This window comes from Channa argus, chromosome 12 (assembly GCF_033026475.1).
Source record: "Channa argus isolate prfri chromosome 12, Channa argus male v1.0, whole genome shotgun sequence".
NCBI classification, from domain to species: Eukaryota; Metazoa; Chordata; class Actinopteri; order Anabantiformes; family Channidae; genus Channa; species Channa argus.
The window spans coordinates 22,156,458-22,278,710 of NC_090208.1; the positions used below are offsets into that span (position 1 = coordinate 22,156,458).

Sequence of the window (122,253 nt, forward strand, 5' to 3'; positions counted from 1 at the left end):
TGCTAGTGTGTTTAGAAGTGTTAAATGCCCCCCTGACCCGCTGCAGTCTGTTATTAGGCCTACCGACTGCCAGGCCTGCAAACTCATACTGGCACCAACGCCCACGCCTGGCAACACACACATATCGGTCAGATACACAAACTCACATGTGAAAGCAGTTCTAGACAAACATGTTGCAGGGAGACACACACCCGACAGGCATTCGGCAGAGGGTGAATAGTCACTGATCCTCCTCCTTCTCCGCCTTATCAGTACGTGACGTTCCGCCTTACCATGCATACTGTACACTCATTAATCATGATTCTCATTAATTATCTATGCGCCCGGCTGGCTAATTAACACATCAGCTCAAGCAGAACTAATGCTGCATGCTAGTTCACCTCCCACTCACACCCAACATGCCCCAACCCACACACACACACACACACACACACACACACACACACACACACACACACACCCTGCAAACCAACTCCAACTCCAACTTCACTTCCTGTGGGCTAGGAGGAAGAAAAAGAGTCGTGAGAAAAAAAAAGATGATTGGAGGCGGGAATCAAGACCAACTGTCGGCACAGATTAAAGACAAATTCTGTAACATATTATCAGTGACTGTGGTTTAATTTCCCATGTTATAATTTACATGTTTCATGAACCCATATTTGCACTTCTCGATGTTTTGGTGCTGACGTGTCCACATAAATGAGAGGTTTGTTCCAGTCCATTTCCCAGAATGCAGTTTGACAGCCCCTAATGAGTGGCCATAAAACTGTTTATGTCGCTACCTGAGGGCGACAACACAATAGCACTAAAATTACAAAAGCATAATTTAGACTGAAATCCACCGCTAACCTTGGTTATTGGAGCTAATTTATAATCCTGATACATCCTGTGCTGCTATGATACTGAATGCATAAAGATTCAATGACAGCAGCAAGAGAAAAGTGCTCTTCAAGATAAAAATAACATCGTGGGGTTTTTTTTTACGTTAAGTTCAAGAAAAGTCAAACCCAAATTCGTGCTAGAAAACTGTTTTGATTGTGCAAAACTTTGAGGGAATTGAGAGATGGAGAGTTCAATGTAGATAAAGCTGTGAAAGCTTATTAGCCGGGCTGCTTCGTCCACTTTTGAATAACCCCGCTCTGCTCAAGTATAAACTGCTTCACTAAAGAGGCATGGTTTGAAGACAGTTATGAGACAGGCGCTGAATCCAAAAATAAAGTTTGTCCCCTGAATGAGGTGTGTAACAGTCGCTACAGCATGTACTGGCTTGCTACTATAGTGCTGTAGCTGTTAGCCTACTTATTCTGCAACAATGCATGGAGGAACTGTGCTGTGCCACTGGTGCGTAGCAGCTATTAAAACTATATATACCTAGGCATATCCACATTAGAGCTGCTACTTACAATTTTTATCTTTACTGATTAACATATTATAAATTATTCACAAGTTAATCTCAGTCTGTAGAACTCAAGAAAATGGAAACTAGTCCAACCCAATTTCTCAGTCTTTAAATGACTTATTTTGTCCCAAACTAAAGATATGTTAAATTACAGTGATCTTGTTATCAAGACACGTGCTGTCAAGTTCACCATTTTTCGGTTCAGAAACCTTCTACATGCCCCCAGTGTGTATCTGAAACTGTGCAGCACGCATAAGAAAAAAAAATGTCTACATCGATATCTTGCTTCAACAGCTTGTAGTGTTTGATATTATCAATTAAATATCCCCAAAACTAAAACCTACATTTCTGATTTAAGATCCAAATATGAGACGTCTCAGTGTGTGAAAATTGCATAAACTGACTGAATTACAATCTCCCCTGGGAAGTATAGGTTTTAACTATCTAACACATATGATTTATTTATTTATTTTTTTGTCATATTTGAAACAGACAGATAACTAGCAGTGAGATGACTTCAGCACAGGAGAAGTGCTTGGTCCTGCTGCGATATCTGACCATTGCATGTGGTTTATATGCTGGTCCAGCTTCCACAGTATTTACTCCCTTTAATCTCCCATGAGGCCTTGGGCTATAGTGAGATATGTGCCTCAGGGTGAAACGGGGGGTAATTCACACAGACATGGAATTATAATGTTTCCATGCATGAAGCCTTTGAATAATTTACAGCATTCAATGGCCTAACATTACTCATCCCAAAAACACACACACACACACACACACACACGCAGGTCTGGAACAGCCCTGGCTGCGGTGCAGATTTAGTCATTGCGCTCGCCTCACCAATCTCTCGCTGGTGCATCACTAAATACAGCCCCCCTCATCTCATTCTATCTGACAGCCTGTGCAACATATAATTATGTCCCCCTGAAACCAGGGCGGTAATCTCACACACTTGTCTGGCCATTATTACAGAGGCCCTGGCTTTTCTCTACCCACACCCTGTCTTCCCTCAACCTCCCTTATCTAGCACTTGTTCTTTCAGCTCAGTCCTGATTTCTCTATCTCTGCTTCTGCATATCTTTCTCTCTCTCTCTCTCTCTATAGGCCAAAAACCTGAATGAGAGAGGGAGAGAGAGAAAGAGGCGCTCTGACATTAACGAGATTGCTCGTTAAGAAAGAACGGAGGAAGGGGGGAGAAGGAGAGAGGAAGGGAGGTGGAAAATGGAATGGCTGTAATTGGGAGGCTTTTGAAAAGGAGAGAAAGAAAAGGCAGAATTAGGTTTCCATCCAGGGTCTGTCTGAAAGTGTGTGTGTGTGTGTGTGTGTGTGTGTGTGTGTGTGTGTGTGTGTGTGTGTGTGTGTGTGTGTGTGTGTGTGTGTGAAGCAGATACAGAAGAGACTAAATATAAGGTGAGAGAATGACTTGTTGGATTTCTCAAGAGGTGCTAAAGGTCAGACTCACCTATCAATCAGGTTCATACAAAAGGCCCAGTCTAGTCTTCCGTCCCCCCCCCCCCTTCCCACTCCCACCAGCTCACTCGGAGACAAAGAAACACTTTACAGTAACAGGCTTCTGGAGACTATTTCCTCTCTGTGCTCATAGCTGCTGCACTGTCAGCAGGCCTATTACAGAAATGCATTTCATTGGCATTTCACTTCTTGTTGGGCAGGGAGGCTAGAAAGCTGCTTCACAACAGCAGACACTGCCAAGACAGCTCGGTTTATAGCAACATAAAGAAGTGTCGGCTTCTTTCTGCATGTGAATAAAAATGTTTAGTTTTTCCTTCAGCATATTAAGCCTCAAGAAGTAATCTACGGGGCCGTTTTTGAACACACATTTTCTTCATGTGGGAGTGGACGTGATCGCGTTTCCGGTCTAATTCTTGCTAATAAATTTAGAGAAATTGATATTCTAGTGTCTGAATGAGCGAGCCACCCCGAATAAGCATGTGTGTCACAGAAAGTGAGGGGCTTTGCATTTCTTAATGTGGAAATATCTGCCAATAAGTGTGTGTGTGTGTGTGTGTGTGTGTGTGTGTAAGTCGGCATAATCCCTCGCTATCGGACACCCTCCCTTCTTCTTGTGCCAGATGAGGAGATATTCTGCCAAATTCAACGGACAAGTGGGATGCCAACTGTGAACATACACTCTCAGCCACACACATCATACACTGGCATTTGATGCATGTATATAGGACACAAAGAGGTGTGTGTGTGTGTGTGTGTGTGTGTGTGTGTGTGTGTGTGTGTGTGTGTGTAGAACAGGCAAAAACACACACTATTGGCTGGGTGTGGGCAGGTTTATTCTAGTCTATACGTCTGGAAGAAATGTTGGGGGGGGATTAGGAAGAGAGCCCACAGAGAGGTAGATGAAGGAGCTATGGGAGGTATGGAAGGATGGAGATGAAGCAAGAGGGAGGAGGAGAATTAGGGGAAAAAAAAGGTTAAAGTAAATGAAAGATAGCTGGTGAAAGATTAGATCAAGAGTCACGGAGGCAGGGGAACAAAAGCAGGCCAAGTTGATGCTATGAAACAGTTAACTCAATGGTTTATACAGCAGGATGGATTATCTCTACCTCTCTGTTTCTCCCCCCTCCTGCTCCAATCTCTTCATTGTGTGCCACTATAGAGCTCTATGGAAGCAGCAGGATTGAAAGAAATTCCTCCTCTTTCTCTTTCTCCAGCTAAATTAATAATATGAAGCGCTCTATCCCTCTCAGACTGCTTTATCCTTTTATTCTCCCCCCTTTATCTCAGAGTATTCCTTGATTCTATTATTCCCTTGGCTGTATGCTCGAGTTATGGGCTGGTGCACGTGTGTATTCAAAGCAAGCTTGACAGGCTGCACACCAAACTGAGCATGAGAAGTTTTTTTTTTTTTTCTTGTTGTTGCTGGTGAGAGACTGCAGGGTATGAAAGGGAGTAAGAGTGAGAAATAGCGAGAGATAGACCCAAGTGCGACAAAGAGAAACCGCAGGGTGAGAACATAGGGAGAGAATGGCGGGGAGAGAGAGTGGATAAGAAAAGAAGTGGCAGAGAAAGTGCTAAGGCGGAGGTGTGAGATGAGACCAAATAGATCAGACTTACGGTTTCTAATAAGAGGTATGACACATCATCTTTTCGCTTTCTTCTTCTTTATTTATTTGTAACCCACTTTCCTTCCTTAGTTTATCTCCTTAGCGCCTTTCATCGCTCTTCATCTGCCCCTTCATGTCTTTTCTGTCTTCATAGCTGGCTCCATAACAGAACCAGAGTTTAAAAAAAAAAAAAAAAAAAAAGCTGCTACTACTCTTTATCAAGCTGTCGGAGCCCACATGCAGTTTTCTTGTGTACAAATCAAGCTAAAGCATTATTGATTTGAGAAAAACAGGTGCAGTAATGTACAGTAATGATACAACTTTACACTAGGTCAAAGGTTAAAAGGTCGATCCGTCAGAAAACTTTTAATGTGAAGCACCAGTAGGAAAAGGCCATGTTTTTAAAAGGTTGAAAAGGGCGTTCAGACTGAAATCAGCCATGCATTACCATAACCATAGGAGCTATGCTGGTGGGGGTGTGTTGTTTCAGATGCTCTAGGTAATGCATGAACTACAATCCAGGAAGTCAGGTTTGAGTAACAGATCCATGAATGTCAGGGCTTATCAGTAAAACCCCACACAGCTTTATAATACAATGTGACACGGTTGTGCACCATGGGAAAGTCATCATGATGGAAACTGTCCTGATGATTGTGGGCTACGGGACGACACATTTTTATCACAAAGATGTCCATCAATAATGTGCTCAGATATGTATTGGCTGCACCATTAGGATGAACTCCAGTCATTCTGTACCAGCACAGACTATTGATCTTAGTTACTTACAGCTTTGCTTGGAACAAGTTTCCAAACTCATTATTAAAAACACACTACTGCAGTACCTACATTCATCCATTAGAAAGTAAAAATCCTGAGTGATAATTACCTAAGTTGGTATTCTGTAACAGTGGGCACTGGCCCAGTTCAAGTACTGCCACTCACCTTCTTTCCCCCGTCTTCCCCTTCCACACTCCCTCTCCCTTCATCACCCTTCCTTCTCATTTCTCTCCCTCCCCTTCGCTGTCCCTGCATCTCTGCCAGTGAATGTGTTTAATCAGAACGCCAATCAGAGTGCAACACATGTAAGAGACTGAAGCATAATCCAATATAAGATACACAAGATAATACAGCTGTTAAAACCATCAGCCGCCTGCTAGATAACAACCCTGTCACCCGCATTAAGTCTCTCTCTCTTCTCCATCACTTTCACTCTTCCATCATCATCTAATCTCGCTCTTAATGGTGAAATGATTGGTTGTTACTTCTCAGCATCTCCCCATCAGTTTTTTGTTTTAAATTGAAGTCTCCTTGCATCATAATCGCCTTCAGGGTTATTATTGTTGCAAGAAGTCTAAATCTAGCCATGAAAAATACTTTTGGATCAGTGTAAATGAAATTTTAAAAGTGACAAACTTAAAACTTGTGATAAAGTTAAAATAAGTTTTATTGCCATAGTTCTAGAATATGTGATCCTTACATTTTTGGAAATGTTTCTACAAAAAGAAATATTTTTATAGTACCAGAACATTATGATAGACAGAAGTTCTTCACATCGCGACCCTTAAGCTTAACTTTAATTAAAAGTTGCTCGATACAACCTTTAAATCTCTTCTTCACTACCAACGAAGACTTGATTGTTAATTCTTCTCCCATGCAGAGCTGACTGCCGAATGCTGGATTAACGCAGCAAGATTTTTCATCGGATTGGAGCAGATTAACCAGTTTACGCCCTGCAACGAACCCTGACCTACTGAAAAAACTGGCAACGTTACTGGCGAGCAGAAGAACTGAGAAAGACATATAGTGTGCAAAATGCAAACACTGTGGGCATAAAACAGAACCATGGGTGAGCAAACCGGTTGCAGGACAGGTATGTTTGTCTGAGCGCTGACAGACGTCTAAACTAAACAAGAGACAGAAAAAGAGATAGTCAGCAAACGGAAAGTGATGGTTGGCTGATTACAGAAGGAGGGGCTTTTGTCAGCACCTGCAGGAACCTGAAAGCAGCGGTTGGGTTTTCAAAGAGCAAGGATAAGGACGGAAAGATAAGATAGGACTGCAAGCTATTCATCACATTTATAGGGGAGGTGACATTTAGCCAGACGACAGCTTGGTGAATGTGTGCTTTAAGGGTGCACAGGTCACCAAAATGACAATGTAAAAAAAAAAAGGGATCTAAAGTTTATCCTTTTGGAAAACTTACATTCATTAGTGTCTGCAACTTCAACCTCACTCTGACTTGTTGTGTGAGCAGCTTTTATGATTGCTGCCGTATTCCCCCTGTAGATCCATCTCCATGTACACAAGCAGAATGCATAAGAGGAGAATCATCCTGATTGTGATTATAATTATAGATAAAACATGATTAAAACGAGCTCATTATCTCTCTTTTTTTGTCTTGATTTTACTTTTGTGTGTTGGATCAGGGTCACGTTTTTTTAGTGTGGGTTTGAGACACCCGTCACCTCCTAAACGCAGACACTGCAACGTGCACACGAACACCTGTTGCTTATCTAGGTTAGAAATAATGGACGAGCAGGACCAAGAGATGGAGTGAGGAGGACTTGAGAAAGACAGAGAATGGGGCTTACAGAGAATGGAGGGAGGAAGGATGGAAGGCTGAAGATAAACTAAGCTCCTGACAGCAAAGCAGAAAGTGCGTTAGGGGAAAGACACACTTTGTTGTGAGAGGACAGTGGACAAGGGAAGTGACAGGCAGGTGGGGAGGTGAAAAACAAGGACGAGTGCAAGACATGGTCTGGGAGAAAGAGGGGAAAATGACTGAAAGTAGGAAGAGAGAGGGGAAAAGGCAAGAGGACGGGGTGAGGGAGAAGAGGGAGGGTCCATGGATTTATAATCCCCTTACAGACAGCTTTGTTGAGTGATTGACAGCCCGGTGCGCCATGTTCGAGCCCAAGCGAAGGGGGGCCTCCACGACTGGAGGGATTATCTCTCCCCTGGCTTACAACTTCCCCCCTGTCCCCATCACCAACTCATCACCCCCCCCCCCCCCCCCCCCCCCCCCCCACACACACACACACACACACACACACCCCAGCCTTGATAGGGTCAAGTGGTACAATCCAGTTTCTGTTGTTTTCACGCTCTCTTTTAATGCTTTCCCACAAAAACCTTTGTTTCGTATGATTGTGTTGTTTTGCAAATAATGCTAAATGCAGCAATGGAGGGGAGTGGGGCAGTAAGCAGCAGAGAGGGGGTGTACACAAACCCACGCAGGGCATGTACACAAGCGCACGCACCTACGCATGACACATGACGCATGCCTGACATTCTCACAATCACTCTAGCACACAAGCAGAGGCGCACACACACACACGTACATGTAAAAACTCCCTCTATCCAACATAGAAGGGCATCATGATAAACAAGACCTTGAGTGAATTCTTTTGTTCTAGCTAAGTACAACCATAATACAGTTAGTTCGCCCATCATAAGAGTGATTAAATTTAAGAGGAAACGTAAGGAGAAAGCAAAGGTTTGGATTAAAATAAGAGAATATAAAAATACAACTGAATTAAAGCCCTTATGTACAATGGTAGCATTGTTTGGCTGCTCAACAGCAGTTAAGGCTTTGAAAAATCAGATATTGTGTATAATTTACCAAGTGCCAGAATACACACCTCAAAGACTGGACGCAATGCTCAGCTGTGTACACACACACACACACACACACACACACACACACACACACACAATGGCCACCCAGGACTTAGGCTCCAGATGGGCTAGGCCTAACTTGGACCGGTGGCTTTAGTGGAACACACAAAATAGGGAACCAAACACAAACACAAACACCACAGCAGCTGTGTGAGTTAGCTAGCAAAGACAGACAGTCTCTCTTCAAAATCCAAGACCACACAGCCAGAGGGTTATCAGTGCAACGTAACAGAAATAAGCATCACACGCATATATTCATACCCACACATACACACACGAGGTACGGCACAGTGACCCACGGTTATGCCACCCATCCATCAACTGAAAAGCAAAGATCACAACAGAGAGAGAATGTGGAAAAGGAAGGCTTTTGTCCCAGCGCCCTCTTTTCCTTCCGTGCACCAGCATTGTTCTGGCTCGATTTTTCTCTGTGGGGAAGGAGGGAGAGAGGGAGAGAGAGAGAGAGAGAAGAAAGAAAGAAAGGAAGAGTAAAAGAAAGGAAGAAAGGAGGGCGCCTCCATCTGTTTTTCCCCCTCCTGTGGCTGGGGACCTGCAATACAGCTGCACTCCAATGGAGAGCAAGACTGATAAAGACTGAGAAAGAAAGAGAGAAAAGGTTTTTGGAAAGGAAGTTTAAAGGATGAGGTAGCTAATGAGGGAAGGGCTTCCTGATTTCTAGAGATTTTAGAGGGAGTGGTACATCTGCTCGTGTGTGTGTGTGTGTGTGTGTGTGTGTGTGTGTGTGTGTGTGCGTGTGCATGTGCACACAGACCCAGATCTGGTTCAGTCCCAAATTACTTTGACACTGTAGTGATAGGCAATCACGATTATTCATCCTGTCATCACTACAGAGGACCTATTTATTGCTGGACAGTGATGAGTGAATGAAAAGAAACAGAGACTACACATCAAAAACCACCCACAAAGAAGAAGGGAGGAAAAAAAAGAGCTGTTGGTGGAAAAAAAATGGAGCAAAAGAAGAGAAGAAGATGAGAGCAATTAAAAAAAAAAAAAAGAGGGAATACATTTCACTGTCTGCCAGCTAGCTGTAACATGATAACGGCTTGGATATGCAGAGAAGCAAATTTACACTGCTGGTGAGCCAGACAACGAGAGAGAAAGTGAAGGAAAAGACAAAAGAAATGAAGGGGAGATTAGTGTTGAGAAGTGGACTGGTTTTGCACATGACGAGAGGGGTAAGAGTGCATGTGGGAGAGTGCGAAGCCACAGAGCGGAGTGTGTGTGAGGGCTTTCAGTGGAAGCGCTTGGAGGGCAGCTCTTTTGTTCACGGGGAGCAGAGGGAGGAGACTGGAGTGAAGGAGGGAGCGCGAGGGTGCAGAGAAGAAGAGTAGAATAAAGGAGTGAAGGATATGCTACTGATGGAGAGGAGGGGGATACCAAGGGGGGGGGGGGGGGGGGGGGGGGCGTATGGGGGTGGTGGAGGGTACCTCTGAAGAAACTCAACCCCTCTACTTGGACTTTTTCCAGCACTGGGAGCAATAACATTTTTCATCTGTGCATGCATTATATGTGTGTATATACAACACTACACTGTGAGCACGCACGTCTGGACGTGTGTGTGTGTGCCTGTATATATGAATGCTCGTGTGTGTTGACGTTGTGTGTGAGGCTTGAGGACAAAAGCAAGACAGAAAGACGGAGTGGTGGAGGATAAAACTGCTAGAAAGCCGCTCTGAGTGCAGGGAGCTGTGTATTGCAGCCCGTGCCAGGGTATCAGATGATGGCATGTGGAAGGGGCAACAACGATTCACTTCATCGCTCCTTCTATACAAGATGGATCTTGTTAGAGTTACTTGTCCTGGACAACAAAGCACAGCGCTGCATTCCATATGCAAAAAAAAAAAATTAAATAATTAAAATAAAAGGCCATTTGGAGGCAGTCAGTTTACTTTTGTACTCAGCTTTAAATCATCGCTTCAGGTTGAAATAGTTTTATCGGCAAAATGTCCGCTTTTCAGGAAATGGAACAACACAGGCCTTGTTGTAGTCTGACAACCATGAATTTTTGAGTTTATCCATTGCAGGTTGGAAAGAGGTTCATGAACCCAAGAGGCTGGATGATTTTTTTTCTCCCCTGTCCAAGACAAGCACGTAGTTCTTCGGCTAACGTCAAAATCAAAACCGTGTAACTTTCAAAATGTGAAAACATAATTCCTTCTACAAAATAAAAGGTTTTAATTTTAATCTTGACTTAATTTAGCTAGTTGCAGCTAAGCCAGTTAACGTCATAATTCTTTAACATAGATGTTGTCCAAGTGCCCTGAGCAGCACCATCAGTGAAAGGATGCTCAACCCACACTTGTGTCTGCTGCCTTCACACACACACACACACTCTATCTCCACTGCCCCCAGAAAAATCAATTATCTCAATCAACGATAGAAGGATTTTTTTTTTCTGTGCTTTATTTTTCATACAATTATTTTTTGTTGCTCTATTCTGGCTGTTTTAACTTTTCTGCCCTCCTACAGGGATCAATATGAGTATTATCCAAGATAATCACCACTGGCACATTAAAGTCGTATATTCTTATCCACCTATCAGCAGGAAAGCAAATATGTTCATTTCTTAAAATTTTGGGGAAGATCTTATGATATTTGCAACGTGCAGAGCAGGAAACCTTGAAATGAAAGTTTCCAATGTTCCACACCGTCCTAAACACATTAAAGCAGCACTTGCCATATGTTGCCTTCCATCCGAGTATGTGACCTCCACGGACTGAGATACACTGACAGCCTTTCAGTGGCAGCTCAGGTCCCCACATAAAGACAGACCTTCTGCATTCAAAACTGAAGAATTAATCTTAATCTTGCATTTCTAACGTCAGTCCTACTCAAATTATATTTAATGCCGAACTGAGGAAACAGAGCATGATTTTCCCCTGCACTGCTGGCCAAGGTCAGTTTCCCCATAGACTGTAGCAACAATGGGCTAATGCCAAAGCCAGATGGACTACGCTCACTTAACGGTCTTTTAACTCCTAATTAGAAGTATGCACACACACTCACACACGCAAGCATCTGAGGAGAAGAAAGCGTCAAAGCCTGGAATAATAATCAAGGTGCTGTGAGTCGGGCATGGAGAATATTACAAAAGATCAGAGGTAGAGACGGAGGCCTGTGCTCATATGAGGTAATAAATGTGTCCGTTTATTAGTGAGCCAAGTTTCTAGATGCCGTTTCAGCAGGGCAGTTCAAGACAGGGTTTCCCCACCAAAGCCTCTTAGCATGTGGATCATCTCTGACCCGTTGTAAGTCAGTGGGTAAAGATTATCTTAATACTAAGATGCTTTGGAGTAACAGGCCTTCACATCTCCCACACAAGAGACCAAACATCCACTGCAACAGCCAGAGAATCCACACCCCCTCCAAACCCCCCTACACAAATAAAAGCCATGTATCGTTTTGTAGTTGAGCAGTGAGTAGTTGCTCTGCTTTGTAACCAGGCTCCTTGCAGGCAGGGTGATTCATGTATGCTTACTTTTGCAGCTCTGTGTGTTTTTTTGCAAATCTCTGGATAACAGCTTCTTATGCCAAAAATATAAATGTAAAATGGGATATTTAAAGAAAACTCCACCTGTAGCCACTTCACTTACACAAAAGCGGCTACCGCCTGTGTGCCTTGCATTTCTAGGTTCATTCGTCGTTTGACGGCGTATTTTTATTTCCATGACATGACTTAGTAAGATTGCGTTCCATTTAAGCTACAATGGAGCACAATAAAAGGGAAAACACACTGGCGAATATCAGGTTTTGGAGTGTGTTTTGTAGAATCAAAGAGACAAACGAATGCACAGGATATAATCCATCAAAGACAATGCAGACACCCCTTTTGACTATAGCCTCTATAGAGCAGCAAGCTAGTTGACTTTTGAATAAGAAGCATGAAAAAAAAAGAATTCTCATCCTTTATTGTCATAAAAAAGAAGCTCAAGTAGATGTAGGCAAAGCCCGCTAAGACAAGGTGGCCCACTAATAAATGTAAATGAAAATTCATCATCCTGGAGTGCAATGAACTTCAAATATTGATTATACAGTGGAACAGCAGGGCTTCCTTTTAAAGGAATTGATTTAGCTTGTGGCAAATTAAGTCTATCAACACATTGTTCTGCTACGAGGCATTTGGCATCGTTTCCGCCTTTGCGAGACTTGCATACTTTGTGTGAAGTTTGTTTGCAGCATCATATGAAGTGTGCTAAAAACAGAGAGTGGAAACAGCTGCCGCTCTCTTAATTGCTCCACGCCAAGTTGATCAAAAAGCTCATTGGGCCCAAAAAGTCAATGAATCCCTTTTAAAGCTTACCAGGTTTCATGGTGGACTTCACAGGGGATAAATATTATGGGACGTGTCAGTAATGAGGAATGAGGGGCTGGCTTGGTTGTATGTGAGCAGGAAGCAGCTAGTTGTGGCGGTGACCTATAGACCATCAGTCACTCTTCCTGTCTGGGCCGTGTCACATCAGCCAGAACCTCTATCAGACCCGGGCCGTGCTCCCAAACCATCCATCTTTCTCTTAACTCTCCTTCCCTCACTGTCTTCCACTTCTTTTGTTGCCTGTCATCTCTCTCCTCTCCTCTATCTTTCCCCTCATCTCACCCTGACAACAGCCACTTCTTCTATTTCTGCCCTCTTGCTCATATCGTTCGAAGATGTTTGCCAAAACTTCAGCTGTGACAAGACACAGCTGTCCGCCAGAAAGCCCTGCTCATTTGTCTCTCTTGTGCAGACACTCTCGCTTTAACATTCAGTTACAAAACGATACTGGGCCTGTGTCCAATCAAAGCGCCATTTGACATCCACTGGCAGACAACAGGAGAGTGATGAAGTTTTTGTGTTGATTAAAGTGACGGGATTTAGGGGAAAGTCATAAGAAGATAAAACCGTTCTCATTTCCTTGTACACGTTCCGCCTGTATGTGCAGGGCCCCATGCAAACAGGGCTCCACCTTGATGTTGCTCGTGGGAAAAGCAGGTCGGAAAACACCAAACATGCTGCAGAAATCTGTCTATCATCTCATTGCTGTCATAAAAAAAATCCCTTTTTCTTTAGAACTGTGCTTCTGTGTCTGGAGGATAATGCAAGCTGCTACGCTCCAAAAAAAAAAAAAAAAAAAAAAAAAATCAATTCGAGAAAATATTTGGAAGAAAAACATTTATATTCTAAACAACTTCAAGTGATTGTAACACTGGCAGGTTTTTTGTTTGAGAAAATTAGACTTCAGGACCTAATTGCACACACACACACACACCAACGGGTAGTTTACTAGGACTTTTCTGGTGCAGTGGCACATGGCGTGCACAGCACAGCCCAGAGCTTGGAGATCTTAGCACAGAGTTTAGTATTCATGGCACAAACACACACATGCCAGCACATCCTCTGTCGCAAACAAGAATCCACACACACACTCATTCATACCAAATGACAACAGCATCAACTCCCTCCTGCTGCTATCCCGTTTATCTGGAATGAAACAAAGTCACAGTAGCTGCTGCAGTATGAGCCCAACCCCAAATGTGAGCCGCCACATTCTGAGCGTAAACAACAGGAGAGAGGGGAAGAAAGGGCTGAGAGGAAAAGCTAAGACGCTGGAGGCAGGTAAGAGGCAGGATAGAGAAGAAGGTGAGATCAGTGAGGTCGGACCTAACCTACACACTCCTTGGGACTAGGAAATCCACACACACACACACACACACACACACACACACACACACACACAAACACGGACACGCACACTAGCTTCCCATCACACCAGTCTGTTTCTCAGTGTCACCCGGGGGAGGAGGATTGACCTGGTCCAGTTCAAATGCTGCCAGGAGGACTGGATGATCCTGCTTAGGCACAGTGTGCTGTGAAGCAAGCTAATGAGAGGCCACTGTGTGTGTGTGTGTGTGTGTGTGTGTGTGTGTGTGTGTGTGTGTGTGTGTGTGTGTGTGTGTGTGTGTGTGTGTGTGTGTGTGTGTGTGTGTTGGCTAGCTTTGCATCGGGGCTCTGGGTTCACCAACCTAGGGCAATCTGCCCAGTAACGCGGGGACACATGACCCCTTCAGACCTACAGCCTGAATTACTGTTGCCACTACGACCGCTGCGACTGTGTGCGTGTGTGAGTGTGTAAGCGCCGTGTGTTTCCAGGGGAGAAAGTTGCTTGTTTCTGCATGTGTTCAAACATTCTGAACTAGCTCAGCCAGCCACACGCTTTTAATCTCCTTCATCGTAATCATCAGCACTTTTAACAATTACCAAAATCCCAAAGTCACTGCTAAAGCCCAAGGGACTGGGGAAATAAATTAGTTCTTTAGCTAACCCCAGCATATTTACAAGGCCGCTTTATAGCTGTTATGATGTTGATGAATGTGCACTGCCCCTGCCAAATAAACTTATAATCGAGTGATAAAATAATGAATGAATTCCGAGTGGAACAACAGTCCGTGACGCCTGCCAATTTCCTCGCCTCAGCTGTGTGTGTGTGTGTGTGTGTGTGTGTGTGTGGATACGTCTGGCCTCCTGTGTTTGCCGTGTAGTGGTAGCGGTGTGTTTAATGCCCACTTGGACATGCAACAGAGGAGATACATTAAGGAAACAGACTCTTTTACACGTGTGTCCAACAGAGATGGGAGGAGAGGTGGAGACCCCCCCCCCCCTTTCCACTCCCGAGGCTCATTTATGTGTAACATGTGCAGGCATCTGTTCTGTTGAGAATAGACCTGTCTGTTCACAGTGCAGCTGTGTACCTGTCTGTCCATCCACCTGCTTGCAATGCCCAAAGAAAGAAAAACCTAGGACAGAAAGGAAAAGATCGCAGCCTCTGGCCGGCTTGGCTTCCTCCTTCTTTTCCTTCCCCGGGCCTTTCCTTTCTGCTACATCAGCTGAAACCTCTTTTCACAGCTCCTGTTGCTCTCAGCTCGTAAACTTACACACACTCCTCTTTTTCACCAGGGAGGGAGGAAGAGAAAGTCAACGAGCAAAGAAAGGGGGGGGGGGGGGGGGGGGGGTTGCAGCTGTGCCTGCTTTAACAAGCAGTTCAAGCAATATGGTTCATATTCTATTATTTCCCTTTTTTTCAAGTTCTCAACATTCCTTCTCTTGTTTTCTTTCTCTCTCCTAAAAAGAGAAGCAGAAACTACCCAGTAGATATTCTCTAATCATTTAGCCTAAGGATGTGTGTAGGCTTACCCGGCTCCTGCTTACTTATCCACACAGCCCAGAAAAGCCTCAGTGCATGCATGCATTATTCATGAAGGAGAAACCTACAGTTTGAGCAGATAGCACACAGGTGAAACCGGGTGTGGAGTTCACAACATACAAACAATCAATAAAACGGGTGCTGGAATGCTGCTCCTTTGATATGACACCCTGTTTGACCTACTAACACTTATTCCACTCTCCGTGCTCAGTCCCACAATGCCTTCGCCAAGAAAAAAATTCCAACTGATTTTTTTTTTTCCCCCTTTTGTCTTTTCTCTGGTTTTTGCTGAAACACTTAGCCTAGTTAGCTAGTGTTTTATCCAGCGCCAATTAGCCAGCGATTAATGAATTATTGAGAAACTGGAAGGGGGGGATTAAAGTTTAATGTGGATCTTGGGGGGAACAGTTGTATTACAAGTCACCGCAAGCGCTAAGCGGGGAGACGCCCACCCTCAGCAGCCGTTTACAATAATCCACAGCCGTTTATTGAAGTATGGAAAGAGGAAAAGAGATTCTGAGAGCAGAGGGAGGGGTGACTGAGGCGGTTTTGGCCTTAAGAACAGACACCGAAATCAAACTTGCAAAAAGGCCAAAAACTACAAAACTCCATATGCTGTGATCAGAGGACTGACCAAACCAACACTTTCTTGTCTTGAATTCATTTTCTCCATGTATGTGCACGTCCAGCCCATGTAACTGTGCCAACCCCCCCCCCCCCCCCGAATGTAAAATTTGAACTTCCATCACAGCGTAAGGCCGATGACAGGAGATGCTGAGATAAGGCTAATGTAAAGCTGCGTGGATAAGGGGGTGGGGGACTCTTCCCAAGGTGATCGTTCTGGTTCAGTACTCTCTTCCTCAAGCAGAACCTGTATTAGCACTTTAGTCTTAACTGGTATTGATTTACTTAGGGTTAGGACTGTCTGCACTCCCACTCTGCTTCTATGCTGCTCCTTCTGTTTTTCTTTCACCTCCCGGCACCTGTCTGCCTTTATATTGCTCCCTGATTAGCTCTGTGTCTTTTCTTGTTTGTTGGCCTGTAGTGATATCAACTGATGCACAGGTCAATAAGAGAGTGGATGCAGCACTTGATGACTATAAGAATTTTTATACAATATTTTACTGTTTTTTTTTTTTACTGAGCCAAATACTTAATAAAAAAAAAAAAATCAGGTAGCCGAGTCTGAGGCACCTCCACTACTGTGTTTCTTCTTTGCCTGTTCACCTCTGTCCCCCTCTAACACATGTTAGGGTGCATGAATGGCTGCTGTAGTGCCATAATTAGTGGCTGGATGTGACACATGTTTCCAATTTGCTATGTCTGGTCGCTGCACAGGAGGGGGTGGAGTGACGGAGCGAGGCGGACATAGAGGAAGACGGAAAGTGACAGGTGGAAAAATTGGGAGGAAAGGACGGGGATGGAAGATGAAAACAGGAGCACGGAAATAGAGGAAGGGCGAAAGGGGAGAGAGAAAAAAAAAGGAGAGGAGAAGAGGCTGAGAAGGAGAAGAAACTAGAGATTGCTCTTAAAGGTGGAAAGAAAGGTGGAAGGAAGCTGCAGGTGGACGGTCTAAAACTTCAAAGCAGTCCATCCAGCAGAGGTCAACGTGACAGTCCATTTGCTACACAGGCAGGATGTGAGCCATACATGCACCCCTGCACCTGAAATACACAGACTACTGCTCCTGCTTGCTTTTCGCCTCATTTCAGGAGTACAAACCAGATTTGTGTGGACTCAGGACCTTGTCCTTGCAAGATGCGCTCTATTTGGACAAGCACAGGCTCTTAACATATTTCAGCCCAGGGCCAAAACTCTTTTGCCCTGAGGCAGCTGAAACTAAAGTACTGCTCCTGCTATGTAGCGAGCGAGGAGAAACAAGTACATGCAAGTGTGTAAAACGGCCAAGAAAATAAACTGGAGGAATGACTAAGCTGATTAACTATGAATAGTAAGCTTCATGAATAAGCTTCATAGTATACAATAGGCTTTGTATTTTGAATATATGAGTGAGCAAATCTGTGGAAATGACTATGGAGTCTGGCGTCAAAGCCACCACCCCTCTAATTGCCAGCCAGGCTCATTCACTAAGCCCCGACACCCACCTAACGCTGAACTCCATTAGGAGACAATGGCGTGGAATCACCTGTAAAGGCCCCGAAAGCTTGAGCCGTTGGCTTCTCACTGAGAATTATCCTCCCGTGTCCAACTCTACTCCCTGTTGGGTGAATCCACCCACTGCTGACAAAAAGCCCTCATTAAGGGCTTCATGCCTGGCTCCACAGCGGGGGCCCACGCACAGTCACATCTGCGGAGAGCGAAGAAACCAGGCAGGCCGTAGCCTTCAGCACATGGACGCATTAAAAACCTGTTAGTCTCTGAAAGAGCCCCTGGCATGGGTGTGAGCTGGGGATGGCAAGCTTTGCAGTCAGTTAGTCGAAATTTGCATCTGTAGCTTTGTGCACTGCACCGTGAGTGATGTAGGAAAAGTTAGAGAAAAAGGGAGTTATTTGAGCTCCCAGTCGTCCCCTCAAGCCTGATAGTTCCATAGCCTATTTATCAAGCTAAAACACATCATTGCTCCAGTTTGCTCCCAGAAATGTGTCAGAAATTGCAGAATTGAAGCCTGTTGTCACCCCCCCTTCTTTCCCTCCCTCTTCACCTCCATACAAGCCTTCTTGTTATTCTCCAGCCCCCCCTCCCTCTCTGCCCCCGGGTCAGAGAGGGACACAGGGAAATTGGCAGAGGTGTGAGGAAAGTGGTGTCGGAGCGGCAGAGAGGTGTTTAAAATGACATTTCCTCAGCTTAATGCCCGACACCTTCTCGAGAAGGGGAAGGGAGGGAATGCAAATGACCGTGGCCGAAGTGGGCAGACTGGTTGTTTGGAGAGGCCCGTGGGCTGAGGCTCGGACACTAATCAAGGTCATCCAGCAACAGCAACTGGAGCAGCACGCACACGTCTTTATTATCCCCACACAGCTCCCATCATTTTTTTTATTATTATTTTTATGTTTTTTAGCCTGGAGCTTTCAGGGACTTCACCAATAAGAAGTGCAGCTGGATTCTCCACAGTAATCAATGTGAGGAGGAGGAGGGGGACAAATTCACAACAGCTGTGAAGCAGAGCGGCCTAGTTCAACTCAGTGTGTCTCCATTTATCAAATGACACTGTTTATATTGAACTTCTGCTCTAAACAATAATGATGGAATAATGCCATTTGGGGCAGAAAGTGTGTCCAATCGGCCAAATAGAAACCTTAATAAAAAGAATGCTTAATACCCTCAGAGGCACTGTGACTGATGTAGGCCTGCGCTCTGCACGGAATTGCAGCCTTTATTGAACTTTATGGTGTTTTGTAAGTCACGCTCCATCACTTCAGAGCCCTTACTGGTGCACTTAGAGTTGTCGGCGCTCCTCCCTAACTGTTGCTCAAATCCCCCTCTTCTCAGCATTAAGATGCATTTCACTCCTCCAACGTGCAATTAAACTAATTATTCGATTAGATTTGGGGTTTTTTTCCCTTTCTTTTTTTGCGTGGGCCGGAAAACTTTAAGAGCCAACCTGCAATTAGTCGAGCAGTAAAAATTTTATTTTAAGGTCTGCAAATGAGAACAGCTCTTACCTTTCGTTCAGGGAATTCCAGTAGATGGGCTCCATATTGCTGGCCGTCGTCCCCAGTAAATCCAGTAAGAATACCAGCAGGATTCCCAATCCATTCCCACTCCGTCGACACGCCATCTCAACCCTGACACCCAGCATATGTAGCCCCATTTAAAAGAAATGAGAAATATTTTCGGCGTTATTAATGCTGTTTGCAAGGAGCCTCTCAAAACAATGGATGTGCGACAACAGCCGATCAGGCTATAGGTAGAGACAGTCAGAATGTGGAGTGAAAGCCTGCTTTATGCAACCTCATGGATCCAACATTCGTCAGGTTGCACTGGAGAAAGCCCAAACAAATACACACTGAAACGTGCAGGGCAAACTTGTTCAATCCGTGCGTCTGAATCTTCCGAAAACGACGGCTTTTCTGCGCGTCCACGGTCGTACTATTTCAGTGCCAATCCCATGACTTTCCCATTAACTGCTCATCAGTCCTCGTTTTTCCAGAGCAGTGCCACTCAGCTCAAATAAAACTCCACTCAATCGAATTTTCAGCAATTTATCGCCACCCAAGAGCTATTTCTGTTGCCTTTCGTTGCGCCCTAATTGTCTTATTCCGAACAATGTTGCCTTGTTCTCTGTGTCGACTCTGTGTGATTTCTCTCCCATTACCTTGTTTTCCGACAGGAAAATCTACCTCCCAACATATCGGGCAGGACGGAAAGAAATAGTGTCAGTTTGTTAGAAGGAAACAATCGAAATCAGGCCAAAACTGTGAAGGTGAAACGTTTAAAATGGAAAGGATGTCACTCGTGTCCACAGCTCCATCCTCATAAAGACATACTGATGCACGGTGGGCTCAGTCAGTGTGCAATGCAATCCTTATTCTCCTCTTTGGAAAATACACACACTGAACACGGGTTGTAAATCCGCAAATCCTTTAGTAACGCAGTCGTTGAAAAAAAATCAAATAAAAAACAATCAGCATCCAAATGGAGGATAAATCCAAGAGTCAATTCAGGCTACAACGCAAGAAAACTGAAGGAGAAACAAACCAAAGAGCTAGAAAAGCATTTCCACTCTAATAATATCGCACAAAGGCAGACGTGAAACTTGTGGAGTAATTAAAAAAAAGATGCGAGTAGTGAGCATCAGTTCATGTTGGAAATGGACCTGTGTCCGATGTAGCGCATCATTTGGAGAGCTGGACGCGTCGCTTCGCGGCCACAGAAAAGGTCTTCATGCGTTATCTCATCCGTCTCTCTGCCTTAGAATCCCACTGGTTTGACTTGCCCTAATGCTCGCAGCACATTGACAGACTGACTGGCTTGTTTGAGAGAAGGAGGAGGGAAAAAGGGGACGTGTGTGAATGGGGGAAAAAAAATCCTCATCCTCCGACTGGCAGGCAGGGCGCGCTGACGGAGCGCAATTCTTTCAGCCTTTTTTTTTTCAGGGGGGCGGTATCGAGTCCCTTTCAGCACCTCCTCTCTTCTCCTCCTGTCTGAGTTTCAGGGGGGCCCCCGACTCGGACCTCTGGACTCCCTGGCGCTCTGTTCTACCTCCTTTCAAACGGTGAAGAAGACCCCCCCCCCCTCCTCTCCAGACGCTCACCAACGTGCGCCTTCCTCATCTCAAAGTCATGACGGAAGAGCAAGAGCGCCCTCAATGCTTTAAGTGAGCATTACATGTGGCACCTGAGGAGATTTTTACTGAAGAAAATCAAAGTGGAATCTTACAAGATCACACAAATGTCACAGCGAGGCTATAAGTGGCTATAGGTGTATTTAAGGTTTATTTTAAAGCATAAAGAAGCCACATATGAATAATTCATATGTTTGGAAAATGCAGAAAGAAAAGTAAGACTTAGGCCAATTATGTAAAACAATGTCTTTCGGCTAGATTCCCTACATCCGTCTAAACCCAGTCTAAACAAAAAGAACCTCCTCTGTTTGTGTTACAGGATGTGGCCCTGCTCGCTCCCTCCCACACACACACTTTCTCTGCATCCTTCTAATGACAGAACAAGGAAAGGGTCCAGCATCTAGCACCAGCACTTCAAAGTGGGCTGCTCAGCTTGATGAAGTGCAGGACGAGCCGAGTGACAGGCCCAGCTGAGGGCCACACACACCAGTATTTACACTGGGGCCCCCGGTCGACAAGAGCACTGACACTGATTCACTTATCCACTACGACCAAACACACACACACACACACACACACACACACACACACACACACACACACACACACACACACACACACACACACACAAACGTGTGTGAAGACTGTAGCACTGTGAAATGTGGGGTTGTATTGCCCCCACGTGGTAGTGAGTCTGCACGACTCATGTCAGGGTGATGGTTGAGCCTGTCAGACCAGTAATGTTAAACCAGCTGAACTGTTATTAACACCTTCACATTTTGTTCAATAATTGCAAACTTTATGTGATATTACACAGAAGCTGCTTTCTCAGACAAACCTTCTGAGGTTTCCTCCTAATTGTAAAGGGTATTTCCACTTATTTTCACACATGAAGGTCAACTCATCGCCCCAACTTGGGACAAGACATATATGTACTGGCATCATAGGAAATGTAAGATCTGGCATTGTTTGGATTCTGACCAACACAAGTCAGGATACTCCAGCCTCTGCTGCTCTGATTCACCAACTTTCTTTTCAGATTTTAACCTGGAATCCCCATTCAAATGTTTTAAGTTTGTTTCCCTTTAAAAAAGGAAAACTACAAAATGGCGCAAGATGTGTGAAAAAGTGCTTACAAGACATTTTCCAGCAAAGGAGCCTTACTCCTTACATGACTTTCAGCGCTGCCTCCAACACTTTAGTATAGCAACTCATCAGTTCCCCAAACTATACACAGCTACACACACAGGGTATAGAAGAAACAAAGAGAGAAGGAGAGCTTTGATATGTTTCAGTGAAAATATTTCACTTAAAAACAACAGAGGGAGGAGAAACTCAATGCACCACGAATACCTCCTGCTGCTCCTGCACAGCCGGGGAAAGAAAGGAAATGAAAGCGAGGCAGAGATAGTGGGAAGCACGAGGGGGGGAGAATAAAAATGACAGGAGAGTCATGTCTATAAGAACAGCAGACCTGAAGCTGCCAAGGTTTTAGTGTCATGCTCGAGGGTGCTTCAGTAGAACAGATTAGTGATCTTGCAAGGCCTAAAAGCCACGATCTGCAGGCTGAGGGCTAATCTGCAAGTGAGACAAAAGTGCAGACATTTCCTCTGCGATGCAAAATTGCAGCATGGTTTCAACAAGAATTGTAATTGCAGGCTATGAAATCTAAACAAGAAACAAATACAGCGGGCAGATTTTATAGAGCCGGGCAAAAAAGAAGGAAGAAAAAAGAAAAAGAAAATGAGAGCAGGGATGGAGCTGTTGCTGCTGCACTGACCTCTGCAAACCTTGGCAGGGCAGATGACAGAGCTAAATGTAGTGGAGGAAGTCAGACTGGTTTAGAGACAACAGCAGTTCAGAGGTGGAGCTGGCATGAGAAACAAACCTTCTGCTCTGTCTGGGAATCTATCTGTGTGGGAAAATTGGCTGGTTTGTGGCTCTCGTTCTCTTTCTGTGTGTGTGTGTGTGTGTGTGTGTGTGTGTGTGTCGGGGATGACTCAGTTTTTGAAAACGGCAGCGCTATAAGATACCACCTACATCAGACCTGCCATTCTGCTCAATAACTGAATGTACTTTCTGTTGTGATCTATGAGTGGAAGGAGGGAGTTTGTCGCATACTATACACTCATGGCTGCTGTGTGTGTGTGTGTGTGTGTGTGTGTGAGTGAGTGTGTGTTTATTAGTGCTCATTTATTCATGCTGACCTCATTTACTGCACTGACCTTCAACTCTTCTTCATAACTGCATCTTCTCCCTGGTGACTGTGGCTACAGTCTGCTCCAGCTGCCAGACTTCACCACACACACATATAATGTACTAAAAATACACACACACACACACACACACACACACCCAAACACACACAAAAAAGGGATGAGCATCACTTTCAAATTGCATATATACATGCAAACATAAGTGCATGGGTAACATGCATCGAGCACAATGATTAAGGTTCAGGACAGACACGTGCACATACACATACACACAAAAACCCACACCGGCTGCAATACAAAGACCTCAGATAGGAAAACATGCACCCTGATGGGAATGAAATTCACACCAAGGGTGGTGCAGAAACTTTTGTGTGTGTGCATGTGTGTCAGTGTCAAAGCATAGCACCCTCGCCTGCCTGGGAGTTGATAGATCTCAGCTGCACATCTTTATCCTTCAGCATCTGTCTGTCTCAGTGAGCTTTCTCCCCCTCTCTCTCTTTCTCTCTCGCTCTCTCACACACACACACACACCTTCTCATATCTTCCTGTGACAGAGAGACAGCCAGGTGGGTAGGAGGATTAAATGAGGAGAGGTGAGGGGTTGTGCTGCATGTGATGTGCAGATCACACACGTGTGGATGTAGAGAGCAACTCATCAGTAAACAACTTGTACCTGGCAGCTGATCTCTCGCACATCCACCTATATTTGCATTCTTAGTTTGTGTTCCTTCTGTTTTAGCTGCATTTACAAAGGTCTTTAACTCAGTGCAACCTGTGTCGCCAACTCTTCTCCAGCATTACCCGAATCTAGTTTTAATTTTGGTCCAAATTTAAATGTAATGAAAAAAACCTTAATCTTAAAGCTGCTCAACAAAGGAAAGCATAGATTTAACTGTATCATTTTCTATGTTATCCATAAGAAAATCAGTTCAGGTTTCACTCAAATAGTGTTGTTGCAGGAACCACTGGCAAATTAATTAAAAGCCAAAATAAACATACAAGTCTGTTTGAATAAGTCCTGTATTGCAGCACACAGACAGCTGTGCAGATGGAAAATAACTAAATAAATGGAATGTGTATGGTGACATAACCGCATCAGGAACAAATGAATTATATCTTGTCATTCTGTTGGCTGGAAATGACATTTCAAAATCTCAGTGTGACATCTGTCAGTCCAAGTCTCAGCTTGCCAGTCTGTGCTTTTCTTTTCTAGCATCTTCTTCGAGGTGTTTAAAATCAACCAGCAATCATTCTTGAACAGAGACGTGTGGAACCATCAGCTACCTTTTTAAAAATGAATCTATTTATTCATTCATTTGACCAAATTCACCTGTAGAAATGATTGGACCAACTTTCCCAAAGTACTGATGGTTTTGGGCTTTTTGTGGATTTAGTTGACAGTGACAAAACATCTTTAATGTATGGGTCCATGGCTCTGTTTACCTCAGCAGAGAGATGGAAGCCATGCCCTGACTCAAAAGGCTCTTCCCCATCTCTCTGAGGGTCTTTGGTGGTCTCTTACATGTTTTCCAGTAGTTGGACTTTTTTAATGAATGTGTTTATTTTTTTGCTCTCCATATCTGCCTCTCCCTTCCTGTCCCTCTCATTCCATTTCATCAAAGCGCCTTCATACGTCTCCTAATCTCCTCCTCCATCTGTCCCTCGCACAGCTCCTCTGACCTGCTCACTGCTCCACTTGACACCACTCTGCCTCCAGCCTTCTCAGCTGCCGACTCCTCCATAAACCTCCCCTCCAGGCACTGTGGAGCGTTGAGTGAGAGAGGGTGGCTATAGAAAGGTCTGAAGATTGGCCAGGCATTGGAACAAGAGTTGTCCATGCAGCCTGAAGGCAGGTAGAAAGATGCATTTAGGCCCTACTGCTCCACCTTCCCCCCCCACCCCGAGTGCAATTATACAAGCAATTACTCTTCCTGGGCATCGCTGGGCACACGCTAAACCACCAAGATCATATCCAATCTGTCAGGGCTGACTGGGATACTGGCTGCTTAATGTACTTCAATAGGCTCACCCCCATGATAACTAGCTACGGAAATCACCGGAGGGAATGTGTAGAGAGCAGGAAGAGGAGATTGGGAGAGGATGAGATGATGAGAAGAGGATGAGGTGAAGGGCAGAGGGATGGGAGAGGCACACATGCATGTACATATCTCAAGTTGATATTCTGTGAGGGCTTCTATATCCGTGAGAGAAATATCAATGCAGAGACACATGTGAACAACAAGAGAATATGATGATATGACACATCTTTACTTTGTATTAATCTTCTCAGCTATTTCAGATGGATATCAGTGTGTGCGCCTCCACATCTGGAGTGAATAGAAGGGCCTCCGAATCCAGCATGAAATGAATCCTCTGGTGCTTTGCTTTCCTGGCTTTAGAACATGTGAAGGAGTACAGGTGCCAATTATTTTCACATCTAATGTAAACCAGAGAACAAGGACGTGTCAATCACAGCTGCAGCCTTTTGGAATGGAAATGGGATGTATTCATAGGAATGTGGCTATGTTGGCGGCTGATGAAATGGGCTGGTTGGGACTTATAAAAATATCCCCACAGATTCAGGCTTTGTAAGGAAAAACCTCAAGTCGTCTGAACTTCAGACTAGGTCCATCTGTAATGAGCAGAAAATGTGGCTGTGTGAAAATTACTTTGTACAACTGCCTGTGAACAATAAGACATTTTATTTTTCAGTCATGCACATGAACACATTCATTATTTGGGGGATTTTGCTTCCATCCTAACAAGTCTTAACAGAGGAAGTCAGTGATCTATTGCAGACAGGGACCCAGATGTGGCCTGAAACTGAAGAAACAACTGAACAAAATGCTTCAAAATGCTGATGGTCAACTTCTAATGGTAATACGAACACATGTACACCATCGTGGTTAGCATGTTGGCAATGTAGTATTTTCTGTCACTAGACACAAATTAGTTTGGTCAGAAAAGTTGAGGAATGAGTATATTATAATTATTATCATCATCATCATTATTATTATTATTATTATTATTGTATATATGTTCTATCTAAACTATTAAAAACTTTCATTTGATATGTTGTCTTTGTACTATTTACAGTCCAAAAGGGGTCTGAATGGATTTGGTTATTATTGCATTCTTTTAAAATTACATTTTACAGATTGTCTACACAATGTTTTCTAGAAACAGTGTTTGGAATTTAAACCAGTCTGTGATGCTCTGTAGTTTCATCTGTGCAGGTGCAATAATCATTTTCATGTAAAATCTTAATCTGAAATACTCAACAATACAAAAAAAAAGTGCAATCTCTCTGCACTGCATGGTGCACATGTACTTTGTTACCCACTGGTTTCACCATGGTTTGGACCATTCTTCCCAGTCCTTCCACTTTCTCAAAGTGCAACTCTAAATTGCTGGAGTAATCTGTAAAATCATCCTGTGTCCCCAACCTCATAGTGCTCTGGGCTCAAACCCGTTTAAAACCGTCCTCATGCCATGGGAGTTCCGGAGCCAGCACAGGAAGATAATCCTTTTCAGTGTCAAAAATAAGCTGATGACCTGGATGATTACTGATGCAGTGATAGCTAAATAAGGCCATATTTTTCCCCAAGCACAACCCAGATTCTGGAGGCGTGGATTCAACAGGAATCACATCACATATCCTGTGCTCAAATTTGATCCCAAACCTGAGCCACAAACTGGGAGGTGGACAAAACAAAGTGGCGGCTGCGGAAATGCAGCACATAACCTCTTAGGTGGGAAGAAAACCGGTGTAACAACTCCAGTGCACTGGTGTGCAAGAGCCGGGCCAGACTGAAGCCCTGTGCTAAGCGGCTGCCAAACACATTCAAAGTCTCTCCGAGATAACGGAGCCGTCCCTTTGACATTTTGAGAATTGCCATGTATGACAGCCTCTAAAAGCTACAGGAAATCTGTTCCCTCTGCTTCATGTTCTAAAAAGCCTTTTCCTTTCAAAGGCAGCAGGAGAGTGACAAAGCCGAGTGCAGTCTAGACATTTTAGCATCTCCGGCTTCAGTGCTGTGCGCGCTCCTCTTTTCCTCCACGCTAATTCTGCCGGGGTCACATGCTGAGTGTTTGCTTGAGTGCTTCACTGTGGGATTAGGAGATTCAACAAGCAGACCGCCATTTGAATAATTGTTTTCAAATGTCTTTTTTAATATCAAGATCCCATTATTTACTATTCCGCACTCTCTGTCTCTGATGATGAGCGCTGGGGCTTTTTTGTGTGTATGTGTGTGTGCCTGTCTAATGGAAGGCACTTATGCAAGGCCATGGAGACTCACTCAGGATGCAACGTAAATGGAAGCACAGGGCACAGAAACACAAAACACTTGATGTGGATTGGCTCATTAACTGCACAAGTTACTGCAGCCACCTTGGGATGAAGATAATGCCTTTGTTGTCATCTCTGTGACAGCATTACAGTTTGGCTGACGTGACTTCAACAACACCATTTTCTATACGTATAACATAGTGTGTATAATGTGTAGTTTCACCACAGGAGGGAAATTGTTTCATAATGGGAAAGCTTAATTTAACATTTAGATATAAATGTATTCATGGTTTGTCTGGAATGGTTGGAAGATACAATAGTTTATAACAGTTATGGGATTTGACTGAACGGTGATCAAATGGTTTACAATGGTTTAAAACTTAAAATGAACAAATCTTGATAAAAACTGTCAAAAACAATATTGAAGCAGCAATCATAAAATTATTTCCCAGCTAAGACCGTTGCAAAAGACCGTAAACACAGCAGTGATATTACCTCAGGAAGTCTACAAACTAACAAATAGTTCACTAACACCATATCCAGCAGACATGGGACACAAGCAGTGGATTGGATCAGGTTCTGTTTTGTAGTCAAACTACTGAAAGGAATCCATAACCTGGCTTTTTAGTTAGTTTTTAGGGGCCATAACATCAAAACAATGAGCTAGAAGATGCTAAAGCGCTCGGTGCAGCTGAGGGGGGTTACAGAGTACGATTGATAATTCTCCGAGGGGTTTGTCACAACCTGTGAGACCATTTAGTTACACACTGTTTTTTTAATTTTTGATAATATCAAAATATGACTGGAGCATCATTAAAATTTGAATGCGGTAACATTTTCTGTGTATTTAGATTTAAATTGAGCCTATAGTAGGTGATTCCTGTTTCATTTGATTATATCTGAATGAAGTGATTTGTTTGGCACTGTTACATTCGGCTAAATGGATATGACATAGTACTATAACCTGTACAGAAAATACAGGTCATACTACATCGCACACCATTAACATCAAGCTTAAGGAACTGTCAATAGATGGTCTTGGGTTTTAACCCATTTCTGTTCCTGACAGCAAACAGAAGGTACCCACTAGTGATAAACTATATCTGACTCATCACCAAACACACACTTCTGTCTTTGACAGGACAGAGATTGAGTCCAGACCATCAGACAAACAAGTAGCAACCACTACACCACTGGATTATTTATTACACTTGCTTGGCATTTTTTCTTTATCTGCCCCCAATTTTCCTTTCTGTCATCTTTCTACCTACTCTCCTCTCCCCAGGCGGAGACGGTTGCTAAGCAGCCTGCACAACACAACAGTGCAGCTCTCCAACTTGGCTCTCTGCTCGGTGTGCCCCTGTGGTTTCATACAATCAAATACATGAGTGTGTGCATTCAAACAGAACATGTGTGGGAAAGGTGAAAGCTATGAATAGTTTCCATCTCATAAGTGAAGTCCTTTTAGCTTTTAAGTGCTGCCTCTTGACTTGAGTGTAAGATCATCTTACATTCATCAGGGATTTATTACAGGGCATCCAACTCTGAACTGCTTTAATATAAAGTAAAATAAAAAATAAAAAAAATGAGTAAGACTGTGTGATTCTGTGAAGAGATATGTATTTAATTCACTCCCATTTGAATAAAAAACACCGGAAAGCCACCTGTTGCAGACATTGCTATGTATCTAGAGATTAATGCTTCTTGGTGGGGCATACATTTGTCAGTCCCTCCAGGATTTTGGGGACATTTTTGATTGCTGCAGCCTAAAATACATGATTACAAAACAGCTCTTCTTGAAAAAAATAAATAAAATAAAATAAAATAAAATAAAAAGTCAGACACAGCAAGGTTGTTACGATATTTTAAATTGCAAGGTTGTGCAGAACTCTTGGGGGATTGGCTGAATTAATTGTTGAGATTGCAACATTGTGAATCCCTGGAGGGACTGATTTGTTTAGTATTGTGTAATAAAAGCTCTTTAAGTGGACCTACTATTGCTTACCAAGAAATCTGAGTTCTAAAAATTAAAAGTTAAGCCAACCGAGGGTTCAAAATGAATAAAACAACATAAAAATACAAGGCTTTGAGTCAAGTGTGCTGAGCTTCTGACCAACCTGTAGAGAAACCCTACACAAAGCACTCACAGCAACATAAGCATTGAGCAAATCACTGCAATACATAATGAACTATTCAAACACAATGTCTTGCACGTTACCACTCACAGGTACAAATGTAATCGGAGCAGAATCTGTAGGGAAACAAAAAATAAAAATAAAAAATGTTCAATGTGCACCCAATAATTAAAGACTTTGACAGATCGCTATGAAGTTACCATAATCTGCGTACAAAGTATACATTCAAAAAATGTTACTACCATCATGGCTTTACAAAAATAGACATTTTAGATGGGCATGCACAGAGTGTCACAATGACTTGTTTTAAAAACGAAGGTAAAAACACGAGTCTCATCAGTTTACAAAAGCAAAGCTCAAGAACAAATGGCACTTATTGTAACTGTAGCAGTTAGGAATCTCTGGGGCAGCATCACAGCCACACACACGTAAGCCAACACTCCCACAGATACAAGTCAGATTGGGGGTGTGATCAGTAGAGAGATGCTAGGCTGCTTAGCCAAGTCTTTCAGGTAATTCAAATGTATCTAATACAGAAAGTATCACCATTGAATATGCTAAGTCATGTCAAAGATTCATTATATTTGATCTTTAAAAAAAAAAAAAATGTAAGAAAACGTTTTACATTTTTACCATTCACTTGAGTGCCGGAAATTTGATTTTCTATTCACTGTCCGATTGATAGATATGGGCATGTAAATGTAGAACAAAAAAAAAAAAAAAAAAAGTTTGTGCCCTAACCCAGTTTTTAATTCAGCCCATTGTTTGTCTCAACCTACATTTGGTTTTAAACAAAACCTCCATCCATTTTGTATTGACAACTGTCTTGGCATGGAGCTACAACCTGTAATTATCAAAGAGGCATCAGAACAATGGTGAATCATTGAAGGTTAACTGCAGAATTCTGAATCTGTAAACTTGCAGGATATATGTGATAAATTTATTTGGGCTGTATGTGTTTAATTCTTTTCATTCATTTAAAAATGACACAGTTATACTTTCCCATCTTGGGACATCATGTTACTGATTGAAAAAACTTCGGCTAACAAATTCAAGCATCCAGCACCACTGTGCTTTGCTCCGTGGTCCCCTCTGCAGCCGGGCCAAGTGGTCCGGCCCACCACAGACTCAGAGTGTTGTCCTGACGGATCTCCTGTGGTGAAGTAACAGCTTCAGTACCCTCGCCATCAGAGCCTGACTCACCCTCACTGTCGCCTGGCCACGGGAACTGCCGCTGGCCACTGGAGGTTGCCAATAATGGCATAAAGGGATGAACACTGGAATAACAGGAATAAAAGAAAGAAAAGAAATGAGGGGTGAAAAAAAAAAAGATAGATAAGTGTGAATCCCACATTTCTCACTGCAACATTTCAATTTGAAATACAATTATGTAACACTGAGGAAATAAGTTCACAGTGCTAAATATAATTTCATGACTTTAGATTATAAATTTCAAAGTTTCTATGCATATCTAGTCCATTAACTGCTATGATGTTAGTTCTGCAGTTACTCCTACACAAAATGCAACATTAAATTTCCACAAATGCTACTTGGAGCAGTTTGCTCCATTTGTTTTCATAAATACACACAAATGCTATGGTTTTAGTTCCCTGTTCTCAGAAAAAAAACATGTTGTGTAATATTAAAGCTGAAACTAGAAGCAGCTTCTTCTTTTTCTTTAATATTTTGGGTGATTTGTTAATAAACAGTCACAGGACATGATTGACGTATTACTAACAGTTGTTCTGCTATTTGATCCACCCCAGTTTAATATGTTTCTTCATTAGGGTGCATAGTTTGTGACAATCTTCCAGCAGTAGAGTTTAGATTGCACGTTTAGATTTAGTTTGTGAAATTATTGTTGAGCCCTTAGAGTCCTATCAAGTAATTATGTCAAAAACAAACCCAGTGATGGTGCTCAGCTCTAACTTATTGTAGTTACATGTCTTCTGCGAACGGAACAAGTTATCATTTGAACCATTATACCTGATGCCGTTGGTGCAATCCCAGTGGGCCTGGAACCTGAGCTGAGGTTGGAGTAGTTCCTCATCACCATCAGGGGGAGTTGTCTGGGTGTCCCACACTAACACCACTCCCTCTGTGTCACCACTCAACAGGTACCTGCCCGACCTTTATACATAGATATAAATACAAACACCAGTGGAAAACAGATGTATACATTTATAATAGATTTTAGGAACACACGTCAATGAACCAAACCTTTGGTAGTGAAGTAAACTTACTGGTCCAAGTCAAAGTAGATGCGCTGGTTAGTGGCCACATTCCTCTTAAACGAAAACACAACCTTGCCTGGCTCCCTTAGGTCCCAGCACAGGATTTCTGGATCCTACATACACACCACGTTTTTCTGTTACACTGGTAGTTTTGGTTTTTATGTACCCAGATTTTCAATTTCTATTTATTACATGTGGTAAATCTATATTAAGAGCATATTAAAAATCTATCAAATACAATAACCAGATAAAATTATAATTAAAGTAATAAAGAATAAAGTAGTAAAGAATTAAGTAATAAAGAATACATAAAGTATTGTCCATTCTTCAGCACACTATATTCTGTTTTGCTTTCGAAAACCTGCCATTAAAAAGGTAATATGAATTTTATTGTTGCAAATGAAAAAAAAAAAGGGTTCTGCTAAAATTGTTAATTACTTGGTTGCACAATTTGATGTAATGGAATATTTCTTTTGAAAAAGAAAAAATTACTAAGATAGGCACATAGCTTACATACAGAAAAAATAAAAAATAAAATATCTGGTAAATATAAATCTTCCAAAAACATCTGAAACACATATTCTAAAGCTATTCCAAAACCACATCTGAAACCTTAAAAAAAAAGTTCAATAAGACCACCGAAACAACAATGGAAACAAATAATTCCCCCCCTTTCATAAAGAACCGACAGTGATACTGGAACGATAATTTACAACTGGAAAAACCCAATATACAAATCCAATGGATGCAGGTCCTCACATAAACCTCTACAGCACCCGTGTGAAACAACGTTAAAAAACTATAAACTTGAGGACACCACTGCTTAGATTGCAGATTAATTACAAACTGACATAAATAAAGCTCCTGATATCACTCGTGCAAAATAATTTCTCAATGCCACAAAGCAAAGTCAATGGCTTCACACACAAAGCCTACTAATGGTTGAGGGTGTGTGACGACTCAAACAAAGCAGTATTATTACCTTCAGGTCTCTTTCGGCACGCTTGCTCAATTAAGTGTGAATGCATGTGTTCACCTTGCGCCCTCCAGTGTACAGGTAGTTGCCATCAGGGGAGAAGAGCAGATGGGTGAGGCCTCCGTGGTGACGGGTCGGCAGCAGAGCCAGCAGGGTGCCGTCTTGGCAAGAGTAGAGGCCAGCGCAGCGGGAGTAAGAGCCACAGGCATAAACAGACTGGCAAGGACTGAAGCCAAAGCAGGAGATGATGCCACTTTGGCCCTGCTTCTTCACTGCAGTGAAGACAAGAGAGAGGCATTTGGAACCACTTACAGAATTTAAAAAAGGTTCACAACACGCAACTCCCAATCACTTCAACTCAAAGTTGACTTCTTGGCAGCTGCTACATTTCTGATTACATGCCTGAGAGGAAAACACAACTCATCCATGCACATACAAACTCACATTTGGATCATCAGGTTTTTTTTTTTTTGGCGCCTCAGTCCGTTCCAAATCATCCTCATTCTCACTCTGAAAAAGCTCTTAGCACATATGGGGCAGAAGCAAGGGCTTGGCACCATCCTCACGTGTATCGCATAACATGTATTTCAGACTGACCACACATTTCTCAATAATTTGCAGTTATTAGTTATTGAGCAGAGCTAAGGGAGCAAAACACGACAGAAACCACAAACATCAATGATCCACCAGAGCAGGATGTCAAGCTGCCAGCACAGCAATAGTGAGGTTTACGAATTATTTAAAAAAAAAAGAAGCCCTATTTCAGGCATTCTGCATTTGCTAGCAGGTTTGATTGTTGTCGACTTTAAACTAACCTCTCATCCTACGCACCATGGCACAATGTTTAAATAAATGTTAAAGATATGAAAGCTAAATTATTTTTTTTTTTTAAACCCATTTGTTTCAAAGATCAGTTCTACCAGTAGGTGACACACATAAAAGTTACCATAATAAAGTAGTAAGTAGTTGTCATTTGTCAGAATTACATGAATAAAAACTGTAGCTGCCTGTGCGATGTCACAGTCGACTGTTAATCAGCAGCCTGCTGAATCCAAAAAAAAACGCATCATACTTTCCTCCTTTATTTATTATTCATCAGGGTTTTATTTTGCCATAACATAGCTTGTGAAAGCAATTCTTCTGCAAATTATTGTTTGTTGAAAATTCTGTCATTCAAGGACATTCGCAAAGTCCCTGCTATGAAGTGGGAATGTGCATTTTATGGAGCTCATAATTTTCTCTTTATCATTTGTCATTTTTAACAAATTGATAATATGTCATTAACGTCATCATATCCTGGCAAACAATAGTTTTCTACCTCGTTTATGAAGCATTTACATTTAATATATTGCTATTCCAGTCACAGAAAAGAGTGTAAAATGGTCTTTAAAATTTCAAGTTTTCCTTACTGTTACTTCTCTACACAGCTTATTTCACCTGATAACTTACCAGCAGTCACTTGGTGTTAGATTTAGCAGTAAAATCATTCTGAGATAACCTCTTGCCTGTGAAAGTTTACTCCCTAGTGCTTGATTTTGACATTTCCTTGACTAGAACATCAAAGGAATTTTATAAAAAATGCTACCAGCATGTAATAAAAATAAGTAAATAAAAAAAAATCACTTTTTGGAATTTAAGTGTTGTGTTATATGTTTACCTATTTTTCCATTTGAGCACAAAATCAGAAAAACAAGCATGTATCCATTTTTTTCATGATGATTTCAAAAACAAGTATTGAAAAACATTTATTCTTGTTTTTATTTTGAACAACAAATGAACAAATGATAAGCAGATTCAGCATAGCTTTCGATCAAATGTTATAGTTTTGTGTCATTAAGCTAATAACCTAAGCAGGATAATACTTTAAGCTGTGAAAGCAGAAAAGGACTGACCTACAGTGGGTCGCTCCTCACAGTCTCTTCCAGGACGCTCAGTGTAAAAGACTCTGACAGTTTTGTCAAAGCCGCAGTAAAGCTGAGTACCATCAGGTGAGAAGCAAAGGGAGTGAGCTGCTGTGAGCTCATCAAGGTGATTGTACGGGCGGAAACTGGCTCGCACCTCCCCATAAAACGCATCCCATATGTGGACTGGGTTGTCACGGCTACTGCTGGCTAGACTGCAGAAGAGGAGTGAGAGGAAAGACACACAGACAGAATGGAAGAGGGAGAAGAGGAAAAGAGAAAGTGAAAAGAAAAAGACTGAGAGACAGCAGAAGGTAATAAATCCCTGAGGAAAATCTTTATACAGCTAGGTGTTAACATAAAAACATACTTTGTGTGCAGTGAGCAAGTAGTGCACATGAACATGAAACTAGTAAAATGAAATAAAGTTCTCAAAGGATACAAAACCAATTTAAATGGGCAATTGAGAATGTTGTGAAACATACATTATTTATGACCAAAAACCTTCTTGTTTGATTAATTTTCCTGTTCCTGACCTCTACTTCACCACATCCACCTGAATATATCAAGGCATCAAAACAAATACCAGGCACTGTGCTACGCCTCATTATGGAGACAAGACCGGAGCACATTCTTATCGATTCAAACCAGGGCCAAAGACTGAGCCGTGCCTTTTTAAACTCTGATTATTAGGCACTGAACAAATGCAGAAACATCACTGTGGCTCAATTAGACAAAAGAAATTAGCCCCCACCGCTACTGCTGCGTTCTGTTATGGCCCCTCCGAGTTGCAGCTTTATTCCAGAGCGGGGAAATGCCCAATTATAATGCTAGACTGCTGCTAGCTTGGAGTGACGCCTAGAACTCAGTGCAACTTAACCGAGCCATAACAGGGGCCCTTATTCCCTCTCTACGGGGGGGGGGGGCATCAACAACATGCAGCTTTAGGCAGACGGAGAGTTCAAGAAGCACTGGGGGGGAAATGAGAAACTAAATGCAGGATGTGTAAAAAGGGAGAATGAAAAGGGACAGAAAAGGGTTTGGGAAAATAAGCTTGTGTAGATGTGTTTAATAATGATAAACATGAGCTTTTATGTGGCTGTCTCAGCCCTACTCTGAGCTTGTTTGACCACCTGTCTGTGCTCTGCAGGATCTCCTCTCTGATATGTGGGAAGGATCAGAAGATGATCAAACGTATCTGCTGTAAGCTCCTACTGGCATACTGATTGTCATGACAGGCAGGTCTTTGCACAGATACACACAAGGACTCAAGAGGTTCATTGTCCACAAGTCATTTGTTGATCGTTCCCTGTTTATACTACATTCATCTTAGGATGTCCAGCTCCCGACCCCCTCATCCCCCTCCTTTTAGCCAACGAAAACTGTCTGGTGTCAGGGTGGAGTGGTGCCAATGCTATGCCTTGATTAGACAGATCTGTCCAAGGGTGGAGGCTATAACTGGAGGATGATGGGAGCTGCGGGTATACACAGTGCAAACTGTTGGCAGCCTGACCTCAACTCATTAGCAGAGCTCTACCTCTCTCACAACAGAAGATCTGCATTCTCCACAGTTACGGCTGGGTGTTCCTGATGTTGGCTCTGCTTCGCAGCACAAGCAACAATCACAGTGATGTCATAATTACCACATTTTAAAAGCCTGCGGGAACACACTCCTGCACACACGGTAAAAAAAGAGGAGAACAAGATGAAAAGAGAAGCCCCAAGTCAGGGTATCATAAGGCCCTTAGGTGTTGTCTGGGCTCCAGAATCCTGTTAGTGGGCTCAATCATGCTGAAAAGCACCATGGGCCTCAAACAGCAGAGCGGACTGCGATGGAGGCAGATGCAGACAAGACGAAGGCCAACTCTTCACTTCTAATGAGACACATCAGAAAGCTTTTACAGCTTCTCTCCATGCAGGCAGCCAGCTCCAGCAACGAGTGCAAATACCACTGGGTTTAAAGAATGAGTCACAATCAAACAACAATATCTATTACTGTCTATTAGAGCAGCTCAAGCACAGGGAAAATGTTAGCCAAACCCACAGTCCCCGGCTGTGAGAGTTAGATTAAAACCATCAGTCACTGACGGACACTAGCCTCCATAAACAACAGGCCAAACTTTCTGTGTATACACCCTGCACTACCTGGCAGGCTGCCCTTCAAAATGAACATTTCATCTAGCCACCTGTTAAAAGCTGGGGCTTAGGGAATAGTCTGGTAAAAATCAAGTTGAACTCACAAGCATGTATCTGGATCCATAGAGTTCATTTTGGGATACCAACAGTAGTCATAGATGGTGTCTCCCTCCGCCATCCGCAGCACTGGACTCTGCCACAAATGGACAGAAAAGGAGGCAGTAAGGCACAAAGTCAACTGCCCCTGCAATCTACTAGTGCTAATGCTGCTGCTGAAAGCCACTTTCACATACTATTCCTTGTATCATTTTTCAGTGGAAGAATAAGAGAAATTGAGCAATGTAAGCTCACTTTTCTACCCTTTTCACAGAGACAGAGATCTCCATAATGGCTGAAAATGGATTATATTTCAATTATTTTTGTTCACTGATCCCCATCTACCAGCCTGCAATACAATTAAGAGATTGGCTAGTCTCTTGATATTTCCCAAAACCTAAAAGGCAGAATGCTTATTTTAATCGAACTGTCTAATCTTCAGTAATACATTCTTGAGCTGCTGGCTTATATTGGGAGAAATATTTTGTTTTCCTTCTTCAGTGGAATAACACAACAACATACAGTTTGCATAATGTCTGACAACACACACCCAGTTAGTGACCTCCTTTAAAGAAATCTACAGTGATGCACAACACACACCAACAGTATAGAAATATGTCTTGTTCTCTCTGTTTAATAAAAATAAACAATATTAGGACTGAATTCATTTGTAAGCAGAAATGCCCAACATAATTTAACTCAATTAAACTTTATCAACTGCACCCAGGTTTGGAGAATGAGAGTCTCAATGAGCCACAACAAGTGCATTCCTGGGATTTTATTTCAACTCTGTTCAAGCAACATGAGTTTTTGATGAAACTGACCTGACATTTAACTCTTGTACTTCAGTGTTTTGTGGAAGAAAGTGACTAATGCTGCAGATATGGGCCTGATAGGTGTAACCAAGGAACTATTTGGAATTTACAAAGAATTACACTGTGTTTATGTATGTACTTTTGGCCAATACAATGCTCTATTAATGCTTAAGGTTTTTAGGTGTTGCCATCAAGTGTGATACTTCTTTATCATCTACTCAAATATTAGAAGAGACACTACTGTTAACCTAAATGTGCTCACCATCTCACGAAGCAAGTCCCAGTTGTAGCTGTAAATCTCTGGAGGGAGGTTGTACACACGAAGTACGTTGTCTGCACTGTTTGTCAGGATACAGGAACCATCAGGGGCCCTAATTGTGGACAGGCAGAATGAAGATGTCAACAGAAAACTACAAGTACTCTTGCTTCTTCAGTGTGGAAATTGGAAGTGAAAGACACTTCACATCTAACTGTGTTAATTCCTTTCTCCTAAGTTTTTGAAGAAAAGAATAAGCAAGAAAAAAAGCATTCAAATTGCATGAAAAGACAAGCAGTTTCTGAAATATTCAGATCAGCCTGTCTGACAAACAACCATGCCACATTCAAAGTGATTTAAATCAGCTACATTTGTGTTATACTAAGACAGTTTGTAGTAAAATTAGTATAATACCCATCAAGAAATTCATTTAGCTTGATCATAAGATCATGATAACGAGCATGACAGCGAACAATTCTGTTAGCACTTTTGACAGTTCTAAGAACCATGATCATGAAGTAAATAACCCATAATCCTTTAACTTCATTTGAACAGAAGGGGAAATTATTTTCTTCCAGTCATTTAGTAGAACAATTACTGCCCTTCATGTCACACACCAGAGCTTGACGTTAACACTCGCCAATCCAACAAATAAAAGTGAGTTTCAGCAGTGGCAAGTTAAAAAAAAGTCACTCCCACTAGCCACTTTGACAGGTGGAATTTCTATATTTTTATAGTCTCAAAAGCCATCTAAAATTATTGCAATGTGACACAACATCCATAAGCACTTCCACCACAGTGTTTGGAGCCTTTCAACAGGCACTTCTGCTCTACTGACCCACACATGACACTGAACAAGACATCTCTATGGAGCACACAGTGGAAATGTGAACCGGAGGAGATATGGGGTGGCAAACAAATGGTGAACAACCAAAAACTGTTCTTAAGATATATGGAGATGAGAATGAGTTTTACAGATTGTTTATTGCTGACCTTTATATTTTTGCAGAATGCCAATAGTGTGTGACAGATGCTAATCAGCCAGCTAATCAAACAGCTGATTTAATATTTATCTGTACCCTAAACTTTGGACAGTAGTTGAGGTGAACATTTTCTCTTCTTATTATGACTACACTAACTTGATCATCTCTGTGGGAGGGCTTTTTAAAGAAACACACATGGCAATTGCCTCCGATTCTAATACTTGTGGCTTTGCTAAGTGATAGCATTGGTGTGGAAGGCAACATATAAACTGACGTAATGAAGTGACTCGTCGGAGGCTCTGTAGCCTGTGCAAAAGCAAAGCAGTTTTTAAAAGGTTTGCAGGTTGAACCATTATTGAACTGATTTAAGCACCAGTTCAACACTAACACCAAGTTTGTGTTGGTTGAAAAGGGCCATTTAAAAAAATATGCTGGCCTGATATCAAACTATTTGCTGTATCAGTCAGACCATTTTATTTGCTGAGCGGATTCCCCATAACAATCCCAAACCATGGTATACATTCACCAGAAAGCTAAATCTAAATCTTTTTATGCCATATGTTCCTGTAACATAGTGATTACTTAGTTTAGTGCTTTCAATAATTGTGTGTATATTTTATATATATCTCCTACTAGTGGGTATAATCTCTGGACTTATGCTATGGCTATATTAAGGGTACATACATATCAGCCACTGCCTTTGCTCTAGGTTGTTCTAAACATAATAATATACATTTAATCCCCAAGCTATACAACTTCCCTCCACATAGGGAAGGTGCAACAATGTCAATTACAGCATGATGAATGATGATAGTACTCTTGCTCTGCGGGGTTCCTTCAAACGCACAGACTGGTGTGTTTTTCAGGTCGTACCAAGGAGCTGCAATGAACTGACTACCACCTTTTTACCTAAATAACAAGCCTTGGGTTTCTAAGTAATTGAGAAAAGTGCCTGCGGTTCAAGAGGGGTAATAAAGCTGCTTTTGCTCTTAGTAAAAACCTCATCCATTCTGGATTCAGTCTCATGTTGTTATTAGATGAGATTACCATTTGCAGCCTTTAAGGTAATTCTCTGGGATGCTGGCATACTCAGTCCAGGAGCCAGTCAGCATTTGGGGTTTCTGGGTAAACTCCAATCCGAGCCTGGAAGTGAGAGAGACAACAACAGGTACATGGTCAATGAACTGAAAACAGAGAACCAAATGTATCCACTGCACTTATTAGAAATGATGATATAAATGAATGTGAATTAATACAAATAAAATCTTTTCTCGGTTTAATGTCAGTCAATAAAAAACATTCTAGCATTGGACAAGACTGTTGATTTATATAAAGTAGTGTTAGCTTGGAAAAAGCCAGAGAGGGATGGCAAATTTAACCATTTCACCAGGAACCACTGATCTGCTAGATACTGTATGAAAAGTAGCAAGTGGCCCAAATAAGGTACAAACAGGTCAAAAGAAAGATCATAAGTTTTTTTTTCTTCTGTTGCACAAATGTGTTTAACTAATCCTCATCACAGGATGACAGCACCCCCCACCCCCACATCCCCACTGCCAGCTCAAAATAGCTCACTTGATATTCTGCCTACTGCATGTTTACACCAAGGTATGTGGACACCGCGGTTAAAAATAAACCTGATTTGTCTTCACTTACTGCTGGGCTTCAACAGGACTGTCTGTAGATCCGTTAGCATTGTGATCCTCCTCTTCTTCTGTCGCTTTGCCTTCTTCTAAGACAGCACCATACCTTCCATCTCCATTCTGATGGCATTCACCTTCACCTCCTCCAATGACAGGCACTTCTTTCTCTCCTTGACTCTCCCGTTCACATTGTAGCGGCTCACCTGATTCTAGAATCAAACAATAAATTTGCCTATTAATTATTCTGACCTTGAATTATCATCTCTTATAAGATAAGAAAACCTAAAATGAAATCAAAGAGGTACTTTGTGCGGCTGGCTCTTCTTGTGGCAAGCCGGTCTGTCCTGCCGTTTCTCCAGGTCTCTCATCAGGCTCTGCAGACTGTCCCAGGTCCTGTTCCTCCTCGCTTAGTTTGGTCCGCTTGGGAGCTGGAGGGGCCCCTTCCTCTGAGGTCTCTCCTGCCTCTAAGCATTCCAATTCATGTAAAGTTTGGACCTGTTGAGGAGGCTCATTATCTGCTTCGGCATCCTGTCCCGCACCCGCCACACCTCCACTTTCACTGGCCCCAGCCGAGTCAGACATACCTCTTTGTGAATCAGTCTCTTCTGTTAAGTCCTCTACCTGTATGTACACTTGCCTTGTGACCAATGGTGGCCTGTCAGACGTGGGTGAGATAAGTGCTACTAGGATAGTGCTTCTTCCTGCAGTGTGGGTGTTTGAGTCTGCTGGGGGTCGAGGACATCACAGCACTCACTAGCCTGGGGAAAATGAGAACAGTGATGCACGAAGATGGGAAACACAGTCGCAAGTGTATGTGAGGACTTTTAAAAACCTGTCAGAAAAGCCCTTTCTAGTTTAAAGCAGTACGTAACAGACACCAAATTAGTTGTGACAACCAGCAGACACCTGTGGCTAGTCGTGACTTGCCAACCTCTCCAAACTAGCATACATGTAAATTGTGCTCATTTTGCACGTGAGTGGTGCACATTGCATCACAAGACCTTAAAAACTTTACATACTGCACGGCCCGTTTCAGTTCTATCGGTATATCTTCAATGAATTTGAGAAAGAGCGCAAAATACTTCAATTTCCTTTAACCGTTGGTCCACAACAGAGATCGCAACAAGCTCTCGTTAGCATTACCCTTTGCTAGCTGTCTGTTTTTTTTTTAATATCGGTTACCTGTGTGTAGCTTGTCTGGCGCTTTGTTCTGTTCGCAGTTTAGCTGTGACCACGTTTCTTCTCAACGGTGTCAAGGCTTCAACTAATCTCGGTGATTTCGTCTAACATGGAGAACTCTATGATGTTCTTCTACTTAAGAGCTTCGTTTCATTCACCAGCTCTTCAGAAGTTGTAAACACAGAGCGCGGCCATGTGTTTCCAAGTATCGCGAGAATAGCGCTGTTGACGTCAGAACGTCGTCATGGATGGCTCATTCATGGAATATTAATCTAGTTTATGTCATGTGTAGTCTTTCAAACACACACGCACACGGAAGAATTACAGACTGTCATTTCCAAATGCTATTTATTTAGTAATTATTTTGTTCTTCCAACAAACAAAAGCCAGACTATTTACATATATTTCAGTTCTTTCCCAAAACAGTCTATTAACATGTATGCTGTTATTTTAACAACATTGAAAGAGTTATTAAGAGAAGGAGCTGAGCTGACTGGGGTTTAACTTTGAATTTTTTTAGACCAGTAATGTTAGCAGCCCTACAGTGAACCAGATGATCAACTTCGTTACCAACACGAAGTTTTCCGAGTATGCAACCAAACTTCTAGGGCTTTTTGACATCACGACCATGTAGTTTATCATAAAATCATTTGTAGTCAAGTTAAAAAAAAAAAAAAAAATCAAAAAAACACAGCTACCTTTTACTCTTTTAAGCCAGTTTTACTGACCATCTAATATCACACAATATCAGATTTTAAAATGTCAAAAAACATGTTTTGTTTTTTAGACATTCAGAAATGAAACTTCAATCTTTAAGTCTGGTTTATTGCAGTCAGTTGCTGAAACATTTTGTTATAATTCAATATAACTAAATGTTTCAGCAACTGACTGCAATAAGTAAGGTGTGGCAGGTAACTACCCACCATAATCTGAGTTCATCAAAATGTACAAGCCTTAAAAAGTGTAATCATCAGTTGCTGTTTGGATATAAAAAAAAAAAAAAAATTATATTGTTTACTTATTGAGGACACAAAACATTTTGATGACTAAAACCATCAATCTCTCTAATCCAATTATGTATACATACATGAGCAAGACACGGAGTTTCCTTTCAAAAAGCAGACAACTGGCTGGCTAATTATTTATTTAGTGCTGTCAGAGATGACAAGCAACACTACCAGGTGCAGACAGAGGTGAGACAATCTGGGCCAAGTTGTGACCCAGTTCCTAAGTGTTAGTGTCAAGCTTGCTCTAAACATTCAAACTTCTTAAACATGCCCGAATTGTCATCATCTCAAAACTGTAAAAAACACCTTGTAGCTTTCAAAACATGCAAGTCCCCCAGACTGTAAACACAAAAGAAAAAGGCCTAACTTATATCTCAATTTTACAAGGACTCTTACGCTGGCTTACTAAATCCTAGAGCAGTGTTACCTAACAATCCTACAGAAAGAAGTCTTTGCTGTATGTTCTACCCCAACAGCTCAGCTCCAAATAATGCAGGAATCAGCTCTTTATTGAACCTGCATCTCAATAATATAAACAGGAAATCTAAATGAATCCACTCTTCATTTTTAGAAAAACAAAAGTCAACCACCAGCAAAATCAGATTAATCAAACAGCTTTGCCACACTATTCTGAAGCCAACTATAAACTTTTTTGGAGATTTAAGTTTATCAGGTTATTACAGAATGTACAGTTCCTTAACCCAACAGAAGACAGTCTTGTAGAAAGCGCTTTTGTTTGTTGAACTCGAGAGGAAAGTTAACTTTTAAGTTGGATACCACCTTGTTATCATTTAGAGAACATTTTCTGTTGCAATTCAAGACTGAACTATACAGTTTTAAGGCATGTTAACAGAGAAATAAAGCAAACCCACTATGAGAAAAAACAAAACACAAACTTTTACATTATTTACAAAGCTCATTTGATTTATACTGATGAGCACTGACGTTTGTGTATTTCTGTATGTGTGGTCACATGTAGCCCTGTTAAGTGTGCAGCCGTGGTTCTAGATGAGAGCCAGTGTAACTGAGTGTAGGTTGCTTTTGCTGAAGGTGTTCATGTAGTGTCTCTGCAGTTTCACTGGAATCTATGTGACATGTAGCTACGTTTTGTGGTGTTTTGTCATGTTTTAAAGTCTTTTTTGTACAATTCTTTGAGTTCATCCACTTCTGCTGCTGCAGGGATTTCTGGTGGGTTAGTTGTAATCCAGCCACGTGCCACCCAACCCAATCCAGCTTTCGGTGTGGGACTTCCAGGCTGGAAAGCAGGTCATTTGTCCTACTCGTTAAGACTGCCACGAAACCACCTGGGAGATCAGGTCGAGGTGGAGTACATCATGCGAGCCACTTATGCCTGTTCATTCTCTTCCTGTCCCGAGAGCGACCGATTAAATCCCAAATCTCACTTCCAAAACAGATGGGATCTATGGTCAATAAATCTTTAACTTCATCTGGTAACTGTCCAGCCCATAATGCCAATGGCCTGCCCATTCCAATGTCAAGACAGAAATATTTCTTAGGGTTCTTAGGGTTCAAGAAGACATGTTTAGAAATAACCAGGTTATGGGTTGACTGTGCATTAGATCCTCTGCTCTTTGCAGAGCACAGCCAGACGCCTGTGAGAAGACAAAAAGAAAGAGCAATCAAACTGTTTGAACAATCGTGTTGGAAACAAAATGCCATCAAATTAATAATTCAATAACAAGCTCAAATTAAGTCATGCAAGAGAGTAATTTAGAAAATTTACCAATGCCAAGAATTTCCCCCCTGTAGTCACTCTACAGCTCTCAAGCCAGTCACCAGGTTGGGAGGCAAAGTGGAAGCATCGTTGCCAGCACCTCTTCTAACCCATGTCTGCCTCTTTACTCTATATGTTGATCAAACACTCTTGGTGGGGGCTTGTAGTAGCCGCTGCAACATCCTTTTTGATAAGTATCTATAAGTCAGTCTTGGAGTCACTGTACCATGTCCAACATCTCCACGTCCACACGGTTGTCGCTTCCACCCCCAATTATTTGAGGGTTACTGGCAAACTATTGGAAACTTACAGCAAGACTATTTAAAAAAAAAAAGAAAAAGAAAAAAAAAAGAAACAACAACATTGGTTTTCTTGAAGAACATTCACTCATATAGTATAGTCAATGTCTCATGAATTTTCCTTCATCCATTTGTAAATTTTCTTTCTACTCTCAAAGGTAATACAAAAATATGGTTATATACAGGAGCTGGGAGAAGATGGGTTTCTCAAGTCTTTTTTTTTTCAGTTTGGGAATATCGTTTCCATGACTTTGACAAAGTCGTAGCAATCCTCCTGTTGTAATTGTGCTCCCATCCCCAAAATGGTACCTCACAGCTTGAATGAACAAAAGTGCATAGGTGAGTTGGTGAGGGCAGGGTGTGAGTGCTTATGAGGGTTTGAGGTGAAGACAAGTGCACCAAGCAAGTGTACTCATATCGCCTTCTCAGTTCCCTCTATGGTTATGCAGCCCCTGCACTCTGTTCTCCGCAAAACAGAGCCAATCCTTGATTTTCCTGCCTCAACTACATGGTTGATCAAGTCTCAAGATCCATAACCTTGTCCATGTGTTTGTGAGGCCTGCTGCTCTTCCTCCAATAAAGAAAAGTGAAAAACCCCAACACCACTCAATGTCCATATGGCAGAAGCGCACTTGCAAACCCCACCCATCTTATGTGGGAACAAAATAAAATATATTAAAACAAAAAACAAACAAACAAAAAAAAACTGCACCCACAGATATTCATGTGGTTTGTAAACAACCGAAGCTCCAGTATGGAATAAAGAGTTCTTTTTTTGAAATCGTAGTCACCATTTGTACGACCAGGATTGTAGAGGCAGTGTGTTCAACTGAATCCATCCCGAGTTTTTTTCCTTCTCCACTGTAAATAAAAGAAGACGACCTCACTAAACTCTCTGAAGCTTTTGTATTTTCTTTCCATTTTTTGAAATCTTCTGAGGAAAAAAAAAAAATTCTGGTATCAGCACGGGTTTCTTGTCATTTTTTTGGAATACATTCAATATTTTCTTAAGAAATAATACACACACTTCACATGGCAATAATAAAACAAATGAAAAACAAATTAAGGAAGTTTTTTTTTTAAACACAACAAAAATAGCAGCCTCAAGTGCTCATTATCTTAGTCCAAATACTTTTTAAACTTTGTATATAATGTATATATTCATATATATTTTTCATTAAAAAAGAAAACTCGTCATTATCAAATTGCAACAACGAATAAGTAACACAATATGCTAACATTTCATGCACCGTTCTGTGCACTTGCACATTAAGATGCTGTATTTTTTTTTTTTCCAGAGTCAGAAACTCGACACCTCTCATTCACAAGTTCGAGAGCTGACAAAAGGCAACGTGATCACACCTCGGGAGAACAGACCGGACTAATCCTCCGATGGATCACCCCTAGACTGAACTAGAAATATTTACGATATAAACGTACATACTTTACATACACTGTGCTGAGCACTGACACACTTCACACTCTCGCTCTCAAAAAAGAGTTAATGTCTCAGTGGCCACACACCCTATCCAAGTTCTTAGGCACAAATGTGCATTCATACACATACAAAAAAAAGCACATGTATTTAAAATGAGTACCTGTAGTCTTAACTCATTTCTATGAACTATGAATAAACATTCACTCTGAACACACATAGACATACATGCACACACACCCACCCACCCACTCTCATCTTGATGCACAGTCACATCCCTCATGATTCCCCTGTCTGCTATTCCTCACAGATCTAGAGACAGCTCTCCATAGGGAGAAAGTAAGGGAAATGGACTAGTGGTAGTCATGGTGTGATGAGCACAAAGCTAACATTTACAAATCTATGCATTTCTATTTCATCTGCCTTAGGATGAAGAGCTGGTGAGAGAAAGGATGTGTTGTGCAATTGCCCTCTCTCTCTCTCTCTCTCTCTCTCTCTCTCTCTCTCATATTCATTCATTCATTTACAAAGATCCCTGTTTGGGGAAGGGACACATACACATGCTCTCTAAACATGAGAATACAAAAATTACCATTTGAACCAACAAAAAAAAAAAAAAAAAAAAGAAGAAGAAGAAGAAGACAATAATGGCCTCTTATGTTTCATACATCTTGGTAAGCAACAAAAAAAAAACAAACAAAAACAAAACACAACATTGTGCATACTGGTATATCATTGACACAAACCAAGCATCACACATCGGTCACTCTCACTGTCATTCATACACATTCACAAAAATATTCACTTCTATAACTAACCCCATTTGTTGTTTTTTTTTGTTTTTGTTATTTATATAGGCAAGTGCAAATCTTCAAGTTTTTATAGTCAATTTTTCAATAGCTTTACTTTTTATATAAAAGGTAAAAAAATGCTAAACAAGAGAAATATCAACAGTGTTTGTCTTTCGAGAAAGGATTTGCTGTCTGATAAGGTTTAAACTAAAGGTCCCCCTGACTTTGAAAACCTAACAGCCTGATCATTCACCCCTCCAACTGTTTCACGACCCCCTTTCCAGTTCGTATGCATGTGCACACAGTTGTGTCTATGTACACAAACCACATGTGCACTGCTTCTGAACACACACACACACACACACACACACACCCACACACCCACACACAAAAAGACTTATTCAAATCCCATCTCAATAAAGTGCATAAGTTCAGTATAAGGTGCTTAATCGTTTGAGTGCCAGAGGATACCTATCTTCCTTTTAACTTCACCCCTCCTCACCCCCCCTCTCCCCTGCTCAAGTGATCAACAGATTTAGCAGGGAGCCCTTTAATTATTTTTTCTTTCCAGAGGATAAGAGTTGGAGGTGCACATTCAGGCCCCTCCATCCTACACCTCCCCTCATGCTTGCTCCCATCCTAGCCCCATGCCCCTGGTTCCCCCAGCAGTGCACATTCGTCATCAGGTTTGTCTGATTAAAAGACAAGAAGGCCTCAGGTAGCTATTGCTGCGCTGCGTCACATCAGTAATCCTCCACCATCTCCATCTCATTCAGGTTCAGACACTCGCTCGCGTTGTGGAATGAGTACCCTGCAGGAGAGGAGGGGAGAACAAGGAGAGCAGAGTAAGATCAGAGGAGAATGACACATAGTGGAGTTTGACGAACTGGCTAGTAGTCAGAGGATCGAGATAAAATCCAGCAAGCATTATGGCTCCTTTTATAAACCTATTTGTTAAAGAAAATATTAACTTGTTAATGTAAGAAGCAGCTATGTGACACAACAATCAAAAATATCAATTTACCTTACAATTTACAGATTCTACAGATAAATCATATCAAATGTAAGAAAAATATGTTGGTTAGGTCACATACCTAAGATGCTTGGGTCAGAGTGCAGCGTCATGGGCTGTTTCTTCTTCATCTTTCCCCCCTGGTTGTCATAAAGACTAGGCTTGCCCATGTGGTTGGCTTGAAACATGGACTGCAGGGTGCCTGGATTCATACCTCGCATTGAATCCTAACAGATGGAGAAGTCAGGAGATTTAGTCAAGGTGAACCGTCTATTGCTCCAAAAAAAAATTAGTTAACACATCATCAAAAAGCAATGATTTAAATAAAACTAAGGCCATTAAGGTTCATCAAAAAGCAATAATTTAAATAAAACTAAGGCCATTAAGGTTAACAAAATAAAAATGAGTTAAAAACAAACCCCCTTTAACACCACGAGTCATTTTGATGTGACTAAGGTAGATTCTGTCATGATGACCCCATTGCATTCTATGAATACACTAAAACAATAGTTGTCTGTATATAATGCTTTTATGCCTGTTTCTCTGTCAGCTTCCACACTAAACCAGACCTCTTGCTATACTAGTTGTACCTGTTAGCAGGTAATTACACAGAACCACCAAAAAAAAAAAAAATCATTGAGTGACAGAGAATTCCCTGAATAATATGACCTTTTCTTTTACATATAAGAGAGGATAATATTGGATATAGACATGTTAAGGCTATGTGACTTTGCAGAGGTAGAAACAAAATTATTTTTCACCCACTTGTCAGTTTATTAGCTTCACCTAGTCAGTTTTATGTGTCCACTTCTATTAAAAGAATAAGAATTAGAAGCTTTATTGATAGTCATTGAGTAGATATTTACACATGAATGTTACAGTGAAATCCCCCTGGCAACCACAGGTGGCACCTGGGAAACTAGCGCTGAGTGTCTCGCTCAAGGACACATGGCCTGGTAACTGAAACAGGAGACTTCTGTATCCTTCTGTATGCTCTACCCACTGAGCCACAAGGCAATTTCTGAGTTCATAAGAGTATGAAAACCTAAAAAAAAAAAATGTCTCTTTACAGTAAAATCTAATCAGATAAAACAATTGTGATTAATCACAATTAACTATGGATCATGTGCAATTAATAGAAATATTTAATGGATTGATAGCCTCAATTAAAACCAATTTAGTTGCATTACGGGAAAAAATATTCCAGAACATCACAGTACAACAACAGTAAAATCAACACAGACCTGTTTGTCTACTAAGCAAGGATTAGCACCTGTGGAGCCACTACTGTTTCCTAGTCTGTAGGAACCTTTAGGTCAAAGATTGAGCAACATTCTTTCAATTAGCAGTTAGAAAAACATGATAGGGCTTTTGTGAGAAGCTGGACATAAAATCAATGTTTGAGTATATGGAAACATTTTCAGGTTTACCTGCAGAGGGTAGTTCATGTTCAATCCAGCCACTTCCTTTGATAACTGAGACAAAGAGAAGAGGGAGAATTTATACCAGTCACTTTAACGCTCAAGGGTTTGTTTTGTAGCAGTTTTAAACTCATGATGAAGCATTTTAATCATGTCCTATAACAAGTCTATATTGTTCAACATAGTGTCCCATCAAAGTATCTGAAAGCAATCATGATAACCCTGTTTGCTTTACAGAACAAAATAAAGTCTGAGCCAAAGCTTCAGCCACTATGTGACATGTTTAATTGTGATCCTGAACTAAAGTAGGCATATCTAGACCAAGCCAGATTTGTTTCTGACATGAGGTTCTTGGACTTCTAAACCTTAAGAGTTTAGACCTACCTGCTGCTGCTGTCTCTGTTGGTTGGCTTTCTGTTTGGCACGTCGCTCCAGAAACTGTTTGGCGAACTCTTTGGCTTCCACTGTGTCCCCTAGGTACGACCGGATAAAGTCCAGCACTGCATAGGGAGACTCCACCTCCTTCAGGTATGCCACAATTGTTGCAACTAAATCAAAACAGGAACAGTTTAAATCTTAAGCGGTGCTGAGGACAGGAATAGAAAAAAACAAATTGACTAAATTAGGAGGAATTCTCCTTACTAATGACACAGCTAAATACATAAAAGCTGAGTAGCCTACCATCCGGAGAAGAGGAGTTGTTGGCAGAGGTGTTGAGAGCATGCAGCATCTGTTCACACCAGGTGGTGAAGCCATCCTGCTTCATGCCCTGCAGCAGCTTCAGCAGCTTCTCTTCGTCCTCCGTCCGCTTTCGCATCATGTAAGACTGACTGAAGAAAACATACACGAATAGAAACTTTTAGTGGTGAACTGAAAGACAAATTAATTTTGCTAGGTTATCTGCAGCAAAAAAGATTATTTTAAATCTTTCAACGCTGCATTTCAGATACTGTGTACCTAAGAGATGGGCTGCTTCGGCTGTTCTTTAAGCCCATGTTGTTGTTGCCACGCAAGCTGGCCTGGCTCTTCACAGCCTCGTCCCACATGCCCATACTGCCTGATGAGCTTCCACCGCCACTTTTACCTTCCATACCTCCAGGCCCGCCCCACATGCCAACACCCTCTACCCACTGCCCTCCAATGGAGGAACTCCCCATCGACATACTGGTGTGCTGAAAGCAGAGATATGTCAGGTCAATTATTATGACCAACAATGTGCTATTTTTTTTATTAGCGATCTCTACAAACAACATTATCTCTGTAAATAAATTCACAATAGTGTCATTTACACTCACGCGGTCTCTCTGTTGCTGGGCTCTCTGCTGCTGCTGCTGCTTCAGAAGCCGCTCTGCTTCTTGGTGCATTTCAAGCAGAGAGGCCTTTCCAGCTTTGGTGAGCCCAGTGGATGGAGCTCCACTCCATCCTGAGCTGCCTGCCCCCGCAGCCTGCTGCTGGGGGGCCTGCTGCAGCAACTTCAAGATCAGTTCCTGCTGACGGCACTATAGGAATAGAGATTTTTAGTGGAAATGTGCATTTATGACCAGGGAAAACCTATTGGAAAATCACAGAGGAGCACCTAATAAATGTTTACCAGGCCTAAGTATAATTCAGTATCAATACGTTTTAAACTACATAATAACACTATATGGATGGGAATTGCCAACTGTGAATGTTTATCATCATCTGGACCAATTACAAATATCATGGTAAGATGTAGACAAATGGAAGAGGAAAGTTTCATCATCTCACCTGCTTGCGCCTATAGAGCTCTTCCTCATCCCTCCTCTTCTGCTCCTCCTGTTGCCTCCTCTTCTCCTCCCTCCGCTTACGCTGCTCTTCCTCCTCACGTTTCGCCCTGAGTTCAGCGTCTCGCCTCTCCTGCTGGAGCTGGGAATTTAATTTTTGACCATTGCATTTACCCAATTTTTTAAAAAAATCTTACAATTTACAGGTAGCTCTTGAACTCTTGAGCTTTAGCTTACCAACAACAAAAATAGCTTGTTACTTGTTTCAGTTCAAATATTTCTGCTCACAATAAAATATATTAAAACTAACAAAACAAATGTGCAAAACACATAAATTAAGGCATTCACCCACCTTTTGAATCTGTTCTATAGTTGGACCCTGAGTAGAAGGATTCATTGTTATGTCCCAAAGACTGGCTTCACCGCCTACGGGTAAATATTTAGTAATATTTTATATTTTAGTTATACGATACCACATCTGTTAAATTTCCTTTTATTGCATGTTTAAGTGTGAGTATGTGCAAAACCAGCCAGAGTCTAGAAGGTACCTGACGACTGTGAAGCTGAGGTATGCATGTCCCACATGGACCCTGTATCTGGCACTGACATCGATCTATTCATCGAAGGCATCATACCCTGCTCACTGCATCTGGAATACAGGACATTTAAGTCAAATATTCCAATTTCCTGATGTTTAATGACAGAAGTGAATGTTGAAACCAGTTCAAACAAAAATTTAAAATGTACCTGTTAATGAGCTGGAATAGCTGCTGCTGTTGAAGCTGCTGATAAAGAGCTGCTGCCGCCAATTCCTGTTGCTTTTTCAGGCGCTCCTGGTCGAGGTTTCCCTGAAACAAAGAGAGTGAGCGCATGTTAAGAAAATGCAACTTCAAAATCAGGAGACTAAACACTTTATCCATCAATACTGGACTAAAAGGAAATCTAGAAGGAAGTGCTAAGGGTTGGTTTATCAATCACACATAATTTTTACAGGAATCTGTTTATTCTCCAAACTGCACTCTACAAATTCAGCAACAATACAATGATTTATTACAAACTGACAATTAAGGAATGGTTTTCCCCCTCTAGTGTTGTATGAAGGAGAACATCAACTGCACCACATTCAAAATTAATGAGGGATATGTGGCGTCATTTATAGTCGAGGCCATTGTAAAATGTCCTTTTTATGAATGAGGTTAGATTTTTAATTCATCCATTTCTTCTGGAGTTATCAAAATGTAACATCTAACATAATTTAAAATTACAAAGATATTTTTAAAGAAGGACCTTTTAGCAATCACCCCCCCATTGTATCTTTCCCTCCCCAATCCTCTATGTTGGCTGAGCTCTGACTCACAGTCCCAGCGGGCCCCCGGGTGGGCTGCGGGCGCTGCATTGGTGGTGGCTGTCTCACCAGCAGGGGCGGCGGGGAGGGCCCTGGGGCAAAGGGCACTCGGCCCCACATCTTGATAACATCGCCCAGGGGCTGGAAGCCCTCATCGCAGCCCCGCTTCACCAGCAGTGTCATGGTAAAGTAGCCAGCCTGGAACCACTCACACATCTCCACCGTGGTGAACGGACCTGGTAGTGGAGGAGAGAGAAAGGAAGTTACAACACAAACCAATATATAGATTGCTGTAATTCAGCCATTGGATATTGATTAATCTATGCATGTATGTGCAATGTTCAATTTCCACAGTGTATAAAAGTACCCTGGATCTCTCCCTGTGGGTCCTTATAGAACCACTTCATAGCAGCTTCATGAGTCAGCGGTAGAGCGGCTGCTGTGTTCCTGCTCTCCTGCTGCTGCAGAGCCTGGGTGAAACACTCCTCCTCCAACGAAGTGTCTTGCAATGATGCCACCATCTTCTCTGCCTCCTACCCAAACACAAACATTAATTAACATTATTAAATGCAATTTATTGTCTACACCTGTCTTTGGAAAAAATATTCAGCAACTATAGTCATAATTGGTGCTATATGAATAAAATTTAATTTAATTTCAGGACTCCAGTGAATGTGTGAAAGATGCTCTAGTGAGCACAAACTACAGTTTTGTAAACTCAGTAACTGAGTGTATCTTAGGGACATCATAAGAAGTTCCGCCAGATGATGGTGGGGACTTTGTGAATACTATGTAACCCTTCACCAGCAGACTCCAGTGCTAGCATATGAAAGCAGCTCAACAGCACAAATATTGCAGAGCTTTACCAAACTTTAGTCAATCCTGATAGGAAAATTAATTGTTTATATAAATAAATAATATGGATAATGGATAATGATTAATCTCTTCCTTACTGACATTTTTCTCCCACTGCTGCAGACATAATGTGAAAATATATTTCTAAAACAGATGCTTGAGATGTCCCTATTGTTGTTCCTACCTGCTGCAGGTGCTTCATGCCTTCATCATCCTCAGTGTCTCCACCAGATGGAGGAAGAAGAGGAGCAGCAGAGGAAGGAGGTGGGGGAGGCAGATTTGACGAGGTGGAGGGGCTGGGGCTCTGCTGGGCTTTGGAGCCCCCAACTGGAGCCATGTCTGACACAAAAACAAGAAGAAACATTAATAAAACAATGGACCCTATTTTTAGTACTTCTATTTCTGGGTCGGTGATGCTGGATGTTGGGGGTAGAAACACCTACTGGCTCTGTATTTGATACAGCAGGGTCAGTAAACAAGATATTAAATGGCTGGGGCTAAACATATTGTATGTCAAACCAAAATATCAACACGGCTGAATTTATACACACACACACACACACACACACACACACACACACACACACGAGACCAAAAGAGTAAAACATTAAAATGTCACAAGATCTGAAGTTGCAATGCTAGGACAAGACTCGCAAAAGCTTCAAATCTGAATCCGTAATTTAAGAAGATAAAAGTTTTAAAGTTTGGATGGTGAAGAAGAGTATTTGTTATAAGATAAGTTATTCCAAAAAGTGGAAAACTCAACATTAAGATTTGGTCAATGTAGCTACTTTTCTTTTCCACACACACAAACAAACTAAATAAACAAATTAACAAAATCATAACTAAAATAAATAACACTGCTACAGACGAAATAATGATGTTGTTGGTGGCACAACAAAGTTTATATTCAAAGCAGTGAAGAGCTGTGGAGCTCAAAATACCTTCACCAGGTGTGCTGTTGACCTTTACAGGGTGGCTGTTGCCCAGCTGAGTGTTATCCCCCACTGGGCCTATGTTGCTGGGTTGGGTCTCCAGAGATGGAGGAGAACACTGTGTTGGAGGTGAAGAAGAGGGTGATGCTGGCTTGACTTCACAATCAACTGCAGCAGATCTACATTCTTTGCTCTCTGTGAAGTGGCAGTGGAGAAAAGGAAAGGAAACAAAATTAAAAGGGACAATGGCAGCAGTTATAATTAGCTCCTCTGGTTGGCCAGAGACCAACCAGAGAAGGCTAAGGGCGATAAGATGCAATCACATTCTAAAAATCACTCAACAAACAAAGATCAAGTATTTGCTGATCCTCACCCTTGTCTTTGTCACGCTCAGCACTGCTCCTATCAGTGTCAGGGAGGGTGTCTTCATCCACCTCCTCCTCTATCCCCTTAAAATCCAACTCCTCCAGGATTGTCTCCTTGCCACCCTTCTTAGAGAAAGGACAGGAGAGTGATGAGGGGATGAAACCGTGCACTCACGTGGGTTAAAATAAAAAGTAATATTATGATTGAAATACAAGACAAGCCATATTCAGAAAAAATAGACATGACACAAAATAACACATGTACACACAAACACACCTTCATAGGCATGAAAGCTCCAGAGGAGTCAAAAGTGCCCATCCCTGTGTCCTCCTCATCTGTACACCATTCAGGCAGGCCGTCTCTGTCATCCTCTAGTCCCTCACTGCCTGGGTGTCGTCGGCTACCACCATGACCCTCTGAGTCCCGGAAGTCAAAATCAAACTTCCTTCTCCGACTTTCACCTGGACCAATGTGGTCCCGCCAGCCTGCTGACCGAGGACCACCATCTGATATAGAGAAGGCATTGATGACAGTGACCATACTGGCAAAAGCAACAACCATCAAAATATAATCACTGAGTCCTATTGCAAAGAGACAGAAACAATGTTTCATAAGGGGAAAAAAAAAAAAAAAAAAAAAAACTGTCGCCAGAGTTATTGCTAGACTGTCATGTGGTTAAAGCCTCAGGATCTGTTATTAACTAAGCTACAGTTTGGAGTTTTAAACGTATTGAACATGTGTTGTTTGTAGGTCACACAGTCTCTTGTAAGTTCTGACAAAACATAAGTTTTAAAGCAGAGCTATTTTTAGTTGTAGAAATCATTTCACTGCCACTAGATGTCAGTAGACCTGTTGCTTCAGTCAGACCTGCTGCAAACATTAGCAGAGTTAATAGCATTCGGTACAAACAGCAGAATGATTAGTAATACAAATCAATGTTTGATTCTCGTTTTAATATTTAAAACCCATCACCACGTTTTACAATGTATAATGTTACACAGTCAAATGTGGTTTGTTTAAAATGCAATGAGTTCTTATGCAAATATGGGATTGTAACACTTTTTTTTTTTTTTAAACAGGATCTTCCAGTTTAGTGCATTTCAGCTGAATATATATTGTTTTGATGGAACAACTGCTAAAATTAGCAGTAGACTTAATATTAAACACTTGAAGCTGCCACAATAATGAATTCCTCCTAAACTGCAGCTAGTAAAAGAAAAAACGTGAGGTCTTAGCATTTCCTCTTATTAAAGCTTTTCAACACAAAACAAGAGGTTGAGGCTGCACTAATATATGTTTGTATTTATCATACCATCCCTGCGGGGTCCAGCAAGTCTCCAGCTGCTCCCTGGCTCCCCCTCGTCTTCCTCCTGCTCTTCCCGGAGGGTGCGCCAGTTATCGCTGTCAGCCCTTGTGTAGTCCTTCCTCCCTGGACCCCCGGGACCTCCAGTCTCTTCAAAGCCAGGACGCCCCACCTCCCGCCGCAGCGGCTTCTCAAATCGACGTTCACCCCTGAGGAAATGAGGGAAATGGCAAGAAAGTCATATCAGTTGATAGATACAGTAAAACAAGCACAGAAAATTTACGTTTCTTTTCCCTACAGAAAAAAACTAAATCTGGCATCTTATCATGACACAAATGTACACAATTTTATCCAGGCCAATGATAAAAACTACTGAATAAATATAACAGATCCTTCAGTTCAATCTAGGCAGATAAGATGCCTGCAAAAGAGAGATAAATTACCCAAGAGCAAAAACCTAAAAGCAGATTATAGAATTTTTTACAGTTGATGAAAGCTCCTTTCAGTGCTGAAGAAAAGTTCTTACTGTCCCACGGAGCCATAATTTATTTGACCATGTGCAAAGTTCAGGTAGAGTTTGGAGAGTCAGTCTTACCGGTCATCCCAGCTCTGGCTGCGGTGAATTTCTCGGACGCTGCGGGTGAAACCCACCTCAGCCTCTTCAATACTTCTTTGGTAGAATCCACCTTCTCCACGCCCTCGTCCTAATTATCCACACATAGAGAATGACAGGATCTGTGATTAGCTCTGTACAATTGTCACATGGTCTCCCAAAAAACTCACCACTATTAAACTAACTTCTAACCTGTTTAAGCTGGTGACAGCCATACCCATAAACACACTATGAAAACCACTCTTTAGTGTACGTGTTGCCTTTGGTTGTCCTGGACCAGATAGCCAGTGTTTATATTAGCTAGTCATAATGGGCACAAACCATAGTGTGCACAAGGTGAGTTCATAAGCCTGGTGGTTTTAGACAGGTGTGGCTGGACAAAAGGAGGAGTATTTAGACAGGCCAAGGGGAAGTGTGCTCCATCCAGATGGTGGAACAAAAAAGGGAAATAAACACTTGAGTGGTTGGCTTGAGTAAACTGTTTTATTCTCCATGGAGCGCAGCCATTGTAGTTCAGGCCAACAGCTCTAGGCTACACTTTTGTTGCTGTTGGACTTGGTTTTAGGACACGTGGTTGTAGATTTATTTTACGTGCACTTAGGCTGAATCAACGCTGTACTTTATTTGTTGCCATTTCTCTTCTAATGAATGTTCAGGAGGATGTTTTTCCCTTTACCTCGACCACCTCTTGTGGCCCCTCGTCCTCGGACCACTCCAGCTGGGGCAGCCCCACCCACTCCCTTTCCCATGAGCCTCAGCACTGCCACACTGTTCACAGACATGGAGAAGTTCCTCTGCAGAGGAGAGAGAGAGAGACAGAGAGAGAGACAGAGAGAGAGAGAGAGAGAGAGAGAGAGAGAGAGAGAGAGACAGAGAGAGAGAGACAGAGACAGAGAGAGAGAGACAGAGACAGAGACAGAGAGAGAGAGAGGGGGGGGGGGGAGAGAGAGAGCAGGGGAGAGAGAGAGAAATGGAAAGACCAAAAGGGGAGGAATGTGAGGAATGTTAGTGCTCACAGCCACATTTATCAACCAACACAACAGCTCACTTTGGAACTGAGGTATCAGATCATACACCACACAATGAGCTGAAACTGTACAATATTAGCAGGTATCAGTGTAGTAGTGTGTGTGTTAGGGGCACACCTGCTCCTCCTCAGTGAGAGGTACCAGTGCCAGTGGCTGCATGGATTCTTCTTGCAGAATAGTAGCAAACTCCTTATCCTGCATGTCCTCTGGGACCTAGATACAATACAAGACAAATACAAAATACAAACCTAAATTTACCTTGACTTCATACTATAGCTGATCTACACAGATTCTCATTTTTGGGGACAGAAAAGTAAATATAAAGTTGAAAGCAATACACATGCTTGTGTAATCACTTTAAAGCAACAATGACTCATGAAAAAAATATCCTTATTCTGTGATACAGTCCTGAAAGAAATTGTCCCCCCCCACCACCAACCTTGTTGTCTTTGACATAAAGTGCTAACATCTCCTCTCGGCCGTAGCGATAATCGGCCAGCTTGTACTTTGGCATGGCGGGGGAAGGAGGGGGGGATGTCACACTCCCCCCACTGGACAGTGCACGGAGCCTGTGTGAGGAAGAGTACAGGGGTAATTAAGATTGAGGATATTGCATTTTTAACATCAATATCTCTTGGCTGACACTCCAGACCGACCATAGGACATCCTGGTGTTCATTTTAAAAGGTATGACTAATGTGTCTAAAATATGAACAGAATGAAACACATGCAAAGTCAAATAAAGCGGTAATCGAGACTGCTTATCATGTGACAATGATCAGGAAGGTGCAGACTGAGTTATTTAAAGCTAAGTTTGATGCATTTTCCTGACTACTGGCTTGAGCTACACAGTCTAGAAATATATCTGTGTTAATTCTCCAATTTATGTAGGAAAAAAATTGTTTTGCAAAACCAGTCTTTTTTTTTTTTTAAATCTAAACTAGAGGGGGAAAAAAAATCCTCAATCTATTGGGCAAAAGAGAAAAAAAATGACTAAATGTTGTGTAATAAATCACCCAATCTTCCTACGCAGGTTCCTCTGAATATACCGGGCTCAACACAGATTATATATGAGCTTTCCAATCTCAAGATTTAATGAAAAAAAAAAAAAAAAAAAAAAAGCCAGCTACCAGGCCCTGCTGTTTAACAATGGCTACATTCACATGCATCTATAAAGTGTGTCATTGACTCACAGTTCAACATCAAAACCATATGCAACTCAGAGAGATGTGGAACTGGGTCTGCAGCGACAAAGGTAAAGAGAAGTATAAGGAAAGACCAGTTGGCAGCTTGTGGCATATAAACGAAGGTAAAAATAAGTGGTGCAGCGACTAATATGCATGAGAGGAGAGTTGAGGAAACATGCCAATGGGAGTGGTAGTAAAAAAATATTTGTGCATAATTGTATGTACTTCACTTGTATTTGCCTCTGGTAAATTTAGTTCGCCCTCTTAATAAAAAAAAGAAAGCATGAAATGTAAAACATCTTCCACCTACTATACATCCATGATCACGTCTGACATTTACAGCTCTGTACTTGGCCTAATAAGTATTACATACGGCTAAATTCATAGCAGGCCCATTCTTCACATTACATTCTACTGTGATGACCGACACATTCGCTGGCTCCACTGCCAAAAAATAAATAAATCTCAATTTGTCTAAACAATCTTGCAATTCGAACAGACATTTCCAGAATTGTTAAAGACAGCTGTACGAGACACTCTGTAGCTATATTAAAAAGGATAGAGGGATAAAAGTGGGTGAGAATAGAAGAGAGCAGCTGCAGATGTGTAAAGACTGAAATATTCTGCAAGGCTGGCACTGCATCAAGAATGCACACAGCAGTCACAGGCCGTTAGAGATGGAGAGCTACCAAACTAGACTACGCCCCCCACCCCCATTAATCTCTACACAAACATTCACTGAAGAGGAGGAAAGAGAAACGGCAGAAACACAGCCAGAGATGGACAGGACACTTCTGTAACAATAACTGCTTTATAATTACAACAGAATATCTTCTTCTGTCCTTTTACAAAAAAAAAAAAAAAAAAAAAAAAAAAAAGTCAGGCCATATTAGTTCAACACACCTCTGCAAATTCACACCAAGTCTAATATACCAATCCACAGAACATATTAATAACTAATATTGTTACTTATATATTAGTTAAAGTGATTTACCTATTTAAGTAGTTTGTTTGTTTTTTGGATGGTTTGAACATGGTATAGTGTTAAAAAATAACTAATAAGTAGGTTTCTAGTCAAATCACAACTAAGATTATTTCCATTAAGCATTATTCTACTAAATATGTTTTGGCTAAGTAGTGTTATTAAAATCTCAAGAAAAGTGGGTGGGATCACACTTTTTGTGGGCAATATAGACTTTAACATTTATTACAATGTTTTCACTATTTCTGTAGCAACAATTTAAATGACAATATGACTAGTACATGGAATAGTACAGTTTATCAGTCTTTTGGGCCACAAGTCATTAGCATACAGTCTTAAGAACCAAGCCAGTACAAGCATGGTTCAAAAGTAATAACCTTTAGAGTTCCCTGATAATTAAATGCATGCCACTTGGTTACCAACTGTAGAGGTGTAATCAATCACTGTTGATCCATACTGATGATCACAGTTTGGCACACGTGATTCGCAGGCCACTAAGTTACAACGTGCAACTTTTAGTTTATGGTTGTTGGAAACACTAAATCTATCTACTCTCTGTCAAGCCCTTCCTCTCCCTGCTCCGCTGCTATAGCAACTGAACATTTGACATTTCAAGATTTGTAATGCAGTATTTTATTTAAACCTTAGATCTTTAATACAAACTTGAATGCTGTATTAATTAAAGAGCATGGGAAAAAGTTTCTAGAGTCCTTTTCTAGTGTTCTCTGGGTTCATCAAGTCATACAGGGAAAGCGAGTTACGTAATTTTGTCCAATTAACTGTCCAAAATGCAACACACACTAGTCAAATAAAACAAAAAATATCTCATGTATTTTTCAAACTGGAACCAGCAAATGTATAGCATTTTGCTTCAGATCTGCATAATTTGTCTACTGTCACCAAAACCAATATAGTCATGTTACTATTTCATTCATCAACAATTAAAACCAACACTGGCAATTTTTCTAATCTACTAAAGGATAGAACTGGCACATTCCTTATACAAGTACAGAACAGGGTATATATATCAATCTTCCTTCTGATTTAATAACGCCCTGATTTTTCTTATGGCTATCTTACACCAAAATGTTATTTCAACACATGAAATTATCTGTACATTCAACTACTGCATTTAAAAATGCTAATTACTACTGCTGATGAAAACCCACGTGAAAGAGTTAACCTTCAGTGTATGTGCATTAGATTTAACTTCAGTGTTTACAGTCTAACTAACAATAAATAAAAGATTCACGTTTGTCACAACAGAATTTTCTATATATTCAGAACTATTTTCAAACACTAATAACATAAGATGTCATTTACCATTCTGGGCCGAAGTTAAGAGTCTCAGCAGTCATATTCCTCACGTCCACACAGAACTGAGTATCTAAAAAGAAAAAAATAGTTTTATTTTTTGCAGGAAAACACTTTATTAAAAATGTATGAGAAGAGGAGAAGATGCGGCCAGAGCTGCCTTACCCTGTCCAGATGATCGGAGCAGGCTGGACTGGTCTGGACCAGGCTAGAGCTGGCTGGCTTTAGTTAGGCTTAGGTGACTAAAAGGCTGAGTGGTGCTTAAGCTGTGGTCACAGAGCTCCCCAAACACACAGACAAAAAGAGAATAGCTGCCAGTTTCAGGTGCTTGAGGAATACCAGGTTATCAGGTCCTAACTAGATAAGGAAGGGGGTTTGACGATAGTTTGGAGAATGGAAGCTCCTGCTACTCACAGCCGAAAAACGTTGTTAAACATAAAAAAACAAACAAAAAGAACCTTGGAAATTGACAATGGAACAAAATAAAATACTCTTGCTAATATTCTTTTTTAGTTTTACAGCAGTTATATCTCACAATAAAGTTAAAAATATGAACTGGTTCATCAAAAAATGTTATGCAGAAACAAAAAAACAGCAAAAACTATGGATCAGGCTGCTGGATCAGCTGCCAAGAGCAGACGCGACTCGCAATCCTCTTCTCTTTTCTCTCTCCCTCTGTGCCTTTTTCTGTCGCTCCAACTGAAATGTGGATTGAAGGAGACCCTCCAGGTAACTCCTTTATTTCCTGTGCTCCACCCTTTGCACCACTGAAAACACAAACAAGGCAGTATAAGAGATAGGATCTGAGAAACTGAACAATTAGAAGAAAGATTGTAAGTGTACACTTAAATGAACTGTTACTAAGATGCACTCTCTCAGCTTGGCGGTCTGCCTGTACCATGATAGAATTGGAAACCTAATTTGATTTGCTGTCATGCTGCCTTGCCACACCGTTTCTGTTGTGTGCCCTATATTCACTCAAAGGTACCGGTCCAATTTGATCAATCTGTTTCAGCACAGTGAGCAGAGAGAAAAACACTGTTGTGTTCCTTCACTGAATAAATGAAACCACAAGCTATTTCTAGTCTACTGCTCAATCACAGCCCAGCTTTTCTGCTGCTCACTGGAGCTTTTCCATCTAGAAACGTAGAGACTCGATTTCAATGATGCTGTGATCCAGATGCTTCTAAACCAACACAACTGGCTGAGAAAAGTTCCCTGAAAATGTTGTGGCAACTAAACCAATATCCAGGCAACTAAATATCAACATTTGATGATCACACATGAAAACAGTGCCCCAATGATCCTGATGTTGATACATTTATAGATTTTTACAATCACAGCAGTGAAATTTATGGCAAAGCATTTAATAATCATTTGAATTTAAAACCACAATAATGTTCCCATCTTTACTATGTGAATTCAAGATGTCCATTAACACAGCTCAGGACATATGGGCTCATATGCAATGATACCCATACCTTAACTTATGTTGTTTTTTCGTTTGCCAGAGAGAACTTTTCAGTTTTTGTTTCATTAATTTTATTTATGTATTAATTTATTTTAAAATAAACACTTCTATAAACACTACTTTTCTGTCTATTGAAGTTTTAGCCAAGGACAAAACAGCAGTAGAAGTAGAATACAATTTTAGATTTGGGTTTTTGTGTGACGTACGCTTCCTGAAATTCAACACAACATAGTCTCAACTATAACTGAAAACTGTGAAATCATACACAACTAGCTGAATGTCAGGGCCATTGTCCTTCAAACTGCTCCTTAAACTGGATCTTGGGGCTCTCAATTCTGGTGTCTTGAATAACTCTTTAGGAGCAGATTTTATCAGCATTAGCCAATTACCATCCCAGTGTTAGTTAATAAACATCCCACTGCTTAGGTTTGGGTGACATGAGATTACAGAAAATAGTTTATTATGACCTTTATATGGAGGTAACCATTTCTCTGGTTGTGTTAACTCATTATGTACCAGTGTGTATTAGTAGCAGAAGCACTCACTGCTGTATGGGACAAGAATATCTGCTTTTGCATTAAAGAGATAATATGCCTTTATAAGATTTTATCTACGTCACATACCATAGGCTTTAGAATATATTCAGACTTTTGGCACGCATGAAAGAAAAAAAAAAATGCAGCACATCATGCCAGTGGGAGTGAGCTGTTTAAAGTACCACTGATGCAACGAAATACGACACAGGAAGTCTAGCTGAAGAAAAAAAAAAAAAAAAAAAGATGTGTCGAAAACTTATCAGACAGCAAAACAGGTCATAATTGTTTTAAAGATCAGACAAGCCAGCACAGCACAACTCTTACTCCAGGGAGGTAACCCAGTGACCAACTTTTTTTTTAGCATCACATTAGTGTGTCTTTCAAGGTAAACAGCAGAAACACAGTGTTGTTACGTCCATAAGGCTCATGTGTCTACATGTACGCAACTGGCCAGTATTGCATCACATAAAAAGCCAAACCATATCGCATAATTTTGCGGAAGCCCCTGGTGGTGCCAGTCCCTATTGCATAAACGCACCTGCCCAGTTTAAATGAATGATAGGCTGTTTGTTTTTTTTTCCCTAAGGAAAATAAAAGTCTGTCTGAGTGTGGCTTAAGCCACTGGCATGCAGTAAAAGTGACTTAGGAGCTGTAATTGTATATTCCTGACAAGATGTTTGATAAAGCAGAGAAACTCTTCACAAACTCCTCAAAGAAAAGAAGCTAGTTCAGAGACAATGAAAGGGCTTTACTAAAATTAATACTTTTGCATTCTCTGCCAGCACCAAGTTAAACTGCATAATCTGAATTTATATTTGATACAATGCACGTCCTTTCAGATTTCAACAATGCAGAAGATTAGTTGTCCATTTTGTCTCAATTCTTGTGAAAAGCCATTAGCACTTGCACAACATTTTCTTTAAGCCTTCTTATTTTAAGGAATTGAATTATGAATCCATGTGATGAATAGGGGCTATAACAGGGCAGAGCTACAATTTATTTTTGTTAGTAAGTAAAGCAAATCACTACCAATATGGCAATATTACCAATGTGTACCAAATTGGCATAACCATATTTCTGACAAATGGTGACATGAAAGTTCACTTTTCAGACCAGCAAAAAATATGTAAAACCTAACTACTAACGTGGAACACGGACATGTATGCTTCAAAACCGCACCAAAACCGTAAAGATTTCAAAGTACTAAGATTTGTTCCCGCTCGTATTTTTAATCACTACACACAATACCATTCATGCTACAGTTAGCAGTCTATGACGGGAACAGCAGTTACTGTTACATAAAGAGTAGCTACTGGAACAGATATGAACACAGAATTTTGTGCCGCATTTCAGTCCTGTTTTCTCTCTGGCCAGGCAATTGCTTGCCTTGTACCTCACTTGTAAGTCGCTTTGGATAAAAGCGTCTGCTAAATGACTAAATGTAAATGTAAATATAGGGAATTAATTTCAATTTTTGTTTTTGAACGATTCAGAGTGTAGATCACTTGTGTTTTGCAAGTGTTCATGACCCAGTATTCAGTTACTATTGGTGGATGTTAATTTTATAGTTGCACAGCTGCAAAGTGTTATTCTTTACAATTTGTACAATATGCAACAAAAGAACAGCTCTTCTTGTTATTATTAATTATATTTTGAAACGCGAGGGCTATTGTCACGTGCATAGGCATTCAGCAAGGCAGCAAAATCGGAGTTGTAAATTTTTGTTTTGAGTTAATGTATGCGGGGAAAAAAAACAGTGATTAAAGATTTTTTTTTATTTTTTGGCCATGTAATGCAGCTCTACCCTTTAGTGCTTCACAACGGGCATAACAGGCAACAAAAGCATCAATGCACATCATGTGCTAAGGCTAGCTCGCATTAATTTACACTTCTTTTGATGGCAGCGGAGGTCTACTGTTAGCTAGTAGCCGGCTTGAACATAGGTAAAAAACCTACAGTGAAACGGGTATATTTAAAAATGCAGCAGTATTAGATATGAAAATAGAAACAAATGTTTCAAAATGTTACAAAAAACTGCATGTAAAGTTAAAAAAGCGTCGGCTGTGGGTGTCCCTGCGTTGGCAACAGAGATTTGTGGATAACAAAAGCAGCATCCTCAGGTTAGTAATATGACTCTGCTAGTAAATGTTACTATGTATGAAATCTTATTCATGTCTTACAACACGTCATCCAACAATACATTGTTCAAGCCACTTAACCTATTCAGTGTCAAGGGGGGCTGAAGCCGCTGACTAGTATATCTCAAGGTCAACACAGCGACATACACAGTCAGACAACCATTTACCCTCACAAGCAATTTAAGTCACTAATTAATATAATTTGATTAAACTTATGTAATGGCATCAGCACTTGCATTCTAAATTTCAGCTAGTATCTCAATCTGTGGTAAATGTTAGGCAAAAGTAGTTATGGGGGATTTTGTAATTATTGTTTTAGGACTGGTAATTTAATACTTTCCAAGGAATGGTCACAAACATCCCTGTGTAATAACTACCTTTACAGAAAACCACACAAATTCTAGTGTTAAATGCTAGTTTTGAAATTCTACAACTGCTTATGTCTCATTGTAATTGACTAACAAGTAATTAGAGAATATCCACAATGAGATAGTTGCAGTTGAGTACTTAAACAGTCAACCATCCAAGGAGCTCAAAGGACATTCATTAATATAACTAGAAATGTGCAAACATTTGACGCATCAGACAAATGGAAAATTTGATGCAGACAGGTCTAGTTTACATTTCACAGCAGTGTGAGTATAAATTATTAATTTTCCTATTGCATTTGTGTGTTCTTAATGACACGTTTCTTTGTGTGCTACCTTATGATATGTTAACCTCAATAGGATTCTAAATAAATCTGGAGGGGGGGGGGCAAACCCCTGCTAAAAAAGTTTTTTTGTTTTTGCAATTTTCAGCAAACCTCTGACTGCCATACCTGATTAATGATCTCCCTTTCTCTACTAGTGAAAATGACCAAAACACCTTAAAAAAAATGTTTTTTTTATTTAATTAGTTGAATGTTTTTACCTTAAACACAGGCACTAAGATATGACTAAGATAAAGATAACGCATAACAGCAAGATCCGTTAGGATGTATGCATATTTTTTCTATTTGTCACTATAAAAATTATAATTTCTGAGAACAATATATAACTTTTGTTCTCCTGTGGTTGTTCTGGTTATATCGTGTATTTCACAACTGAAATCCTGACTTCAGAAAGCACAACAAGAAGTATTTAGAGTCTAGCACTACTTCTACACAGACACAACTGAACCAAGGTCACGCAGAAATAGTTATATTTACAGAAAATTAGTTTCCAATGCATTTCGGGGTTATCTAACGTTGTGTACATCAAACGTGGCGGGATAACTATTTCAAACCGCAAGGATGTTGAAAACTATGTTAAAACTAAGGCTCTGTGTGCACCAATGTGTAAGTTAAAAAAAAATGTTAAAAGTGATAAATAGTTTGATGGTAAAGACGGCTAACATACAGTCTAAATAACTCGGGTTGACATTAGCGTTTGCTAATATACCGTCACAGGTTTAAAGCTAAACTAGCTTAACATTAGCCACATTGTTCGTCTTTTACGCCAATTACAGCAAGGCAGCTTGTTGGAAACCACTTCCACCACATCGCCATTTGTGACACCATCATATTTTTGTTTTATATCAAATACTGGTTAGCTAGCGTGCTATCATAACCTAGCACTAAGTATGCGTTGCTCCTAAAGGCCTTGGCTTGTATGTTCAAATGACACCAGATATGATGGCGGAGGGGGGCGGAGTGTTGCAATCAGACTCCCCGGCCTGCTCCGCCAATGTGCGGACGACCACCTTCACTCCTCTGTCGGTGTTTAGCTAGCACTAATGCGATGTAAATAAAACAAACACGTCGAAGAAAACAACAAAGATTTAGCTGTAAAACAACTGAGTGAGAATGTTTTTCTTACAACAGATAAATCCAAACCATTTGAGCTGCAAAAGACGAGGTTAGCCTGTTAGCTCGCATTAGCTTGCTAGCTACAAGACAAGCTGCAAAGAGGAACCATGGCTTACCTTCACTGTTTATAGCTACCAGACTGTTCGTCTGCACGCTGTGTCTACAGCCAATTTATCATATGCATTGGTCTCTTCAAACACTGTAAACGTATTCATTCAACAGAATCGTATTTTCCGAAAGTCGTGCTCTGTATATGATTTATAAATTTCAACCTCTCCTCCAACGGTCGCTGCTGCGTATCAGTATGTGTCTGCTGGCTCCTAGTCGCTGCTCTTCTTGTTGTTTGTGTTTCGGAAACATGGCCGTCCGTGTGACACCACGTGACTGGACATTGACAAGCGGCTAACCAATGTTGTAGCCTGGTTGTAGCAGTCCACACACACCCCTATTTACTAGATTGCACACTGGTAGTTAACACATTTTGCGACGGCATTTGCTATTGCATTTAGGCTGCGTGAGTGTTTAGACAGTAAACTAATGAGGGAGGCAACTCCAGCGTGACGGCTGCATCGAAGGCACATCTAAAAGAGCCAGTTCAATACAGACTTGGCATGCAGCGCCTTGCTGTCGCACAACAACGTGGTTCACTTTCCACTAAGCTGATGTCGTAAAATACGCAGTCAGTAGCACCATACTGGACATACTTGTGTATTAGTACCGCTGTAAGTGAACTGATTAACTAGCAGGGCATGTGCGGTACTTTGTGCTACGTAATAACAGGGTTCAATCAGTAGATGACGCTGTCGAATAACAGTGATCCTGAATTCACATTGAACGTACACTCACCGGTCACTTTATAAGGCCCAGTACACTCGTACCATTTCAATCCATACAGCAGCTCCGTCATCATTTCTAATGGTTCTAATGTTTCGCAAACCTCATTCATTTTAAATAGGGTGGCCAAAACACTGGAACTTCCTCGTAATATAATGCACTCCAGTTGGACTCTACCACCCACTATTACCTTATTAATAAAGATATAGCACAAGTATCACATTTCTGAAAGTGTCAACTTAAAAACTGAGAAATTATAAGTTGATCATAGTACTATTCATGGCAGAGCTGCTGTACTGCATTACATTAGATTATACAGGTGTAACTAATGGAATGGCTAGAGAGTGTAGGTGTTCACTGTCAGTGTAGTGTTAAATCTAGAATTATATGGAATTAAACGTAAAAACACCAATCGGCAGAGTACATGATTAAATACCATTACATAGGCACAGTTGTATAGGCGCATCAGGGCATAACAAACATAACGTGACAAGCCTGGAGGCTATGACGCATCAGAGCTCAGCTTGTTCACACTGTAAATTCTGATTAGTTAACCTTACTTATAAAAGCATGCAAACCGATTGCCTTGGGAAAAAAGAAGTAAACTGGAATAGGAATTGCGTATAAGTGTAGTACACTTGCCATTTTTTTACAGTGTATAAAAAAAGAGTGTATAGTACTTAAAAATTTGCTTATGGTACAGTCATACCTCAGTATGGAGTACACAGAGTTATTATTTCAAACAAAGTTATTTCAAGTTGAGTGTACTGTGTTTCAGATGACACGTTTATTAAAGTTGGGCCAACTAATGTGACATTTCCTACAACTTTGAATGTCTGACTTGTCGTAGCAGTACTCTGATTTAGTTGTCATGTAATACAATATTACCATGCAAACTAATTGCCCTAAAAAGTTAAAGTAAGTGTTACTTGTGCAACAAGTATCAAACCAAACTTCTGTCATACATGACTTTCTACTTTGGTCACATCGTCTTCAGTCATTGTTTGTTAACCATGCCCCTCCCCCCAAAATGTATGAACTTACATTACTATTGTAACAATACTACACTATACAGCAATATTATGCTATTATGACCTATACTACTAAGGTACATAGACCCCCATCCTTCCAGCCATTCCACCTAAGAGTGCTTGTTTTGTCATAAGCTGTAATTAAATGGACTGGGTTTATAAATTGCACCAACCTGCTTTGACGCCATTAAAACTTACCTTCATGACCTTGTTAATACCTGCCTAAACGTTTTCCTGGCAGAGTACACACCTTTTTGTGAACTGCTGCCTCCCATGGCAATTACCTCTAACTTGAAGAAAACTATTAACAACTGCATTTGAGCAGATGTGGTATTCACTCACCTGTGCACAAAGTAATTGACAGGCATCTCCAGTCTATATTTATTTATTGTCTCTGATTTCTTTCATATTAACATAAACATGGGTACGACAGTTTGTAGTGTGCTCCTGACTTTTAATTACATTGTTACCTAACAGAATAAGTTTACTCCAGAAATGTTAAAGAGCGCAGTAGTTTAAAAGTGACACAGGTTAGATACTTCAGTTTTTTATGTCACTTGGATTTTTCTTAATTGTATCATTTGTGCATTATAATTTCAGTTGTGTTTTAGTTTTTAACCGCATGTATTTTGGGTGTTTTTAATGGCTCGATTTTTTCTTTTCTTTTGTTAGCTGGTGTGCTGCGTGTTTCTAACTTTACTTGAATAAAACTGACCTATAGCATGACTATGTGGTAGGTTGAAAGGCCAGTTGTTTGAAGGAAGGAGAGGTTGCCTCAGAGACTTGTGGATATTAAGATGACGATGAGTCAGCGGCTTTGGCTACAGCATCAGAAGTGCTGCAGGATGATGAGAAGCTGCCGCCTTGTCCTCTCACCTACAACGTGGTTGTATTGTCTAATTTAAGACTCAAGCTGCTCCTCGACAGATAAAAAAAAAACCCGTGTGCTAAAACTTATATTCAATATGTTTTTCTGAATTGTGTTTTAACTACTGGCCTAGTTAACTTATTTTTCATTCCCCATTTCTCTATTAATTTCTCATCCCTTAGCCCATGACAAATATACTTCAAAACACTGCAATCATTAAAATCACAGAGGTACTGACAAATGACAATGCCTTAATATTCGAAGTGTGTGTTTTTCATTTAGCTGGATTTGTTAAGTCGTGTTACATGAAATCGTTTCTCCTCTGTTGTAAATTTCTATGTGCCAGTTACATGCTGCTATGATAAAAATACCACAATGTGGCTGCAAGCGGAACTGGAGGTCACAATCTGGTCAGATGTACAGTAAACACCACAGGAGGGTGCATGTTGAAGTGTGATCAGCTCAGACATGTATGCAGCATAAAAGATAATAGAGACAAGTCATTACTGCATAAATTTCTGGTACAAACAAATATTGGGAAGCTGTTTAGTGTGACTGTAGTAAACATGTTCTGAAATTTGCAAAGATTTCTGTCATTTCCATTTAGTTTACACTAGCACAGATGGTCCACATACACTGTACCATCAAATACAAAAGAAAAGTCAAATATACAATATAAAGCCCGAGTGGAGAAAGAGAGAGAGAGATGCATGGCTGTGGACACATTAAGCTACCAGATAAGTAAAGTGTTTTCAGCCAATGGAGTCGCTCTGAGCTGCTGATGCTTTGCATGCTGAGTCTCTGTCCAACAGACTTTTCACTTTAGGACATTAAAAGAGCACCATCAATACTGGACAGCATATTAAATGGAATTTTCCTAATTTCCACATGGAATTTTTCAACAGATTATTAGTTTGTGGCAGCACGTGTTAAACCCATGGGTGGTAAATAACCTGCTTTCCTGTTATTTTTCCATCTTCTCCATCTGTGTGAGGATGCATCTCTTCTGCACCTGCACCCTTTCCTTCTTACTGCTAACTGTGTCCCACCTGGTAAGTGCCACCGTGTCCAACAGCTTCAGAGACTGCAGGCAGTTTTTCTACTTGCAGACAGCACCTGCAGGGATCAGAGGAATCACCCTAAAGAGCATCTGCCAGAAATATGCAGACAAACTGCGCTATGCCACATTGTATGACAGCAGTCGTCACCTTCCCCTCTACTCAGCCTACGTCTTCAAGAAATCGGACGGGAAGAAGAGGATGGACACACCCTGGATGTATGAACCACAGGTATAGCTTTATATGGTGTAGCTTAACCAAAAGGTGTCCTAAACATACTTTTCTTTAGCTTTAAAAAAGTAATCAAAACAATACACGACTTAAATTTAGCTACAGAGATAAAATCTTCCAATGGATGAACATTGCTAACACTTTTAAAAATTCTATGCAGTCAGATAGCGATTCGGTTTAATGGAGGTGTTTAATCCTCTGAACATGGCTACAGTTATGACCAATACCAAATTTCTTTCTCTCCTTTATCCTACAGTTGGTTTCTGATGATGAGAGTGGCAACATGAAAGCACTCCCCCTTACTGCAGACACCCCCCCTCCAATTGAGGACAACCAGGCTGTGTTGGAGGACTACACAGATGCAGTAGACTATAGCCGGGGCCCACTGAATCCTGACTTGCACCAAGCAGAGCCAGATGACAAATCCTCCACCTACACCCTGACCAATGTAGTCCCCTTAATTACAGACTTCCTCGATACCTCCTGGAAAGTGTACTTAGACAACATCCGCCGGCGCCTTAACAACTTCTGCCATGGTAAATCCTTCATAGTGACGGGGATAACTGTTTCTGGGGCAAACATCAAGCGAGGCAACACGGACCGTCTAGCAATTCCAAAACACTTATGGCTCGCCTACTGCTGCCCATGGTTTGACCATAACTCCCCGTATGAAGTGAGGTTTATGTTTCCTAGTTACGGGGGTTATGCTCTGAATAAGCAGGATGACCATGCTGTGGTGGAAGTCCCCCTGAAGACTCTGGAGAACTTCCTGAGCAGCCAAAAAGACATAGACAGTGATGTGACTATTTTCTATAAAGGCTGTGTCTCAGAAAACCCTTTAAAGAAGAGAGACCTCACCCATGCTTGAGTGTGATGGGACATCTTGAACTGTATGCACAGTCATGAATGAGGCGTATTGCCTACTGTAAAAACAGGATTAAATGCAATAAACATGAATAGAAACAGTGTTAAATACTCATGGCTTTACATGTTTTGTAATAAAATAACGTGAAATTATATTAGGGACTAAAGTTATTTCATGACTAACATATCCTAATTTAGCGTTTGGATGAGTCAGGATTAGGTTTAGGTAAATGGTACAAAATGGCACATATGGGAAAACAAGCAAATGCAAAGAACATAAATAATGTAATTGCACATTAAAGAGGAAAAAAGTTTGGGGATTTGCACAACGAACCATCAAAATAAAAGCAACAGACTTTGAGACATTCTGACTGGCTAAGTCCACAAAACACCAGACCCTATTTTCCCATTAAGCCTTTGTGTGTACTAAACATTAATCTGCTCAAAATTTCCAGATTGTTACTTTTTCAAATTGTTTTATTTTGTCCCATTTTGTGTATTTTTCTTGTCAGCGTGTTCCAATAACTCATAGATTCATGGCATGTGTTTTAAAGAGATATTCTACATACTGTTTAACTCAAATAGCAGCCCTGTCTCCTAAAAATTACATTCCTAAATAGGGCCTGGTTATCAGCATCTCATGTTGAACAACTTGTTCAAGCTACAGTAAATTAGAAAATACAACTTCAGATTTACAACACATAACTATTATTACCATGCCATTGCTTATTTAACAACCATGAAGCAAAAAAAAAAAAAAAAAAAAAAACTAAAACATGTGGGCAATACAGTAACCTCCATGATTCAGAAGTTTGTAGATTCACCTTTAGCAGCAATAACATATCATTTCCTGTATGAGTTGTGGAGGAATTCTGACCTACTTTTCTTTACAGCATTCGCTAAGGCACTGTTCTCTTATGGTCCCACCACAGCATTTAAATTGGGTTGAGGTCTGGACTTTGACTAGGCCATTCCAAAACTTTGATTCTGCTGTATTTCCGCCATTCTGATGTAGATTTGCTTGTCTGCTTAACATCTATATCCTGTCTCATGATGCAGTTTCGACCAAGATTTAGCTTTCAGACAAATGACTTCACCTTTGCCTCAAGAATACTCTGGTATACAGAGGAGTTCATGGTCATTTATGTAATGTAACTGTAAGGTGCTCAGGTCAGGAGGCTGAAAAACCGAAATAATCAATCCTCCACCACCGTGCTTGAGAGTGGCTATGAATGTGTTTCTGGTAAAATGATGTGATTTGGTTTTTGCCAAACATAGTGCTGGGCATTAAGGCCAAACATACCAACAGAGGTACCAACCTTTGCACATGAATGTATGCTCACCATTTCTGAACCAGCCTGATGGTTTATAAGATGTGCACCATAAAACTAGTTTGTATTTGGTCCGAAATTACCGCTGCAGGTCATTGTCTTTATTTTTAATTAATATTTACGTCATCTATTAAACATTACATAGTGTTACAACGAGTAACTGACTTTGTCAATCCTAAAAATTTCACCAAGATTTTATACAGAAGCTCTGGATGTGACTGATATATGATGGTTTGAGGAGTTAAACTCCCTTGAACTATTTCCTAAGAAGAATGAATGTAAAGCGATGTCTTTGGTACCGTCTATGTACTGTAGCTGTGTATCTAGCTATGGGTGGATGTGCAGAAGTGTGAAAAATGGATTGCTTTGCATATAAGTCCTGATTAAAAAGGGCGTGTGTGACGCTGTGTTAGCTGTACTGCACTCCATGGGCTGATACAGAGACACACTCGATCATTTGTAGCAGCTCACAGAAGCACACCAAAAGCTGTTTAGCATCGTTAACCTCTCCTCACTATGGCATTTGTGGCACGGACAGTTTTCCTGCTCGTCAACATATTAACATTAATGGTAAAAGGCAGAGTGGAAAAGGAGCTATCTGCAGAGTGCAGACAATTCCTCTACATGGGAATACCACCGACAGGCCTGGAGCAGGACTCCCTCCGCTTCATTTGTCAGCGATACAACAAGAAGCCACGGTACGTGACGCTGTACAACCCTGTGGACCACATACCTGTCTACTCTGCCTACACCTTCAAACGCTCAGATGGAGAGAAATGCATGGATGTGCCATGGATGTATGAACCCCAGGTAAAGAAAACTACAGTTGAATATGAAGTACTAACAATGTCTTTAAACATGAACATTAAGCCATTATTATTATTAGTCCTTTTATTTACTGAAACCATGTTCTTTTGCAAAAGCAGATGTGCAATGAGAATTTTTCTTACTCTCTTCATTCTCTCTGCATTGGGTGTGTCTCGCTACACAGTTATCCACGACCTCTGACACAGATGAGATGCAGCCCTTCCCACGTGGTTACATTCACTTGAATTTTGAAGATACCCAAGCTGTTCTGGAGGACTACGCAAATGCCATCCTCTACGAACGTGGCACCCTCAACCCAGATGAGCATCAGAATGAGCCTGATGACAAGGCCTCCACCTACACCCTCACTAACGTTGTGCCTGTGGTGCCCGACTTAAACAACAGAGTCTGGAACACACAGGAGGACATCATCCGCAAACGGCTTAATAACTACTGCCGCGGAACAGCTTACATAGTTACAGGTATCACCACCTCAGGGAAAATGATCCGTCGGCAAAACATCAACCGCATTGCAGTGCCCACCTACTTGTGGTCAGCTTATTGCTGTGCTGACTACGACCACAACACACCTTACATTGAGCGCTATAGGTTCCCATCTTTTGCTCACTATGCCCTCAATGAGGAGAACAAAGAGGTAGTGGAACTTCCTGTCCAGCATTTGAAAGAGTTCCTTAAGAAGACTACGTATGTAGACCAGAACTTTCAGATTTTTGTGGGTGACTGCGTCCCGCCAGCATCCAGTACAAAATAGACAGAAATATATATTTATAAGGCAACTAATTTATGTCCAATTCTGCTTTACCTATCCTGGCAGTGCTTCTTGTGCTCCTGTTTCTTCTTCTATACTAGGCATTTTCACAGCAGACATTATGAAAGATTTGACTAATTTTACAACGGCTTTGTTCAAGTGTCCATGCGGGTTATAACAGTAAGGCAGGATGTATGACTGATGATGTTTTTTACAACTGTGATTTTCCTGGTCTGAAAAAATAAAAATCTCTTCTGTGACAAATGTGTGTTTTAGATGAAGTCATATATCCCTAGTAGCAATACCTGCTATTAAACGATAACTATACTGTACTGCTATTGGAATTGACAGCGTTAATAATGATTTAAATGTAACTGGATATTATTCTGGTTGAAAAATAACAAAGAGCACATTCAGTGTTTTCTTCCAGTAATAAAGAAAATAAATAAATAATAAATTAAACTGTCTTTTTTGCTTCATTTTGACACATCCAAGAACATTTTATGAATTCTGTATAAGCTTTCACAACAGTAACATACAAGTTAATAAAAATTGTTTGAGTCCTCTTTGAGAAGATTTCTTACTTCTCACCTGACATTATATTAAAATCATTTTCACACTGGCCTGCATAGAATAATGACTAGATTACAGAGCTGGATGTATATAACAAAATGCAGGAGATAGGGAATTTTGCTCCCTGCAGTTCCAAACTTTTCATATACATTCTGTAGCTGTCAACAGTCAAATTACAAAATGTTATCACTAAATCTGTGTGTGCACAACTTCAAGGAAACATAAAAGTTTTCATAAAAAGTATCAAGTCAGGAGCAATTGTTCCTCTTCAGTACACCGTAGTAAAATGCTCTCAATGATTGATAACATCCACCGTTTTTAAATTCCTGCTACAACACTTGTGGCACTTTGAATATATGGAAAATACTTTACAATAGGTGACCAGTTTGCTCAAACTTCAGATGAGGCGAGAAGGGAAATGTTGAGTCTGATAGAGCTGAGACAGAGGCTGCACTTGTTGGACTACAGTAGACTTACAGACCTGTGTTGGTGAGAAGTTAGAGACATACAAGAGGGGGCAGATAGATTTCAAAAGACAGTGATAGAAAGACAGCTACTTTTAGGATGGCTACATCTGCAAACTGTGCCTTATCCCTGGTGACTTTCATTACCGTGCTGAACTGTGTGCTGCTACGTGGGGCCCAGGCAGGAGCGGTCAGGGACTTTAACCATGTGGAACGCTGTAAGGACTCCCTGTACATGGGCACTCCACCTCGAGGCTACCTAAGCAACTCCTTTAAAAAGATCTGCCAGAGGTATGAGGATAAACCCCGCTATGTCACCCTGTACGACCCCCACAAACACATACCTATCTATTCTGCGTATACTTTTAAAAAGTCAGATGGGGAGAAGAGGGTGGACTTTCCCTGGATGTTTGAGCCCCAGGTGAGTGGCCTGTCAAACTTGAAATACAAATGTTAGCTTAGATTTCCTATTTCTATTTTTTTATTAGAAGTCTATTGTAGTCATATAAATATAGGATATCTACCTTCAATTGTCCAATAAAAGTGTCATAACATACCATATGTGCCTGTGTTTGTACTGTGTGCATCTTTCAAAAACTGCATTATGCATTTATTCACAGGAAACAGCCATAAATACTTTATATATACAGTACAGTATATACACACACACACACACATATAACAAGTGGTTTAGAGAGCTGTGCCAAGTATATTGTTGCTATGGACAACAAAGTAAGCTTGCAAAAAACTACTTTATCAAAAGTATTTCATTGAGATAGTGTCACCTTTACCATTTCTGCTCTAGTTTTCCAAATATGCCACTTAAAAAAATTAGTTTTCTGTGGATGTGGTAAATTGTGTAAATGTAAGGTAATTAAATTAGCAGCAATATTGTGCCTTATTCCTCTTCCTCTCTCTCTACAGTTAGCCTCAGAAAAAAGCAGCAGCAATATGGAGCCCTTCCCCCAATCTTCTAACATGCATATGAACTTTGAGGACAGCCAGGCTGTGCTGGAGGACTATGCTGATGTGGTTCAGTACGAACGTGGTCAACTAAATCCTGATGAGCATCAGGCTGATCCACTAGACAAAGCCTCCACCTACAGCTTGACCAACGTCGTACCCCAAATCAGGGAATTCAATTTGGGTCCCTGGGCAGAACACAAGGATCTCATCCGCAAACGCCTCAACAACTACTGCCGTGGTAAAGCCTTTGTGGTCACGGGGGTCACAACCTCTGGGCACACAATACGTCGTAACAACCTAGATCGGGTGGCTGTACCGGAGTACATGTGGTCGGCCTACTGCTGCACTGAGTTTGACCAAAATGCACCATACTTTGTTCGTTACAAGTTCCCTGTGTTTGGAGCTTATGGGCTAAATGATCGTGTCAACAACCTCATGGTAGAAGTTCCTCTCAAGAATCTTGAAAAGTTCCTTAAGGGGAGGATGGATGTAGACAAGAACTTCCAGATATTCTATAATGACTGTGTGCCAGATAATAAATAAATAATTAGGTGTGATCTGTTATAATTAAGATTTAAAGGGTGTTCACTTTAACATTATAGAAAGATTTTTGGTTCTTGCGGCTCAAAACATCCATGGAACTAACATGTTCTGTCAAATTATATTAAATATTGTAAGCAATAAAATGAGGAATTGATTGGAGTCTATTACTAAGTTCAAACTAACATTTATTTTCATTACTGATAATTAGTTGTGTTCTGTAACTTTTTTTGTCTGTAACTGTTAAAAAATGTAGAACTCCAAACCCTAGTCTACTGTCTGAAATTCAATATTAGCAATTAATTATATAAAAAAAGTGTAAGCTAAATAAATAGGTTATTGAAATATCCATGTAACAATAATATGTGACACGTGACAACAAATTAAAGCATTTACTTTTGAAGCTGGCAAATCAACTATTGAAGGAATCACTAAATGTGAAACATATTAAAGAAGAGTTGAGAGTGAGCTAAATTTTAAAGACGAAATAATGACAAAGAGTTTCAGGCTGTTTCATAGCATTACTTTAAATACCCTGTAATTGTTGATTTCATCCACTGGATGGCGCTACTGCTTCTTTTAAAAGTGACAATGCAAAATTCAAAACTATTTCTAGTCCATCCACACAAATAAAAAATAAATCTGTAGGCTTGAAACGGACATATTATTGTCATATTGTTTTTCTGGCAGTCTGAGGCATACACAAGTTATAAAATGAAGACTGATGCAGAGATGAAACCGTTTTCCAAGCCACCCACCCCCGCCTCTGCAGGTCTTCCTTCTCCAGCTGACATCCGCAGTAGTGAGGGTCGATGACTAGCAGGTAGCTGCCCTTATCCCCCGTGCACACCCCTAATAACCCTTTCGAAGAGTTGTCCATGTCCCCTCCCATCATGACTGGAGAGCCATGCTTCTCAAAGTGCTTATGGAGCTCTTCTACTGCAACCTGCTCCAGTTCTGCCGCTCCACCTCTAATATGTACCAGCTTACAGGGGACATCATAAAAATAGTCAAGGACCAGGGAGGCTTCAAATGTTCCTATCCAGTCCTTGGAGCCTGAGAACGAGCCCGGTTTGTCCCCCATCGCAACCAAGGCTTGCTGGATTTCTGGGAGGCTTGGTGGGGGCCTAAATTGGTTCTTAAGTGGAGTGCAGTTATGGCAAATCCAGGAAGCCATAGTCTGAACCGTTCGGTAGCCACACCCCCAGCCTCTGTCATCTTGTCCATCACAGCCATAATGAAAGTAAAGATAGTCTCCTTTTATCAGAGAGCATTTTACAGGATCTGTAAGTGGCTTAGCAAGACCAATGTGGACATTTTTGGATAAGGTTTCGAGTTTCTTCGTAACCTTCCCCTCTTTAGTTTCACTTCCTCCCCAGTCAATCTCCTCAGAGCTCGCTGCTTCAATGTTCTTATCCATAATTATAACCTGTTTCCACAGAGCACGTTTCGCATTTAAGCGAACACACTCCCCAGCGGTTCATAACACGGAACTCTTCCGACCGGTCGTCAGGTGTAACTGTAATAACTATCCCCCGGTGCATTTGCGCTGGTTCCACTTTAGAAACGTTCCCCGCACTTGATGATGCCTTCAAGTGCTTTTCGTCATCGCCGTCTATTTTAAATGACTACAACTCCTTCGTCTGTTTTGGTCGTTCGAAGTTTAGATGAGAACATTTAGAATCTAAACTAATTTGTTTGAGAGCCATTTTTTTTCCCTTTTTTACTTTCTTATTTCCCTTTTTATCTAGGAAAGAAACGTCTCAATTAGTGTCATTTTAAATCGCGGCAATAATTTTTAATAGGCTGCTGTGCAGATCCATAAGCGAATTCAGCTTTAACTAGCAAACAGTTATCTATTTTTTTATTATGCATCAAATATTAACTAAAGCCTCACTAAGTCGGAGTTCAATATAAATGTGGGGCAATTTTTAAAATGTGTTGTCCATAACAGTGTTTAATGTTACAATGTTTCGACAGACTTCGAAGACAACATTTTTACCTAGTGCACGTGACAATTGGTTTTATTACAGATCTCTGCTCTTCTCTCGCACTTCGTCAGTGTACCAGCAGGGGGAAGCAGTGTTTTTGGAAGCCAGTATGGAGGCAACACTACACCTTTTATCACTCCATATCTAGACTACTGTGTGTAGGGGGCCAGGTGGATCAGTGGTAGAGCACTGGGTTTGGATGTAAGAAGGCAGCGGGTTTGAATCCCCGCCCAGCCAGCAAGGGCAACATTGGTGCCGGTCCTGAGCTCGGATAACAAAATGGACAGACAAGGCTTTTACATGCCAAATCACAAATATATAAAGTTGGTACTGAACAAGTTCTGCTGTGGTGACCCCTTGAAGGGACAAGCCGAAATGTGTTGATCTAGACCACTGTGTCTGACAGACGTGTCGCCCACTATCCATGGCAAGCTACAAGATTATTACAAATCATAGGTCAGTATTTCCTATTTCCTATTTGGATTTAAAAACGTGCATAAATAACATAAGGTGCAAAATAATTATTATTTAAGATGCAAATTTCATATTTATATCACATTTATCTGATTACGCTGTAAGGGACAGTAGGTTGGGGATATCATGACTAGAGAACAGTCACTTCAGCATGTGTTTGCACCTCAATTACTCAAAACTCAAATAGCCATTTTGATAAAAAGTTTAAGAATAAAAACTGTGATGACTGCTTTAGACAGACTGGAAAGGAGAACAGCAACTGGCTACGCACCTAAACCAGATTCAGGTTGCTCAGACCTTAAGAAACAACAATCTAGCATTTACTACTAGTGCTGAAGGGACACTGCATGTACAATTGTGCTGTATGTTTGACAGAAAAGAAGCACGATGCAGACTCAACAATTTGGCGACTTGCCACCCTGCTACACTCCTAATGGACAGGCTGTCTGCCAATTATAAGAGACGTTTCTTCATCTTTAAATTTAGCTGGGTGCAAAAACCATCAACCAAAAACAGATAGACATATTAAGCTATCATAAAATATTTTGTCATCATGGAAGTTGGAATTTGGACTCTAATTAGAAGTAATTGGTTACCATAAGTAACAAACTATATTATTGGCTCTCTTGATATAGAGACACCTCCAAAACCTTTTCAGAACAACGGAGGAACTTTGCTGTGGTGTATTACTATACAAAGAAAAAATGTTGGAAGAAGACAAAACGGCGGTATTGTAATTGAGTAATGTATAAATGAATAACTTTATTCATGCATCATACACATAAAGACACCCAAGCCCTCATGTGATTACAAGACCTGATACATAATAAAATTTAAATAATTGATAATTTAGTTATTTTCTAAATAAATTGTATTGTTCACAATTACCATACAAGTCAAAAACATTTTTTTTTACTCTCTGAATTAGCCTGTTCATCTGTGCCATCTGTGCTATCTGCTATCTGTTGTAGACACAAACTCACCAGCCAGACATACCACTCCTCTTTTTAAATGTTGCACCAGATACCTTTTGACTTTTTACAGTGGTCTGAATTCAGGAGTCTACCACATATGCTGTACATGGTGATTTGAAGCGGAGCTCTATGACACAGATGAACAAAGCTAATCAAGGATGAGTAGATATAGGCAATGCATTGCGCGTTTACATCTGTATGGACATAATTAGGTTTAATTTAGAAAGACATAGGTTTTATTTAGAAAATAAGTGAAAATATGCTTAAAAATAAGAATTTATTTTTATCTCTGACAAAAGATGTTGAACTACTCACACCATGCCTTTATTGCATAGTTAGCATATTGTATGGAAGTAGGCTAGTGCTGCTCTTGTTTTGGCAGAGGATGCTCCTCAGCCAAAACAAGTCAGTAAGTCATGCAGACTTTAAGGATGCTGGACGTGAGCCCAGGAGAAACACGTACACAACACAAACAACACAGGCCACTTTCAAAATTCTGTTCACTTTTTTGCTACTTTACACCACTAACACTGATTTGTGAATATGCTGAAGCTGTTGATAGGGCCTTAACCTATGTTTCTTTGGTAAAGGTGTTTGACATTTGCCAGAAATCATGTTTATAAATGTCTTATTTTAGACAAATCAGTAACAGTTTAATCTTGACTAAAGAATAGGTAGTGTTTTATTCAGCCACGAAAAGTGAACAAACTCATGAAGAATTTCCACAAAGAGGTTGAAGAACTACAATGGAACCTAAAATATCTTGGAGGCAACAATCATACTAGAATAAACAGACACTGGGGTAAGAATGGGACAGCTATGCAGCCATGCACTGTATGTGCTTTATGTCCCCTGTCTGCAGTAGCAACACTTGTGTACTCCTGTGACAGGAAATGTGACAGACCAGATGGGAAATCTGAGGGATTTCATGTGGCACTGTCTTCCATGATATGCTGCAGTACTTTCCACCCCCCATCCAACTTCTTGAAATTGCAAAAATTGAGCCGTGTTGTTGAGTTGTATGTATAGAATGGATGGGTGAAAATACACATGCAGTTCAAATTTAAAAATGTGTTATTGACCTTTTGTGCTTGCTTTATTATGCTGTTATGCTTGCATATTCGTGTACCACATGTTTCAGATTAAGTCGTGATTCTCTCCTAGATTGTTTGCATGCACTATTAGTTACAATGCAATAGTCCTGTCATTGTATTATATTGAATGCATATGCAGTTAGCAAAGCCCTGTGTTATATCCAGTTTTCTTACTAATGTGTTGTGTTGCAAATGTTGGTCTTGGCATGGACCATCGTGTTATGTTTGTGTTTGTTGTCTCCCTTAGTTGGCACTTCTGAACATAGAACGGGAAGTGTTCCAAGACCAAGTCCTCACTACATTATTGAGGTCCATTCCTAAAAGTAAGTCCAGTTGGCAGGTAGTCAGATAAACCATGCTAGTAAATAAGATTCTATGATTCTAAAACCCTTCACTATCAATAGTATGACTACTGGACTAAGATTTTATGATAATAATGAAGGAATGTTGTCAGTTAAGTTCCAAGTATAATGTGGTAGTTTAACCTGCAAAACCCTTCTAATGCATTTGTTCTCCCTAATATATCCTTATGTGGAAACACGTAGAAATAAAAGCTCGATGAGTGTTTTTTATGGTGAAAGTCAAGATGTTGGTTAAATATTGAAACTGTAAAGTACAATAACATTATAAACATGCATCCTTACATGTTTAATATTTAACAAAAATCTAGGTTCTTTCCGTAACCTTGACCTTAATTCTTTTTTTAGACAAATCTATCAAAATGGAGCGCTCAATATCTGAGGCACTGTATGTGTTTGTATGCTCAACATCCACCCTAACAAATCTCCCTACAATTATGCAGTATAAACACAGTACCTACACACAATTGAACATCATTTTGGAAGACAGTCATGAGTCCTTCATAAGGATTACATAGATTCCTTTACTGGAAGTCCTTTGTCAAAAGGCAATTTGACTTGACTTTCAGACTCTGATGAACTATGATTTATTTATACTTTAGAGTGGAAGAGGTCATGTTAAGGCACAGTCTACCTAGGTATGCTATTGTACAAGCCTTGTGTAAAATCTCTTCCCAGTCTGTTTACGGCACCTTCCCAGTTGTGATGTAACAACCCACAATACAACTATATTGACAAAAGGGAATAATAAAATTCAGTGTTTGCAAATCCAAAGAGGCACCTCGCCAGATATATGAATACCTGCGAGTCTACAAAACGAGGTGAAATGTTAAATTGGAATGTGAACATCTCAAGCAGTGAAGAGCATATATAGTCAGGGCCAGCAAGTCAGGGAAATAGCACACTGGAGAGCCAAAAGGGTAGGTAAGAGTGTGAAGTGGAAACGACAAGTGTTGAGAGGCGCATTGGATAACAGAAGGTGTGAGGCTTGGGGTAGCTAGGCCAGAAAAAATACCACACAAGGCACCTTGGCAACAGGGAGAATACCAGAGCAGAGAAAAAAATAATGAAACCGCCAGAGAATTCCTTATATGGGAGGTCACAGGGAAATATATAAAATGGCCTAAGATGTTAGAGGGATGTTAAGAAAAGGTGAACAAGGGGACGTTTTATCAGAGAAAGAATGTTGTTTAATGGCGCTAAGGGCGGGTATGGTTCCGTGGCTTTCAAAGAAATGCTTCGTAAATAATCTAGAATAGCAGACAATGTTGAGTGTCAGTTTTTGTAATTTTCTCTGCCAGGGGGTAATTCATTACAATGTAATATTTGCCTGTAGAGAAAGTATTTGTTTTCTAGGTCAATAGGACCATTGCTGTTAAAAACTGGGAAGGTGTTATGTGTAGAATGCCTAAAGTCCATTTGTCCATTGTGCCCAGAAGAGGAATCCTGACTCTGCATTACCTGTAGATTGACCTTGTTTTTGTTTTATTAAAATATATCAATCACTATTTAATAGATTAAAACTTTGGTACAAAAGTTTCCCTGTCAAGAACCTTCTGTAACCATTTAACCTGTCAGAAAGTTGTCATTTTCAAAATGCAGTTGTCAAAATGTAGTCTCACAGAACAGTTACAGTGGCTGTGGACTTATTCTGAAACTCCTTCCCACTATTTGACAACACAGTAATGAACTCTTCATTGCTTATTGTGACAAGTGTGGGTATGGACCACGTCTGGACCAACCCATAGGCTTCTTAACCCACTTATAGCCAGTGAAAATGAGGCAATTCTCATTACATTGTTCAGGAAACGCTGTGGTGTGTTGTTGGAAAGCAAGTGACTCCACTTGGAGCATTTAGGGGAATAAAGGCTTTACTCATGGGCCAAATGACGGCACTTGGTCAAGGAGAAATCCCAGTGATGAAGTTCCTGTCCTCTAATGCCTTTCCACACTTGGTCATCACCATGGGATCACAATAACTTCAATAGATTGATAAGATTCTTGTCACTGTGGATACCCGTGTAAGCTGAAACAATAACTTCCGACTTTGTCGGTGGCTACTGTCTTGGCTCCTGCCTTTGGCTCCTGTGTCCCTCACAATTGGTCCCCCCATTCTTTTATGTCAGCTTCCTGTCTTGTGTCGCGCCAGAGGAGTAGACCTAAATGTCTGCGAGCCTAAAACCTGGATGGAAAAAGCAAAACACACAAACATTAAAATACACGCACTCTACCATAACCATAATCCCCAGCTCTGCATCACACCTCCTCCTTTAGTTCATCCCTAATTCAACAATTGTATCTCATTCCAACTAAGGAGTCACTGTGACTGGACTCTCCTGCCCCCACACTCCCCACACATCCCTCACCTCCCACCCCAATCCCCTGGCCTGGTCATGAAGCATGGCTCACAGCACGTACCTTGTCTCCCTTTCCCCTCTCTCTCTGTCATGTTGGCTCAGACATAAGCAAACAGCCCTTTGAGCAAACAGTGCAACAACCTCTCAACATTGTCTTTATCTTGTAACCATGTAGTACTAAAGCTGACTCATCAGAAGACATATAGATAAGTATGTAAATGTATAAAACATGTCTAGATAGTGACTTTCCTATGCGTGAAATATATACACAAAGATGAACATAAATGCATGAAAACAGTGTTAGGGTTTCTGTTAGTCCTCCACCTATGCCAACACATGTTTGGCATTTAGCATCATCCCTTGGAAGATAAATTCCAAATGTGTTAATGTAAGTAATTACACACATAAATATACATACATGTTTTGTATATGTTTTAACAACATTATCTGCCAGAGCCCTTGGGTGTGTATGTATGTGTGCATGCACAACTTGCAGCTATATAGGTTTATGGAATAGTAAGAAGGTTGATGTATAAGCTTGGCAGTTTAATCAGGCCTTTCAAATATTTGTGTGTGTGAATCTTGTTTCATTTGGCATTGCACGATGGCTCCAGATAATGTATTTGTTTCTGACTGATGAAAAATCCTCTTTTAGCCCCTGGAAAACACTCCTTCCTCTATGACATGGGGGGAAACTTCCAGGAAATTTCAATACATTTCCTTTACTCTGGCACCAGAGAGGCTGTCAAGGGTCAGGGATGGGGACATAAACATGCTTGAAGTGCCGAGAATAGAATTGGTGTGTATTACTTTTTTAAAAGGTCCTGCACTCAACTGACAAATATTTATAATTTGCTATTAAGAATTTGTATTACTTCATATTTATGTTTTTTTATATCTATCAGCTGTAAGTCACATAAAATGCAATAGAATTTGCAGACAGTCTTACTTTATGACAAAGAACACATGTTGAGAGGAGACCGTTCCCAGAAATCTGCTGGGGAAATCCTCATGTAGCAAGAGCAGGTTCGTATTGATCTACATACCTGCTTCAGGGTCAGTGATATTTTGTTAATGAATAGTTAATTGAAAGTTAATTTGTTTGTGTAATTTGTTTCTAAAAGTAGTATTTAACAAGAGGGAGTTGGAGGCTTATTAATCATGATTGATGATGATAAAGATGTCAGGAGGAGGTCAGGGGTGCTGGCAAAAAAGGGGAGGGACAAACCACCTGAATATGATGAGTGAACTTTTATGGTACGTGCAACACTGCATGGTCCGAGCATCTTTCCGAAGCTTTAATTTTAAAAAGTACTTCTGAAAAGTTTAACTTTTCAAAAGTGGTATTTTAAAAAAGATTACAAAGTGTTCGCTTTGTAATCAAGACTTCGATTTTTGCTGCCTTGTACCTCACTTGTAAGACGCTTTGGATAAAAGCGTCTGCTAAATGACTAAAAGTAGATGTAAGAGTGCTTTAAAGTGGCATAATGTTTCAAATGCTCTTTATATTCATACCAATCCGGCTCCAGCAGTGGTCATTCGACACATTCATTTCTTATCATTGCTATGCTGATGACACACAGCTTTTCCTCTCCTTTCCACTGGATGACTTGCCTGTATCTCTTACATCTTTTCTTGAATGAAAGAATTTTCAACTCAATTTTCCAAACAGAGACGTCATATGTCACTGTTCGTATGTCTGCGCTGGCTTCCCGTGGCTGCCGGCATCATGTTCAGAGCTCTGACAGAGTGGTCAACTCATAAGGAACCCTCCTACCTAAACAGCCACATCCAAGTTTACCATTTCGCTTATTGTGCTATGACACCAAACAGTGTCTCATGGTCCCACGGCTAAAGATCCCAAGCAAAGCTCAGTGGTTCCACACTGGCGGAACAAATTACCTAACTCTGTACACTCAGCAGCCTCAGTGCCAATATTGCAAAAACAGTTAAAGACAGATCTCTCCAACTCCCTATGCACTTAAAAATTAAAACTACTTTTTGTCCCCATAGGTGCAAAAGTAATACACCAAGGTGACCCCAACAATTACATGTATGTAAGTTATTATTAGTGTTAAAGGTGTTATTAGTCAGGTGCCTTTAGCCAGTTTTAGTGCTTCTTGTCAATGATTGTCCAAATCTCTGAACTTTGTCGGATGAATTGTATACTTCAAGATATTCCCTCATATAATAATAGTGATGTAGAGTACTAACATGTAGCTCCAAGTAGGTGTTAAACTAGGTGTACTGGGTGTTTACTCAGTAAGTAATCAATGAATAAAAATGTGGAAGGTTTTGCAAAACAGTTTGGTCTGGTTTCCATATCAAAGCTGCTAAATGTGGGAACAGATTGGCTCATAATCAAAAACCCACTTTTACTTTTTTTGTTTTCTCTTTCTGTTTCCTATTTTCTGATGGCTTCAGTCACCTGTGATTTATCTTCTGGAACTGCAAACCAATGTTTTTTTCTTTCTGAAATGTATTCATAGTCGAGCATGTTGCTGCTAAGATAAATGTACGAGCGATGTCCCAAATAGTTTGACAAACTCAAAGGTGACAATTATGGCAAGAGGTATTTTATAGTATTGGGGTCAAAGACCAGTGTTACTCCAGAAACACTCAATTGTACCGCGTGAGTAAATATCTCTTAATACAAAATCTCTTAATACCTGTTCCCTAAATCACTGTTTGGTGTATAAGTGTAGTTCACCAGGCTTTTCCTTAGATCACATCATTGCAATACCTAACAGCAGGTACAGTTAATTAATGAACCTTGTACTAAAAAAAGGTTTAACCTTGACAGGCCTGGCTATAGACCTTCATTTTGATGTACAGGACGATCACATGCTAATGTGTAACATTTGATTATGTGTGTCACACAGCCGAGCTTCATGTATCCTACTGTATTATCTACTGGAAACGAAAGGTGGCATCTCAGTTACAGGACACGCGCAATACTAAACCCGACATACACATGCTTATCGATCTGCACAGATACTGTAAATAAACAAAGCTTTTCCCTAAGTCAAGTGTTAGATTGTTGAGACAGTGCATGAATACCAGGGATTTTGACTGTGTGCCACATCATTTGACCACTGGTCACTAAATGGCGTATGACAGATGCCAGCGATGGTCTTAAATAAACACAAACGCTATTATTTTGACAATGCGGACGTAATCGCTCCTTTTATTTATTGTCAATATTTACAATATTTTAATATACTACTTTAGATATATGACCGTTTCTGAAATTCACCAGAACAATGATGGGGAGTCTCCGCACGGGTTTTTGAGACATTATTTACTTTTTAGGCCAAATGTTTATAAACAGGGATAGTCTATTATTTGGATAACAATGAAAAAAAAAACATTTTGCCTTATAGCAGGAGGTAGCTGAGATTGTCATCATAGAAACAATGCAACTTTATTTTCAAAGTCATCAATAAAAAATCAAACAGGATCAGTTTTTAGAAACACCTACCGGATAAGTGCAGGAGATCCACAAAAGAGCTTCGTTTCCAATTAATGGGCAATAGACGGACCTGGGCCAAACCGCGAGGACCCAGTGAGGGGCTATGCGGACACCGCTATGGAGTTTCCTAGTGAGTTATGAGCATGCCTTCATAATTTTTTCAGTCTACACCGGCTTTAGAAGTTAGACTATTTTTACGCTTTACGCAAAGGGGGACCTCATGCATGGGCTGATGTTTAATCGCTCGCCCCGGTGCGTAAAAGGCGCGTCCCCTTGCTTGCCGGTTATCACGTTATCGCTATATCCTTAGGGGAGGTAAATAAAAGGTTTTGGCAAAGCACAGCAGTGAGAAAGTCCGGTAGGTGAACACTCTCACCAGCAGCACAGGTCTTTTTTGACACGGACCTACATACGGGTGGGACAAATGCTGTAGCCAGCGCACATGGTTGTATGGTGGACTTTCTGGGTTTGACTGGTGTGTGAAACTTGAGCATATATTTAATCCTTTCACCATGTTTTTAAAAGATGCGGCACTTGTTCGCGAATGTTGCAGAAAACGGTTAGAGGTAAGCGCACTTGTGATCTTGTCTAATTTGGAGCGTTGTGCATTACATGCGTGCTGCATCAATCTATGTGCTCACTATTTTAGAACACGTTCATGAGACAGTGATGTAGCCTGCAGCTTTTCAGCTATTCTGTTATAATTATCTGTCTTTTTTTCCTAAAAGTTAGATTCATGTACATCCTCTATCTTTGTAAGACATATTTTGCCATGCTACATGATTGTGTATATTCACCATAATTCATGGAAAGAGATGTGTAATGGCTCTTCCTAGAATTCTGCAAAACTATAATTGTCAATCGCTTCTGCCTTAATTCAAACTAATTTACTGTCAGTTGATGAAATAGAACAAGCTGAGTAATAGTGAAAACTTTTCTGTCATGAAAACTGATGTTGGTTCTGAACTATGGTGATTCGGCATTAAATCTTGAGTTGTAGGTTTGTTCCTCCTTATGCTTCTTCTGAGAAATTGCTGAGTATTAATGACTAGTTTGTTTTCTGTCTTGTTCAATGAAAAATTTATGTCCAGTCATTCTTCTCTAGCATGACACAGCACACTGGAAAGTAAAGGGTATGCAAAAACTGAAACTGCACTTTTTGGAAAACTCGTCACCTATTTGTGTCAGCAGAAAAGAGCAAGGGGTTATCAGAGGCTGGCAGCTATAGGGGATTCTAACAAAGCTGAACAGGAAATGATGTCACACCTGTGTCATCCGATAGCAGCCTATTGATAACTATGGGAAAATAGAGTAAAGTGTTTAAAAGTAACCATTGAATAACTTTAAATAATGTATCTTTATTTGCCCTCTGTGCTATTTAAACACCAGCACCACACTGACTAGTTACTTTAAATACCTGAGTGCTTTCAGTGCACCTGTTCAACAGGAGTTAGTTAAAATAGCACATGTCAAATGAATCATCACACGTGAGCATCCAGTCACCTTTCCAAAGCATCTGTCATATATCTGGAGTGAAGCTTGAACAGTATCTAAAGCACTGCCACTTCTAGTCCACAGTTTCCAATTTAAGCAACAGGCTTTTAGCAGCTGATCTTGGCAGACAAGCTGTTAACTTTTAGTTTGGCCCCAGACCTGGACTGCAAATTCCACCACCATGGTGAGAATGTAGAGAGAGTGTGGGTGTGTGCATAGGCTGTTTAGATTGATGCATTCTCACGTAGGCAATGGCAGAGCTGAAAGGGTCGCTGGTGATCCTCAAGCTGAGTCACATGTGTATTTAACAAAGTGACCACATTTTGGAAGTGAATACATAGCACATAGGATTGTCTCTGAAGACATTGCTTTGCCTCTGAATAGCTGTACGCTTTGATACAATTTAAATATAATTAGGTGCAGGGTTCATAAAAGAACCTGGGACCATAATGTCCATTTGACTATCTGCTCCTAAATGAAAGACCACTGAAATGTGTATAAACTTAAAAGGGACAAGTTTGAGTAACTTAGAAGAGGACTAATATTACAGCAATATTTGTGCCATCAAGATTAAACAGGCCCAGTTTATAAGGATTTTTTCTAATAAACTCTTTGTAATCAATCCAATTCACTTTTCATTTTCTGCCATGCTTAAAATTTGTGCTTATCGTGATTAAATAAAAGTTCAGTGAGCCTATGAATTATTTGTTTCAAAATGTACCTGTGAATGTTTTACAATGTTTCACTGATGATGGTTTTTTTGCACGTGCTCCAATACTGTTACTAATGCATGTGGAGCTTGGTGGGACACTGTGCACTACTACCACTGTGTACATATAAAGTTTACAGAAGGTTTCTGTGAAAGATGGGGGTGGAATGAGTCAGATGTGAAGTGTAACAGACTCAGGTGGATCCTACTTGTCACTGAGTTCCTGTGATGCCAGCATCATGTTGGCCATGGAGGTTAAGCTGACTGTACCTTTGACCTCTTAAAGGACTTCTATTAATATACTACTAGTAGCAGTATTATTGTTCTTGACCAATTTTTCTTATCTTTCAGTGGCAGCCAACCTGCAATATTAGTCTACAATTTTAGTGCAGCTCAGTTTGTGCTATATCCGGGAGTCTGTGAACTTCTAGATCATCTGCATTTTCTATCATTCTTTCGTGTCACACATTCAGCTGCTGTGAAAGAGTGCATTCAGCATGTGGTATATAGAGTGGATGTCCACATGACCCAAAACACTAGAAGCAGTATCATTGCCAAGTATATCCTTAGAGTTCAGAGAAACTGAGAAAATGAATTAGGCTGACTCACGGCCCAATTATAGAAACTTCCTGCTGTAAATAAGGGTTAAACAAGGATACAGTCATTTCTGCATTGTTGTGGTATCTGCAGGTTTCGGTTCTTAATTGAAGATGTCACAAGGTATCATGTCATTAGTCTCATACAAAAATGAAACTAAAGTAATAGGATAATATTATGCTCATATTATGTGATACTGACTGATACCTATGTTGCAATGTATAAATTAAGACACTAGTTAAAAACTAAAAGCACTATCCAACAGCAATACACCTAACAACACAGTGTTTTTTTTCATTTGACATGGTCTTATACATTTGTTGTGGTAAAAGTGTTGAGTATAGGGTAGGTGTATTCAAAAATAAGAGTATTCCTAAGTTCCTAAAGATCTGATACATTTTAAAACGTGAATAGTATAAATAATGATAGGCTCCCTGTGCTTGCGTGGGTTTCCTCCGGGTGTTCCTCTCGCAGTCCAAAGACACACGTTAAGTTAATTGGTGAGTCTAAATTGCCCATAGGTGTGAGTAGTTTTCTGGGTTTGTCTCACAGAGTTGGTCCTGAGATGGACTGGCAACCTGTCCAGCATGTAACCCGCCTTCCCTCCAAAGACATCTGGGATAGGCTCCACCCCCTGCGACCTAAACAGGATATGTAGCTACAGATAGCGGACACATGGAATTGTTAGAGGGAAAAGTTAGAAATGGTTCTTGGTTGGTGGTTGATGTGGTTCACCAAGTCCAATAACCCATCTGATCTAGATGAATATCAGGGCCTGCTTGCGTCTCTTTATCACACTATCCCCAAGGCAAAAAACTGAATACTATGAGACAAGGTTAGCAACTCTCCCATCAGAAAGCTTTTCTAATTGGCTTTTCTAAAAAGGTGCCTTGCATATATCTATGAGATACCAATGGGTTGTATTTTGAGTCCCATCCTACAGTTAACCTGATTCCCAAAAGTTGCATATTGTAGCTTTAAGTTTTAGGAAATGATAAATACTCTTAACTACTGCAGCTCTTTAGGAATCTGTTAGACATTAAATCATAATGTGTTTTCATTAAATTACAATTGTTATTAAAGAGTTTATTGATGTGAAGAAAAAGCCTTCTTAGATGCTCCTGAAGCAACATGAGATAAATGAGACAAACATTTATATTATAACATGTAAATGTTATAATGTTTGGGAAACGCCAAAATCCTAAGTTGGCATTATATTAGACTATAGTCATGACTATACATTTCAAATAGTAGCCACAATGTTTACATACCTAGAGGCAAGATCAGCTTGTTTTAATCCAGTTTTGATGTGCAGACGCCTTTAAGTGACTGTACTATGTTTCTGTTTTATCTGTAATGTCAGGACTGCTTGCCTTGCTGTTGATAGTCTTGGAGTGGACCCGACCAGGCCTACCATCCCCGCTGAGGCCAATCTGTGACCTGAGGGTCCTAAACCATTTCATCAAGGAAGCACGAGACACAGAAGTCGCTATGGTGAGCGGAAAATCTATGCATGGAAAGAGCCGTTACAGAGATTTTTTCAGTTGGCTCTTTAATAGGGTCCCAAACATGTGGTTAAAACTAATGCAGTATAGTCCTACAATGAATCTTACAAACATCAGGTTATATTGTCAATTGTTGTTTAAACTATTTTACAGAGGTGTTGATTCCAGTGTATCGTCATTTTGGAAGGTTTCATCTGTGTTGCCCTTGATATGTATTGTGTTATACTGACGTGTTTCTATTATTGTGTGTTAATGAGGCTAGGCTACATAACAGAAACATCTGTTTTCTTAGAACTCTTGTACAGAAGGATGCAGCCTGTCAAACTCTGTCACTGTTCCACAAACTAGAGTCGACTTTGATGTCTGGGAGAAGAAAAATGTAAGTAACATTAAAACCATTTCTTTTAGGAGTCTAACAGCAAACCACTCTGACATACACAAGATCCAGAACATCACACAGACAAAAGAAACCCAACTGAACAAATGAGACAGAAATTCCTCGTATTCATTTACTTGTTTACCATCAAGCACGTTTTTATATTTGTATGTGGTAAAAGTATATGAATCTCTATGAATTTAAGGGGAAATCATGGTCAAGTGTTTGAATCACTGGGATTACAATCAGGCTTGAGCCTCAGAGATCCTGCCTTATTTAAAGAGGTCGGTGTTGAAGACACAGGTTAGTAGATGTGTATCATGGCTCGAAAAAAAAGATTTCTCACCGTGAGACCTTAGAAGACAAGTGGTTGAAAAGGGTTACAGAAGTTTTTATGGACTTTGGACTCCAATAGTTCATTGTCAGGATGATCATGTGCAGCAAAGATCACACTAAGCATTTAATAGTTCAGGAGGTCACAAGGAACCTCAGGGTAAAGTCCAGGAAATTAAAGGCTTCTATTGCAATGCTGTTATCAATGTTCATGAGACCACCATCAGGGGAACACTTGAACACCAGTGGTGTGCATGGAAGCCACTATTCCCCAAAAAGAACGTTGCTGCCCATCTACAGTTTTCTTCAGGCAATGTGGATACTGTAAGCCAGAAGGCTGATTCAAGAATGTTCTGTGGGCAGATGGGCTGAATAATGTAGACGTTTCTGGATTGAACAAGAAGTGTTGTGGTTGGTGATGATCAAGCAGAAGAACCTTGTTCCATCTGTAGCTTGGCATCAGTCAGTGCTTCTCCATGGACTAAAAGTTACAGTGTGCAACATTTTTACATGTTTGTAATAGAAATATCCTTCAACAACTATCTTAATGTGGGGAGGACTGATGGAAGTTTCCTGTGACATAGACTGATTAAACAGAACTGACGGTGATGCAGAAATACTCACTTCTACAAGTTCTAAAAGCAAGACTCACCCTACTAACCAACCAAAGTATTTCGGCTTGATTAGTAAGTGCATTAGCGTTCCTGTTTATTGTCATTTGAGAACTATGGCTACCTGAAGGGCTAAGCAAAGCTTTTTAAGAGCAGGGAGAAGGGCAGAGAGGACTCACATTAGCACTAGTTCAAGCTGTACAGTGAAACTGGCTTACAGACAGCTTTCTCCAGAAAGCTGATTTAGTCCCACTGAAAATGAAACTAATACAATTTTCCCTGTAGAGGTCTAAATAAGTCGCTTTCTTTGTTTTTAGGTCAGGAAGCAGTGTTTCCTGATGCAATCCTGATGCAGTCTATAAATTTATAAGTCTATAAATCTATAACCTTTTTAATTAACAGCGTGTAAAAACATTCATTGATGAACGAATACGGACTTGTACGTGCAGATTTTGTTAACTGAAGCTCAAAAGAAAGTGGATCATGCAGCAAGACAAAAATCCTAACCACATATTTATTCTACCAAATATGGGTTAAAGCAGAAGAAACGTAATGTTTTGGAACGGCTGAGTCAAGGTCCTGACCTTAATCCTATAGAAATGCTGTGGGAAGTTGTGATGAAGGCAGTTGATGCAAGGAAGCCAAGCAGTATCCCTGGGCTGAAGCTGTTCTGTAAGAACTTTCCCAAAACGTTTAGTTGTTGCTAAAAAAAATGGGGTTAACGCAAGTTACTGAATACACAGGTTCACATAATTAGCCACACATAGTTATTTAAAACTGGATCATTATCTTCAATAAATAAATGAAAGTCGAACATTTTTTTAAAATTTTATTCACAAACCTTTAGGCCCCAGTTACATACACTCACTGACCATTTTTTTAGGGACACCTGTACAATCTGATGCAATGCAATACAGCAGCTCTGCCATGAATTAAGTGAAACTGTCAGAAAGTTGACAATTTGTAATGTTCTGTTTATTATTGAGGTCATACTGGGTAGTGCAGTCGTACTGGAGTGCATGATAAGAAGAGGCGGTTCTATAGTTTTGGATACCGTATTTAAAATGAACGAGGGCGTGAAAAACCTTTGAACCATCTCTTAATATAATGCAATAATAACGTTTTTGTGGCCTGTAACTGTTGGTAATTGCTAATGGTAAAACTAATTACCTGCCTCATTTGTTCTTTATTATTTTCCTATTTAGACTTATTAACTTAGGTCCTCTGTTTTTTTTTTTTTTGATAAGGCACTGGAGCAAGCAGAGGAGGTGCAGTCTGGCTTATGGCTTTTACAAAAGGCCTTTGGCTTGCTGCGGTCTTCTGTCAGTAACACGGCCCTGCACATCCACATAGATAACTCCATGAGAAACCTGCTCAGCATCAATGCGGTGATGCATAGTCTCAACATCCCGGTAAGTTACTGCAGGTTTATAAGTACACGTTTAAAAAACTGCTACTTTGGAGCCTTTTCTCACCTTAATTAAAGAACAAAAGACCAATATTAAGTGTCCAATTGCAAAATAAATGCAGTTGACTATGAAGCCATTAAACACTTTGAAAATTAGAATGTATAAATTAGGACAAAAGCAATGTGTTTCTTTTTATTCTCTTTTAGGAATATGCCCCACCAGCAAATGTAGTCGGGCTAGAGGGAACATGGACAGTGTCCTCCACAACAGATTTGCTTCAAGTTCATGTCAATTTCCTGCGAGGCAAAGTGCGTCTCCTCCTTCTGGATGCACAGGCTTGTCAGCAAGATGTCAGCTGATTAGCTGATCTCCTTACTACAGGCAAAGCTAATTTGTGTAGCCAGAGGACAGATGAGGGACCTGACACTGTTGACCTGCACGCTGGCCGCTGTAAGCAGTGTGGAAAGAGAAAGGTACAGTCATCCTCATGTAGGGGGAAGAAGCAGAAAAGAAAGGATAATCCCAGTTAGATCTTGGATGGACAGGAAACAACTGCACCTTGGATGAGATGTGACACATGAATGTGGTGAAGCACACACTGACCAAAATGAGGCCTATGGGAAGCACTGCTCAAATAGCTGTACTACTGGCACTCTCTTGCACTTTGTGGATGTACTTTTGTGTGTGTGTGTGAGTTCAGACTGAGTTCCATTCTGCACGCAGTGTGTATATGTGTGTTTTCAGTAAGTTTGACCTCTTTCATGTGAATTGTGGAATGAAAGACCAAGAAAATATTGATTGCACCTGGAAATATGAGGACTGTGAGGTTGCGACAGGGCTTCTGTCTCCAATACCACTGCAAAAATGAATGAGGCCTCACAAGCCTTTAAGATTCTTTAGCTATGCCTCACAAAACATTAGTCTCTTCTCTTAAATTATATTTCAATTAATATTTTAATATATTTTTAAAAGTTGTGTCATGACTATTTATAGAGATTTTCTACTTTTACCTTCTAGTCTTTGTATGTTTTAGTCAGATCTTCAAAAATGTAATTGGGCTGTCATTGCCATGTTCTCCTGAACACATTTGCAAAAGTGTTTGTTGACATTTACAATCTCTCGCTGCTCTCTTCATTTTTATAAAGATTGTATGTTTCTAACTAGCTGTTACAGTTTGGAAATGCATAACCTTCTGAATTACAGTACAAATGATTGAAAACTGGATGTAGAGATAATTTACAGGAAACAAGTGAGCAGGAGGTCAGCAAGGGTGAGGGGGTTACAAGAGAACTGTGAAGCTGTTTTGTCATCATCTGTGTTTTTCTTGCTGCCTAACTAACACTCAGCCGGTCTCAGTGCATTGATAGCAAGACGGCTTGGAACATACTGTTTTTTTTTACAATTAACATCCTGTGAGGCTTTAATTGCAATGAGGTTTCCAGAATCTGATGCTACACTGTCTCTTCTTTCCCTCCGTTATCTTCAAACAGCCTGCAGGCAATCAGTTAGTCCTGCACATGTCTCTTATTTTTTAATGTAAGCTCTACCAATTCAAACTAGTTAACCGATCTTCCTTGTTGGTTTGCCGTATTTTTATATCTTGATGTGCAAGTGCAAGATGTTTCTAAGGATGTTTGTATGTTTTCCTTCCTGTTATTTTTGTAGTTTGGTCCCAACACTGTATGATTTGCTATTTAAAAACAAAATATTATTCTTGGATAAAGAAAGGATAGATGAAAATAACAAGAGGAAGTCTGTCTTTTTCATTTATCATCTTTGTAATAATCAGTAGAGTTAAAAAACAAAGATCTGTGTTTCAAATGCTGGATACACACACACACACACACACACACACACACACGCGCGCGCGCGCGCGCTATTGTTCAAATTGCTCTTGATTTAGAGTTATTGACTAATGAAATGCACCTTCTAGAAATTTTTATTTGCATCCAGAAAATAAATACATCTGTCCTCCACATCTATTTTGGACAAAATAAACACTACCAACAACAATACTAAACAAAATGTAAATAGGTTTGGAAACAGTCTGTCTGACCCTCAGCTGAACCCATGCTATAAACAATTTGTGCGAATACATTGTTGTGAAAAGGTGCCATGCTGAGGTTGCTGAGAGGTAACATCCTGGTATTCCTACGAATACTCACACCTACTGGACATTTAGTACAACACTAGCTGCCTAAAATATAAACTCAAGATTTTTTTTTTTTTTAATATTATTCGTATCTTTATAAACAAACAAACTGTAAACACTTGCACAGACTCTTAAAATTAGACACTTTTACATTTGGCTCAGTGTTAACGAATATTACATTGTTTCAGTTGAGGTTTCACCTAGTGAATGTCACTGCTGCTTCAAGACATGCTAAGTGAAAAAGGAACATAAATAATCCGCAATTAACAAAGCACATGATGAAAGAGCAAAATATATTAAATCAACTAAGGCTGTGCCAGTTGAAGTATTCTGACTTGTTACTTATGAAAACTGCGTATGCTGCGTGCTCCATGTGGCAGTCCTCTGCTGCCATCTTAGGTTTTCACACAGTCTCAACATCTGTCATTTCCCTACTGGTTTATGAGGGAAGTCTAATGATGAGGGTCTGGGTAGAACACTTTAATATGAATAGCTGAATTGTTGCGTGTACGCGTCATGGGCTCCCCAGCCTCCTCTGGGTCCTCAGGCTCCAGGTCATCCACAAGCTCTACTGTGGAGGTGTTGGCTGCTAGCTGCAGCGCCCCCTGGCTGCTGGCCTGCAGCTGAAGGGCGATGTTGATAGCCCTGTTGATGGCCAGGCCCAGACCGTGGACACAGATCTCCCTGTGACCGCCACCTTCCAGAAGCTTCTGACAGCGTGCCAGCTGAGCCCGAAAGTCAGTCTTCATGTTGACGTAGACATCGTTCCTCCTCTTTGGGAGTTTCCGGGGGAGACGCTTCCTAAGGGTGTACTCTACTGGGTCCATCTCCACAGCTGGGGAGCCAGAGTCAGTGTGCACTGGGGCTGTCTGGAGGATGGAGGATATCCTCGGAATGCGTGGCTCTGTCATGTTTCTCTGTGTGTTAGTGGATCAATATAATCAGGCTGCAGCTGGGGCCAATTGATGAAGCTGTGAAAAAAGTCACAAGATATGTATGAAATGTGGACAAATTATATAATCACATTGATTTCCATCAAACATACATGATGTATTACTGATTCTCTTTTCCTACTAATAGTGATTTTCATTATAACAGATTATGCTGATGATGCCTTTTTCTGTAGTAAATAAAAAGAACAAAGCCCAGAGAAATATCTTAATCTCACCAACAATGCAAATCCTCACGGTTTTCACACCTACATAAATACATGACGTGAAACCGACGTTTCATTGTGGCACAGAAAATATACTCTAACGTCAACACACTCACTGAACAGGAAAAATGCAGAGTCCAGAAACGGAGTTAGTCCAACAGAGACTCGACAGACCGCGGTGACGGTCAAGGGGCTGCATCACGTGGCCGGATATTTTCTAAGTAACGCCACTGTTGATTATCTGTTCGTTCACTAGGTGAATATCTTCTTTGGAAAAACTATTTGTGTTAAAATCATATTGTTTGTCTATTACAACAAATTACAAATAAAATACTACTCAGATTTAGGTGTGACGAAAATAAAAAATATAATGCAAAGCTGCCTACTCAGAAATTAATGCGAAACCTCGATGAATCTATTTTGAAAGAATGATGTAATGTGTGTTGTGCCACAAATATAAAATTGTAATCAAAGAGATATAGTAATTTCTTAGATTAAACATTTTCTGAGAGTATTAGAAATTTTGTTTGTTTGTTTTTTGTCCTTTCGGCTTATCACGTGAGTTCAGAGTCGCCACAGCTGATCATGATTGTCCGCATGTTGATTTGGCACAGTTTTTACGCCGGATGCGCTTCCTGACGCAACCTTTTTTTAAAGTATTAGGAAATACGATAGTGCGTATGTTTGGTAACAAATCATCACTTCCATCATTGAAATCCGGGAAAATATTCAGGGTACCTCTTTAATATTTAGGCCTATTACTAAATATGCTAAGAAAATATAACATTAATCATGCTTCTTCTGGGAAACACACACTTGAAGTTCACTAACAGGTTTGTGATTCACTGCTAATCTTACAGTTCAAAGAGCCCAGCTCGGGGGTTTCCAGACAGGAGCTGACCACCACCTTCACCTTCGTCGTGGTCCCACCTATCCCACCTAAAGGTTAACGCTAGCATTAGCTAACGATACTGACTCCAGCCAGCAGCAGTGAGTCACATGAGCTACTTACCGTGTAGTTTGCGTTGAAGCGTTACTGTTGTGAAGAATGTATCTTCATGAATACCTCCCTTACTTTCAAATAAAACTTTTAAACGACAGAGTTCTTATTTATCATTGCTACAGACTAGTATGTATTGCTGGTGCTGCTGCTATTGCTATAGCTCCTGCTGTTTCTTCTTCTTCTTCTTCTTCTACTTGATGTCTTTTAGCAAACAACGAAATGGTGCATTACCGCCACCAACTGGAAAGGAGTGTGGCTAAAGATTCGAACATTTATATTATTTAAAAAAAAAATATCCTGCCATTAGTTATTCTAAGAAATTGAAATTGATGCGTATAACAGTAATTGTCTGAGTCTTTCTCCAAAATGCCTGTTAAAACGTAATTTACATTTATCTACTTCTCCTTCTTCTTCTATTTATGGTGGTGGACCAGAGCAACTATCCCCACACATAGTTTTTTAACACTGTCCTAACAGGTTGGTCACAGATTACGTGATTGATTTCCATGGCCCCTGATACATGATAGAATTAGACTGCTGTGTTTGACACTTTCTACCAGGGAAGCTCTCACACCATAAAGGACAACCATCCAGGAACAATGCAGAGAAAAAGAGAAGCAAAGTTCTTTATCTTGGTGTTCTTGTTTATCTCCGGGCTCTGGACAATCGACCTCACACTCCTTCCCTGAATACAGCAAATCTCCCATGGCCAGTGATACAGGGGAGTTTTCAGTAAACACTTTCACATCCCTGCTGGTGAAGTACAGGACTACACTGTGACTATTTGGAGAGAAGGAGAAATTGTGATTTAGACAATAGACCTGAGGCCAAATGTTCAAAATTCTCTTCAGATTAAGAATAAGTAAGGAATGAAAAAAGAAAGACACCCCCTGTAATGTTGCAGTCCTTTCAATTTCATAGAGCTGATGACAAGTGAGTTATTTTCTTGATGAGATCATCTCAGGACTTTTTGTAATGACAGACACTTATCAGTGATGATCATAAGGTTAGAAACTGTTTCCTACAACGACTGATAAAAGCCCCAAGGGGAACAAAGAACTACCACTGGGAAATCAGCCTGACTGCACCACAGTAGTATGTCACCAAACAACTGAAAATCATCATCATGGTTTTCAAAAGTGCCTACATTGTTTACCTATGGTTTTAGTTATCTGTGTGCTATATAAAGCAGTTTTAGCTGTGTATCAAAACCATGTTGTTTATCATGTTCCTTTTCTGTTATTTATTATTTTTATAAAATAATTTCCCTCAGCTTTTTAAAAATGTAATAACATTTCTGAATGTAGCCTGTACTTTTCCAGGTCAGTATCCAGATCTTATCTCATATGGCCTATAACTAACTCTCACCTCTCAGAGAATATAGGAGACTCTGTTTTCCAGCTCAGAAGACACAGTCCATTTTTCTTTATGCGTTCATATCTGAATACCAGGGCTTTACTCCTACGTCCATCAACCGTTTACTGTTGAGATATTATTATCTGTTAAGGAGTCACCAAGTAATCACTGTAGTAACTGGGGAAAATCCATGCAGGGTTACAGGGATAGTATTCAAACGCCACAGTACAAACTTAAGGTGACTGTGGCTCAGGAGGTAGAGCAGTCGTCCACCAGCCCCACCATTGTTATACTGTATGTCTTCATATACCATTAAAAGCTGATCACTTAATGAATGAGTGTAATACAAGGCCGAAACATAGTTTAGTCGCAGTATCAATTATATTAAATTATATTAATTATAGTTTACAGGGCCCTGGTGGCTAAATGGGTAGAGCATCGGATTGGGATCCAGAAGGCCACGGGATTGAATCCAACCTCAACAGGTCTGGCCCCACCCAGCCACCAAGGGCCACCCTGGTGCCCGTCCCGAGCCCGAACAAAAATAGGAAGGTGGCAGCAGGAAGGGCACCTGTCATAAAAACTCATGCCAAATCAACAAGCGGAACACATTTCACTGTGGGGACCCATGAACGGACGATCCGAAAGCTGTGATCTATATTCATTATAGCTTACAGTTTATAGCGTACTTTGGATTAAAATATATATTATAATTTAGGATGATGAAATAACACAAGATCACTGAACAAGTGAATGATCCTTACAGATGTCTGAGTCAGAACAAGAAAAGGTTTCGTGTTGATTTCAAAGATGATGTGTTTCATGATTGAGACCAGTGCCGGAAGAAGGCAGAAGAATTAACAAACCAATGCTTGAAGCCAGCAATCGAAGACTTTATCAATTATTCCCTGGGTCCTGAAATCATTCGAGAAATCTGACACTGCTGCTGTTCAGCACAAGAATATGTTTCCAGTATTCACTTCACTTCTACAGGATCTGTTTGAAAAATATTTGAGTTACATTTGCTCATTCAGGGATTATGTAAAGAAACTATTTATTGTTTATTGTCCTTTTCAGGTTATCCCATGAGTTCAGAGTCGCCACAGCGGATCATTGTCCGCATGTTGGTTTTTACGCCAGATGCCCTTCATGACGCAACCCTCCCCAATTTCTACCGGGCTTGGGCCAGCACTGCACAGCTGGGGATGGGAATGGGCTGTTGGGGGTTCAGTGTATTACCCAAAGACACTTTGACATATAGCTGTAACCTGGGATCGAACCACGGACCACAGCTGCCTTTACCAACTGAGCTACAGCCGCCCCCTATTAAGTAAAGAAACAAATACTTGACCAAATATTGAGTCACTTCTCAGATGGATAAAAAGTGTCAGTGTTTGAGTCAGTGAAGTATCAACAGCATAACTGATGCAAAATATAAAATGGGATCTTGTCGATCACACAAGCTGCACGTGGTATTGCCAAAAGAGGACAATTCGTGATAAACATGACATAAGATTATTTTCTTGGAATTTAAAATCGTTGCTTTTTGACAAAATTGTTACACGTTTGATGTAATAAATTATTATTATTCATTCTATATCAACATATAAAGTATAGTTAATAGAAAGGAGTATTTCACATGTAATGTTTGTGTAATATGTGATGTTCTAAATAAAGAAAAAAAATCACTAGCTTTTAAATGTTTTTCAAGTTTCCTCAATTGAGAATATAATAGGTTCATTTATTCTATTAATTTATTCAATTCCTTGGTGTAAAGTAAAGCCAGTGTGGGCAATTTTGCATTGGACCTCAACCCTATGTTTTTTGTGCGTGTGTACGTGTTACAGGTCTCAAGCAACAGTGACCTGTAGGCAGTTTGTGTGTCCTGTTTCAGTCAGGGAGAGCAGAGACAGGAGACGTTAGTTGCGTCAATTCAATCAAGCTGTTTTCTGTCTTTATTAAACAGACATTTGTTTTCATTTGACTCCTCTGGTTGTTTTTCTATGCAAATTTCTCTCTTTCTTTCACAGTAACTCACTTTGATGCTTTTTCATTAACTCACATTGTGGTTCTATCGCACAGGTTAATATGCTGTAAGTAATAAATACACACTTCCTGAAAACACAGTTTAGTACTGCAATTCGCCAACTTAAGTTGTGAAGTTTACACTTGTGACAGCAACACTAGCTTTCAGTATTTACTGCATCAGTAATCATGGTATTGCATGTATTTAACCAATTGATAACTTTTTTGCACAAGATAAAATACTATGACAATTTCCAAATTAGATCATCTAAACAAATGACCTCAACTGCTGAAAACTATATAAAACTGTGAAATTCAGTTATAGAAACAATATTCCTCACTTTTTGCATCACATAATCCTTAACATGGACTTAATTTTTTACAAATGTCCAAAAGCTATGAATTGATAAAGTGGTAGTAATTTCAGTGTGTACTTATACTTTGACTAGAGTACATTATTGTTTGTTTATTTGTACTTAAGTACAGTTTTTGAGTACTTCATTCACCACTGGGTCTTTGTAATGACAAAAGGTGGAAACATTCAACACAATGTTTGTTGAATTGTAGCGATGGGTGTGTTGTGCTACTGATGTGAGGTAGCAATAAAATGTGACAGACGGATGATGTGCTACTGTGAGTAAATCAGAAAAGTCTGTCAGACTCTGAGCAGGTGTGTTTAACATAAATGAGACTGAGTGGACATGGACGCACACTTAGAATGGTCTCTGTTATAAAGTGACACACCGTAGCTCTTTGGTTGATTTCAAATCTCACATTTGTGCTAACTTAACATTAAATAACCATTTTTACTGTGTATGTAAAGAGGAAATGACTCAGTTCAGTAGCATTGTTTCTGTTCAGCTCATGGGCGCGTCCATTCTCCTCTGACCTGTCAACTTCCAACTGCTGTTTTTGGTCTTAGTGCATCATTCTCTTCACTGTAACGGTTCACTTCTTTCAACAGCAGCAACAACTACATATTAAAATATTAACAAACATGACCAGAACTAAATGACAAATGACAAATTTTGGCAATGACAAATATGTCCTCTTATAACGTAAAGACTCATCACAATGGAGATTTTTGCATTGGATAACTGGTTTAATGCAATCAAATAACATAAAAGCTTCATGTTTCTATGAGGACATGTGTGGTTCTGACTTAGATATGAAATGTTCTTCTATTAAATAGAATCCAGCGCAATTGGTATTGAAACGTTACCAACAAATATTATGTATAAGTTTTATTCTCTGTTGTAAAAAACAAACACTGTGTTACACTTTGACCCATCTTCACTAATGTGATACAAATAGAGAAAAACAAGAAAGGGAGCTGAAAATGATATTATGCCTCCCCCTTGTGGCTTAAATGGTAAATGGTCTGCACTTACAGTATGTAGCACTTTTCTACCAATTGGCGGTCAAAGCACTTAACACTGCTTCTCATTCATGAATGTACAGCATTAATTGGAAATAGGGATTAGTTTAAATTGTAGACCAAACAGATTAATAAAACCAGTGATTTGTATAAAGACGACTCAGTTTTCAGCAATTGTTACAGCTTTTTGACCTAATTCCTTCTTTTTTTATATACAACTAAGTGTATAGTGGCTGATGCATACATGAGACTCTGCACAGAAATCAACAAATGAGAATTCAAAAAAGCAATGTACACCTGGGTTACACGTGCTGATACAAGAATTTCAAATGTTGGTACAGTTGCTGCAAAACCTGCCAAATCTGACATTAGAGAACTTCTGACATGTTTGAAAACAGAAGGTCATGTCTATGAGGTTGAAGGATACAGAGAGGAATTCTCAAACAGAGCAAAGAGCATTCGACAGGAAATGCAGTACAAACAAATGTTCCCAGACTGGAAAATTCCTCCAGATATGAGCACTGGGCTTCACTACATCGACCACAGGGTCTGGGTAGATACAGGTGGAATGAGTCAAGAAAACTTGTTACTGACATACGTTCTTCTCTTGTGATCAGTGACGCATGTTTCCGTTGTGATGCTACAAAACATGAATGGCACCCATACAAGCAGTACAAACAAATTTTCAAAGACTGGAAAATTCCTCCAGATGTGAGTCTTGAGGCATCAGACTACTGGAAATATGTGATGGCAAATTTCAACAAGGACTTTGCAGAAGCATATGGAGCAGAACCTGCTGAGTTCCCTCAAGCTTGGTACAAGATCACAAAGACACAAGCAGAAGAAAGTTCCGTAACATCAAGTGAGAAACTACATGTATATTTCATAATAACCGGATTTAGGATATTGTCCAATCACAGCGATATTCTACTACAATTTATAGGGAAATCCCAACAATTAGTGTCACTTATGTAGTGTACTGTAGGAACCAAAGTTTGAGGAAAATATTTCAATATTTAGTATGAATTAAATGTTATTATATTTAAATGTTATTTAATGTTATTTTAATATTTGTATTAGATTTTCTTGTAGTCAGAAATATAAAATGTTTGTTTTTTGTGTTTAGTATCAAGTTTCAAATAATTACTTTTATTTTGTTGTGGCGAAATTCGATAATTACTGGTAACAGACACCTCGAGTGTTATCACTAAAGAAGCTTCCACATCCCAGATGTCTTTAAGGGTTAATTATCTTGCAAGAGAGAAGTGCACCAACAGAGTCTCAAGCCTCCATCCAGTGCAGTTCTACGCACTCAACATGTCAAGTAATAGTGACTTTTGATGTTAGACTAAGTACTTTATTTTTATAAAACACTGAACCAGTCTTAGTTCTTCCTAAATTTACTTCGTGGCCAATTAGTTGCAGTTATTTGGACATTTAACCAAGAAGACGCACAGAGCTGCTACACCCTGCCTAAGCCTCTTTGGTGTCCACAAGGAGTGAGCCTGCTTCTCGTCCTCATGATAGACTGCCTGCTGTAGTTAGCTGGGTGACAAAGGATATATCCACTGTGGAAATCCCTGCAGCATCTGGGCAGGCCCGGGCTTGCTTCTGGTCCAGGGACTCTCAAGTAGACAAATTAAAGCTTCATGTTTAGATCTATGAAGAAAAACCACAAGTTTATTTCCTTAATTTAACCATAAACTTTGCTGGAAACCATTGATTCAAAAACTGAAAGTAATCAAAATCCATTTACTTTAAGTAAAAAAAAAAAAACAACCTTCAACTTTTAATCAAAAGTATAAAATCTTTAACTCATTGGACACGGCAGTTAAAAACCAGCAAATAGTTGTTACGCTAGCAGGCTTGGGGCTAATCTGAGCCTGCATTAATCATTGATTCGGTGTCTGCCTGTAATTGATATGTAAATAGCATGTTTAACCTCCATTTACATGTGTGTTTGTGTGTGCTGACGAAGGCCAAGGCGCACACATACAAGAGTGTGTGCGCTAGTGAGAAAGACAGAGCGAGTGTGGGAGTGCAAGAGGCATGTTGAAGGAGGGGGTGTGTGTGGGAGAGGGGGGGTGCTTCCAAGTTACAAAAGAAGTTAATTACAAATGAAAAAAGGGAATGAAGGGAGGGAGGAGAGGGGAGACAGGAGTGGACTATCTATCTTGAGTACTATGATTAATCCTATTTTCCTTTACCATCCTCATGATTGTTATATTTCTTGTGTCGAGCACCATTATTCATGCCAACCTGTTCATTCCTTGATCTGTATATTATCTCAGTTATTTGAATCACCTGTATTCACCTTTGCAGTTATTGGATCAATGAATAATTTATATTTGTTGGGTGATGTATTGTTTATTGCTTTGTTGATAGAAGACAGAGACAAGTTATCTGGAGAAGAGCCTGCCTTTGATATGTGACTAATTATTTTTTTCCGTATAATCAATGACTAACTGGGTTTAAGTGTTTTAAGAGTGATCCTCTCTTATAACTGATCTAGTGCCCTGTAACAACGATATAGAAATTATTGATAATGTGCCATTGGCTACATTATTGTGACGCTCCAGTGCAAAGTCTATTATCAATAGTAATATTGATAACTTGTACTGCCATATCAATAAGCTCTAAAAGTTTTCCTATTGTGGAGAGAAGTTATTGATGTCTCCTGTGAAGTCAAATTCACAGAAATGCACCGTCAGAGATATATTTAAGCAAGGCTCATCCTTCTAACCAATCAGAGAAGGGCAACTATTTCTGCTTGAGTAGTCAGTCTTGCAGCAATCCTATTGATTGTAATGAGATTAAAACTAATGACGGACGAGCACAGTGAAGCAGGGAGAGGGAGGCTGAGTGAAGGAGAGTTAATGACAAAGACTCAGTTTTCAGGAATTGTTACAGCTTTTGACCAAATTCTTTTTAATATATAAAATAAATTTAGAACTTCATATATAATATAATGCACCATTAGGGGCTCAGTCTCCTACTCAGCCAAAAATGAACTGGATGAACTCTCTACTAAAGGCTTTGTCTGAGGGATTTACTCCAAACTTCAAGAATATGCCTCAATTGGATGAAGGTATCACAATTCGTGCAAAGCAGACTCAAGTGAGGAGACTGAACTAATAAACACATTTATTGGTAAAAATCAATATAGAACAGAAGTCGCTCCTAAAAGGAGGATACAGAAAACATAACGAACAACAGAAATATGCTGAGCAACTAATGAACAGAAACACACCTAACAAAATAAGACCTGGATAAGAAGCACAAACTTCTAAACCACAGAGTGGGTGCAAACATCAATGCTGGGATACTATTTTAACTGAAGACCTAAACACTAATGTACAAGTATAAACACAAAGAATTTCTATTACACCGCACTGAACATTAATCCGCAGGGCAACTCAGAAAACTAAATACACAAATCAGAAGCAACTAGGTTTAAATACAAAACTATGAACTAAAAGATGTATGCAACAAAAATATGGAGCAGGAATTAACAACTAACCAAAATTGCACTCATAGCTAAAGGACTAAGGACAAAGCCTACCAAAAACACACACACAGAAAAATAATTAGGAGACAGGATGAGAAACAGACCAAACCTCAGACCAAAAGTTGCTAGAAAACACACACACACACACACACACACACACACACAAAAAAAAAAAAAAAAAAAGTCTAATACACAGGAGTCAGGATTGCTAGGATCAAGTAAACCATGAATTCAGGACATTGGCTGACAGGGAGGAGATGATGATCTGGCAGCAAACTTTGGGGAAGGCTGGACTTAAATATTGAGGGGAACAGGTGCAAACAATGAGGGATAATGAACAGTCAAGCTACTGAACAGTACTAGGAACAGGAAGTGAGGGAAAAAAGGGGGCTACAAAATAAAAGTCCAAAGGGAGGAAGTGCAATGGGAGTGTCGGATCATGATAGAGGGACTTTGTTTTCAAAGACAAGGACGTGTTATTGGACAATAGTTAAGGAAATATCTGCTGCTCCTTAAAGAATCCAACTCTTTGGGATTTGTGTGGAACAAGTTAACTAAGTTTAACAGCTAGTTGTTAGACTTCTGGCGTCTAGTATCCAAATTTGGATCTATTGTTACCGTGGGTAAGGGCAAGGGTTACATGCTACTGAATATTTGTCCTTTTCTCTGCCTTTTCAAATAAAAAGTTGTTTACAGAAAAGAAAAAAAAATATTGTGTAAACACAGAGTAGATCTGATTTGTTGAACATTGTCTCTATTTGCTTATGTTGATTTTGGATACAGACTCTCCTGTGAGTAAGAACATGAGTAAGCTTGTTTAGGAATCATTACAACCTCAGTTGAGCTGATGTACTGTTTGTTTAACAGGTTGCATCAATAAGTCAGTTATACCAGTTGTTTAAAAAACTGTATGAGAAAATCAATCTGTGCAACAGCATTAATCCTGTCCAGTTGTGTCTTCCATTTTTCTTTATGCTACATGCTAATGCTATTGCTCACTCTGAGGTTGTCAGCCAATGCAAATTCAGGACAATGTTAGTTAGTTAATTAGATGATAATTGGTTACGGCTGGTAATGTTGTTCTATGATCATAGGCTTTACAAATGTCTGCTATATGTAGAGTATGATGAGGCCTTTTTTGAAACCATGTGTAAAAATAACTATTCCTGGAAATGCTAAATAGTCCTGAACCACTACCCATGCTGACACCAGTTTATGCTTGTCTTTGACCTTTTGTTGTAATTTACATCTACTATCGGCATGACGAATTTCAATTGAGGAATGACTGACATAGGGACTGTGGGACTGAGTTTTGTGCTTCAGCATTGCCTTTTCTTCCCAGAACCAGTAAAGTTAGATGCTTCGAATACTCTTTCAAAATGGTCTTTTTGGGATGTGCTGCACCATGCCCTTGTAAATTCACCCATTATGCCTGTATAAGTTTAACCCTTGTAATGTGCAGCAGCATTTCCCCCATTTCCACCTGAATTGCAGATACTGTGGATGTTTTAAATGCTTCACAACAGATCCAGAGGGCTTGTCCCTGTTCTATATCCAGCATTTAAGGCGTGTTTCTGCAGCAGACATATGTACTATACGTCCATAATCTAGGGTCGCCCTCATAAAAGCCAAATAGACATTTAAGAGAATTTCTGCTTGCTCTCTAATACTGGGATTTAAAACACTGTGATAAGTTGTAAATGTTTTTGCATTTGTTTTTTTTAATATGTTGACTCCATGTAGGTTTTATATTAAACACTAAAGACTTGGGCATTTCTGGATCAGCTCTAGCCTGGCTTCGGTCTGTAATCGGCTAAGCGTCCACCTGTAGAATGACAGCCAGTGATTGATGCATTTGTGTGCCTGTGTTGATGTGTGTGGCTGCGGAGCCATGGTGTGGAGTCCGTGCTTAGGCCAGAGAGATACCCAGGAATTTGAGTGTCAGGATAACTGTAAGTTCAGAGGCCATGTATTGACGGAGAGTAGAACAGTTGCTTTCGTCTCCCTCCTTCCTTCTTCACTACTGAATCAGCCCACACATTTAAGCTAGTTACCGGCAACGAGTCAATCTGTACCAGATGGCTTCCCAACTACGGTTTTAAGGCGTGTCCTGGACATAGGTAACATTGGGGGCTCATCTGGGATGATTCAATGGAGGAGAGAGGGAGTAGCGGAGTTTGAAAGTTGGCCACGGAGTGACGCGAGCGGCATGGCCCACATTGCCCACAAGGCAATTCACCCTGCTGCCAGTTACTTCCACCAACCCCTTCCTAATGCCATTAAAGTGCAAACAGTCAACAGACGGTGAGTCTTTGGACCCACCTCTACCACGTTGTGATTGCCATGTGGATGCATGTGCCCTAACCATTAATAGAGATGACAAAGCATTCCCCTACACCTGCTAGCCAACAATCTACACCAGATGAATAATGGACAGCATATTACAAGCACCCCAGCCATTGTGTACCCCCAGCAGGCCACTGCGCCGCCGTGTCGCCCAGCCGCAGCTGCACACTATAGCACCATGTTTTAACACTACGATGCAAGGAACCTGGACTGTATGATTGTGGTTGGGACATAATGCAGGACGAACTAAGACTGTCAGACATAGCTTCCCCTCACGATGGCGGATGTGATGAAATGATCCCTATACTGCAGCCAGGCCAGTTTGATGGTTCCGGCTCCTGGAAAGACTTCCTTTATCATTTTGAGAGCTGTGCAGCAGCAAACCATTGGACAGAGAAAACCACGAGCTCAGATTTAGCCTAACTGGAAACTAACACAAGAAACCCACAGCTGTTCATTGGAGCTATTAGCGGATTCTGGAAGAAATAGAAGCTGCTTATGGGCCGAGCTCCGAGCATGCAGCAGCGATAGGCATTGAACTAAGCCTGTAAGAAACTAGTTTTAAGGTTGCACCCAATAAAGTGCTTGACACAACTACTCAGTTTAAATAAGGTTTATTATAAAATATAATTGTTGGCAAAAAGAATGGAGATGTAGTCCTCCGAATCGCTAGGTGGTCCTGAACTCCAGTCTATGAGAGAGGATACGAAGATGAGTATCTTGAAAATGACTTGTGTAATATGGTGTCTGAACACAAAAACAAGACTTACTAGAGTGAGCAGGGAGACGAGCGGAGTCTAGAGGAGAAGCAGGGGTGCTTATGGGGAAGAGTGGAGTATGGTCCTGGCAGAGTGGATATACTTGAGATGCGGCGAGGATGAGCAACTCTAAGAAAGGGTAGGGAGATGATGGGAGGAGTGTCCACTAGGGGAAGATGTAGTGGTCTGGGCCTGTAACACAGAGGCAGGTCTGACAGTGAGTTAGTGAAACGTGGCTGTAGTGAATCTCCAATCAAAAACCAAAGTAGCAGGCAGAGTCAGGTCTAAAGCGTAATGTGGTCCGAACCGTAGAGAGCAATGAGGATTTTGATGAAGGCTGGAAAGTCGCTGTGAGAAAGCAGATGGAAGTGTCTGGCAGCTTGGTGAGGGAACTGAAAAGGTATAAGCAGAGAGATTAGAGCAGGTGAAAATGATTGCCGGTGATTAGTTAAGAGGGGAAAAATGCGACGGGACCAAGAACAAGTGGCTGCAAAACAAAAGTCTTGAAGGGGGAAGTGAAGTTTGTGATACTGATTGAGACAGCGAGTGAGAAAAGCAGGTGAAGCTCTGCACACGTTAAGAGATTATATTTATGAAAAGGTTTCCATTGAATATGTTGAGCGCTCTGGCTCAGAGCAGGATCTCATAGGTGTAGAAGTTTATACCAATGCATTGACAGATGCAGACCTGGTGTAAACACTGTTGGAGGAACGGCCCCACATGCTGGCCAGGGCCTATGATATAACACATTGCTATGAAGCAACTAGGAGGGCCGCCAGAGCAGTCACACAGCTCATGCAGGCTGGATCACCTGGCTCTATGCAGCATAAAGTTAGGGCTGCTACAGTGAGAGAGAAATCGATGGACCCGCTAACTCACAGGTGGGGGTGCCAAACACCCACAAGGAGTGGTGAACTAGGAGAAACTGACAAAAGAACAAAAGAAGACATCATCTGCCATAACTGTTCAGGCGTGGGGCACCTGCAGAGGAACTACCCCTGCCCTCGTCGATCCAAACAGCAAACAATGCACCAGCTCCCTCACCATTCAATGCGGCTCTGTCAACAAAGCCAGACACAGTGGTCACTTGCACTAAGACTCAGTCGAATGAGACGTGTGCCCTCCTAGACTCAGGTGCCAGTTGAAATGTACTACTCCTCCATCATTACAACTCCATATCTCCCGAGGGCAGGGCCCCAATCCACCCATCAGTGGTCCAGATAATGCAAGGTATCACCTGGGGGGCTGCCGATCTGCAGGTACAGCAGTTTGGAGGCCGGCTTGGCATAACCTAGCAGTAGCAGTTGGGGCGCCCCCCCGTTTGTAATGGTGAAAAAAAAAAGATCAAACCTCAAGGGTGTGTGTGGATTATAGACCACTAAATGAGAGGATGATCAATGATGCTTATCCCATTCCAAGAATCCAGGACACACTTGACACCCTGTCCAGTGCCAAGTATTTCAGTACACTGGACTTAACATCAGGATACTGGCAGGTGGAAATGACTCCCAGAGCCCACAAGGCTGCTGCATTTTGCATGAGGAAGGAACTATTTGAATGGAATGTTATGCCTTTCGGTTTATGTAATGCACTAGCAACATTTCAGAGACTTATGGACCGAGTGCTGGCAGGGCTGCAGTGGGAAACGTGCCTCGTGTATCTGGACGACATAATTCTGGGCCAGGACGTTACCCAGATGCTGGAGAGACTGAGTCAGGTGTTTGCAGAGCAGCGCAAAGTCAACCTAAAGTTGAAGCCGTCCAAGTGTTGCCTGTTTAAAGAAAAAGTGGCTTACCTGGGACACATTGTCTCTGCCAAGGGCGTCGCCAAGGACCCCCACAACGTGCAAAGAGTCGCACCCTGGCCCACTCCTCGGAATGTCTTGGAATGGCTTTGTATTACCAACAGTTCATTAACCATTTTGCTACACTGGCCAGACCGTTAAATCCTTTTCTCCAGTGGAGGGGGTGGACTGTGCGGTTGGCGACAGCCGAGACGGGTCCCAGCAGGTCTCAACAATCAAAAGAGTAAATGAGCCACAAAGCACAAGCCTATTCAGTGGTTGGAACTCGAAGCAGCTCAGAGCAGCCCAAATGGCTGCCAGTGATATAGCCCCCATTCTGGAGGGGTTGGAGAAGAGCGGAAGATGCCCTGCTTGGTCACAAATAGCATCATGCAGCCCTGCCACCAAAGCATACTGGACCCAGTGGAAATGACTTCACCAAAAAGATGGAGTGTTGTTGAGAAAGTTTTACTGCCTGAAATCTCTGCCTGGATGAGAGGGAGACATCTTCAGCTCAACCTATCCAAGACAAAAGTCCTTGTCTTCCCAGCCAGACCTTCGATGTAACACAACATCAGCATCACCATTGGATCTACAGTGATTGTCCCCACTAAGTTGGCCAGAAATCTGGGGGTCATCATCGACGATCAACTGAGCTTTAAGGACCGAATTTTCCTCAGTCTCTAGGGCATGCAGATTTGCCTTCTACAACATCGGAAAGATCAGACCCTACCTCACGGAATATACAACTGAACTGCCTGTACAGGCGCTGGTCATATATCGTCTTGATTAATGATGCTTTGTTAATGGGGTTACCGGTATCCACAATCAAACCCTTGCAGAAGATCCCAAATGTGGCAGCTCACCTCATTTTTAATCAGCCAAAAAGAACTTATGTCCCAAACTCATTGCAACACTGGCTTCCTGTAGCTGCTGGCATCAGGTTCAAAGCTCTGTCTCTCGCCTGCAGTGTGATCACCTCAACAGCTCCTGCTTATCCCAACCCCCTCATTTAGGTCTACAATCCTTCCCATCTGCTACAGTCTGCCAACAAACGACGTCTGGTGGTCCCAGCACCGCACACCAAGCAAAAGTCTTTAGCGCAATGATCCCACGATGATGGAACGAGCTACCAAACTCTGCACGCTCAGCAAACTCACTCCCAATATTCAAAAAACTGATGAAAACAGAACTCTTCCACACCTACCTATGCACTTAAATCTATTATACCTAAAAAAAAAAATTAAATTTCTGCTCTTTTTGCATTTCAGGAAATGTAAACACTTTTCTTATAGGACTTTACATTGATGTTTTTTTCTTGACTTAGATTTTTGCTGCCTTGTACTTCACTTGTAAGTTGCGTTGGATAAAACCGTCTGCTAAATAACTAAATGTAAACAAATGTCCAATAAATCTAACTTCTTTGACCTGTTCTATTAGCTGTCTATATATATTCTGAAGGATACTAGTTTATGACACATATGGACTAACATAACAGATGGGATCATTTCCAGGTGAGGAACACTATGATTTTGTATTTAAAATTCCTCTCTTTATTTAAGACATTAAATGGTAAATCCAGAGCTTCACCTGTTTTTACCCTTCTATGATTCCTGAATGCTGCAAGTCTGCCCATAGACATTTTTTGAGCTGTGAGCCAAATATCTTTGTGAAGGTCAGCTGAACACATGGGCAGAGTGTCATGGCAAAAATGACAATATCTGGTCTTAGACACCTCAAGTGTAATTAGTAAAGAAGCTCCAACATCCAGGACGTCTTTTAGGGTTTTATTATCTTGCAAGTGAGAAGTACATCGCAAGTGAGAAGTACCAATTCAATTCTCCATCCTATGCAGTTCTAAACTTCATACATTACACATTAGTTTTATAACTTTCTGTTTCTGGGCAGAACATTCTCCACCCTCAGGCTATTGCCCTCAGCCCTTTTCTCCTTTTAAGGAAACCTTTTCCCCTTCCAGCACTTTGATAAGCACCTGTGAGCATGGAGTGACCCCGGGTCAGAGTCACTGTGGGACAGTCTGCTGTTAGACAATAACTGACCTTGGAGCAGTTCTGCAAACACTTCAAGACAAAACATGTATATGAGACAAAATTTGAACAACAAGTACAGTGAGTACAAGTTGCCATTATAACTAGGTGAATGCTAAGAGTAAAATGCAATCATTTAATCATACTTGATTTTCCATCACACAGAGTTGCCAAGAAAAAAAAAACCCTACTAAGCTTGACAATTAAAAAAACACTTTCAGTAGTGTTACTTTGATTTTTGTAGGACCCGAAAAGGAGGAGACGGCAAGGGAAGGGGTTATAGTAACTTAAAGTTTATTTAAAGAAAAGCACACAACAGAAAATCACTTCGTGAGAAGGACGGAAAAACACTTGCAGCAATAACTAAAGTAAAGTAAAAGAGAACATCAACTTAAACACTCTAGAGTGGTATGATAAGCTTAATAACAGTGCATGGAATAAACTCAGTCACTAAGGGAAGGCAAACAGGAAAGAACTAAACATAAGGCACTGCCAGACTAAAGGGACAGAGAAACACTCAAACATTTAACAAGGGTCAAACACGCGGGGAGAACTAGGAACAACACCAAACACTGAAACAAGCAGAAAACCAAACCTCAGACCAAAACTCAAGGAACAGGTGGGCACAAGAGGGCAAAGTCTAAAGGGGTGATCCACAGGTGTACAGGGGAAGCAGGAGAGGGCAAAGTCCAAGAGGTAATCAAAAGGTATATTCTCTGCTGGAATCCTCTGTGATGGCTTGGCCAGCTTAATCACCAGATCTGAATCTCATTGAGCTGGTGTGGAAAAAGCTGGACTGAAGAGTATTGGACTGGAGAGGAAATCATACCTGCATATTTGAAAAAAAAAAAAACAAGCAGTAAATAAGCCACAGATTTGTCAGTTAGTTATTGCTGCATAGGGCAGTTTTTAATTAAAGTAAAGTTTAACATGCAAATTTGATTTGACCATTATTCTGTGCACAGATATGCTTAAAAATAAATAATTTTTTATGTGTTTTATGATTCAATTACAGCTATTTGATTCAATAAAATCAACAAAAGATCATAGAAATACAAAAGTGTTTGTGTTTCCAAACCTTTTCTTGGCAGTGTATGTAATATAATCAGAAATCCATCTCTCCATAACATGTCAGAAGCCTTCAACATAAAACAGCTTAGCAGCAACAGTCTTTGTTCACTTGTGCTCTCCTTACTTCCTCCTCTAAACACAGCACAGGATCCATTGTGCTCCTTCCCCCCAATGCCCACTTTGAAATGCAGCCAATATACCAGATTAAAGTGCTTTAGCCTCTCAGTAATCATTCAATTAGTTTACAAACATGTAATGATAAGACAATTAGTCTATAGTTTGATGGCTTGCTTGCATCTTTATTTAGTTTTCTTAATAAAACAATTACTGCTTCCTTCTCCTCTCTTACCATACAGTGCATCCACAAAATATTCCCAGCCCATAACTTTTTCCACATTTTATGTTGCAGCCTTCTTTCAAAATGGATTAAAGTCATTATTTTCCTCAAAATTGTACAATTACCCCATAATGACTGATGTTCAATCGGGTTAAAGTCTGTTCTCTGGCTACGCCCCTCAAAGACATTTACAGAGTTGTCCCATAGGCACTACTTTCTTAACTTTGCTGTGTGCTTAGGATTCATTGTCCTGTTGAAAGATGAACCGTCGCCCCAGTCTGAGGTCCAGAGCTCTCTGGAACAGGTTTTCATCAAGGATGTCTCTGTACATTGCGGCATTCATCGTTCCCTCGATCCTGACTAGTCTCCCAGTTCCTGCTGCTGAAACACATTCCCACAGCATGATGCTGCCACCAACATGCTTCACTGTAGGGATGGTATTGGGCAAGTGGTGAGCGGTGCCTGGTTTCCTCCAAACATGACGCTTGGCATTTAGGCCAAAGAGTTCAATCTTTGTTTCATCAGACCAGAGAATTTTGTTTCTCATGGTCTGAGACTCCTTCAGGCAGGCTGTCATGTGGCTTTTACTGAGAAGTGGTTTCTGTCTGGCCACCTTACCATACAGGCCTGATTGGTGGAGTGCTGGAGAGATGGTTATTCTTCTGGAAGTTATTCCCCTCTCCACAGAGAAATGCTGGAGCTCTTCAGAGTGACCATCGGGTTCTTGGTCATCTCCCTGACTTAGGCCCTTCTCTCTTGCTCAGTTTGGCTGGCCTGCATTTACAGATGATAGAGGCCACTGGCCATTGGGACCTTCAGTGTTGCAGAAATGTTTCTGTACCCTTCCCCAGATCGGTGTCTCGATACAATCCTGTCTCGGAGGTCTACAGACTTTGACTTCATGTCTTGGTTTGTGCTCTGACATGCATGTTAACTGTGGGACCTTATATAATCATGTCCAATCACCTGAATTTCCCACAGGTGGACTCCAATCAAGTTGTAGAAACATCTCAAGGATGATTAGTAGAAACAGGATGCAACAGAGCTCAATTTTAAATGTCATGGCAAAGGCCATGATACTCATGTACATGTGATTTTCGCAAAAACTTCAAACAAATAATTATCATTATGGGGTATTGTTTGTAGAATTTTGAGGAAACTTTTTATCCATTTTGAAATAAGGCTGTAACAAAAAAATGTGGAAAAAGGTAAAACACTGAATACTTTCTGGATGCACAGTAAATAATATTAGTATATCAGTAATTTCTCCTCTCATTTCTTACTTCGATATTTATTGATACTAAGGCATATTCCATTTTACCCTGGTGCCTTCCTCCATGTTTAAGCCAGTACTGCTGCTGCTGTTCTTCTATTGATCTTCTTTAGAGTTTATGGCAGTTGATATTTAAAATCTTACATTACTCTCACTTTCTGTCATCTAGTCTTTATTGCCATCCAAATACACAATCAGCAATTATCATTTCTTAAAAATGTAATGAGGACAAGGGTCAGCATGTTCACTTTGAGCAGTCTGCAGCTATTGTCACGTTAAGGGAGGACCCAAGTGAAGAGACTGTAAGAGGGATTGCAAATAAGGGGCTTTTATTGACAGACTTGAAATTGGCAAAACGGAAATCACTCCTAATAGGAGGGCACAGACAACAGGCTCAGAAACACAACAGACTCAGCCAAAACTACCCAAAGGCCCAAAACGTGAGGGGCGTTAACTCAGTAAAATAAAGATAACAATAACTAATAAATAGGAGAGATAAAACAAAAACAAATGATATGGTATAATAATACTACTAAGGGAAAAAAAACGGAACATGAACTAAAACCTCCTGGAAGAAAGGGTTAACCAAATTAGCAGAGTCGGGGGGAGCACGGAAACTAACACCGGAGACTTTAGGGGTGGCAGACACGTATATACTGAGCAAAAGACCCTGATAAACTGAAAAAACGCCAAGCATACCAAAAACATCAAAACCCAGGACCAGACTAGCGGAAAAAAAACGGAAGATTAACCTACACACAGAAATCAACAGTAGGTAAACCTAAAACACAAAACCCGGGAGCAACAGGCAGGGAAAAACAGGACTAAAACAAGAAACACTGATAGAGAACCAAAAACAAACCTCAGACCAAAGGGGAAAGCCCTCCAGGACGTGACAGGAGACCCAGCAGGGAGCCGAGCAGGTGGCCGAGCAGGTGGCCGGCGGCGACAGGAGGAGACCCAGCAGGGAGCCGAGCAGGTGGCCGGCGGCGACGGCAGAAGCCCTCCGGGGGCCGGACGGGAGGCCGGCGGCGACGGCAGAAGCCCTCCGGGGGCCGGACGGGAGGCCGGCGGCGACGGCAGAAGCCCTCCGGGGGCCGGACGGGAGGCCGGCGGCGACGGCAGAAGCCCTCCGGGGGCCGGACGGGAGGCCGGCGGCGACGGCAGAAGCCCTCCGGGGGCCGGACGGGAGGCCGGCGGCGACGGCAGAAGCCCTCCGGGGGCCGGACGGGAGGCCGGCGGCGACGGCAGAAGCAGAAGCCCTCCGGGGGCCGGACGGGAGGCCGGCGGCGACGGCAGAAGCAGAAGCCCTCCGGGGGCCGGACGGGAGGCCGGCGGCGACGGCAGAAGCAGAAGCCCTCCGGGGGCCGGACGGGAGGCCGGCGGCGACGGCAGAAGCAGAAGCCCTCCGGGGGCCGGACGGGAGGCCGGCGGCGACGGCAGAAGCAGAAGCCCTCCGGGGGCCGGACGGGAGGCCGGCGGCGACGGCAGAAGCAGAAGCCCTCCGGGGGCCGGACGGGAGGCCGGCGGCGACGGCAGAAGCAGAAGCCCTCCGGGGGCCGGATGAGGGTGAAGCCCTCCGGGGGCCGGACGGGAGGCCGGCGGCGATGGCAGAAGCCCTCCGGGGGCCGGACGGGAGGCCGGCGGCGACGGCAGAAGCCCTCCGGGGGCCGGACGGGAGGCCGGCGGCGACGGCAGAAGCCCTCCGGGGGCCGGACGGGAGGCCGGCGGCGACGGCAGAAGCCCTCCGGGGGCCGGACGGGAGGCCGGCGGCGACGGCAGAAGCGGAAGCCCTCCGGGGGCCGGACGGGAGGCCGGCGGCGTCGGCTGAAGCGAAGGCCCTCCGGGGGCCGGACGGGAGGCCGGCGGCGTCAGCTGAAGCGAAGGCCCTCCGGGGGCCGGACGGGAGGCCGGCGGCGTCGGCTGAAGCGAAGGCCCAGTGGTGAGCTGGACGGGAGGCCGGCGGCGACGGCAGAAGCCCTCCGGGGACCGGACGGGAGGCCGGCGACGTCGGCTGATACCCGGTAGTGGAGGGCTGGTAGATTGACCAGAAGGAGTGTTGGCTGGCCCGGAACCAGGAACAGAAGCAGGGTCAGGAGTGGGCCGTACCACGGCAGACCCGGCACCTGGAACAGGATCAGAGCCAGGCCGGACCACGGCCGACCCGGCGCCAGGAACAGGAACCAGAACAGTATCAGAGCCAGGCCGGACCACGGCCGACCCGACGCCAGGAGCAGGAACCAGAACAGGAACAGAGCCAGGCCGGACCACGGCCGACCCGACGCCAGGAGCAGGAACCAGAACAGGAACAGAGCCCGGACCAGAGTCGAGGCTGGGCGAGGCGGCGAGCGACCCGGAGGCAGGTGCCGTAGCAGGACTTGTGTCGAGGCCGGACAAGGCATCGAGTGACCTGGAGGCAGGTGCTGTAGCAGGATCGGCATCGGGGCCCGGCGGAGCACTGACCGGTCGAAAGGCAGGCGCCTGAGTAGGATCAGAATCGGGAGCTGGACCTGGGCACATAGAAACAGGACAAACAGAGACGGGAGAAACGGTCACCGACCTCGGCGCCGGGACAGGGAGAGGAACAGGAACCCGACGAGCGGTCGCCGACCTCGGCGCCGTGACAGGAACCAGACGAGCGGCCGCCGACCTCAGCGCCGCGACAGGAACAGGAACCAGACGAGCGGTCGCCGACCTCGGCGCCGCGACAGGAACCGTCAGAGCAGAATCACCAGAGGCCGTGTCAACTCTCCCAGGGTGTTGGACCGTAGTGGCGGCGGCGACTCTCCCGGGGGGTTGGACCGAGGTGGCGGCGTCGACGCACCCCGGAACAGGAGCAGGTGGAGTGGTGGCTGACCCAGACCTCTGGACCAGATCTGGGCAAACAGGGACAGGTGCAGAGCCAGGGCCGGGTGAGATGCTCACCGGGCCAGAGGCAGGAACTGAGACAGTGACAGGAGCAGGAATAGCAGAATCAGGTTCAGGGGCAGGAGCTGGGACCGTGAGATGAGCAGGAACAGCAGAATCAGGTTCAGGGGCAGGAGCTGGGACCGTGAGAGGAGCAGGAACAGCAGAATCAGGTTCAGGGGCAGGAGCTGGGACCGTGAGAGGAGCAGGAACAGCAGAATCAGGTTCAGGGGCAGGAGCTGGGACAGTAGAGGCAGGTTCAGGTCCAGGTAGAACCACAACATGGACAGGCGAGGGGATTTGGGCCCCCAGCATGGCCCGAAACTCCCTTAGACTGGCCAAATGCATGATAGCAGCCCCCATCTCCCGTAGCCATGGCCGGGACAGAATAAGGTCCTCCATACGTTTAACAATAGCACAGCTAGAAGCAGGGTCGTGGAGGGAGGCCTTTAGCTTGACCTTGAGTACAGTCAGCAGTTTGTCGATCACTTTGAACTCCTCCCTCTCCCTAGCTTCCTGAGCAGACAGAGCTCGAGTGCTAGACTCTGAGGTGGTGCTAGAGAGAGGTTCCTGGCTTGGGGTTTCGGAAGGGGTGGCGTGCCGGGCCCTTCGACGTCTTGAGCGTTTCTTGTGCATATAGGGTCCGACAACCTGTGGCTCTATGGCAAACTGGTCTGACTTGCTCGGGACAGAGTTGGGGAGAGCGTCAACCGGACATGAAGCCAGCCCCGGATCAAGAGCTGACACCTCAGGTATTGGTAGAGTTGGCTCTACCGGAGACAGAACTGGGACAGGTTGGCAGCAGGCTGGCCTAAGGGCAGGCGGTGCTGTAACAGACTCAGGGGTAGAGTCAGGGACAGAGGGCGTGTCAGCCGGCCCGGAAACACCCTCAGGAATATTGACAGACTGAGGGGAGTCAGGAACAAGTGATTTGGTCTGAGGTTTGGTGATCCTCCTACGCCTGAGGCCCTTGAAAAAATAAGGATCGATGTACCTAACCGAATAACGAGGACTGGGGTCTTCAAAAAAGTAATCTTGAGAGTCTGATTGCTCCCTAACCTGAAGCCATAACTCCCTTGCCTCAGACAGATTCATAGTTTGCCTCTTACACGTCTCAGGGTCCAATCTTTGGCCAGATCCTACTGTCACGTTAAGGTTAAGGGAGGACCCAAGTGAAGAGACTGTAAGAGGGATTGCAAATAAGGGGCTTTTATTGACAGACTTGAAATTGGCAAAACGGAAATCACTCCAATAGGAGGGCACAGACAACAGGCTCAGAAACACAACAGACTCAGCCAAAACTACCCAAAGGCCCAAAACGTGAGGGGCGTTAACTCAGTAAAATAAAGATAACAATAACTAATAAATAGGAGAGATAAAACAAAAACAAATGATATGGTATAATAATACTACTAAGGGAAAAAAAACGGAACATGAACTAAAACCTCCTGGAAGAAAGGGTTAACCAAATTAGCAGAGTCGGGGGGAGCACGGAAACTAACACCGGAGACTTTAGGGGTGGCAGACACGTATATACTGAGCAAAAGACCCTGATAAACTGAAAAAACGCCAAGCATACCAAAAACATCAAAACCCAGGACCAGACTAGCGGAAAAAAAACGGAAGATTAACCTACACACAGAAATCAACAGTAGGTAAACCTAAAACACAAAACCCGGGAGCAACAGGCAGGGAAAAACAGGACTAAAACAAGAAACACTGATAGAGAACCAAAAACAAACCTCAGACCAAAGGGGAAAGCTAGTGTCCAGAATACCAGAGTCCATGAAAAACACATTTGGCTTTTCCTAGAGTCCAGAGTCCACTGTGGGGTTGGTGAGGGTAATAACAACAGCGAGGAAGACAGTAACCATGACGGCAGAGACCACATTAACAACGACGAGGATCTGGCAGGGGAGTGAAAGGAAGACTGAACTTAAATAGAGGGTGGGACAGGTGCAAACAATGAGGGACAACGAGGGTAAAGCTGGGTAAACATAACCAGGGACAGGAAGTAAGGAGAAGGGGCCACAAAATAAAAGTCCAGGGACAGGAAGTGCAACAAGATCCTGACAGCTATTGAGCTCCATACACAGCAGAATATGAAAGAGAAATGTTGGAACTATACAAATGTAATGTTCGATAAAAGTGCAAGTATTGGTCTAAAAAATTCTCCAATGCAAGTACCACTCCAAATCATTTGCTAAAGTCCAAAAGTAAAAAAATTACTCCACACTAAGTAAAGAATTTATTT

The 122,253-nt window shown here is 41.3% G+C and overlaps 9 protein-coding genes across 12 annotated transcripts in view; 4 read left to right on the forward strand and 5 right to left on the reverse strand.

Moving 5' to 3' along the window:
* Positions 1–20,478, reverse strand: part of efnb3b (ephrin-B3b) — a 75,843-nt gene extending 55,365 nt beyond the window's left edge. Inside the window, exon 1 of the mRNA XM_067523710.1 lies at positions 18,980–20,478. Coding sequence (XP_067379811.1) covers positions 18,980–19,128 — 149 coding nt within the window. The 5' untranslated portion in view covers positions 19,129–20,478. The remainder of the gene's footprint in view (positions 1–18,979) is intronic.
* Positions 20,479–29,833: 9,355 nt separating this feature from the next.
* Positions 29,834–41,662, reverse strand: wrap53 (WD repeat containing, antisense to TP53). Its single transcript, XM_067524973.1, has 11 exons — positions 41,466–41,662; positions 40,589–41,041; positions 40,297–40,492; positions 39,688–39,783; positions 37,664–37,772; positions 36,595–36,683; positions 34,346–34,569; positions 32,514–32,725; positions 31,487–31,590; positions 31,230–31,373; positions 29,834–30,520 (listed from the first exon to the last, which is right to left on the reverse strand). The coding sequence occupies exons 2-11, from the start codon at positions 40,863–40,865 to the stop codon at positions 30,295–30,297; spliced, it is 1,677 nt and encodes a 558-aa protein (XP_067381074.1). The 5' UTR covers positions 40,866–41,041; positions 41,466–41,662; the 3' UTR covers positions 29,834–30,294.
* Positions 41,663–41,793: 131 nt separating this feature from the next.
* Positions 41,794–67,163, reverse strand: gigyf1a (GRB10 interacting GYF protein 1a). 3 transcript variants are annotated; one of them, XM_067523579.1, is made up of 26 exons: positions 66,924–67,163; positions 61,000–61,601; positions 60,844–60,907; positions 57,792–57,921; positions 57,470–57,565; positions 57,001–57,118; positions 56,307–56,415; positions 55,721–55,920; positions 54,685–54,914; positions 54,416–54,533; positions 54,052–54,237; positions 53,292–53,446; positions 52,620–52,785; positions 52,322–52,488; positions 51,655–51,755; positions 51,456–51,556; positions 51,260–51,333; positions 50,912–51,049; positions 50,458–50,661; positions 50,120–50,334; positions 49,844–49,992; positions 49,547–49,710; positions 49,172–49,216; positions 47,824–47,968; positions 44,214–47,540; positions 41,794–44,082 (listed from the first exon to the last, which is right to left on the reverse strand). In XM_067523579.1, the coding sequence occupies exons 3-25, from the start codon at positions 60,876–60,878 to the stop codon at positions 47,473–47,475; spliced, it is 3,114 nt and encodes a 1,037-aa protein (XP_067379680.1). In that variant the 5' UTR covers positions 60,879–60,907; positions 61,000–61,601; positions 66,924–67,163; the 3' UTR covers positions 41,794–44,082; positions 44,214–47,472. The 3 variants fall into 3 exon arrangements, with proteins under 3 accessions (XP_067379680.1, XP_067379679.1, XP_067379678.1); XM_067523578.1 differs by having other exon boundaries at positions 50,912–51,040; positions 52,265–52,488; XM_067523577.1 differs by having other exon boundaries at positions 52,265–52,488.
* Positions 67,164–69,405: 2,242 nt separating this feature from the next.
* Positions 69,406–72,512, forward strand: si:dkey-85k7.11 (endonuclease domain-containing 1 protein). The gene is made up of 2 exons (XM_067525234.1): positions 69,406–70,829; positions 71,086–72,512. The coding sequence occupies exons 1-2, from the start codon at positions 70,536–70,538 to the stop codon at positions 71,695–71,697; spliced, it is 906 nt and encodes a 301-aa protein (XP_067381335.1). The 5' UTR covers positions 69,406–70,535; the 3' UTR covers positions 71,698–72,512.
* A 606-nt stretch (positions 72,513–73,118) lies between these two features.
* On the forward strand, positions 73,119–75,417 carry LOC137138205 (endonuclease domain-containing 1 protein-like). The gene is made up of 2 exons (XM_067525236.1): positions 73,119–73,834; positions 74,016–75,417. The coding sequence occupies exons 1-2, from the start codon at positions 73,541–73,543 to the stop codon at positions 74,601–74,603; spliced, it is 882 nt and encodes a 293-aa protein (XP_067381337.1). The 5' UTR covers positions 73,119–73,540; the 3' UTR covers positions 74,604–75,417.
* A 157-nt stretch (positions 75,418–75,574) lies between these two features.
* LOC137138203 (endonuclease domain-containing 1 protein-like) lies at positions 75,575–77,505 on the forward strand. Its single transcript, XM_067525233.1, has 2 exons — positions 75,575–76,058; positions 76,562–77,505. Exons 1-2 carry the CDS (start codon positions 75,738–75,740, stop codon positions 77,144–77,146), a joined length of 906 nt encoding a protein of 301 aa, XP_067381334.1. The 5' UTR covers positions 75,575–75,737; the 3' UTR covers positions 77,147–77,505.
* Positions 77,506–77,651: 146 nt separating this feature from the next.
* ufsp1 (UFM1-specific peptidase 1) lies at positions 77,652–78,681 on the reverse strand. The gene has a single exon (XM_067525237.1). The coding sequence runs from the start codon at positions 78,561–78,563 to the stop codon at positions 77,814–77,816; it is 750 nt and encodes a 249-aa protein (XP_067381338.1). The 5' UTR covers positions 78,564–78,681; the 3' UTR covers positions 77,652–77,813.
* An 8,850-nt stretch (positions 78,682–87,531) lies between these two features.
* epoa (erythropoietin a) lies at positions 87,532–96,033 on the forward strand. The gene is given in 6 exon segments (XM_067524854.1): positions 87,532–87,941; positions 87,943–87,994; positions 92,028–92,158; positions 92,462–92,548; positions 94,737–94,901; positions 95,105–96,033. Coding segments are annotated over 6 exon segments (612 nt in total). The 5' UTR covers positions 87,532–87,917; the 3' UTR covers positions 95,258–96,033.
* A 788-nt stretch (positions 96,034–96,821) lies between these two features.
* pop7 (POP7 homolog, ribonuclease P/MRP subunit) lies at positions 96,822–99,415 on the reverse strand. Of its 2 annotated transcripts, none has more exons than XM_067524855.1 (2): positions 99,219–99,415; positions 96,822–98,021 (listed from the first exon to the last, which is right to left on the reverse strand). In XM_067524855.1, exon 2 carries the CDS (start codon positions 97,959–97,961, stop codon positions 97,503–97,505), a length of 459 nt encoding a protein of 152 aa, XP_067380956.1. In that variant the 5' UTR covers positions 97,962–98,021; positions 99,219–99,415; the 3' UTR covers positions 96,822–97,502. The 2 variants fall into 2 exon arrangements, with proteins under 2 accessions (XP_067380956.1, XP_067380957.1); XM_067524856.1 differs by lacking the exon at positions 99,219–99,415 and adding an exon at positions 98,219–99,068.
* Between the last annotated feature and the right edge of the window lie 22,838 nt (positions 99,416–122,253).

Bases quoted from the DNA above. Each gene is read 5' to 3' on its own strand.
- wrap53 (XM_067524973.1), bottom strand. From the start codon at position 40,865: ATGTCTGACTCGGCTGGGGCCAGTGAAAGTGGAGGTGTGGCGGGTGCG. The intron at 36,684-37,663 runs GTGAGCACATTT...CATTTGTGGCAG, and splicing joins GGGACTTGCTTCGTGAGATG to AGTCCAGTGCTGCGGATGGC. The intron at 30,521-31,229 runs GTATAATGGTTC...CTGTTATTCCAG, and splicing joins GATTGCACCAACGGCATCAG to TGTTCATCCCTTTATGCCAT.
- gigyf1a (XM_067523577.1), bottom strand. From the start codon at position 60,878: ATGACTGCTGAGACTCTTAACTTCGGCCCAGAATG. The intron at 54,915-55,720 runs GTATGATAAATA...TCTCTATATCAG, and splicing joins TGCTGGACCCCGCAGGGATG to ATGGTGGTCCTCGGTCAGCA. The intron at 49,993-50,119 runs GTACACAGTATC...TGTTTTCTTCAG, and splicing joins CGAAGCAGCCCATCTCTTAG to TCAGTCTTACATGATGCGAA.
- si:dkey-85k7.11 (XM_067525234.1), top strand. From the start codon at position 70,536: ATGCATCTCTTCTGCACCTGCACCCTTTCCTTCTTACTGCTAACTGTG. The intron at 70,830-71,085 runs GTATAGCTTTAT...TTTATCCTACAG, and splicing joins CCTGGATGTATGAACCACAG to TTGGTTTCTGATGATGAGAG.
- LOC137138205 (XM_067525236.1), top strand. From the start codon at position 73,541: ATGGCATTTGTGGCACGGACAGTTTTCCTGCTCGTCAACATATTAACA. The intron at 73,835-74,015 runs GTAAAGAAAACT...CTCGCTACACAG, and splicing joins CATGGATGTATGAACCCCAG to TTATCCACGACCTCTGACAC.
- LOC137138203 (XM_067525233.1), top strand. From the start codon at position 75,738: ATGGCTACATCTGCAAACTGTGCCTTATCCCTGGTGACTTTCATTACC. The intron at 76,059-76,561 runs GTGAGTGGCCTG...CTCTCTCTACAG, and splicing joins CCTGGATGTTTGAGCCCCAG to TTAGCCTCAGAAAAAAGCAG.
- ufsp1 (XM_067525237.1), bottom strand. From the start codon at position 78,563: ATGGATAAGAACATTGAAGCAGCGAGCTCTGAGGAGATTGACTGGGGA.
- pop7 (XM_067524855.1), bottom strand. From the start codon at position 97,961: ATGACAGAGCCACGCATTCCGAGGATATCCTCCATCCTCCAGACAGCC.